Raw genomic sequence first — 144,179 nt, forward strand, 5'->3', positions numbered from 1 at the left:
CTGACTAGTGTCCACTACATGTCTTAAAATGTCTTCTCCGCACTTAAAAAGCCCAGAGAATGGAATCTGGGGTTTGTAAGGGTACTCTCCTCATGCAGGAGTACCCTAACACTTAGGGACATGCACCCTGCCCTTGGGCTGAAGGGCCTACCAGAGGGGTGACTTACAGTGCTTAAGTGCAGTGACCGTGATGTAAGGCAAACCCTACATCTGGGAAGAAAGGGTGCATGCATCATTTCATGCAGGCTACCATGGCAGGCCTGAAGACACAGTTTACATGGGCTCCTATGGGTGGCACAATACATGCTGCAGCCCATGGGAGACCCCTGGTGTATCAGTGCCCTGGGTAACTAAGTGCCATGTACTAGGGACTTATATGGGTGCACCGGTGTGCCTACTGTGAGGCAATAAAGTTACCAAGCAACCAAATTTAGAGTAGAGAGCACAGCCAATGGGGTCTTGGTTAGCAGGATCCCAGTGAACTACAGTCTAAGCATACATCAGGCAAAAAGTGGGGGTAACTATGCTAGAAAGATGGTACTTTACTACAGGAATCATTAACTAACTAGCTAAAAAAATCCAATGTGGTGGCTTTCTACTCAGAGATAATTCCAATTTTTCCTACAGAGCTTGCTCAACAGGCTGCTTGACTCAGGGAAAGCGACACCGGCTAATTCAAATTTACTTAAAAGGACCACTGTGCTCTACCCAAAGTCATGAGATTGGTACTGTCCAGTGGGAAGCCACCCAGCAGGATGAGTCAGCTGTTCTCTATTCACGATATGACGCACGTCTCCCTCTGAGAGAATCATGCAGTTGCAGCAGAGCCAGGCGAGGAAGTAGGAGGCCTGTAGGGAATAATAAACTACCTAGCTTACGCATTAAGAATTTTCAATTCTATTAAGGACACGGAGGTGAGGATTATGCTTCTCCTTCCTTGTTGTTTATTAAAATTCCAAACACAGCAGCCTTTAAGAGTCCTATTTCTTTGACCCATGGCTGAGCAACTCTGATCTCCATATGTCGAACAACAGGAAACTTTTCACCAGCCCCCCGCTCGACATGGCCACAACGCTGTCCTACTGGAATCTGGGGACCAACAGGGACCGGAACAGTGATAGTAATGATTCTTTCCTCAATTACCTGTTCTTCTGATCGGAATCTGTAAAATTAAAGAGAAATTAATCATAATACTCTGATGTGATAGGTTAAAGTAATTCAAAACATCCTGGCTAGTTATTAGGAGGCAAAAGGTTAACATGATGTTCATACAAAATTTTATCATGTACATAGTTCAAGTAAATCAGTGTATAAGAATCATCAGACAAATTATAACCGGGTGGGATAATCCTCGCCTCCTTGTCCATAATAGAATTGAAAATTCTTGACGCGTAAGCAAGAAAAAAATGTATTCTATGGCAGGACCAGAGGCTTCGAATTATGTTTGTTCAAAGCTGTTGTAGAACAATGGAAGCTACATCTAAAATTGGTTTATAATAGAAGGTCTTGAAAGTAGAATCTGAGGACCAATCCACTGCTCTCATTATATCCTGAAGATGAGTCCCCAAGCTAAAGGATTTTGAGGCCATAGCACCCCGCACTGAATGGGCTCCAAACTTTGAAGTGTAAATACTTGTTTCTGCCAGAATCCACTTCACCCAGCAGGCCAAGGTGGCTGATTACAAAGGGTGGAAAGTTTTCTGGACGGCGATCAAAAGCTGGCCCCCATTAGATTGAAGTAGTTCCCTAGTACTATCTTCGTATTCCTTCAAACAATGAACAATACATAAAGCTTAGGATTGTCAGGAAAACTAGGGTAACTTCTCTGGAAAGTGTCTTTGTTCTTCCGGAAATCAAAAAAGTAAAGCCCTCGGGAGAATATACTCTGCCAGAAATATCTAAGGCATGAATGTCAGAAAGTCTCCTCCATGAGACCAAACATAGTAGTATAGTCAGCTTCGCAGACAATTGTGTCCTGGACAAATCAGAATTGGCGGGCCATCTCTGGAAGAACTTTAGGTTGCTATTGACATTTCATAAATGGGAATACTTAGGCAGAGGAGGATTGGACATTTGAATGCCTCTCATAACCCTTCTTACCAAAGGATGCTTTCCCACCGTTTTCCCATCGATGAAACCGTGACCTAATGAGATTGCGGCTCGATAGTTGTTGACAGAAAAATAACCTATGCCGCCGATGCCATCTCTGCTAGGAAATTAATCACAGAAGTCTTGGGGGCCCCCAAGAGATCCAGGTTCCATGAATCGCACTAACTCCACCATTTCTGCCAGGAAGAGGTGTAGGGTTTACAAGTGGAGTCTGACCAGGAAGTGGATGTAAACTTAAGAGACTGCTCCAAAAGGTTTGGCACAAACCAGTGTTTCCTGAAATGCACCAAGCCATAAGTTGCAGCCTGTCCTGAAGAAGGGGAGTGTGCAGGAGGCCTGCCGGTCTGTCACGTGTTGGGAATCGGGGGGATCTGGACTGGAAGGTCTTGAGACATTTCCAAGAGGACTGGAAACCAGGGATGATCTCTCCACAAAGGAGTGATCAGTATCAGTTCTGCCCTTTGGCGTACGACTTGAGATGCCTCCCTCTGAATCACTAGAAACAGGGAAGGCGTAATGAAGCAGACCTTCCCATTGCTGATGGAAGGCATCCATGGCTAAGTCCATGGGATCTGGCCTCCATGAGAAAAAACTGGTCAGTTGATGTGACAGACGAGATGCAAACAGGTCTACGTGACACTGGCCCCATCGAGATTGAAGGCACTGGAAAATCGACTGATGGAGCCTTCACTCGCTGGGGACTCAGATACCTTGCGTTCCCATCGGTTACAGCATTGAGTTGACCTGGGAGATACTCCGCCCTAACTGATATGTGGTTCTGGAGACAGTACTGCCAGAAGGCTTTCACTATTTCCACCAGTATATGTGACTTTGTCCCTCCCAGCTTGTTTATGTAGCAGATCCCTGGGATGCTGTCCATTCAGAGTAGTACGCAACAATTAGACCGGGGAGCCAATGTCCAGATCACATAGGAGCCTGCTAATAGCTGCAAGCAGTTTCATGTGAAGGTGGACCTTGTCTCATGACCAACAGCCGCCTGTGGAGATGGTGCCGCACTTGGTACCCCATCCCCTCTTGCTGGTGTCTGATTTCAGGACAATGGTGGTCATTCCAACCCTGGCGGTCCATGACCGCTGGGTTGGAGGACCGCGGGAGCACCGCCGACAGGCCGGCGGTGCTCCAATGGGCATTCCGACCGCGGCGGTAAAGCTGCGGTCGGACCGGCAACACTGGCGGTCTCCCGCCAGTGTACCGCCGCCCATTGGAATCCTCCAAGGCGGCGCAGCTAGCTGCGCCGCCGAGGGGATTCCGACCCCCCCTACCGCCATCCAGTTCCCGGCGGTCCGCCCGCCGGGAACCGGATGGCGGTAGGGGGGGTCGCGGGGCCCCTGGGGGCCCCTGCAGTGCCCATGCCACTGGCATGGGCACTGCAGGGGCCCCCGTAAGAGGGCCCCTAAATGTATTTCACTGTCTGCTGCGCAGACAGTGAAATACGCGACGGGTGCAACTGCACCCGTCGCACAGCTTCCACTCCGCCGGCTCGATTCCGAGCCGGCTTCATCGTGGAAGCCTCTTTCCCGCTGGGCTGGCGGGCGGCCTGAAGGCGGCCGCCCGCCAGCCCAGCGGGAATGTCAGAATTACCGCCGCGGTCTTTCGACCGCGGAACGGTAACCTGACGGCGGGACTTTGGCGGGCGGCCTCCGCCGCCCGCCAAGGTCAGAATGAGGGCCAATGTCTGGACGAGAGCCTAGCCACCACTGACATTCATTCTTGGTCTCGGGAGTGAGCGCTATGAGCTCCGAGTATACAAGACCTTCGGTAGATGGTGTATTTTTAAGCGTTGGAGGGCTCTGTATTGTAGGGGGGCCAGAAAGATTGCTGGATTGGAAGAGGCCAGAAGGCCTACAATCCTGGTGAAAATTCTCAGAGAATTCTTGTCCTTGCAAAGAGTGGAATGGATTTCCTTCTGGACTGAGTGTAACTTCTGGGCCGGTAGAGTCAGGAGAGAAGTAGAAGAGTTGATGTGGAACCTGAGGAATTCCATATGACATGAAGGATCCACAGCAGACTTATTTGCGTTGAAAAGAAAACTCAGGTCTTGAAGAAGCTGAATGGTCCACTCTAGGTGCTGAGTGAGGGATTGAATATCCTGGGCCATGAGGAGAATATTGTCCAGGTAGACTATCATTTGTACTGCTCTGTAATGCAGGTTCTCCACCACTGCTCGCATGACCATGGTAAAGCACCAACGGGCGGAGGATAGAGCAAAAGGAAGGACTTTGAAATGAAAACATTGGTTGTTCCGCGTGAGTTGAAGAAATTTGCGGTGAGTGGAACTGTAGGAAGCTGGCTCTGTATATACTATATCAAAATGAGATATAGGCCCTCATTATGACATTGGTGGTAAGTGCCGCTTACCGCCATGCTGACTGCTGCCAACATACCCGCAATGGTATACCACTACCCGTATTATGACATACACATAGAAATCTGCCACTATACAGACACCCACACAAGTCTGCCAGCCCAAAGGTCAGTGATAAACTGGCAGTACCAAAACCCACACCGTTATGCCAACAGAAATACGCCCATAGCATCATGGCCCACGAATCACTGGGGCAGTCATTCAACCGCGGTAAACCATTGGCGGTACAGACCGCCGCGCTCAAAATACACACACACATACAAAACAACACCACATTGGACAATTCAAACTACACACACCACACCCACACACCCACTCTACCCACAACCCTTACAACCCAAAGAATGTGACAACTGAGAGAGAGAGAGAGACAAGGCAGGAGCACCCATTGAATCTGAGCCACAAATCACCATAACCCAAACACCATCCACGCACCTCACAGCACACACCCCACCGCATCACCCCACACACCCTCACACACACCACTCACATTACACACATGGCACCACAAATGCACCCCAGGTTCTCAGAGGAGGAGCTAAGGGTCATGGTGGAGGAAATCTTACGGGTAGAGCCACAGCTATTCGGATCACAGGTTCAGCCGACGTCCATTGCTAGGGAGATAGAGCTATGGCGGAGAGTCGTGGACAGGGTCAATGCTGTGGGACAGCACCTAAGAACCAGGGATGAAATCAGGAAGAGGTGGAACAACCTACGGGGGAAGGTGCGTTCCGTGGTCTCAAGACACCAGATAGCTGTACAGAGGACTGGCGGTGGACCCCCACCTCCTCCCCCACAACTAACAACATGGGAAGAGCAAGTCTTTGCAATCATGCATCCTGGGGGCCTGGCAGGAGTAGCAGAAGGACTGAACTCTGGTAAGTCAAATCTTTACTACTTTATCACCCCCCTACCTGCATGCCATCACAAACTCCTACCCCTACTCTCACCTCCATCACTCCACCCCCTTACATATACCCCACCATCACAACCCACCCATCCCAATACCAAGCCCTGCATGCAACACCAATGATTGGACCCCATCACAGACCTGCATGGACACCCATCACCACAGCATGCACACTAGTGACAATCACTTAGCCAACCAAATCACAACTCACACTAGCCAAAGCTGCCTTGGTAATAACAACTATAGAGGGGAACATACCCATGCACAAGATGTCACACGCAGAAATAATTACACTGCATTTACATCCCCACAGGACCCCCACACAAAGTCACGGGAGAGGAGGTGCCAGCAACATCCAGTCCCACCACAGAAGAGGCCCGCGGTGATGACAGCAGCTCTGCACGTCTGGATCAGGATGACCAACCTGACCCATCAGGGACCTCTGGACAGTCGGTGACCCAGCCACATTCCCAAACCACCACAGAGCCTCCCCCCTCAGGAAACACCAGCACAGCACCCACACAGCGGGCCCATCCCTCTGTCCCCAGGACACGTCAATCAGCATTGTGTCCACCACCACAGGGACCCCAGGCAACCTAAGAAACACAGGACGATCAGGGACCTGGGGTCAGTGGCAGTGGGCACACGGTTCAGGGCACAGAGGCACAGGACAACAGGGAAGCTGGGAGGACTGCTGTGCGACAGGGGGAGGACAGGCCCAGGGAACCGACTCCACGAGGCACTCACCAACATCCTGGGAGCATACCACCATTCCCAGGAGACCATGGGCCAGATACTGGTCAAGTTGCAGGAGACCCAGCGGCTGCAGGAGGGACAGTACCTGGGGATCAGGGAGGACCTGAGGGACATCCACACCACCCTGGTCAACAATGCTGACAGACATGGCCAACATCATGAGGGAGGCAGTGGCACACCAAAGGGCCCCGGACACTAGCCACACTGAAGAACAGCCCTCCACCTCCGCCGACGCAAGTGGACAGGAGGCCCCCCCACAGGAAAAACAGGCCACAGGCACCCCACCCCCTGCAGAAGGAGAACCACCACGCAAAAGGTCCCTGCGATCCAGGCAGAAGCCAGAGAAAATTGCCGAGACCCCGCCAGGAAATAAGACTCTCCTGATTGTCACCCTTGTGTCCCACTCTGTCACCCTGTCCACCTTTAACTGACATTGCTCCACTTCCTCTGCCCCCTTGGACAATGCATCTGTGATACCAGTAGACAGGACTCTATCCTGGACATTTCTCCACAATCAACCCAGCCCATTGTAATACCCCCTACACATATTATCCCAGAAATAAACACCCTTGGAACTAATACAAGTATGGAGTCTGTCAACTGATTGAAATATGTATTCGTTTAACAAGCTATAAACATTGCAATTCAAATGTATAGTCATATTTACATAGGTATGACCTGTAGTGGGCAGCAGTAAACACACCAGGAGCCAGAGTGGGGCACAGATATCTGAAAATAGAGATGCCAAAGGGTACAGTAAGTGGCCATAGAAATAGGGAAATCAGGCTGCCAAGTACAATGTCCAACACAAAACTGCAATGGAAGGTGAAGTTACAGTGTATTTACCTGTGTGTCACTGGAACCGCTGTCAAATTATTGTAGTTCTGTTGTCCACATCCTCTTCCTCTGCCTCCTCTTCGTCACTGCCCACAGGCTCCACCGCTGCCACACGACCACCCCCAGGCTCATCCTCCTGCAGAAAAGGCACCTGGTGTCTCAAGGCCAGGTTGTGCAACATGCAACGATGATCTGGCACACCTTCTTGGGTGAGTAGTACAGGGATCCACCTGTCAGATGGAGGCACCAGAATCTAACCTTCAGGAGGCCAAAGGTGCACTCAATGATCCTCCTTGTTCACCCACGTGCCTCATTGTAACATTCCTCTGCCCTTATCCTGGCATTTCTCACTGGGGTCAGTAGCCAGGAGAGGTTGGGGTAATCAGAATCACCTGTAAATATCGAGTGATACCTGTTAGCCAGACACTCACCCTTAGGGCCAACCCCACACCCATATACCAACATCCACTGGGTGGGGACCATGGGCTCATCTATTAGCCACACCCTGTGCCTTTGGAGTTGAGACATCACATATGGAATGCTGCTATTCCTTAAAATAAAGGCATCATGCACAGACCCAGGATACTTTGCATTGACATGGGAGATGTACTGGTCCACCAGGCACACTATCTGCACATTCAGAGAGTGAAAGCTCTCTTGATTTCTGAACACCTGTTCATTTCTCCGGAGGGGGGGGGACAAAGGCAATATGTGTACCATCAATGGCACCAATGATGTTGGGGATATGTCCCATTGCTTAGAGGTCAGCCTTCACTGTGGCCACATTTTCCACCTGGGGGAAAACGATGTAGCTGCGCATGTGTTTCATCAGGGCAGACAACACTCTGGTCAGCAAGTCTGAGGACATAGGCTGTGACATTCCTGATGACATTGCCACTGTCGCTTAGAAGGAACCACTTGCCAAGAAATGGAGCACTGACAGGACCTGCACTAAAGGGGGGGGGGGGTCCCAGTGGGGTGCGGATAGCTGAAATCAGGTCTGGCTCCAATTGGGCACACAGCTCTTGGATTGTAGCCCTATCAAGTCTGTAGGTTAGGATAATGTGCCTGTCCTCCATTGTTGCCAGCTCCACCAGGGGTCTGTACACGGGGGGATGTCTCCATCTCCTATTCTTCCTCAGTGGTTGAGCTCTAGGGTGAAAAACGGTGAGCAGAAGGTCATATTCAAACATATACCCAGATTAATATGCAATTTTTGTTTTACAGAAACAGTATGTGAACTTGTAAGTCAGTTGATGTGCCTATGTCAGCTGTGACGCAGTTAGGTGCCATGGCCTATGCCCACCTGAAATGGCGGCTGCCTGACCTGTGAGGAGGGACAAGTGGAAATTAGGTAATTCCGCTGGCATTGTGCGCCGTTGCGGGTGGCAGTCGATGACCGGCGTGCAACACCGCATTGGTTATCATTGGGGCCTACGGGTTCCAGGAGCCAATGGCGTAGTACGCCGGCGGTGACGGGACACACCGCCGCAGACGTGACCGCCATTTTCTATCTGTTCACTCACTTGCTACCTGACCTTCAACAAGAGAGGACCTACACTGCAAGTGCTGCTGTGACCTGCGTCTGGAAGCGACCATGGCTCGAGTGTCTGGGGAAAGGGCCCCTGCCTTCACTTCGGAGGAGTTGGAGAGACTGGTGGATGGGGTCCTACCCCAGTACCGTTTACTTTATGGTCCGCCAGACCAACAGGTGAGTACACTGTTAGCATGATGCGTGGGGCATGAATGTATGGATTGCTGTGTGTGTAAGCCTCGTGTGGGGTTGGGGGGCTGAGGGGTCATGGGCAGAGTGCTGCATGTATGGTGGTCAATGTATGTGCGTAAGGGGATGGGAGGGCCATGAGTATGACAATCCGGACGGTATGACTAATACCTATTTTCCTGTATTTTTTCTGCACGTCCGCACCCATCAGAAAAAGGGTATTTGGCATGCCATCGCCAAGGAGGTGCGGACCCTGGGGGTATTTGACAGGGGGAGCACCCACTGCCGCAAACGGTGGGAGGACCTGCGCCGCTGGGCAAGGAAGACTGCGGAAGCCCAGCTGGGGCTGGTCTCCCAACAAGGAAGGGGTGCCCATCGTACCCTGACCCGTCTGATGTTCCGCATCCTGGCGGTGGCCTATCCGGAGTTGGATGGGCGCTTGAAGGCATCACAGCAGCCACAAGGGGGTGAGTACAGATTCAGATTCTTGACTTTGCGCGTGTTAAGGTGTTACCTGGGTGGGGGTTGTGGGATGTGGGTGCCTCTAGGCCAGGGCAAACATGGAAGGGTAGGTTCCATGATGGGCAAGCTCAGATGCACTCCAACCACAATAATGTTGGTAGGCATTTACTACTGGGCAGGGTCCTGTGGGTTTTAGGTGTGCAGCTAATGGCGTTAGGCATTGTACCCCATGACCTAGTGACTAGCATTGTAACTGGTAATGCATGGCCTAGTGCATAGGGCTGTTCCCTGTGAGTTGTGTATGCCAACGGTAGTGTTGTTGCTGGCATTGGCCAAGTGTATCCTCTGTCTCTCCCCCCCTTTTTGTTTTGTCACTCTGTCCTTGTGTGCATTAGCATCATCTGGCGGAGGAGCAGAGGCACCGGCGACGGAGGGAGCTGAATCCCACACGGGCCTGGAGGCTGAATCCACTGACGGTGAGGGCACCAGTGGGACAGAGGGCGAGGGGAGCACCACGACGGAGACAGGAGGGGACAGTACCAACAGCAACTCCTCTTCCGATGGAAGCTCCCTGGTGGTGGCAGACACCTCTGTGCCCACCCCAACTACAGGTACAGCCGCCACCCCCCATAACAGCACCGCCCTCCCAGCAGCCCCTCAGCTTGTTTCCCGTGCCCGCTCACCCAGGAGGGTGGGCATCTCCTTCACCTCAGGCCCTGCCCCAGTAAGCCCTGCTGCCTTCAGTGAGGAGGCTATTGACCTCCTGAGATCCCTCTCTGTTGGGAAGTCAACCATACTGAATGCCATCCAGAGTCTAGCAGGGCATTTGCAACAAACAAATGCATATCTCGAGGGCATTCACTCTGGTGTGGCGTCCCAACAGAGAGCATTCCAGGCTCTGGCCTCCTCCCTGATGGCAGCCATTGCCCCCTCCAACTTCCTCTACCCAGTCCCAATTCCCTTAACGCCAGCCTATCCCAAGCACACCTTCAGACCAGCATGCACCCAAATTAACACACAGAAGTGGTTCAGGCAAACACAAGCACCACACGTTACCCCACAGGCACTCACACAAGCACCATCCAGATGCAGACACACCAACATCCACTGCGTCCTCCTCCTCCTTCTCCTCCACCTCCCTCCCAGTTCCGTCTACACTCATACTTGCATGCACTACATCCTAATCCACTACCTCCATCACCAGCACGCCTATCACTACACGCCCCTCACTGGCAGTCACCACCCCCACATCCATGCACACGTCCCCTGTGTCCTCTCCCACTGAGTCTGTGATCCCTCCTCCCAAAGTACACAAACGCAAGCACTCAGACACCCAACAGCCATCCACCTCACAACAGCATCCAGTCCATGCACCTGCACTCAAACACAGCAGAGAGCAACCTCCTGCAACCACTCCCTCTTCCTCCACTCCCAAACCTTCACCCTCTTTCCGCCCCAGTGTCCCTAAGAAGCTTTTCCTAGCCACCATTAACCTATTTCCTACCCTCCCCCACGTCCTTCACTTTGGGCCAAGGTGGCCAGAACCCATCCCAGCACCTCAGCCACCCAGTCCACGGCCACTGTGGTTTCTGCAGGTGTGAGAGGCTCCAAGGAGGCACCTGTCAGCACAGCCAGTGTGCCAGCACCACCTGCCAAGGCAAAGAAGGGGCCGCCACCTAGCATGGGCAAGAAGGGGACGCCAGCCAGCAAGGGGAAGGAGGCACCACCAGCCAGAAAGGGCAGGAAAGGAACACCAGCTGACAGAAGCACAGAGGCACCACCATCTGCCAAGGGCAGGGAGTGGCACACAACACCAGCAGGGGAAGGGCTGGATCCTCCCCCCACCACTGACAGCACCGCCACCTGCAGCGCAACTGCCATCCACTGAGCAGCCGTCACCGCCGGTGAGGAGTGTGTAGTCGTGACTACATGGGCTGCAGTGTGTCCTGGCAACACCTGTTGGTGTGACACCCAGGTGAGAGACTGTGACCTTGAACCATCCAGGATGAAGCACACTGGGCCCAAAGCCCCCTCCAGAACCAGTGGAAGAAGGCATCCACTAACCCCATCCTTGGCAGGATGAAGCACACTGGGGGCACAAAGTCCCCTCCAGAACCAGTGGAAGAAGGCATCCACTAACCCCCTCCTTGGCAGGATGAAGCACACTGGGCACAAAGCCCACTCCAGAACCAGCGTAGAAGCCATCCACTAGAGAGACTGTGGCCTTGCGCTCCCCACGACCAAGCAGTGGGCAAACCACCCACTAGAGAGACTGTGGCTTTGCACTTGCCAGGACCAAGCAGTGGGCATGTAGCACCCTCCAGGAGCAGTGGCGTTGTACCATCTTCCAGCTGAGGTGCCCCCCCATTCCCCGTCCCCCTGAGGTGCCTGTGTTTTTTTTTTACCTAATGCCCCTGCCTAGTTCTCTCCGTATTGAGGCAGGAGTCAAATGTGTCCTTGGCCTATGTGTTATGGCCCCGTGGGCCACGGACATTTTGGAGCAGTCATTGTCCCCCTTTTGTATATATTGTACATACTGTTTGTTGATTTAAGAATGTATTTACCTTAAATTGTACTATTACACTCACTTTACTCAATTAATTTTGTCCTTGCGTTATTCCTGAGGGTTATGGGGTGTATATGTAATGTTGTTGCATCTATTTGTGTGTATGGTGTTGGGGGTGAGGGTGGGGGTGTTGCTTGTTGCGTGTGTGTGTCACTCTCTTTTTCCTCCCCCCGTGTGCTAGGTGCAGTACTCAACGTGGTCGTCTTCGCCGGAGTTTGTGTTCCTGGTGTAGGAGGAGGTATACCAGCATGTGGAAGATCTGCAGTTCCGGCTCCATGGCGCCGTGTTTCTTCCTTGAGTGTCGAGAGGTGAGTCGTTTCCCTTCATTGTACTGTTTCCGCCGTGCTTTTGATGGCGTTGGTACCACCACGGAAAAGCTGGCGGATAGGCCTGTTGTAATGCTGTGGGCGGTACATTGACTTCCGCCTGGCTGTGGGTGATTACCGCCACAGTGTTTGTTGCTACCGCCGTGGCGGTCGGAGTGTTAAAGTGGCTGTCTGTATTGGCGGTTTCCGCCGTGGTCATAATTTCATTTTTTTTACCGCCGTCCTATTGGAGGTATTACTGCTGCTTTATCGCCGACCGCCAGAGTTGTAATGAGGGCCATAGTGTGCACAGAGTTGAGGGGTTCCCCAGAGATTTAACAAAGGCTAAAGTAGATAATACTAATGCTCTCTTTTGTGGTAGCATGGTTGGGCAGCTAGGCTTATCAGAGGATAGTACAAAGCATATGTTGTACACACAGACAATAGGAGAAGCACACACTCAATGACTCAACTCCAGACCAATTGTTTTTATATAGCAAAAGTATCATAATGTTAATTTATTTCTAGAACCACAAGATTCAAGTTGCAGGTCAGTACATAAATAAATAGGTATTTCACATATGTATCAATACCACTCTGATTGGAATTTGTAAATTGTATAGTTTTTGAATAATGGCAATAATCTGTTTTAAAAGTTGACTGCAATTTTCAGAAACTGTTCCTTGGGGGAAGAAAAGTTTGTATGATTTTGAGGTAAGTGCTCGACTTACAGTTCCAGTCTACGGGGAATAGGAAGTCAACAGGTTGGGGTTCAAACTAACCCCAAACACCCACCACCAGCAACACGGGCCGGCCGAGTGCAGAGGTCAAAGATGAGGCAAATTTAATATGGGCTCCTATAGAGACTGGGGGCATTCGGATTCAGGTCTGCTTGCAGGTAAGTACCCGTGTCTTCGGAGAGCAGACTTGGGGGGTTAGAAGACCACCAAACATACACCTTCAGCAGTGCAGGGACGGCGGGGTGCAGGGTGCAAAGACATTGTCGGGCTTCCAATGCTTTCCTATGAGGGGGCCCTGGTGTCACTTAGCTGCTGCAGGCCAGGTCAGGGGGTCAGTTCTGGAAAACCACAGGCTGGACAAGTAGGAGGGCCAGGGGGGTCCTCTGGATTCACACGGCAGGCGTTGTGGTGGGGGACAGGAGAGGTCAACCCAGGGTGGGCACTTGCTGGGAATTGCCTGGGGATCCTCTCCAGGTGGTTGGGCCACCTGGACATGGGCCGTGGGTGTTGGGTGCAGAGTGGTCAGGACTCGTGGATCCGGCGAGGCTCTAGAGTCCTTAGATGTTGTTTCTTCTTGGACAGGGCCACTGTCCACAGGAGTTCTTGGTCCACTGTGGTGCAAGCGAAGTCCTCTGGAAGATTGGCAGAGGTTGCTGGAACTGCAGGGTGCGTTGCTTTCTTTTGCAGGGCTTTTGAAGCAGAAGACAGGCCGGTAGGACTGGGGCCAAGTCAGTTTTTGTCTTCCTTCTTCTTTGCAGGGTTTCAGCTTAGCAGTACTCCTTCTTTTTTCTTGTTAGGCCACTAGGAATCTGACAACTTGGGTTAAGGGGAGCCCTTAAATCTTGGGTTTAGGGGTGTTACAGGGGTCAGAGGGCAGGAGCCAATGGCTACTGTCCCTGAGGGTGGCTACACCCTTACCATGTCCACTCCCTTTGGGGAAAGGGACACAGACCTAGTCCTATTGGTCCCTGTCCTCCAAACTAAGATGGAGGATTTTGCAAGGAGGGGGCCATCTCGGCTCTGGACACCTTAGGGGTGGTCCCAGCTGAGGTGGTCACTCCTATCTGCTTTCCCTAATTTTCCCACTGGACTTGCTGCAAAAGTGGGGCTTTATCCAGGGGGCGGGCATCTCCACTTCCTGGATTGCCATGGGGCACTGTGGCAGGAGGCTTGAGCCTTTGAGGCTCACCGCCAGGTGTTACAGTTCCTGCAGTGGGGGAGGTGAGAAGCACCTCCACCCAGTGCAGGCCTTGTTTCTGGCCACCAAGAGCACACACATTCTCACCCCAAGTGGCCAGAAACTTGTCGCTTAGTGGCATGATGGCACAGACCAGTCAGTCCTGCACTAAAGGATTGGGTAAAATACACGGGCATCTCTAAGATGCCCTCTGGGTGCACTGTTCAATAAATCCAGCATTGGCATCAGTGTGGGTTTATTGTGCTGAGAGGTTTAATACCAAACTTCCCGGTTCAGTGAAGCCATTATGGAGATGTGGAGTTTGTAATAATGACAAACTCCCAGTCTATACACTCAATATGGCTACACTGCATTTATACTGTTTAAGAATGAACTTACACACTGTAGGGGCATATTGCTCATGGAGCTATGCCCTCACCTGTGGTATAGTACACCCTGCCTTAGGGTTGTAAGGTCAGCTAGAGGGGTGACTTATCTATGCCACAGGCAGTGGTTCAGTGATTGGTAGGCATGGCACCCCGAGTGGGGTGCTATGGCGACTTTGCCTTTTTCTCCCCATCAGCATACACAAGCTGCAAAGGCAGTGTGCATGTGCTTGGTCAGAGGTCCCCCAGGGTGGCATAATACATGCTGCAGCTCTTGGGGACCTTTCCTGGCCACAGGGCCCTTGGTACAATGGGTACCTTTTACAAGGGACTTATCTGGGTTCCAGGGGTGTCTCAATTTTAAGCAAAGGTACAGATTTTGGGAGAGAACACTGGTGCCGGGCCTGGTTAGCAGGATCCCAGCACACTCTCAGTAAAAGTTGGCATCAATACCAGGCAAAAGGTGGGGGGTAGCCATGTCAACAAGGGCACTTTCCTACAGGAATTTATTGGGATCGAAAGGTAGGCAGCCTTTTGGTCAAGGCAAACTAATTAGTAGCCTGCTCTGAGAATGTCTCTGAGGAGGTGGAACCCCTCTATTTTTAAATGCCAATATAGAATCCAACTGTTGAACTCCTTCTGATTGGTCACCAAATGAAAGCTCCCTCCCTTCTTGTTCACTATGAATATGTTGCTGCAAAACCGGAGGGGTCTGCTCGACAAGGAAAGATCACATCTTTGGATAACAGTTGGTCTATTTCTTGTTGAATAAAGGAGTGATCCAGTAGGGAAAACATGGATTGGGTGCAGGGAAAATGGTTGGCGAGGGGGTCCTGAAAAATTCCATCTTGAACCCCACTGTCATTTCTAGCACCCAAAGATCGGAGGTCAACGACGACCAGTTGGTCAGAAAATATCTGGTTCTGCCTCCCTATCACTGAAGAGGGCTAAATCAGGCTTACCTGGAGAATTGGAGCCAGTGGAGTAGGAGCCCTGGGAGCGGAAGCCCCCTCTGTTGAATTGGTTATGACCTCTGCAAGCCCTGGTTGGGTAAAAGGTATCCCTGTGTTGGGAGATATACCCTGTGCCTGAGGGGCTGGAACTGGCCTAAGGGCTTCGTGAAAAGGCTTGGCCGAATGGGCGCCCTCGATACCTGCCGGCCCTGGTAAAAAGGCATTGGGGGAAAATGTTGTTTAAGAAAGCCTGGGCCTCGTCCAGTGCTGGGAACATGTGCACAAATGTGTCGCCAAATAGGAGCCCATAGGCTAGAGGGCCTGGTTCTGGGTTGGCCAGTTCTGCCAGTTTAGGGTCTATCCTTAGCAGAATGGAACATCTCCTTTTGATTGCTATTGCACAATTGCCGTTGCCTAATAAGTGCAAGGTGTGTTGTGCCCAGACTGCAAGGGTATCAGAGTCAATGACAGAGCCAGTTTCTTTTGTGGAAACTGCTATATCCAGAATTCTACACAGTGGGCCTGCGATGTTGAGGACCTTGTCTTGGCAGGATTTCCAAGATCTGTCAATACCTTTTTTGGGGTCCTTGGAGGACCGTTTGAGAAAAGTGGTGAGATTTGGGTCTAGTTCTGGAGTCCGGGCTACTTTGTCTGGAATGTCAGGGCGGGGACACTCAGAGCGAAGACGATTTCTGACGTCTTTGTTGAAGCTCTTTCTAAGTCTGTCTCAAGTATAGTCCGGGACTGCAGGGAGGGGTATCCAGTCTGATGAAATGGGGTGTATGATAGCGTCCAGGTCAAAAGAGAGTGTAGAAAGCGGGTTGGTGACCTCTCATGGAGAAGCAGCAAGCCGTTGTTCGTTGGTTCAGCAGCACCATTTCTGGAGGTGTGGGGAATCATCATTTGAGTCAGATGGGGGAGGAACATGAGTCGTCACAGGTTTCACCTGGAGGTGGGGTGGTGTTGGCCTGAGTGCTGGTGGAAGGATGGGCAGTGTAATTGTGGTCTGCAGAAAGAGACTGGGATAAACAGATCATGGTAGCTACATTGGGCCATTCAGAAATCTCAGGGGGTTGGTCCTCCTTAGGTGGTATTGGCATGGGAGTAGTCGGGCCATTGGGGGGGGCGGGGGCTGTCAGTGCATACCTTTTTAACTGTCTGGCGATGGGTTGAAGAGCCACTGCTAAGGCTTTGTTCACGGACTTGATGACAGAGGTGTTGAGGGCGAGAACTATGTCCTCTGGCAGAGTAATTCCCACTGGCCCTGGTAGTATAAGTCATTAGACATCTGTCTGTCTTCTACATTAGGGTATTTGTGAGGCAGAGTTGGAGCTCTTTAAAGTTCTTTAATGCTTCTTATGCTGAGGGTGCAACCCAGAATCAAAAGTGGCCATCCAGAGTGGCACAGGTAAGTCGGACAGATAGCAAAATTTTGCTGTAAGGACTTTTTTTTAATGTTAGCCGCTCAGGACAAGTCTGTAATATCCAGTTGTGTATCCCAGGCAGTCGGCATGGGGAAGACGATATCCTCTACTGCTGTAAGTTCCCATCGGGATTCATTTCTCTTGCCTAGACAGTGCGTGGGCTCACAGGTCTGATACAAACTGGATAATGAGCTAGCGGTACGACGCACGTGCGTGGGCTGGTGTGCCAGAAAGAAGACTGCGGTCCTCGCGTTAATGTGCTGCATCTCCCAGTCTCCTCGCACCCGTCAGGTGCATCGATGTTTAAAACAGCCAGAATCTGATATGAGCGCGCATAAGCAAAAACTTTAAAGCGGAACAATAATGTATACCGCAACAGTAAAAGAAGGAAGAAAACAATTATCTTGTTGCGAAGCAGCAAAGAGGACAGTTTTAGGCGCCATGATGTTTATATGCTATGCTGGATGCCATGATTGGTGCTACTGTTATTATAATCATACATGAAATTGTGGGTAATGTAGTTTAAAAAAAAGTTTAACTCTTAGTCGCTGCTGTGTTTGGAATTTTAATAAAAAATAAAATAGAAGCATAATCCGAAGCCTCCGGTCATGCCATAGAATAACAAAAGGAAGCTTTGGTCTTCTCTTCAGACACTGGCAATCATACCGATCTCAAGATTCGAGCAATGCAAACAATGAAACACCATTACAGAGGTAAATCCAGTGATATTTCCAACAGTAATTAACACAATAAAAACTCTCAGAAATCTAAGCAAGAATGTAAAGCAACACTAAGCAGCAAAAAAAACAGGAAGAGCTTAAGTATTAAACGTGTTTTATAGAGCTATAAATGTTCTGATTGGTTATTTGGACACCATGTGTTTTGTAGTTTTGCTACGCGTCAAATGGGTAATGTAGTTTTGATTTGTATTGGCTGTTGAGCTGAAAGAATAGGAAGACCACCATGATTAATCTGAATGTACACTCCTGTCATAAAATGAAGCATAAAAAGCCTAAAATGAAGCTATTTCATTTAATAATATATTCTGAAAGGTTGGAATGTACGGTCGAAGGCCCAACTCCCCTCTAAAATAGTACCAGAATGAGAAAATATTCCCGCAGGCCAAGAGAGTTTCTTGTCTTCTCGGTGTTTGTCTCTTTCTGTAATCTGTTGGGCACCACCCGTGTCAAAATGGCTTCCAACATATAGTTAGGCAAGTCGTTGCCTGGGCAACCCCAAGTGACCAGTTTAGTTTCACAGCTATCACCCTCAAAACGCGCGTGTACGTTCGGTCTCCACCCAATGACAACTATGGCGTGAACAGAGCGCGCAGGTGGCGGGCGTAGTCGCAGCGTGCGCGCAACACAAAAACAGGGGGGCGGAGAAGAGGAGAGAACGTGGATTACGGTGGAGTTCTCTAGAAAACGTGAACGCAACGGCTATAAATTTCGCTGCGTCACAGTGCTTTGCAACAGCACAGAGGACGGACTACAGTGTAGGGTCGTTAGTTCTTTGTGTTTGTCAGCCATTATCAAGAGACATATTTTATAGCACTGTTAGAGAGGATGACGAACAAACAGTTCAAAGCAGTGGTTGTTTGTTAGTAAATTGACACCTTCAATTCCAGCAATTTACGCTGCATTATTACAAACGTAAATGTCTAAAATTAATGGTTATTTCGATTGAAACTACAGCATCTCTGTTATATGTAATCGTTAAAATTTAGACTAATATATGCTCTTTTTCGTAGACTGTGTTTTTCTTTTATTTTCCGGTCATTAGAAAAAGTATCCCATCCAGGTTTTAAAATGGCTGTTCTGGTAGTACATTATTATATAGCGTGCAGCCATTTTATGCATTGACATGTCCTATTTCTATGTTTGTTTTAGCTGGGCTTAGCAAGCGAACGCGCGAGGTGGAGGTGATCGCGAGGGAGAAGCGGGCAGTGACAAACCCAGCTAGATTAGAAGCCATCGCCCTAAGAGAAAGCAGTTCCCTAGATCGGACCTGAGACGTATTCAATAACGCATAACCCCTTGTAAGACCAAGGCAGGCGCCGAAGGGGAGGAGAGAGGCCTTCTAGATCCACGGAAAAAGGCCGAGGCCCGCGCCCAGTCTGACCATGTGAGTCTTGGTGGTGAAAGGGGAGTAGTGGTACGTGCTCCCCGTTTAATTTCTGAGGATGTGGTGTTGTGGGAAGCCCTACCTGCTGGTATTGGATATCACAACACTGCCTTTTAGTTCATGTACTCTTATGCACATGGCAAAGCGTTATGCTACTTATCTATACCAGCGCGCATCAGTGGACTCTTGTTATGGCATATTTTAGCAGGTTTATGAAATGACCTGCCTAATAATCTGTATATCCTTGTAGCTGCATATTACAAAAGTGTACTGTGAGAATGTACGACCCAGTGAGCACAGGGGGATCCGTGACACCGAAAATGTAGGCAGACAGCAGTTTGTGTGGGCGTTGCGTGATGTTGAATTTATCTGTCTGGAGGACTCTTTTAGAATTAGATAAAATACAACGTCATACTATCAAGTAAAACCACGGAATCTTAAAGAATGATGTCCTTTTGTACTGGACTATAGCTTTCTTTTGGAAGAATATTGTTCTCCATTTGGTGTTATTATGACATTTTATTCAGACTTCTTTAACTGTATTCCTTTATTACTTGTAAAACGAAATTTATTCTAGCAGCGTATTCCTTTGCTTTGAATGCACAGAATAAACATTGTCGGAGATGATTGCTGTCTTGCACCGTAAATTGGAATTTTAGTTTGATTGGTATTCTTACATAGTGATCAGTTAAGATGGCTGTGATGTTATCCACTTTACTTTTGAACCAGCGGATTAAAAAGTATGGGACCTGTAATACTGAGTAAAGTGGGGGCGAGGTCAGTTGGGGGCGGGGACAAAGAAATGGCCAAAAAAAAATGTGGTAGTACTTTGTTGGTTTTCATTTCTCGGTAACTGCATATGTCACGCGCCTTAAATGAAAAATAAATAAATGCAAGCCAAACGTATCAATGGGAAATGCACTACTTTGCGTTATTAATATCTATTGGTTAATGCGATCACTGCAGAAGCCTGTCGTGTAACCAAAGACCCGCGAATTGAACACTCTTGCAGTGGGTAATAGTGAATTGTGCATTCTTAGTACTGCGAGGTTCCAGCATCTGACTTGAAGCCTTGCGAATATGTAGGCCAGTATTTTAAAATTGCATCTCACTCAGTGTAAAAATGTTTGTTCAAAACACAAGATTTTAGTTTAAGCTAAAACAAGTGATTTTGGAAATATAGATTTTAGTAATGCGCAATCAGACGGCACCTACTGTAAAACATTTATACAAATTAAAAACATTCACTCCAAAATTGAACTGGCAACACCCTTACATCGCCTCTCAAAAAGAAAAAAAAGTCTCATCCTAAAGCTTCAAGTGATTCCATTAATTAAAGCCTATACTGGCGCCCGAGCAACTGTAACATTTGCTGATTGAGCAATAGCACACTTTTTAATGTCCTTTTTTAGACAGGAGGCGCCCTCGTTACAACGCTTGTTTCTTTTGCTTTCTGTCTCTCTTTGGCTTCGCATTACAGGAAGTCCACCTCCATTTCCTTTTCTGCCGAGGTTACTGAACTGTCAACGTTAACTGTTCTATATCGTTTTTTTAAACCTAAAGAAGGGGAACTATTTTTATGAAAGTGTGGGTACACAGTTCCCGAAATATTCCTCACACATCAGCCACATGTTAGAATACAAAATTACAAAAAATAATTATATATTACATAAATAAACAGGTTATAATCCCTTTTCTCGAATACTATGCCGGTTCTAGAAATTTGCATAAACATGGTACATCTATAAACACTTAAGGGCATTCGGTGCATTCTTATAATGGCAAAGGTGTCATGTACAAGGGGCTAGTTAGCCATGGTAGGAATACCATAAGTCTTCCAAATTAGTGCACTGAGATCAGACGTGACATAATTATACTCTCATCTCACGCCTATCCAAGCTCCTTAAATCTCCAGGATAGTTATTACGTCCGATCAGAACATCCAGTCGATTCGACCGGCCCTGTGGTTCAAACCTGTTTTACTGCATTGATGAATTTGGCTTTGATATAAATTTAACCATACAGTGTGTAGGAAGTTGGCTCTGTATGTGCTATTTCAAAGTAAGGAATAGCATGCACAGAGTCCAAGGGTTCCCCTTAGAGGTAAAATAGTGGTAAAAATAGATAATACTAATGCTCTATTTTGTGGTAGTGTGGTCGAGCAGTAGGCTTATCCAAGGAGTAGTGTTAAGCATTTGTTGTACATACACCTAGACAATAAATGAGGTACACACACTCAGAGACAAATCCAGCCAATAGGTTTTTATATAGAAAAATATCTTTTCTTAGTTTATTTTAAGAACCACAGGTTCAAATTCTACATGTAATATCTCATTCGAAAGGTATTGCAGGTAAGTACTTTAGGAACTTCAAATCATCAAAATTGCATGTATACTTTTCAAGTTATTCACAAATAGCTGTTTTAAAAGTGGACACTTAGTGCAATTTTCACAGTTCCTAGGGGAGGTAAGTATTTGTTAGGTTAACCAGGTAAGTAAGACACTTACAGGGCTTAGTTCTTGGTCCAAGGTAGCCCACCGTTGGGGGTTCAGAGCAACCCCAAAGTCACCACACCAGCAGCTCAGGGCCGGTCAGGTGCAGAGTTCAAAGTGGTGCCCAAAACGCATAGGCTAGAATGGAGAGAAGGGGGTGCCCCGGTTCCGGTCTGCTTGCAGGTAAGTACCCGCGTCTTCGGAGGGCAGACCAGGGGGGTTTTGTAGGGCACCGGGGGGGACACAAGTCCACACAGAAATTTCACCCTCAGCGGCGCGGGGGCGGCCGGGTGCAGTGTAGAAACAAGCGTCGGGTTTGTAATGGAAGTCAATGGGAGATCTAGGGATCTCTTCAGCGCTGCAGGCAGGCAAGGGGGGGGTTCCTCGGGGAAACCTCCACTTGGTCAAGGGAGAGGGACTCCTGGGGGTCACTCCTCCAGTGAAAGTCCGGTCCTTCAGGTCCTGGGGGCTGCGGGTGCAGGGTCTCTCCCAGGTGTCGGGACTTAGGATTCAAAGAGTTGCGGTCAGGGGAAGCCTCGGGATTCCCTCTGCAGGCGGCGCTGTGGGGGCTCAGGGGGGACAGGTTTTTGTACTCACAGTCTTAGAGTAGTCCTGGGGTCCCTCCTGAGGTGTTGGATCGCCACCAGCCGAGTCGGGGTCGCCGGGTGCAGTGTTGCAAGTCTCACGCTTCTTGCGGGGAGCTTGCAGGGTTCTTTAAAGCTGCTGGAAACAAAGTTGCAGCTTTTCTTGGAGCAGGTCCGCTGTCCTCGGGAGTTTCTTGTCTTTTCGAAGCAGGGGCAGTCCTCAGAGGATGTCGAGGTCGCTGGTCCCTTTGGAAGGCGTCGCTGGAGCAGGATCTTTGGAAGGCAGGAGACAGGCCGGTGAGTTTCTGGAGCCAAGGCAGTTGTCGTCTTCTGGTCTTCCGCTGCAGGGGTTTTCAGCTGGGCAGTCCTTCTTCTTGTAGTTGCAGGAATCTAATTTTCTAGGGTTCAGGGTAGCCCTTAAATACTAAATTTAAGGGCGTGTTTAGGTCTGGGGGGTTAGTAGCCAATGGCTACTAGCCCTGAGGGTGGGTACACCCTCTTTGTGCCTCCTCCCAAGGGGAGGGGGTCACAATCCTAACCCTATTGGGGGAATCCTCCATCTGCAAGATGGAGGATTTCTAAAAGTTAGTCATTTCAGCTCAGGACACCTTAGGGGCTGTCCTGACTGGCCAGTGACTCCTCCTTGTTGCTTTCTTTGTTCCCTCCAGCCTTGCCGCCAAAAGTGGGGGCCGTGGCCGGAGGGGGCGGGCAACTCCACTAAGCTGGAGTGCCCTGCTGGGCTGTGACAAAGGGGTGAGCCTTTGAGGCTCACCGCCAGGTGTCACAGCTCCTGCCTGGGGGAGGTGTTAGCATCTCCACCCAGTGCAGGCTTTGTTACTGGCCTCAGAGTGACAAAGGCACTCTCCCCATGGGGCCAGCAACATGTCTCTAGTGTGGCAGGCTGCTGGAACCAGTCAGCCTACACAGCTAGTTGGTTAAGTTTCAGGGGGCACCTCTAAGGTGCCCTCTGTGGTGTATTTTACACTAAAATGTACACTGGCATCAGTGTGCATTTATTGTGCTGAGAAGTTTGATACCAAACTTCCCAGTTTTCAGTGTAGCCATTATGGTGCTGTGGAGTTCGTGTAAAACAGACTCCCAGACCATATACTCTTATGGCTACCCTGCACTTACAATGTCTAAGGTTTTGTTTAGACACTGTAGGGGCACAGTGCTCATGCACTGGTACCCTCACCTATGGTATAGTGCACCCTGCCTTAGGGCTGTAAGGCCTGCTAGAGGGGTGTCTTACCTATACTGCATAGGCAGTGAGAGGCTGGCATGGCACCCTGAGGGGAGTGCCATGTCGACTTACTCATTTTGTTCTCACTAGCACACACAGGCTTGTAAGCAGTGTGTCTGTGCTGAGTGAGGGGTCTCTAGGGTGGCATAAGACATGCTGCAGCCCTTAGAGACCTTCCTTGGCATCAGGGCCCTTGGTACTAGAAGTACCAGTTACAAGGGACTTATCTGAATGCCAGGGTGTGCCAATTGTGGATACAATGGTACATTTTAGGTGAAGGAACACTGGTGCTGGGGCCTGGTTAGCAGGGTCCCAGCACACTTCTCAGTCAAGTCAGCATCAGTATCAGGCAAAAAGTGGGGGGGGTAACTGCAACAGGGAGCCATTTCTTTACACAGTGAAAGTGATTTCATATCCACTAAGTAATCAAGCCCAGCATGTAGTGAATGATCTCCAATGCTGGTTGGTAATGGGGACTTAAATTGGCATTTGGTTATGGTTTCAACATCTTGCTTAAGCCCATCGTCCCAGGAGTGAACTCCAGCTCTTTAAAATTATTTTTCTTGAAGGTGGTACACTCTTTTATTTGTTAAAACTTCATAAAGATCACAATTTCAATGCTAATGAAATATTTCCAATTTAAATGGACACATAGCTTGGTACTCCATGCAGATTGAATGGTCTTTCTATTAGCAATTTACCCAGTTCCAGGACACCGTTGAATCCAGGTTTGCTTTGCAACCCAGGACCCAAATCTCTGCCTGTAGGTTCAGTGGGCACAAATTTACTTCAGTAGGCCTCTAAATGGCTTGATCGAATGTCCATCGTAGTTCAGTCAAATCGTGGTAGGCCTCCAGCAAGTTCTCCCACTGTAATCTAGAGACAGTAAATTTCCAAGAAATGTCCAAAAACCTCCCCACTAACTTGCAGCCTTACTGAGAAAACTATATAGTGCATTAACAATCTGTGAAAATTGGGTTTCAGAAAACATATCCTTTGCACAACAACAACACATAAATTATTCTAATTTGTTTTATCCTATTAAAATATTTGTTCATCACACAAGTGCAAAAAATGGGCTTTCACAACTACTGAAATACATTTTGAAATGTTTGTACAGTTGACTTAGTCATTTAAGTGTTGCATGTTTGGAAAGACCTGACACCTTCATAATCTTTTATTTCACACTCTTAACAGCAGGTCAGACAGTTCACCTTACAAAATCCTGGAAGTCTGCAGTCCGAAGAAAATTAAATGTAGGACAAACTGACTTTTGACCTGTCTCTGAACACAGAGACGGGGGGGGGGCGGGGGGGCACAAGTCCACACAGAAAGTACACCCTCGGCGGCACAGGGGCGGCCGGGTGCAGTGTGCAAACAAGCGTCGGGTTTGTAATTGAAATCAGTGGGGGACCAGGGGGTCTCTTCAGCGATGCAGGCAAGAGGGGGGGTGGCTCCTCGGGGTAGCCACCACCTGGGCAAGGGAGAGGGCCACCTGGGGGGGTCGCTCCTGCACTGGAGGTCGGATCCTTCAGGCCCTGGGGGCTGCGGGTGCAGAGTCTTTATCCGGCGTCGGATCTTAGAAACAGGCAGTCGCGGTCAGGGGGAGCCTCGGGATTCCCTCTGCAGGCGTCGCTGTGGGGGCTCAGGGGGGCAACTCTGGCTACTCAGTCGCCGGGGAGTCCTTCCTGAAGTGATTGTTCTCCACAAGTCGAGCCGGGGGCGTCCGGTGCAGAGTGTCAAGTCTCACGCTTCCGGCGGGAAACGCAAGTTGTTGCAAAGTTGCTTCTTTGTTTCAAAGTTGCAGTCTTTGGTGAACAGAGCCGCTGTCCTCGGGAGTTCTTGGTCCTTCTAGATGCAGGGGAGTCCTCTGAGGCTTCAGAGGTCGCTGGTCCCCTGGGGAAAGCGTCGCCGGAGCAGTGTCTTTAGAAGTGGGGAGACAGGCCGGTAGAGCTGGGGCCAAAGCAGTTGGTATCTCCGTCTTCTCTGCAGGGTTTTTCAGCTTAGCAGTCCTCTTCTTCTTAGGTTGCATGAATCTGAGTTCCTAGGTTCTGGGGAGCCCTTAAATACTAAATTTAAGGGCGTGTTTAGGTCGGGGGGGTTAGTAGCCAATGGCTACTAGCCCTGAGGGTGGTTACACCCTCTTTGTGCCTCCTCCCTGAGGGGAGGGGGGCACATCCCTAATCCTATTGGGGGAATCCTCCATCTGCAAGATGGAGGATTTCTAAAAGTTAGTCACCTCAACTCAGGACACCTTAGGGGCTGTCCTGACTGGCCAGTGACTCCTTGTTTTTCTCATTATCTCTTCTGGCCTTGCCGCCAAAAGTGGCTCCGTGGCCGGAGGGGGGCGGGCAACTCCACTAGCTGGAGTGCCCTGTGGTGCTGTAACAAAGGGGGGGGTGAGCCTTTGAGGCTCACCGCCAAGTGTTAGTCCCACACGGATAGTCGGTTAAGGTTTCAGGGGGCACCTCTGAGGTGCCCTCTGGGGTGTATGTTACAATAAAATGTACACTGGCATCAGTGTGCATTTATTGTGCTGAGAAGTTTGATACCAAACTTCACAGTTTTCAGTGTAGCCATTATGGTGCTGTGGAGTTTGTGCATGACAGACTCCCAGACCATATACTCTTATGGCTACCCTGCACTTACAATGTCTAAGGTTTTGCTTAGACACTGTAGGGGCATAGTGCTCATGCACATATGCCCTCACCTATGGTATAGTGCACCCTGCCGTAGGGCTGTAAGGCCTGCTAGAGGGGTAACTTATCTATACTACATAGGCAGTGTGAGGTTGGCATGGCACCCTGAGGGGGGGGGGGGGGGGGGGGGGGGGGGGGGGAGTACCATGTCGACTTAGTCGTTTTGTCCTCACTAGCACACACAAGCTGGCAAGCAGTGTGTCTGCGCTGAGTGAGGGTGTCCCCAGGGTGGCATAAGATGTGCTGCAGCCCTTAGAGACCTTCCCTGGCACCAGGGCCCTTGGTACCAGGGGTACCAGTTACAATGGACTTACCTGGATGCCAGGGTGTGCCAATTGTGGAAACAAAAGTACAGGTTAGGGAAAGCACACTGGTGCTGGGGCCTGGTTAGCAGGCCTCAGCACACTTTCAAATCAAAACTTAGCATCAGCAAAGGCAAAAAGTCAGGGGGTAACCATGCCAAGGAGGCATTTCCTTACAGCGTCTTTTATTGCTCCTCCACTTTCTGACTGAACAGAAATTCTGTTCTTTGTCAACTCACCAGAAGGGGCGACTTAGTCCTAAAAATATGTCAACTGATAAAAAATGACTTGCCATAGCTAGTGGTTAAGTATGTTTTTCGAGCCCAGCGTCTGTACAAATTGCAAATGCGTACTTCATTCTAAACCTCTTCTTTTGAAAGCATTTGTTGTGGGATGAAAACGCTACACTTGCAGAGCACTATTTAAAAAAAAAAAAAAAAAAAAAAAAGAGCCTCGGGCATGATCCTCTTAGTCTTGTACGGTCATTGCCAGAACAATGTGTTTATAATGTAGGCGTTCTCTCACTTGGATAGAGGCACCCTGGGTCAACTGTTTGTTGAACACACCGTATAAATAAACTAAGCAAATATTGCTTGCTGTGCTCTTTGTCTTTTAGTCACGTTGTATTAAGACCCCCAAATCCTCGACCCTTGTACTTCTTGACTTTAGTTAAGATGTGAAGAACACTGGCAAATTACTAAAATTGTTTTGCAACCTTCTGTTTGAAGGTTGCTTTGGCTATAATCAGACAATTTCGAGTACTCTGGTTGTAACAAGATATGTGCCTTTGTGTTGTAACTAAAATGAGCATGTAATAAAACTGATTTGGTTCTCCACAAATATTGATGGTATAAAATATGCTGCGTTTGTGGATATACAAATTTGTCTTGTCAGTCAACCATGCAGCATCTTGTTAGCTTGAATATAGAATGGGAAGTAAGGCCTCTGAGACCGTTTAAAAGCTGGGTTAACAGGTATATTCTGAGAAATAGTCTGTCACTTCAGTTCAAATGGGCGGATACAGAAGAGTTAACAAATGTCGCAAAAACCTATGCTTTGGATTACATCCTGGTTATTTTACTCTAGAAGTGTGAACTTCATACAATCTCCAAACAGGTGGTCATGCTAATTTCATCTCTACTGAGCTCTGTTGTATTTGGTATACTCGCAAGTCCCAAACTTAAATGTTTAATCTATCGGAGTATTTAGAGGACCAGTGATGCCAGGCTGATAAGCTGACTTCTGCCTGTGGCTCTCCGGTTGGTTGTTTCCATAGTGCTGTCAGGCGAACCTCCTGTTCAGAGGAACTTGCTTCCAGTCATTATTCCTTCACCGTTAATTGTGATTCTCCCCTCAGTGAAATATGGGGAGTAATGAGGTGCTCACAAGGGGGAACTGCATGTTGAAGAAAGGCATTAGTATAAAGGACAAGTAAGACATAAATTTGGCAATCTTATTCACAGGCTACTTCCTTTGAGAGTCGTCCCTGCCTCCCATAACTTTGTTGGAGGTCAAGATGATTTGGCTCAGGCTGGTGGGTACCTTTCCTCGAGGTGATTACCAACCACGCCTCTATAGGCCCCCCCTGGTGTTGACAGACAATGCAGAGTTTTCATGAAGGGCACAAATGGGTGTTGAATGATAGTGCTTGAGCATTTTCTTCTTCGGGGAAAGCCAGAAATCACTCTTGTTGCTACCACTAGGCACAACATAGAGACTATGCATTCAGGTTTCCAGAGCAGTTTCAAAGATGGATGGCTTTAATTGTCAGTAAAATCATCATTCCTTACAAACCCATCAATTTATTCTCCAAGATGTGGCAAGACAGAGTGAGTGTGGTTGTCTCTGGTTGATGTACAGATCCTCTTCTCCTGACGTGATGCATGTGCAGAAGTCTTCTTCTGAGGCAACATTCTCCAGTAAAAGATTTTGGGCGAGGTCTTACACCACGGCCTACCATAACTGAATTAGTTTCGCTCGCTGTATTTCAGTATTAAAGTCTACATTTTCCCTCTGGTTACCTAAACTTCTTGAAAGAGGCTACACCCTTCCATGAGACAGATGTATGCTTTCAAGTGGATAGTTTTTGTATTATTGTTTAGTAGCAGATTGCTGCAAGGATGAAGAAGAAACTACATTTGCATCTTTAATTGGCATCACAATTTAATGCAAAAGTACATTTGGTGCCACTACTGCTAATCACTGCTTTCATTCTTGGATATCTTTCTTCACTATTGAAATTCTGAGGCATTTTCACGGAGACCTTAAATATATTCTTACAATTTTGATGTCTGGTCCGCCTTCGCAGTTACACTATCTCTTCCAAACTTATTAGCCCAAAACTTCAACAAATGTGTAAGTCTGAACATCAGCATATTTCATAATGCTTTTACAATCAGGTAGAGGTTAGGTAAAACTTTGTGTTAAGCCATACATCTTACTCCACCAGATAACTTTTCCTTATTCCTCTCTAAAGTGCTACCAGATTTTCACATTAACTACCCCCTTTTCATGCTGTATCTTCCCTCGTTTGGACCTCTGCAGCAGAAAGGTCAATGTACTTTAGATAGCTAAGGCCAGTGGCTGTTGACTTGGCAAATTATTTGGCTTTGCCTACATTTACAAAAAATTCGGCAAACCACCACTAGATGAAAAATCTAACTCCGCAAAAAGGAAACCTTCACTCGTTAGAAGTGTCCCCTCTTCACATTTGCTGGGTAGCCTCTCAGAAACCAAGCCACTGATTTTCAAAACATTTACTGCCTTGATGTCAGAGCAGATGCTTAAGAGGTTTAGGGAAACCCTTTGTGCAGTTTCGTGATCTAAATCAGTTGTTCAATCTTTCTACCTAGTCTGGTTTACTTGCCTTCAAAGTTTAGTGGTATGCTTGTTTTTGCATTCTACTTTTTTTGAACGTCAATTAAAATATCACCATCCGTGAAGGAGTAGTTATGGATCCTTGAAGAAACCGAGTTAACATTCTAAATTACTGACATTTCTCTTTAAATAAGCTCTATACCATGCTCTGTAGTTTTTACGGATAAATTAAGTGGGTCTTCATGCCCAACATGCAACATTTTCATTTTATTATAATTGATTTTATAGGAAATAATACAGTTCCTTTCTTTGTGAAATAGTGTCGAATGTTGTTGAATTATGTACGCAGACAGTTGTTTTGCTAGTCATTAATCCAGAGATGCTGCCCACGAAGAAGAAACCAAGATTTCTAAGTAAAATTTCCATTTTCGTGAACCATATTCCTTCTGTTTCTAGGCAGCCTGCCTCTGCAAAGTGGTATGACCGACGGGACTACGTTTTCATTGAGTTTTGTGTGGAAGACAGCAAAGAAGTTAAAATAGACTTTGAAAAAAGTAAACTAACTTTCAGGTAAGTGATAACTGTGGATTCTTCCAGTGTTAATCTTTTTTTAAATTCATCTTCCATTAAGCAGTTGTAAATTGAGAGTTTTAATGTACCAAGGAACCAGCTATATTAGCAGATGAGTTCTTTCAGGTTGGCTCTAGAAAACTACTGCAGCATGAACTGCTGACTGGACCACTATGCATTTCAAGTTGTAAAATTTGTTATTGAAGAATAGTCCTGTATAGAACGCCTTAATAGGTGAATAACCAAAAGTATTCAGGTATTTTCTTTAATGCAGATCTTCTGTTAATCCACTTATTTGAGTTGTATTAAATGCAAGTTGTGGTTCACTACATGTTGTATAGATATGTACTGGGTAGTTAAGATGTTCACTCAAATGAAATTATCCTATTTAGAGTCGCTTATTTCATCCAGGGGAGCCTTTGATTTTAAGCCTTTAGCAGCACAAGTGGAAGATTGCTTTGTGGCTAAACATTAAGGTGAAAATCGGTACAACTGCTATTTATGAAACTGTTGAAAAAAAAAAACCGGTTAGTTGCTATCTGTAAGGCTCCTTTTTGTGGATACTCTACCTGACCGCAGATTCCTCAGCTTTATAATAGTCCCATAGCACCAGAGTGGATTTAGCAAAGGCTTTGCACGAACTCCTGTACCTGATAGGTAGTGCAGTCGTTTCTTTTGCAGCTCAGTCATGCTTCCGGACTTGACTGCCCATAACCACGTCTGTACCAGTCCTGCATGCTGATGTAAGTTTATTCAGTGGAATTTTCTGTGCACTCAGATGCGGCGCATGGCTGGCATATCAAGTATTGACCTTTTTGTGACCCAATCTGAAACTTCTGAGCAGTCCACTTCTCAGAATCTAGAGGAGGGCAGCTTGAGCTATAGGCAGGTATGAGTATCCACCAGAAAAAGCACTTCCACACTTAAGTAACTTGTTCTTCTGATGGATAATCCAAACTGCAGGTTCTTCACTGTCTGAATCAATAACTAATTTATAACAGGACTTCCTGGAGGGCTGAGTGGGCAAAATTACCATCCTTGACACACTCAGAGTTGGTTCAGTAGTGCTCGATGCAAGCATGGTTAGATGCCCAAAGGTGGTTTGGCAGATGTCCAAAGCCTGAACACAGAGAGCCAGGGTCATAGTAGTAGCCGTTATTTACCCTGGTGGTAAGAGTCCGAACATCCTCAGAACTTATTGTTTTTTTTGGCCAAATCTTGATATAGTTTGATGCAAAGAACGATCACTCACGACAAGGTCTGTTTTTTAATTACATTTTCTTGCTTTGCCCCATCAAAATCCAACAGAGTTTGGTGCTCTTTTGTCCTATCAGTGTACAAACCGAAGGCCCACTCATGGTCCAGAAGGGGTAGCCTTCAGGAATGTGGCAGAGAGAAGAGCACTAGCAGCGCATTGCACCCTGCCTGGCAGTTGAGGATGGACTGGTCCCCTGTAGGTCGGGGTCAACACTAGTTTGCATTAGGTGGACCCCTGGGTTGAGTGGCAGGGTGGGTGAAAAATGAATCACTGGAATGCTGTCTGAGTGATTTCCCCCTGAGGCTGTGGTCAATTCAAGCAGTCTGCCCAATATGTTGCAGTTCATGCCCTAAGTGTGACTGGTATGCCCAGATGCCCCATTCCAAGCAGAATCCTGCTGAAGAACGTCCGTGTGGAGTTGCTTGTTTTTTCTTGTGGGGGGCACCTCGCTTGGAGTTTCTGCATGGACTGTTCCTCATTGATGGCATGGTGGGCAAAAAACAATGGACTAGAATGTGGCCCTAAGCAAGTGGTTAAGTTCAGCTAAAGCGTTCCATCCATAACCTTGTTATTGCCACGTGTAAAGATGACTCCTCTTTTGAAAGAAAGGGTACATGTCTGCAGTATTTGTCAGGAAAAGGGGTGGTTGATTAATTATACCTGTAATTCACTGACTGAACACTGATGTCAGTGAGAAACCCTGACTTCAGAGTGAAGAACCTCCACGTACAAATGTGCAGAGGCTCAAAAGGAGGACATGTCAATGCATAGAAAATAATTGGGTCCCACTACTGCATAATAAACAGTTGGATATTACGTGTCCAATACCACTGTGTGCTCTGATTAGGGTAAGGAGAACGTTTCCACCCTCAAGTGTGGCATCCATAAAGCACAACCAAAGTTTCGGGCCTTCTTAGTCTAAAAGGCACTTTCAATTCAGGTCAAGAGCCAAAGAAGCTTCTGAACAATCTAGGCCACCTTCTAGCACACAGAAGCTATTGCATATTTTTTTTTTTTGTGGATTCGGCCTTGCACCTGGGGAGTTTAGGAATCTGATTTTGAAAATATCAGAACTTTTGGTGAGTCTTTAAAGTTGACTATCTTACGCTAAATTATGCTTGTTGCTTTATTTGTTTTGTTGGAATTTTAGGCGTTATTGGTGTTGATTAATCAAGATGAAAAAATTGCACTTTACGATTTGTGGCTGGTGTTCTTATAGATCATCATTTTGGCTGGCTGATGCTTATCATTGCTATCTAAGTACCCCAATGATTTGCCCCTCCTGTCCTTTGCAGATGTTCAAATTAGGTTATTCCAGTTAAATGCCACTGGAATTGCGCTGTTTACTTTCACTATTAGGCAGGACTTGCTGGTATTATGCAGCAAGAGAGGAATGCATTATGAAGCGAGGTTAAGTAAATTGTGGCAATAAAAAACTAATTATTATGTGTAACAATGCAACATTTTGTGGCAATATTCCACATTTTGTCACATTTACAGTGTTACCATTGTGGTTACAGAGGTTTCATCTTATTAGTATCTGTGCAATATCTAAATGCAGGAATATGCCAATGCTACACATCATATGTGGCAGTATTTTTTTAAAACTTTTGGCCTGATACAGCTAGAATTTTTTTTTTTTTGTTAAAGTCTCTAAATTGTACAGAAGACGATCGATTATGTGCCAAATCATATTTATACGGAAACACTGCTGCCACAGAATCTCATAATTCTAGTCGTACATAAGGGCCTTTTGAGGCATAATTTTTCTGCATGATTAATTTTGATGCTCTCGAATCTCACCAATGTGTAGTGTGTGTGATTTCACCATGCCACTAAATATGCTTGTTCCTCTTTCTTTCTAGTTGTTTGGGAGGCAGCGATAGTCTTAAACACCAAAATGAAGTTGAACTTTATCAGTCTATTGACCCAAACGTGAGTACATTTAATTCTTCTTTTCCTTTATTTCTTAGGCACAATGTGGTGCGAGCAAGCTGCTCTATTGGGTTTCAACTTCTGTCGATTATAACTTTATAGTGTACATGGTGGCTTGCAGATGGAGTGAATTAATTACTGTGATCAATTTAGCATTGTTTAGAGTGTCAAGTATTTTTTCTGTGTATGTTTACATATCATGTTTATTTAAGAGCTTAAGAGGCCAAAGTTTGCCTTGTGGCTGCTGCAGAATGCTTGCATGTGTAATCCTTTGTTTCTTGCTGTCTTTATTGAGGACCCCCCTCCCAATTAAAAAAAATCTATATATTTTTTTTCTTTTTGCAATTGATAACAATTTTCAGATCGTGTAGGAAGTTGGCTCTGTATGTGCTATTTCAAAGTAAGCAATAGCATGCACAGAGTCCAAGGGTTCCCCTTAGAGGTAAGTTAGTGGCAAAAAGAGATAATACTAATGCTCTATTTTGTGGTAGTGTGGTCGAGCAGTAGGCTTATCAAAGGAGTAGTGTTAAGCATTTGTTGTACATACACACAGGCAATAAATGAGGAACACCCACTCAGAGACAATTCCAAGCCAATAGGTTTTTGTATAGAAAAATATATTTTCTTACTTTATTTTAAGAACCACAGGTTCAAATTCTACATGTAATATCTCATTTGAAAGGTATTGCAGGTAAGTACTCTAGGAACTTTGAATAATCAGAATAGCATATATACTTTTTACATAAAACACATTTAGCTGTTTTAAAAGTGGGCACAGTGCAATTTTCACAGTTCCTGGGGGAGGTAAAGTAATGTTAGTTCTTGCAGGTAAGTAAACCACCTACGGGGTTCAGATTGGGGTCCAAAGTAGCCCACCGTTGGGGGTTCAGAGCAACCCCAAAGTCACCACACCAGCAGCTCAGGGCCTTTCAGGTGCAGAGTTCAAAGTGGTGCCCAAAACACAAAGGCTTCAATGGAGAAGGGGGTGCCCCGGTTCCAGTCTGCCAGCAGGTAAGTACCCGCGTCTTCGGAGGGCAGACCAGGGGGGTTTTGTAGGGCACCGGGGGGGACACAAGTCCACACAAAAAGTACACCCTCCGCAGCGCGGGGGCGGCCGGGTGCAGTGTGTAAACAAGCGCCGGGTTTCCAATGGATTTCAATGGGAGACCAAGGGGTCTCTTCAGCGGTGCAGGCATGCAAGGGGGGGGCTCCTCGGGGTAGCCACCACCTGGGCAAGAGAGAGGGCCTCCTGGGGGTCACTCCTGCACTGGAGTTCCGATCCTTCAGGTCCTGGGGGCTGTGGGTGCAGGGTCTTTTCCAGGCGTCTGGATTTCAGAGTCAGGCAGTCGCGGTCAGGGGGAGCCTCGGGATTCCCTCTGCAGGCGTCGCTGTGGGGGCTCAGGGGGTACAACTTTGGTTACTCACAGTCTTTGAGTCGCCGGAGGGTCCTCCCTGTAGCGTTGTTTCTTCACCAGTCGAGTCGGGTCGCCGGGTGCAGTGTTTCAAGTCTCACGCTTCTTGCGGGGATTGCAGGGGTCTTTAAATCTGCTCCTCTGGATACAAAGTTGCAGTCTTTGTTGAACACGGCCGCTGTTCTCTGGAGTTTCTTGGTCTCTTAGAAGCAGGGCAGTCCTCTGAGGATTCAGGGGTCGCTGGTCCTGGGGAAAGCGTCGCTGGAGCAGTTTTCTTCTGAAGGCAGGAGACAGGCCGGTAGGACTGGGGCCAAAGCAGTTGTTGTCGTCTTTCTTCTTCTGCAGGGGTTTTTCAGCTCAGCAGTCCTCTTCTTCTGTAAGTTGCAGGAATCTAAATTCTTAGGTTCAGGGGAGCCCTTAAATACTAAATTTAAGGGCGTGTTTAGGTCTGGGGGGTTAGTAGCCAATGGCTACTAGCCCTGAGAGTGGGTACACCCTCTTTGTGCCTCCTCCCAAGGGGAGGGGGTCACATTCCTATCCCTATTGGGGGAATCCTCCATCTGCAAGATGGAGGATTTCTAAAAGTTAGTCACTTCAGCTCAGGGCACCTTAGGGGCTGTCCTGACTGGCCAGTGACTCCTCCTTGTTGTTCTCATTATTTCCACCGGCCTTGCCGCCAAAAGGGGGGCCGTGACCGGAGGGGGCGGGCAACTCCACTAGCTGGAGTGCCCTGCGGTGCTGGAACAAAGGGGGTGAGCCTTTGAGGCTCACCGCCAGGTGTTACAGCTCCTGCCTGGGGGAGGTGATAGCATCTCCACCCAGTGCAGGCTTTGTTACTGGCCTCAGAGTGACAAAGGCACTCTCCCCATGTGGCCAGCAACATGTCTCGAGTGTGGCAGGCTGCTAAAACCAGTCAACCTACACGGGTAGTTGGTTAAGGTTTCAGGGGGCACCTCTAAGGTGCCCTCTGGGGTGTATTTCACAATAAAATGTACACTGGCATCAGTGTGCATTTATTGTGCTGAGAAGTTTGATACCAAACTTCCCAGTTTTCAGTGGAGGCATTATGGTGCCGTGGAGTTCGTGTTTGACAGACTCCCAGACCATATACTCTTATGGCTACCCTGCACTTACAATGTCTAAGGTTTTGCTTAGACACTGCAGGGGCACAGTGCTCATGCACTGGTGCCCTCACCTATGGTATAGTGCACCCTGCTTTAGGGCTGTAAGACCTGCTAGAGGGGTGACTTATCTATACTGCATAGGCAGTGTGAGGTTGGCATGGCACCCTGAGGGGAGTGCCATGTCGACTTACTCGTTTTGTCCTCAGTAGCACACACAAGCTGGCAAGCAGTGTGTCTGTGCTGAGTGAGGTCCCCAGGGTGGCATAAGGTATGCTGCAGCCCTTAGAGACCTTCCCTGGCATCAGGGCCCTTGGTACCAGGGGTACCAGTTACAAGGGACTTACCTGGATGCCAGGGTGTGCCAATTGTGTAAAACAAAAGTACAGGTTAGGGAAAGAACACTGGTGCTGGGGCCTGGTTAGCAGGCCTCAGCACACTTTCAAATCAAAACATAGCATCAGCAAAGGCAAAAAGTCAGGGGGTAACCATGCTAAGGAGGCATTTCCTTACAGATAGAGTATTCCACTTCCAGTGCACTGTGAAGTACATCTGACAACGTTCTGAGGAAATCGTACTTTTATAAAATAGCAAGCAAAGATCTCAGGCTTGTAATTCCACCACCCTTCCCATATCTTATGTTTCTGTCTGGCCCTTCCTGCCTTGTAGGAGAGTTCCTCAATCTTTACTCAAAAAATCCCTGGCGCCTCGTCCATTCAGTCAGTAGGCGCCTCAGTGTCCTGCCAGTGGCTTGCTAAGTCCCTTTCTGTCACGTGAAATCCTGCTGCTACAAATAAGCGTGTTTTTTGGGGGGGCCTCACCACTCCTCCAGTAAACCCAGTATTGCTATTTGAGAGTTGACTGGAACTGTTACTTCTCCCATTTCTGCACATATGATTTACTAGTATTTCTGTATGGTTGGAAAGGACCATATCATATGGCAGAGAGTTCCCTCTTGAGCTTCACATCTAATTCAGTGTGAGGATACTTCTCTGCTCATGTGCCAGAGCAGCCAGTGAATAGTAGAATTGTAATTATATAGAGTTTACTACCGCTGGCGAGGCATCGAAGCACTTTTTATTGAGTAGCATGCTACTCCGCAACCCAGAAGAATTAGTGGTAGATTAGTATAGAGAAATGAGTTAACTTGAGCGGTGAACATGTGAGCCTGTTAGTTGCATTGAATAGAATAAAGGAGGGATAGAAGAGGGAAATATATTATGTAATGAACAGCTCCGCTTTGGCAATAGGGGTCATGTGCAATGTCACATCCATGTCTTGACTGCCCTCTGATCATGCTACCACTTCAGGAGAATCTCCTGTGTGAGCATCAAGACAGGGTCCATCATCTGAACACCTGCAAAACGTACCTCAGTGTGTGGAGACTGAGCAGTGGCAACTGACTACATCTGAGTTGCTAGACCGTAGGATGGCTGAGGTGATAGTTACCACCCTAGATGCCCTTCCACAACATTTGTTTGTGCTTGGCGCTGGGGCACGTTTATTGCTCTGTGTGATTTCTGTTAAGTTTTTGGACATTGTTCTTTATGGATGGAGCAATGTAAAATGTTATTTGTCAAGCTTTCAATGTTTAACCCCGTAGCTGCTGGCCTCCCTCCACTCCCTATTTCCCCCCCCCCCCCCCCCTACCTGCCCCCCAAACTGCTGAGCCCTTTTTTTGGCTATTGGGGCTAGTTTGCACTTAGGCCCCATAATGTTATGTACACATATGCTATCCACGCCAAATTTGCGTCCTTTTTTCCAACGTTCTCTGGATTGTAAGGCTACCCAGCGTTTGTGGGTTCCCCTGGTGGACACCAAGAAATTTGCCAAAATACAGCTGAAATGTGTGGTTTAAAAAAAAAAAAATGGGAAAACGTGCTGCAGAAGAAAATCTGTTTTTTTTCCCTGTCAAATGGCATCAACAAAGGGTTTGCAATGCTAAAAATCACCGTCTTCCCAGCTTTCAGGAACAGGCAGACTTGAATCAGAAAAAAACACATTTTTCAACACAGTTTTTGGCGTTTTACTGGGACACATCCCATTTTTACAGTTTTTTTTGTGCTTTCAGCCTCCTTCCAGTTAGTGACAAAAATGATGTGAAACCAATGCTGGATCCCAGACAACTAAACATTTCTGAAAAGTAGACACAATTCTGAATTAAGCAATGGGTCATTTGTGTAGATCCTTAAAGTGTTTCCTACACAAAATAACAGCTGGAAAAAAAAGAGAAATTCAGTTGGGGGAAAAAACAGCCATTTCTGTCCGTTTTCTTCTGTAACTATTTCCAGCTATGGCAGATTTTTTTTACAGCAATATACCCTTATGGCTGCTAGACTTTTCTGGTTGTGGTGATATATAGGGCTTGAGGGTTCATCAAGAACCATAGGTGCCCAGGTTTTCATTGTATACAGCAATTAATTTGGTGAAATATGAAGAGTGAAAAATGGGTATGTAGGACACCTTTTGTATTTCCAAAATGAGCTCAAGATAAGGAGTTTAGAAACAGTGGTTATTTTCCCATCTCTGAATTTGGGGGTCCCCATACTAGCGTGTGAATTACAGGGCATTTTCTCAAAATGACTTTTCTTACTGCCTTACATTGGGAAGGGAAAAATGTAGACAAACAATTGGCAATAACACTTGTTCTTCTATTCTGTATCTGTTCCTTTCCCCCAAGTCTCCTGATAAAAAATGGTACCTCACTTTTTTGGATAGGCCTAGTGTCCATGACAGGAAACGCCCCAAAACGCAACATGGACGCATCGCATTTTTCCATCAAAAATTGTGTGTTTTTTTCCAAAGTGCCTAGCTGTGGGTATTGGGCTGTAGCTCAGCCGGCACCTAGGGAAACCTACCAAACCTATACATTTATAGAAAGTAGACACCTAGGGAAATCCATAATGGGGTGACTTTTGGGCTCTTACTGGGTTCTGTCAACCAGAATCCTTTGCGTACCTCAATTTGGCTAAATATGTTTGCTGCGCATTTTGGCGATGGAAAGTTCTGGAATCTGAGGGAAGCCACAAACTTTTTTCCACCCAACAAGCCACAAACTTTTTTCCACCCAACAAGCCACAAACTTTTTTCCACCCAACAAGCCACAAACTTTTTTCCACCCAACATTCCCCAAAGTCTCCAGATTAAAAATGGTACCTCACTTGTGTGGGTAAGCCTAGTGCCCGTGCCAGGAATGGATCACACAACGGTCAATGTAAGTCCATACATTTGGGCAACTGTTGACCCTGGGGTGATCCATTCCTGACGCATGCACTAGGTACTGGCACTCAAGTGGGGGTAGTGTTTTTATCAGGACAAGTGGGGAAACACTGGGTGGTAGGAATTTTGTGGATCCCAGCATATTCTAGTAGTTTGTTTGACAAATGCAAGAAAAAGTCGTTTTTATTCAACATTTCACCTTTTCATGGCCTTGAGATCAAGACTGAGACTGTTTCTGTGATTTGGAACAGGAGAGGGATCTGTGGATAGACAGTGACTACTACTTATGCTCCGTGATGAACAGCTGCTCCTTCTCTTCTCAAATCACTTTCAAATGCATGAGGACACATTAGTGATATAACCTGAAGTTGTGACTGGAGCTTAGACTCCAAAGGCAAAACTCGTGGGGGCCTGTGACTAACTTCTGCTTGTGTCCGCCCTTGAAGCTGGTTGTCTTTGGCAGGACATAGATCTCTAGCACACTTCCTTGTTGAAATTCAAACCTGCTGGAAGACTGATGTAGCTGGAAGTGGAGCACCTGATTCACATTAAAATGTTCAGAAAGACGTATTGACAGCCTGCACAAGTGGCTCTTATGTAGAAAGCCGCATGGTGTTTACTTCGGGTTTGAGTGCACTGCTGTAAAAAGACTCTGGATCCAGTCTAGCACCCATTTAAATATATCCATCAGAACTGTAGCTACTAAGATTCACCACTTTATTTGGTGGATTTTTATTGGTGAAAATTCTTCTGGATTATGTGCACTAAAGGGCCAAATGAGCACATTAAAGATGCAAGCACTTTGATTTGGTATGTTGAAGAGGATTGAGACAATAGTTTGACTATAAAAAGTAGGTATTTTATTTTTTCAGGCCTCCAAGCAGAAAAGAACAGACCGATCGGTGCTGTGTTGTTTACGGAAAGAAGAACCTGGTCGTTCCTGGCCTCGGCTAACAAAAGAAAAGGCAAAGGTAGGAGAGTAGAGACACCATGAAGAATTATGCTTGTGCAGTAATTCCCTGGCGCCTCCACATCACAGTATTGTATAAATCTTCAGACTACTACTGAGAACCATTCCTTTAAGGAGAGAGATATACGTAGTAGAAGGAATATGTTAACTAGCACTCCGATTTAATTTTCTGCTTTTGATGCTCTCAGTAGAAATGCCATTTTCCCCAATGATTCTCTTGATTCATTATTTATAGCGCAGATTTAGATATTCTTTGGTTAACCTACACCCGCCCACTATTCTTCAGTGGACGGCAATTATTTTAGGTGCCCTGGAGACAGTCTAGGTGACGTCAACTGCTTAAAAACATCTGCTTGGTGGTTGGAGCATGTCTGAAGTGGCTAGATTTGAATAAAAATGCTTTGGTCTTGCTGCTCAGCAGTTTGTCTTGTGTACAACTGTTTTATGGGTGTAAAATAACTTGTTTTAATTGCAAATATGTTTGTCTTAAAATGTGTTCTAAAATGCTTGTGAGATTTCCGAAATCAATTGCAAGCTCACTTTTCATACTTCTTGAATATATCAAAGGGCAGAATATATCAAAGGGCAGTTTGCGTCCATATGTTGTAATTAATGTTCCACCAAACTGTATATTTGGCCATTAAACTTAGAGCTGAATGTCAACCATACTGTGAGTTGATTGCATTTAAGTAGAACATTTTCTTTCTACTCCTTGAAAACCTTAGTTTTGAGACCAAAAATGGCTAAGAATCAAGTAATGCTTGACTCAAGACTCTATCCTTAGACATAAACACCCCCTCCCCAAAAAAATAACTACCCGCTAACCATAATAAAAAATGTCCTAGCTATTGTAATCAATAGTTTCAATTCTATTAAGGTCTCTGAGGCAAGGATTAGGCTTAACTTTCTCCACTTTATTACATCCAGCAGCCATTAGAAGTTTGTAAACAGAACAAAACTACATTTCCCATGAGTCCTTTGAAATTGAAAGACATCAACATGTCCACCAATCAGGTTAAGTCCATCCTTTCAAACTTCCCCCGAGGACGCCCTTTCTTACTCTTACTTCTAACACAGCCTGGAAAGTCCAGTTTATTTCTTGTTTATTCGGATCCGTTCCTGTGAAATAGATAAGGCATTTTAACAATCTTTATGGAAACATTGAGGAAAAAGTTTCAGTAAAGAAGACTATCTTACAATATCTCAAACCGCATAAACTCCCCCCAAAACTTTAGCCTGACAGTTATACATTGAAATGGTTTACTTACGTAGCCAACATAGTAACATTGAGAGGCGAGAATTAGGCTAGTTTGTCTACCACCCAAGAAGCCAGATTCCTAACAAGCTTAAAGTAAAACCTTTTGAAGGTGGAATCTGATAACCAGCCTGCAGCATTTAGGGTAACTTACACGTCAGCTCCCAGTGAAAAAGCTGTAGATGCCATAGCCCCATGAACTGAATGACTGGACCTGCTGGGCAATAGTAGGGGAAGGAAAGTGCCTTGTGAGGTTTTGTGAGAGCAACGAATCATTGTCTTTTGCCCTCTTGACGTATGTCTTCAGTCATAGCCTCATAGGTCTTGCGTGCTCTCACTACACATAACTTAGGAACATCAGGCAAAGATGGGTATGACACTGCCTTTGAGTTGCATTTTGTCCTTCTAGAAATATGAAATGTGACTCCCTTTGGAGTAAATACTCTACCTGTTGGATCTAGAGCTGTCACAACCATTACTCTGACAAGAGATCAAACATAATAGGGTGGTCAATTTGGCAGACATTTGCTTCCTAGAGAGATAATTATTAGCAGGCCGGGACATATACTGATTGAAAACCTTATTCACATCCCATAAAGTAGAATATCGAGGTTCTGGGGGAATAGGTAATCGAATGCCCCTGAGGAGTTTGCATACCAATGGATATTGCCTGATCAGTTGACCAGCGAGTGGAACATGTGCTGCTGAGATCGCCGACCTGAAAGTATTGATTGACCTATAAGCTAAGCCTTCCGAAGCTAAGGAGGCCAAAAAATTCAATATATGGACAACATCCACCCCCATTGGATCTACCTGGTGTTGATGACACCAATCCCACCATTGTGACCAGGTGGAGCAGTATCTGTTGTTGGTCTTATCTGCCCAGGCTTTGGAGAGTAAAGAGGCAGCCTCTGCAGAAAGTCCTGGGCCTTTCCAACGTTTCCTGTAATCCGCCATAAGACAAAGCAAACCTGTGTGTACCAGGTGATGGGGGGGGTTCCCTTAGAGTTCTCGAAGAAGATCCTGAGATGGGGTAGGGGGGATTGGAAAGTCTCAAAGTTTATTCCAAACTGGATACCAGGTTTGAGATCTCCAAATCGAAGTAATCACCACTAGCTCTGCCTGCTGCTGCTGAACTTGGGTAGATAATAATCTCATGATCACCGTAAATGGAGGGAATGCATACTCTTTCTCTGTGCTCCAATCCTGGAGAAAAGGATGGACTGCTGTGGTGCTGCGATCTGGACATTAGCTTCAATTTCTATCCAACTGGTTGTCCAGTCAAGAGGCAAAGAGATTGATCAAGAATGGGCCCCAACGGTTCTGGAGCTCCTGTAATATTGTTGGATGAAGCTTCCAGATGCTGGTGCCTTATCAGTGGTGGCAATGCCAATCTGCCATTTGGTTGGAGACTCCCGGGAGATGTTCTGCTGTTAATGCAATCTGGTTGGTCAAGCAATACTCCCAAAGGTTGTGAGCCAAAACTGATAGCTTTTGATCTTGTCCCACCCAGATGCTTGACATAACGGACCACTGCTATGTTGTCCATTTTTAACAGTACACATCATCGGACTTTGTCCTTGGTCCAGCATTTCACTGCAAATGATCCTACTATCAGGTTCAGAACTTGTTCTATGGTGGACCATTTTCCTCCTGTGGAAAAATTCCCAGCAGCGAGCACCCCAACCCGAACCACTGATGTCAGATTCTATTACCAAATAGGGTTGGGAACCAAAAATGGCACTGCCATAACAAGCCTCCATGAGGTGGGAAATCCACCATTGGATCTCTATTTTCGCTACCTCCCAGATAGACACAAATTGGGAGTATGTGAGACCTTGCACAGATGATAAATCTCGAGGTGTTGTAGAGCATGATAATGTAGTTGGCCTGGAAGTATGGCCTGTATTGATGAGAGGGCCTACTATTTTGACTAGAAAGGAAATAGTGGGTTTGAATAAAGTGCGTTTGAGCTCATATTTGATCTTGGAAAGCTTGCGAGAGAGAAGGCTCAAGGTAGCGTTGATTGAATCTAGTAAAAACCCCAGAAACTAAATTTTCTGAGAAGGCTAGATGACTTAGTCTTGATCATTAACCAAAGTATTCCAATAAATCGATGGTCATCTATAAGTGAGAGGACAGGCGTGTAAAGAAATGGCTCCCTGTTGCAGTTACCCCCCACTTTTTGCCTGATACTGATGCTGACTTGACTGAGAAGTGTGCTGGGACCCTGCTAACCAGGCCCCAGCACCAGTGTTCCTTCACCTAAAATGTACCATTGTATCCACAATTGGCACACCCTGGCATTCAGATAAGTCCCTTGTAACTGGTACTTCTAGTACCAAGGGCCCTGATGCCAAGGAAGGTCTCTAAGGGCTGCAGCATGTCTTATGCCACCCTAGAGACCCCTCACTCAGCACAGACACACTGCTTACAAGCCTGTGTGTGCTAGTGAGAACAAAATGAGTAAGTCGACATGGCACTCCCCTCAGGGTGCCATGCCAGCCTCTCACTGCCTATGCAGTATAGGTAAGACACCCCTCTAGCAGGCCTTACAGCCCTAAGGCAGGGTGCACTATACCATAGGTGAGGGTACCAGTGCATGAGCACTGTGCCCCTACAGTGTCTAAACAAAACCTTAGACATTGTAAGTGCAGGGTAGCCATAAGAGTATATGGTCTGGGAGTCTGCTTTACACGAACTCCACAGCACCATAATGGCTACACTGAAAACTGGGAAGTTTGGTATCAAACTTCTCAGCACAATAAATGCACACTGATGCCAGTGTACATTTTATTGTAAAATACACCACAGAGGGCCCCTTAGAGGTGCCCCCTGAAACTTAACCAACTAGCTGTGTAGGCTGACTGGTTCCAGCAGCCTGCCACACTAGAGACATGTTGCTGGCCCCATGGGGAGAGTGCCTTTGTCACTCGGAGGCCAGTAACAAAGCCTGCACTGGGTGGAGATGCTAACACCTCCCCCAGGCAGGAGCTGTGACACCTGGCGGTGAGCCTCAAAGGCTCACCCCTTTGTCACAGCCCAGCAGGGCACTCCAGCTTAGTGGAGTTGCCCGCCCCCTCCGGCCACGGCCCCCACTTTTGGCGGCAAGGCTGGAGGGAACAAAGAAAGCAACAAGGAGGAGTCACTGGCCAGTCAGGACAGCCCCTAAGGTGTCCTGAGCTGAAGTGACTCTAACTTTTAGAAATCCTCCATCTTGCAGATGGAGGATTCCCCCAATAGGGTTAGGATTGTGACCCCCTCCCCTTGGGAGGAGGCACAAAAAGGGTGTACCCACCCTCAGGGCTAGTAGCCATTGGCTACTAACCCCCCAGACCTAAACACGCCCTTAAATTTAGTATTTAAGGGCTACCCTGAACCCTAGAAAATTAGATTCCTGCAACTACAAGAAGAAGGACTGCCTAGCTGAAAAACCCCTGCAGAGGAAGACCAGAAGACGACAACTGCCTTGGCTCCAGAAACTCACCGGCCTGTCTCCTGCCTTCCAAAGATCCTGCTCCAGCGACGCCTTCCAAAGGGACCAGCGACCTCGACATCCTCTGAGGACTGCCCCTGCTTCGAAAAGACAAGAAACTCCCGAGGACAGCGGACCTGCTCCAAGAAAAGCTGCAACTTTGTTTCCAGCAGCTTTAAAGAACCCTGCAAGCTCCCCGCAAGAAGCGTGAGACTTGCAACACTGCACCCGGCGACCCCGACTCGGCTGGTGGCGATCCAACACCTCAGGAGGGACCCCAGGACTACTCTAAGACTGTGAGTACAAAAACCTGTCCCCCCTGAGACCCCACAGCGCCGCCTGCAGAGGGAATCCCGAGGCTTCCCCTGACCGCGACTCTTTGAACCTAAAGTCCCGACGCCTGGGAGAGACCCTGCACCCGCAGCCCCCAGGACCTGAAGGACCGGACTTTCACTGGAGAAGTGACCCCCAGGAGTCCCTCTCCCTTGCCCAAGTGGAGGTTTCCCCGAGGAATCCCCCCCTTGCCTGCCTGCAGCGCTGAAGAGATCCCGAGATCTCTCATAGACTAACATTGCGAACCCGACGCCTGTTCCTACACTGCACCCGGCCGCCCCCGCGCTGCTGAGGGTGAAATTTCTGTGTGGACTTGTGTCCCCCCCGGTGCCCTACAAAACCCCCCTGGTCTGCCCTCCGAAGACGCGGGTACTTACCTGCAAACAGACCGGAACCGGGGCACCCCCTTCTCTCCATTCTAGCCTATGTGTTTTGGGCACCACTTTGAACTCTGCACCTGACCGGCCCTGAGCTGCTGGTGTGGTGACTTTGGGGTTGCTCTGAACCCCCAACGGTGGGCTACCTTGGACCAAGAACTAAGCCCTGTAAGTGTCTTACTTACCTGGTTAACCTAACCAATACTTACCTCCCCTAGGAACTGTGAAAATTGCACTAAGTGTCCACTTTTAAAACAGCTATTTGTGAATAACTTGAAAAGTATACATGCAATTTTGATGATTTGAAGTTCCTAAAGTACTTACCTGCAATACCTTTCGAAGGAGATATTACATGTAGAATTTGAACCTGTGGTTCTTAAAATAAACTAAGAAAAGATATTTTTCTATATAAAAACCTATTGGCTGGATTTGTCTCTGAGTGTGTGTACCTCATTTATTGTCTATGTGTATGTACAACAAATGCTTAACACTACTCCTTGGATAAGCCTACTGCTCGACCACACTACCACAAAATAGAGCATTAGTATTATCTATTTTTACCACTATTTTACCTCTAAGGGGAACCCTTGGACTCTGTGCATGCTATTCCTTACTTTGAAATAGCACATACAGAGCCAACTTCCTACATTGGTGGATCAGCGGTGGGGTACAAGACTTTGCATTTGCTGGACTACTCAGCCAATACCTGATCACACGACAAATTCCAAAATTGTCATTAGAAATTCATTTTTGCAATTTGAAATTTTTCTAAATTCTTAAAAGTCCTGCTAGGGCCTTGTGTGTTAAGTCCCTGTTTAGCATTGTCTTTTAGAGTTTAAAAGTTTGTTAAAAGTTTGAAATTAGATTCTAGAAACAGTTTTAGATTCTTTAAAAAGTATTCCAACTCTTAGCAGAATAATGTCTGATACAGAGATGCAGGTGGTGGAACTCGACACCACACCTTACCTCCATCTTAAGATGAGGGAGCTAAGGTCTCTCTGTAATATAAAGAAAATAACCATTGGCTCCAGACCTACCAAAATTCAGCTCCAGGAGCTGTTGGCAGAGTTTGAAAAAGCCAACCCCTCTGAGGATGACTTCACAGAGGAAGAAATTAGTGACTTGGAGGGCAATTCCCCCCTTCCAGTCCTAAATAGGGAGACCAGGGCCTCTCAAGCCCTGTCTCCAAAAATGATAGTCAGAAATGTTGCTTCCCTCACAGGAGGGTCCAGCATTTCTGAAATCACTGAGGATGCTCTCAGTGAAGATGACCCCCTGTTAGCCAGGATGGTCAAAAGATTGGCTTTGGAAAAGCAGCTCCTAGCCATAGAAAGGGAAAGAAAAGAGATGGGCCTAGGTCCCATCAATGGTGGCAGCAACTTAAATAGGGTCAGAGATTCTCCTGACATCCTAAAAATCCCCAAAGGGATTGTAACAAAATATGAAGATGGTGATGACATCACCAAATGGTTCACAGCTTTTGAGAGGGCTTGTGTAACCAGAAAAGTGAACAGATCTCACTGGGGTGCTCTCCTTTGGGAAATGTTCACTGGAAAGTGTAGGGATAGACTCCTCACACTCTCTGGAAAAGATGCAGAATCTTATGACCTCATGAAGGGTACCCTGATTGAGGGCTTTGGATTCTCCACTGAGGAGTATAGAATTAGATTCAGGGGGGCTCAAAAATCCTCGAGCCAGACCTGGGTTGATTTTGTAGACTACTCAGTAAAAACACTAGATGGTTGGTTAACTGGAAATGAAGTGTGTGACTATGTTGGGCTTTATAATTTGTTTATGAAAGAACACATTTTAAGTAACTGCTTCAATGAAAAGTTGCATCAGTATCTGGTAGACCTAGGTCCAATTTCTCCCCAAGAATTGGGAAAGAAGGCAGACCACTGGGTCAAGACTAGGGTAACCAAAACTTCCACTGGGGGTGACCAAAAGAAAGGGGTTACCAAAACTCCCCAGGAGAAAGTGGGTGACACTAGAAACAAAGAAAAAGAGTCCTCTGTAGGCCCCCAAAAACCAGAACAGGTGGGTGGGCCCCAAGACACAACCCAAAACAAAGGTGGGTACCAGGGTAAGAACTGGGATGCCACTAAGGCATGGTGCCACAACTGTAAACAGTCTGGGCACCACACCAAGGACACTTCTTGTCCCAAAAACAAACCCCAGAACAAAATTCCAGGGGTAACCAGTGTAGCCATGGGAGATGACTCCTCAGATGAGGAGGTCTTCCTAGCCTTCAACTGGAAACAGGGCCCAACAGGTGAGTTGGAGATTCCAGAGGGAAGTAGACACTTCCACCACCTACTGGTGAATGGAATCCCAACCACAGCCCTGAGAGACACTTGTGCCAGTCACACTATTGTGCATGACAGGCTGGTGCTCTCAAACCAGTACATCCCAGGTGAGACTGCCAGGGTAAGAGTTAGCCTAGACAGGGTCACTAAGAGGCCTGTGGCGTTAGTGCCCATAGAAGTGGGTGGCACTCTTAGCTGGAGAAGGGTAGTAGTCAGTACAGACCTCCCCCTTGATTGTCTCCTTGGAAATGACTACCCAGAGGTTAGTCAGAGCCCAAGAGAGAAACTGGTCCAGTGCCAGTCCTCTCCCAAGGATTCTGGAAGTCCTGCCTCTGCAGTAAATGCAAGCAGGCCCCAGAAGAAGAAGAAAAGAAAACAGAGTAGGAAGGGTGGACAACCTTTAGCCAAGGTTACAGCAAGCCAAGGAGATTTTGCTCCAGTAGGGGAGAACTCCAAAAATGGCCCTGATAAAGTCCAACCTGACCCACAAGAAGTCCTGGCTAGTCAGGCAACTGTTAAACCTGAGTGGGTGGCTCCTCAGCTAACAGAAGAAAGAGTGGAAGAAGGGTGTTTACTACAAGATGTGGTAACCCCCCACTCTAATACAGCAGACAGGCAACCTGAACCCAAAGAAGCCTGTAACTTAGCCCCTTCCCTTTTAGGTGAAGAGCTAAAGGTGTGGTTCTGGGCACTGACAGCTGTCAGTGGCCTCTGCTGGGTGTTAGCCTTTATGGCTGCACTATCCTTAGCATGGTGGTCTGACCCCATGCCAAATAGCAAGTTAGGCCCCCTGACCCTATTGGTCATGGTGGGGTTACTCCAGCTCTGGGTAACCTCTCTGGGTAAGCTAGGGGTAACCCTGGTCAAGATAAGGTTAGCAGAGGTGGATACCTCTAAGACCAAAATAGAAAGAATGGGTGGAGACATTGAAGAGGCAGACAAGAGGCAATTCAGACTAGGTCCTATCACTGTGGAAGTGGGTCAGTTCCCCAAAGGGAATGACCTGAACAGAAGGATGTAAGGCAGAGTAGGCCCTGCAACTAACCAGCCTATTTCTCCTACTCTTCCTCGCCTGACAGACTAGGAAGACTCTCCCAGCTTGGGCTGAGTCTCCTGGCCTGTAGGCTGGGGGGGGCTTGTGTAAAGAAATGGCTCCCTGTTGCAGTTACCCCCCACTTTTTGCCTGATACTGATGCTGACTTGACTGAGAAGTGTGCTGGGACCCTGCTAACCAGGCCCCAGCACCAGTGTTCCTTCACCTAAAATGTACCATTGTATCCACAATTGGCACACCCTGGCATTCAGATAAGTCCCTTGTAACTGGTACTTCTAGTACCAAGGGCCCTGATGCCAAGGAAGGTCTCTAAGGGCTGCAGCATGTCTTATGCCACCCTAGAGACCCCTCACTCAGCACAGACACACTGCTTACAAGCCTGTGTGTGCTAGTGAGAACAAAATGAGTAAGTCGACATGGCACTCCCCTCAGGGTGCCATGCCAGCCTCTCACTGCCTATGCAGTATAGGTAAGACACCCCTCTAGCAGGCCTTACAGCCCTAAGGCAGGGTGCACTATACCATAGGTGAGGGTACCAGTGCATGAGCACTGTGCCCCTACAGTGTCTAAACAAAACCTTAGACATTGTAAGTGCAGGGTAGCCATAAGAGTATATGGTCTGGGAGTCTGCTTTACACGAACTCCACAGCACCATAATGGCTACACTGAAAACTGGGAAGTTTGGTATCAAACTTCTCAGCACAATAAATGCACACTGATGCCAGTGTACATTTTATTGTAAAATACACCACAGAGGGCCCCTTAGAGGTGCCCCCTGAAACTTAACCAACTAGCTGTGTAGGCTGACTGGTTCCAGCAGCCTGCCACACTAGAGACATGTTGCTGGCCCCATGGGGAGAGTGCCTTTGTCACTCGGAGGCCAGTAACAAAGCCTGCACTGGGTGGAGATGCTAACACCTCCCCCAGGCAGGAGCTGTGACACCTGGCGGTGAGCCTCAAAGGCTCACCCCTTTGTCACAGCCCAGCAGGGCACTCCAGCTTAGTGGAGTTGCCCGCCCCCTCCGGCCACGGCCCCCACTTTTGGCGGCAAGGCTGGAGGGAACAAAGAAAGCAACAAGGAGGAGTCACTGGCCAGTCAGGACAGCCCCTAAGGTGTCCTGAGCTGAAGTGACTCTAACTTTTAGAAATCCTCCATCTTGCAGATGGAGGATTCCCCCAATAGGGTTAGGATTGTGACCCCCTCCCCTTGGGAGGAGGCACAAAAAGGGTGTACCCACCCTCAGGGCTAGTAGCCATTGGCTACTAACCCCCCAGACCTAAACACGCCCTTAAATTTAGTATTTAAGGGCTACCCTGAACCCTAGAAAATTAGATTCCTGCAACTACAAGAAGAAGGACTGCCTAGCTGAAAAACCCCTGCAGAGGAAGACCAGAAGACGACAACTGCCTTGGCTCCAGAAACTCACCGGCCTGTCTCCTGCCTTCCAAAGATCCTGCTCCAGCGACGCCTTCCAAAGGGACCAGCGACCTCGACATCCTCTGAGGACTGCCCCTGCTTCGAAAAGACAAGAAACTCCCGAGGACAGCGGACCTGCTCCAAGAAAAGCTGCAACTTTGTTTCCAGCAGCTTTAAAGAACCCTGCAAGCTCCCCGCAAGAAGCGTGAGACTTGCAACACTGCACCCGGCGACCCCGACTCGGCTGGTGGCGATCCAACACCTCAGGAGGGACCCCAGGACTACTCTAAGACTGTGAGTACAAAAACCTGTCCCCCCTGAGACCCCACAGCGCCGCCTGCAGAGGGAATCCCGAGGCTTCCCCTGACCGCGACTCTTTGAACCTAAAGTCCCGACGCCTGGGAGAGACCCTGCACCCGCAGCCCCCAGGACCTGAAGGACCGGACTTTCACTGGAGAAGTGACCCCCAGGAGTCCCTCTCCCTTGCCCAAGTGGAGGTTTCCCCGAGGAATCCCCCCCTTGCCTGCCTGCAGCGCTGAAGAGATCCCGAGATCTCTCATAGACTAACATTGCGAACCCGACGCCTGTTCCTACACTGCACCCGGCCGCCCCCGCGCTGCTGAGGGTGAAATTTCTGTGTGGACTTGTGTCCCCCCCGGTGCCCTACAAAACCCCCCTGGTCTGCCCTCCGAAGACGCGGGTACTTACCTGCAAACAGACCGGAACCGGGGCACCCCCTTCTCTCCATTCTAGCCTATGTGTTTTGGGCACCACTTTGAACTCTGCACCTGACCGGCCCTGAGCTGCTGGTGTGGTGACTTTGGGGTTGCTCTGAACCCCCAACGGTGGGCTACCTTGGACCAAGAACTAAGCCCTGTAAGTGTCTTACTTACCTGGTTAACCTAACCAATACTTACCTCCCCTAGGAACTGTGAAAATTGCACTAAGTGTCCACTTTTAAAACAGCTATTTGTGAATAACTTGAAAAGTATACATGCAATTTTGATGATTTGAAGTTCCTAAAGTACTTACCTGCAATACCTTTCGAAGGAGATATTACATGTAGAATTTGAACCTGTGGTTCTTAAAATAAACTAAGAAAAGATATTTTTCTATATAAAAACCTATTGGCTGGATTTGTCTCTGAGTGTGTGTACCTCATTTATTGTCTATGTGTATGTACAACAAATGCTTAACACTACTCCTTGGATAAGCCTACTGCTCGACCACACTACCACAAAATAGAGCATTAGTATTATCTATTTTTACCACTATTTTACCTCTAAGGGGAACCCTTGGACTCTGTGCATGCTATTCCTTACTTTGAAATAGCACATACAGAGCCAACTTCCTACAAGGCGTGTTGGACAAAGTCAGGATTTCGTCTAAGTAGACTAATAGTCTGACACCTATTGCTCTCAGGTGTTCCGCCACAGGTCTCATCACCTTGCTCAAACACCATGGAGCGGAAGACAGACCGAAAGGAAGGGAGGTGAACTCAAAAATCTGAGACCTCCATTGGAACTGCTGAACATGTCTGTAAGGAGGGAAAACGGGGATTGTGAAATACGCATCTCTAGAGGTCCAACCTGACTAACCAAACCTGACCATCCAATCCTGACCTTACAGCAGATCCCTCAGGAGATGAATGCCTTTCATCTTGAAGTGGCGATATACCATCCACTCATTAGAATCTCTCAGATAGATGATGCGCCAGTGACCACCCCCACCTCCCCATCCCTTTTTACTGCCTGAAATAGATCACTGAGGAAATAGTGGGGGTGAAGGGAAGATAGTATAATTGCCCATTTCTCCAAAAGACTGGTAATCTCCCCATCCATCAATGCCATGTGATTGGGAGGGAAAGAAAGAGGTTTGGGGTGGAAGCGTTGGGGAAGGAGGCTCTATCTGGAAACCTCTGATACTTTGGAGCATCCCTCGCTTCTGTGGTTAGAGACGATCAATTGTAGGAGAAGAGTCTCAGTTTGCCCCCAATACTGATCCCCTGCGTCTGAACAGTCACCTTGTGGGGCGTTAGAGGAACCATTGCCTTTTCCTCTGCAGCCCGCTGATGGTAATACATTGTCGGATAGAAGTTTCCAAAACTTGGCCGGATCTTGCCATTGTCCCCTGTGGGAATCCGCACCTTTGTAGGAGGCTTGATGGTAAGTACGCCCGGTTGAGCACCCCCTGCCACGACCAGCTCTGGCAAAAACATGGGATGAAAATATACGTTGAATTGAGCATTGGGCCTTATCCAGGGAATTGAACGTGTAGACAAATTTTCCAACTCCTTCAGAAAGGGGTCTCCAAAAAGGTTGCCCTCTGCAATAGGCCCTGCCCCTGAGGTGGACAGTTCTCCTAATTTTGGGTATATCTTTGTTAGAAGAGACCTAAGCGATCCCGTGAAAATTGCACGGTTCCCGTTTCCTAAGAAAATAATAGTCCTCTGACCTCAGCTGGAAAGCGCATTAGGGGAGACTAGGGAGCCGGAAGCTTTGGTGTCTTCCTCCATATCAAGGATATTTGCTAATGGACCAGTGATATTGTAGGAAGTTGGCTCTGTATGTGCTATTTCAAAGTAAGGAATAGCATGCACAGAGTCCAAGGGTTCCCCTTAGAGGTAAAATAGTGGTAAAAAATAGATAATACTAATGCTCTATTTTGTGGTAGTGTGGTCGAGCAGTAGGCTTATCCAAGGAGTAGTGTTAAGCATTTGTTGTACATACACATAGACAATAAATGAGGTACACACACTCAGAGACAAATCCAGCCAATAGGTTTTTGTATAGAAAAATATCTTTTCTTAGTTTATTTTAAGAACCACAGGTTCAAATTCTACATGTAATATCTCATTCGAAAGGTATTGCAGGTAAGTACTTTAGGAACTTCAAATCATCAAAATTGCATGTATACTTTTCAAGTTATTCACAAATAGCTGTTTTAAAAGTGGACACTTAGTGCAATTTTCACAGTTCCTAGGGGAGGTAAGTATTTGTTAGGTTAACCAGGTAAGTAAGACACTTACAGGGCTTAGTTCTTGGTCCAAGGTAGCCCACCGTTGGGGGTTCAGAGCAACCCCAAAGTCACCACACCAGCAGCTCAGGGCCGGTCAGGTGCAGAGTTCAAAGTGGTGCCCAAAACACATAGGCTAGAATGGAGAGAAGGGGGTGCCCCGGTTCCGGTCTGCTTGCAGGTAAGTACCCGCGTCTTCGGAGGGCAGACCAGGGGGGTGTTGTAGGGCACCGGGGGGGACACAAGTCCACACAGAAATTTCACCCTCAGCGGCGCGGGGGCGGCCGGGTGCAGTGTAGACACAAGCGTCGGGTTTGCAATGTTAGTCTATGAGAGATCTCGGGATCTCTTCAGCGCTGCAGGCAGGCAAGGGGGGGATTCCTCGGGGAAACCTCCACTTGGGCAAGGGAGAGGGACTCCTGGGGGTCACTTCTCCAGTGAAAGTCCGGTCCTTCAGGTCCTGGGGGCTGCGGGTGCAGGGTCTCTCCCAGGCGTCGGGACTTTAGGTTCAAAGAGTCGCGGTCAGGGGAAGCCTCGGGATTCCCTCTGCAGGCGGCGCTGTGGGGGCTCAGGGGGGACAGGTTTTGGTACTCACAGTATCAGAGTAGTCCTGGGGTCCCTCCTGAGGTGTTGGATCGCCACCAGCCGAGTCGGGGTCGCCGGGTGCAGTGTTGCAAGTCTCACGCTTCTTGCGGGGAGCTTGCAGGGTTCTTTAAAGTTGCTGGAAACAAAGTTGCAGCTTTTCTTGGAGCAGGTCCGCTGTCCTCGGGAGTTTCTTGTCTTTTCGAAGCAGGGGCAGTCCTCAGAGGATGTCGAGGTCGCTGGTCCCTTTGGAAGGCGTCGCTGGAGCAGGATCTTTGGAAGGCAGGAGACAGGCCGGTGAGTTTCTGGAGCCAAGGCAGTTGTCGTCTTCTGGTCTTCCTCTGCAGGGGTTTTCAGCTAGGCAGTCCTTCTTCTTGTAGTTGCAGGAATCTAATTTTCTAGGGTTCAGGGTAGCCCTTAAATACTAAATTTAAGGGCGTGTTTAGGTCTGGGGGGTTAGTAGCCAATGGCTACTAGCCCTGAGGGTGGGTACACCCTCTTTGTGCCCCCTCCCAAGGGGAGGGGGGTCACAATCCTAACCCTATTGGGGGAATCCTCCATCTGCAAGATGGAGGATTTCTAAAAGTCAGTCACCTCAGCTCAGGACACCTTAGGGGCTGTCCTGACTGGCCAGTGACTCCTCCTTGTTGCTTTCTTTGTTCCCTCCAGCCTTGCCGCCAAAAGTGGGGGCCGTGGCCGGAGGGGGCGGGCAACTCCACTAAGCTGGAGTGCCCTGCTGGGCTGTGACAAAGGGGTGAGCCTTTGAGGCTCACCGCCAGGTGTTACAGCTCCTGCCTGGGGGAGGTGTTAGCATCTCCACCCAGTGCAGGCTTTGTTACTGGCCTCAGAGTGACAAAGGCACTCTCCCCATGGGGCCAGCAACATGTCTCTAGTGTGGCAGGCTGCTGGAACCAGTCAGCCTACACAGATAGTCGGATAGGTTTCAGGGGGCACCTCTAAGGTGCCCTCTGGGGTGTATTTTGCAATAAAATGTACACTGGCATCAGTGTGCATTTATTGTGCTGAGAAGTTTGATACCAAACTTCCCAGTTTTCAGTGTAGCCATTATGGTGCTGTGGAGTTCGTGTTTGACAGACTCCCAGACCATATACTCTTATGGCTACCCTGCACTTACAATGTCTAAGGTTTTGTTTAGACACTGTAGGGGTACCATGCTCATGCACTGGTACCCTCACCTATGGTATAGTGCACCCTGCCTTAGGGCTGTAAGGCCTGCTAGAGGGGTGACTGACCTATACTTGCATAGGCAGTGAGAGGCTGGCATGGCACCCTGAGGGGAGTGCCATGTCGACTTACTCGTTTTGTTCTCACTAGCACACACAAGCTGGCAAGCAGTGTGTCTGTGCTGAGTGAGAGGTCTCCAGGGTGGCATAAGACATGCTGCAGCCCTTAGAGACCTTCCTTGGCATCAGGGCCCTTGGTACTAGAAGTACCAGTTACAAGGGACTTATCTGGATGCCAGGGTCTGCCAATTGTGGATACAAAAGTACAGGTTAGGGAAAGAACACTGGTGCTGGGGCCTGGTTAGCAGGCCTCAGCACACTTTCAATTGTAAACATAGCATCAGCAAAGGCAAAAAGTCAGGGGGCAACCATGCCAAGGAGGCATTTCCTTACAGATATCTTACAGTTTATCTTTGCCTGAACGCTAAGAGCGATCAATTCCTTTCTTTGAGTCCCTTACCAACTTAGCTAGGAAGTTAACCATTTTCATATTCACCTCTGGCGTGACAGCTACTTTCCCATCCGACGCTGGTCTGAGGCATTCTGCTCTATGGCAGCTCTGCACCTCCTGGTCTGGCGGCTATGTAGGACGCCATCTTAGGGCAGGGGGTCCATTCCTCGGAGCGTGGATGTAAAAGCTCATCTGGGTTTAACATGTCAGAACCTGACTCTTTGGGTTCAGTACCGAGGTTGTGGGCCCCCCGGAAGGGCGCCAGGGTCTGCCCAAGTCCCTATCTCCATCAGAGGTATGGGGAAAGTCCATTAAGGTTCCCTGGGTTCTGGGAGTCTGGAACATAGGAGGGTCCCCCTAAATTAGGCCTTGGGTGGTAGATGTGGAGGTTTGTGAGGACATGAAAGCTGCCTTTGCCTTTAGGTGTGCACAAGCATCTACATCGACTCCCTGTTCCTCTGTGCATTTGCATTAGGACTCTGGCTGTTGTGGAAGGTTGCCCTGGAGGTAAAGGGTCCTGGGGCCCTTGACATACTTCCCTCATCTCAATGGGTCTTTGGCACGGAGCCTGGAGTTGTATTTTCTTCTCCAAGGGCGCAACCACTTGCTAAAGTCCCTCAAATATTGAAACATCCATGACCTGGCAAAAGTGATCATCAATAGGGAGGTATGTAACATCCACCGCCTCAAAATAATCTTCAAATTACCAATGGAGGAAAGTATGCACCACAAGGAGTAATGGGGAATAACACTATAGGGGAGTCTCCTGTATATTTTATATCCCAGTAAGGATTAAGCTCTGAACACCCCAAAGGGCCCGGGACTAGTCGTCCCTTAATGATAAAGAGGGAACTGACTTGCTGCCTGGGCGAGTCCCAAACTGTACTAAAGTCTACCCATTAAAACGAGTGATGTGCTCCAGGCAGTGGCTCTCATTGATTTTTGCCAACCGCACCCCCCCTGCTGGAGATAGCAGTTGGTTGGGCTTCACCAAGCCTCATAAGCAGGTGAATGACGGGCCGGCAAGGGGGGGTGTTAGAGATGCTCTGAGTTAGTAATTTCATAAGCACGGTTCCCCTGGTGGTTGAAAGAACGCACTGCGAGCCTGCAGTATCACAAGCGCCTGCGAAGGAGCAAGAATGTTCCTGTGACCGTGTTGTCAGGAAAAACTGCAAATTAAGCACAGAACATTCACGCATGAATAAAAGCACACAATTAACTTTTGTAAAGCCGTAATGATAGTCTAACAAGCCATGTCAAAATGAGGGGGCAAACACTTCTCTCAAGCTGCTGGAGAAGCGAAGAAAGAGGAGGATAGAGCATCCTCTGGGGAAGTTGAAAGGATGGACTTGATCTGATTGGTGGACATATTTGTTTTTCTATTTCCCTAGAACTCATGAGCAATGTAGGTTTGTTCTGTTAACGTGCTTCCAATGGCTGCTGGATGTATTAAAGTGGAGAAAGTGAAGCCTTATCCTCACTTCCGGTCCTGACATAGAATTTTGCCTCCTCTTAGCAGGACTCCTGCTTAACAGTTTTCATTGGACTCACCACAGACAAATATCCCGTTAACCCATTTTCCTTTCCCTCGTTCAGCTTCTCGTCACTGTGCTTACATCCCTGTGCTCTTCTGTTCCTACGGTTTCAGGCAGTCTGTACCCTGATCCTCATCTTTGCCTCTGCTTACTTGCTGCCCATGGTGCTTCTATTTTAATTTCCTTTCAGGTTCTCTGGTGGATTTATGTTACCACATGAGGATGCTTTTAAGTTGGAACTGTAAATGCTAAGCCAGTCCTTTCAAAACCTGTTCCATTTTTCCCAACACCACCCATAAATAACTGGGCACTGTCAGAACCACCATTGTAAGAACTGTAGGGTTGATAGCCCCTTTGAAGCACCTACTGGTTTCCACTGAATCAAGTTCGTATTTGCCTGAAAGCAGTTAATGTTTCTACATTTCATCCATTGTGATGAACGGTGGTTTACTGTACAAGGTTACTTGTATCACAGCCATGGTGGCTGTTTGTGGGGTTTTTAGTGTTCAGTCAGTTCCTTTTGTAACCGTGCCTACTGTGATAGACTTTTAAGGCGTTGTGCTCTTGAAAGACCCGTAGGGGACTGGGTTGGATTTATATGGGACGTAAAATGAAGATGAAAATGGGTGGCAGTGAAATAGATTAACTGTGTGAATGGGCTATTTTTAGTGCTTTCGACTGAAGCGAAGAATACTACCAAACTCGTACATCCTTCTTACACACAGCTGTATCTTGAGACTTATAAACCAATTGCATAGTTCTGCCTCTCAACCGCAAGCAAACGAAAATGTGTTTTGTCTTTATGCAGCTAAACTGGCTGAGTGTGGATTTCAACAATTGGAAAGACTGGGAGGACGATTCAGAGGAAGATATGTCTAATTTTGATCGTTTTTCAGAGGTAAACTATTAAATCGCTGAATGATGGTTTGTCAGTATGCTGATAGACATGAATAAATACAGCTATGCTTCATTTGCCTCAAATGCTACTGGCACACCTTGTGTATGGTAAACCAAAGTTCAGTGTTTGCTGTAACTTCCATCTTCAATTGTATTGTGATGGCTGTACGTTGGTGGACTCTTTCTAGTAAATGAATGCTTCGTTCCCAGCAGTCTCGCCTAGAAGTCAAAGATGGGATGCATGGTGAAAGTGTACTGTCGGCTCCTTCCCTCAAATCTTGTCCTTCAAGGAGAAGTTGATAATAAACGTTTGATTTCTTGTTTGCTGCATGTCGGATCCTGTAACGCAACACAATTTATTCCAAAGAGGGTGTACAAAATTAACTTGACAAGTGTAAGGAATGCACCTCTAGCCTGTAAAGGGTCAATTTATATATGCCACCACTAAAAATACTATTAAACAACTACATTACAGTACCCTTATCCTAAATTGCCGCTAAAAGGTTTGCTGAATAAGAGTAAACGGACGTCTGATCATACCTTACATTAGTGCGCTGGAAACAAAGGCCACCTGTGCCTTTAAGAAGCTTAAGTGCTCTGCTCCAGAAAGCACTGTACTGGTAGTTGACTCAGTCAGTTCTTTTTATATAGGCATGAGAGGGGGCTGTAGTACCACTAGCAGCTATTACGTAATTTCTACAGCTTTTTCAGTGTATTAATTTTTCACCATTCAGTGTTTTCCATCACTTGAAATGTTTTCAATTGTTTGTGACTATTGCAGTAAATGTTTGTCACCATGCCCTCTCACTTGAAGTGTTCTTAATATGGTAGAAAAAAGCTTCTTCTGAGATACACTTCGTCTCCAAAAAGTTCCAGGTATATGCTAAATATTTGCCATAATATGGACAGTGCATTTATATACTACTTCCATATTGTCATATCTGCATTAAGTTATGGGAAGCATTAACTGTGGGGTTCCTTACTGTAGTAAGCTTCCGAAAGGTTGCTAGGATTTCCAGGTTTGCGTTTGGGATGTTTAACTTCAAAAGCTCTAAAGTAGTTTTGCAAGAGCTGTTTTTCACCATCGCTGTTGGTGGGAGAGTTTATTGTTTTTTAATTCGGAGGATTTTTTTTTCTTCCTGTGTGCATACGTTTGTATTGATATATGAAGTTTGGGAAGCCTTTCTAAGGAAACATGTTTTTGTCGGTACACTGCAATGTACATAACCTTCCTGTAATCTTAATCATTCAATTTGAAATCCACCACATAGCCATCTGTTAAACTCTTTGTTTATTATATTCCGTTTTTTTTTTTTTTTACTGAACATGGTTTGTTCTGGTTACTGAATGTTACATGTAGAAATTACGCAGACCTCTTCTCTGGCACTTAAAAACCTTTCTGCATGGCCCCTGACACACTCTGCATCCATTTACAGCACCATTTGTGGCAACCCAACCCACTACCTGGTGCCCACAACCACCTCTTCACAAACCTATATCTTCTAATCTTTTTAAAAGAAAATCTGGAAAACGTAGATTTTTCCATTCAGTACCACGTTTGAGGTTTGGTCATGCATTTTAAAGTTTTGCTGTGATATTTTTTTTCCAGAGTACTGTGTACTAGTATTTGTACATTATTATTGGCTGGTAAAACAAGGGAGTAATTGCCTCCTTGTTCTAGAGTGTTGTCAGTGGTGATTCTTTGGAAATGAAAATATAGTGTTGGAAAGTTTAATCATTTGTATCTTTATTCATTCAACCAGAAATACTTGACAATAATATTTTGATTAGTTGGTTCCTGCTATAACCATCTTAACGACGCCATCCACTTATCAGTTATGTGCTAGTTTGATCTGATCATTGTATGGAAAAGATACAACTTTTTTAATGACCCTCTCTACCAGCAGCCCAACCTGGCTAGGTACTCAATGCTTTATCTATGGACTTGTTAGCTTGGCTGCTGTAGCTTACCAGCACACAAATTCTGTAATACTGATATGAAAGAAAAGGCAAAGGCGATTTCTGTGTTCTATTTCGAGGGGCAACAGCTTCATATTATATGAGGACTAAGCCACTCTCCCTTGTCAGAGCTTCAGAACTTCCACTCTGGGGCCTAGCTTAATTAGAGATTGTAAGGAATTGCCTCCTTGGCAAGGTTACCCCCTGACCTTTTGCCTTTTGTTGATGCCAGTTGATTGAAAGTGTGCTGGGACCCTGTTAACCAGGTCCCAGCACCAGTGTTCTTTCCCTAAACTGTACCTTTGTTCCCACAATTGGCACAGCCCTGGCAATCAGATAAGTCCCTTGTAAATGGTACCCCTGGTACCAAGGGCCCTGATGCCATGGAAGGTCTCTAAGGGCTGCAGCATGTCTTAATGCCACCATGGGGACCCCTCATTCAGCACATGCACACTGCCTCACAGCTTGTGTGTGCTGGTGGAGAGAAAATGACTGACATGGCACTCCCCTCAGAATGCCATGCCCACCTCACACTGCCTGTGGCATAGGTAAGTCACCCCTCTAGGAGGCCTTACAGCCCTAAGGCAGGGTGCACTATACTGCAGATGAGGACATATGTGCATGACCACTATGCCCCTACAGTGTCTAATCAAAAACCTTATACATTGTAAGTGTAGGGTTGCCATAAAGAGTATATGGTCTGGGAGTTTCTCAAACACAAACTCCACAGTTCCATAATGGCTACACTGAAATCTGGGAAGTTTTGTATCAAACTTCTCAGCACAATAAATACACACGGATGCCAGTGTGGGATTTATTTATAAAATACATCCAGAGGGCATCTTAGAGATGCCCCCTGAATACCAGTCCGACTCCCAGTGCTAGGCTGACCAGTTTCTGCCAGCCTGCAGCAACCAGACGAGTTTCTGGCCACATAGGATGAGTGACTTTGTCACTCTGTGGCCAGGAACAAAGCCTGTACTGGGTGGAGGTGCTTCTCATCTCCAACTGCAGGAACTGTAACACCTGGCGGTGAGCCTCAAAGGATCATGTCTTTTGTTACAGCACCCCAGGCCATCCCAGCTAGTGGAGATGCCCGCCCATCTGGCCACTGCCCCAACTTTTGGCGGCAAGGCAGGAGAGGATAATGAGAAAAACAAGGAGTCATCGACCAGTCAGGACAGCCCTTAAGGTGTCCTGAGCTGAGGTGACCCCTGCCGTTAGAAATCCTCTATCTTGAATTTGGAGGATTCCCCCAATAGGATTAGGGATGTGCCCCCCTCCCCTCAGGGAGGAGGTGCAAAGAGGGTGTAGCCACCCTCTAGGACAGTAGCCGCTGGCTACTGCCCTCCTAACCTAAACACACCCCTAAATTTAGTATTTAGGGGCGACCCAGAACCCAGGAAATCCAATTCCTGCAACCTACACAAAGGACTGCTGACCTGAAAGCCCTGCAGAGACAACTGACTTGGCCTCTGCCCTACCGGCCTGTCTCCAGACTCAACTGGCACCTTCCTCTTTCAGCCCATTCTTTTTTCCGGCTCATGTGAGGACCTCTGCACTCCTGCTGTGGCATTTTACCTCAAATATATTATTGTTTCCTTGCAGGAAACACTTTTTGTCTTCTTCACTGGACGCCTTGAACCATTCACTACTGTTAAATCTGTTTTTCCCAATCACTGTGTGGAAGTAAGGATATAAATGATGTCCACAAAATACATGTGGTCTGCCTGCGAGAAAGCCTCTCATTCAGTTTCTGAATGTGACCTTTACAGAGAGATGTTTTAAAGAACTTTAATGGACAGAGGGGAATCCGATTACAAGGCATGCTCGACAACACATGAGCCGAAGAAGAGGAGAATAGCAAGATCAGCCTCTGAATCTCACTCTCGTAAAGACCGCCACAGAAGTATGTCCAAAGAAAGGTGATTAGTTGATGGGGAGAAGCAATGCAACTAAAGAGAGATGTTGCAGTTGGTGATGACATAGAGGGATTAACTTGACCCATCAGAAGCATACAGTATTGCAGTCCAGATTGACGTCGAAAAGGACCATCACTTGTCTGTTGAAAGGGGGTACATTGCTGTCGACCCAAGCAAAGATCGGGCATCGTGTGCTGTGTTGATGTAAAAAATAAAGTGTCTACATCACTATCACAAGGTTCAAAAACTTGGTCCATTTTGTCTTTGACTGTGCATTTTATGTACTTGTCAGCATCACAGGCATTGTATCTTAAGAACAAAACAACTCTCCTGGAGTCGTTTTCAGACTGGATCTTTTTCTGACCCAACACCGTTTACTGTCCCTTTACTTAACAGCTATAATCCTTTGATGACCCACTGGCCCTTTGAGACCATCACATCTCTTGCTATTGAATAATTTTTCAAAAGCCGTATTGGCGACTCATTTACAAATATGGAAACCATCTTCTTCACAAAGATCGCAAAAGAGTACACTGGTTTCACCTAGGGATTTCCCCTTTATTTCTGTCTCATAATTCAGATACTAAATTGTAGTCTTGCATCTCAGGCAGTCCTCATCAAGAGTGCCACCACATTGCTTTTCATGAAGTTCTGGCAAGATGGACAACAAAATTTAACATTTCTTTAGTGTCTGTAATTTTAGAGACCTTTTGTCCTAGAATAGCACTGAAAACACTTAACTGTAGTGCCAAGCATCCTAGAAACAGCTGTGGAAAATATATAATGCTGTCCAAAATAAAGACCGATATCCAGTGCCTGGAAAAAAGAAATATAGACCACAGCAAGACCAAGAGTTTCTCAGAGTTAATCCCAGAGCAGACTCTGTCACCACCGGTAGGTGAAGACACCCTTTAGCTCAAGAGTCAATTGCTCTTTCTGAAATGGAGACTAAAAACTCTATACAGTTGGGAAAAATATGCAAGTACAACAGCACTGTTTGGGATTATCACAAGGGAACTAGGATGGATTGACTTCCTTTTTGGCCAAAACAGAGACAACAGGATTTCTAGGGAGGTGGTTAATGAAGGATTCTTGTTCTCCAGTGAAGTCATTAGTGCTGCTGGTGACTCTGAAGAACTCTCAGCCATAGAATACTGCCATGGTGGATCTGAGAAGCTTAGTGGTTGAGGATATCCTCTTTAATACATAAGACACAGCTCAAAATAGCCATCCTTACCTTTACCGGTATGAATTTCTTTTGGCAACATACACAAGAAGAAATGCTTTGTATGGAAAACAAAACTGACACCCTAAAGGAAGTTGGTCTTGAAGATGAACAGGTATTCTTCAGACAGTATAGGTCCTAGGAATGCTGATTTTTCCATCAAAGTGCAACAACCAAAAGGGCTCTAGCAAATACAACAAACCAGGTCAATATAAAAAGTACCAGCGGAGTTAAAAAAAAAAAAGAAAATGAAAACCTTTGAACACTTCTCATTGCCTGCGGAATCTCTTTCTTTGCAATCACCAACCATGCTCTAACACCCACCTCCAGTAACCCCCTCCTGAAGGGAGCGCAGTAATGTCTCACCTTGAAGAGTGGAACTCTGTAATCAGACAAATGGGAATTTAACATCCTTAAACAGGGATATTTCTTTAGCTTTGAGGCAATTCCTCCTTCAGTTCTATCATAATCACCCCCTCGCTGCTTAAGATTTGTCAACTAGTACACTCTCCAGAAAGTCTCAAAGTTAGTGCTTCCCTAAATAATTTCTCAAATCAAAAAGTACAATTGGCTTTGTTCTGTAGATCTGCAGAATACGTTTTAATATTCCAGTTGCACTCAACACAGAAAATACATAACATTTTTAGGAGACTCAGGAGTTTGGACTAAAACCTGCTGAAGGAACTTTCCCGAATTGCATAGCAGTTGTTGCAGCCCATCTAAGGAAGAACAGAATTGTTGTTTACTCCTCTAGTGTATGTCAATGTTATGAAAAGCCTAGGGCTGAGTATCAAAAGTCGATCCAGTGCATGTCCAAAATCATACATATTTTGGAGCAGTCTCTCAAGGATCAATAGTCTTATAAGACTGCCATGTAGAAAGATTATCTTTAAAAACCCAGGCAGTACAAACATTAATATGGTGGTGCAACTATCAGAATTACTGACTGGAGCATTCTTTCAAAAGAGAACCCTCAAGGCACATCCTAATAACAGATGCCTCATTGGGAACCCATATTAATCACCTAACAATTCAAGACCTTTGCAGGATCAAAAGACAGACTCTGCACACAAACCCCCCTCTCAAGGCTTTCCTTTGCTCTCTAAACTCCAGAAGACCTGATCCAAACGGACACAACCAACAAAGAAGGTGGAATTTGATAAAGACCGTTTTACCTTCAGGTTCAACCTGTGTAGCACTGGGCATTGGCCAGAGGGAGCTCTCTGAGTGTAATACACATTACAGGACCCCAAAACCAAGCAGTGGATTTTCTCAGTCTGTTCCGCAAAGAAAATCGTCAAGACTGACATGACAGCTGTGTATTATCTTCAGAAGCAGGGTGGCACCCAAACTCCCCAGCTCTCCCACGTAGCCTAGAGCATTTGATGGTGGGATCTTTGTCACAGGATCCATCTGCTGGCAGTGTACCTTACAGCAATTGGCACAGACTTTGACGACCCACCACCAAGCAGGATGCGGCAACAGATCCATGAGTTGGAACTCCACTCGCAAGTTCCCCTTCTCAAGTACTTCTGCCTTTGAGGATTCCTAGACATAGATTTTTTTGCCATGGTAGAAAACAGCAAATGTCTAAGCTTCGCCTTCAGGTTCCAGTACCCACAGTTCAGGGGCAATGCACTATGGACTAGTTGCTCAGGGATATTTGCCTATGCTTTTCCTCCTCTCTCACTACTTCTGTTTGTGGTTCGGAGGTTTCGGCAGATGTCTGTCACCCTCATTCTGGTGGCTCCCGCCTGGGCCCACCAATCCTGGTTCACATTTCCACTTGAACTGTGTGGGTCCACACAACAGGCTCCTGAACAGGCCATACTTGTTCATGGAGGCAACCCGGACACCAGGTGTCTCAAACTTTTGTTTTGGCTCTTGAAGTCCTAGAATTTGACTACATTCGTTTTCCACTAGAATGCATGAGCATTGTTCTTCCACGTGGAAGAGGTTAGTCTACTACTGTCATTCAAAACACATTGAACCTTAAGAAGCCAAAGTACAGGATATTGTCTGCTACCTACTCCACTTGCAGACTTGTGGTTTTGCTTTCACTTGCATACGACTACACCAAGCTGCTGTAGCTGCCTATCTTCAGAACAGGCAACAAATCTCCCTCTTCAGAATCACAATTATTAACTTTTATGGAGGGTCTCGCGATTCATTCCTTCTTGGGTCCCACCAGCCCGGACATGGACCCTCCACTCCTGCCCCTACCACTTTCCCTCTTGGAAGCAGCTGTTCGTGGCATGTAGTGCTGTATATTTGCATGCGTCCACCGTCTTCCTAGTGCACGACTGGGGCCGTTGCAGTGATTTTCATCTCTATACATCACTTTGCACCACATTCCATCCTCACCCACCATGCGGGGGGAAACAATCGAACAATGTAGTTGATGAACATGCTTATTACCAGCAAGAGGAGTAGTGACTCTAAAGATTTCTGCAAGTTAAAACAACTTGAGCACATCCGGGCCCAACACTAGATGGCAGGAGAATGCACAGCATGTCTATCTACAGCACTGTATGCCACAAACAGCTGCTTACTGTGTAAGTAACATATTCCTACTCAAGGAGCTGACATACCTGGCACCACATGGCCAAGCATGGCGTGGGCTAGAGTTCAAGTCCTTATACTAGGTTGCCTGTATGGTTTTTGACGTGATGCCCCTGTGCTCCTGGCCTGGCAAAAACTTGGACTTGCATTGGTTGGGTTTGTATTACTATATCTGGTTCTGAAAGGATTTATGTGGCTTTAAGCTGTCGATAAACTTGAAACATCAAATAACTTTTTGTCAATTTTTGACAGGGATAACATTTTCTTCATGAAAACATCTTTAATTTAGAGAAAATCCAAAACCACACTGTAGCCTTTGTGTGGATTACAACATTCTATGCCAGTGTTGATTTGAGATGCTGTATCTAAATATATATATAAATTATTTTGTCAACCTGTTAAATGGAAAAAACTCAGGTCATTTTTCTGCTTGAATTTTATGTTGTGAATTGTTTTGATTAGGTTCTGCCTTGCCGTTTGCCTTGCTGTGCTTAAAAAATAAAACAAATACAAGTTTAAAAGAAATCAATATAAAATGTGGTTCTGTACCCTTTTAGCTAAAATCTTAGGCTCACTTGCTACATTTGAAGAGCTCTTACTCAGTGCTTGGATTGTGCTGTGGCTAGGCAATTATAGCTTCTGCTGTCTGAATTTTTGTAGGAAATGCTGGTGTGCATCACACACAACTGGTGGAATAGCGTTTGAAACCCATATTTTAACATTGGCTGAAATTACCATTTGGTATTAAGCTGCAAATGTGCACCTTAGTGACAGTAGGACATACAAGATGAAAACCATAACTCATGTTACCACAAGTCTTCCATCCCACTTCCTGTCGCTTACCCAGTGCTGGCAATGCAAAAACGTTGGCAGCAGAGCCTCAGGACAAAAAGTAACCAACTTGTATGAGGCAAAATTATTCTTCCAAACTATTTACTTCCTCTGTATGTAATTTGACACAACCATTGAAGCAGTGATCAATAGCACGTGCCAGGTTTTTGGTTTCAGCAGTGGATTTTTTTTTTTTCCAGTTGACGTTTTTTTATCATAACTTTGTTTTATTATTGAAAACAGATGATGAACAACATGGGTGGGGATGAGGACGTAGAATTGCCAGAAGTAGATGGCGCAGATGATGTAAGTAGTGTGCCTTAATTCTTTTTAGCTGGCCACTTTGAATTTAGAATCTTACCTTGCTGTTCTGATAGTTAAACAGAAAACTGAAGGCTGTTCAATTTCTGCCATTAACTACTGTTAATTCAGAGAAGAAGCCTACTTCTATTTTTCTTAAGTAGCTACACTAGTAATTGACATTCCATGTTAAGAGATGCACTTAACTAGTGACAGTGTTTCTCAACTAATTGAAAGCAAATGCTAAAGATTTTTCATGCCGTATCTGTTTTTGTTATCCAGTACTTTACTGCTAAGCCTGTCCTATTCAAGATCTATTCTTGACCATATCTAGCTTTTTTTCTGTGGCCCAACTTGTTTTGCAAACTTCTGCTTTTCCAGGTGTGTGCTGGAGATTGTTTTCAGAGTTCAGTTACAGCTACACATGAATTGGAGTTTGTGGGGGGGTGTGGGTGGCATAGCCTAATGGCACAGGCAGTAGAGAACTGTTTTAATTTTTTAGATGCCAGGAAGCTCCTATTAGTCACTGTCCACTTTTCCAAAGCCAGTAATGTCTCCAGGTTTGGCCTCTTGAAGCTTTGACCGTTATCCTTTATATTTGAACATTCATTTCTCATATCAAAGTTGAAGTTTGTTTTTAATTGCAAATACGTTCCTTCATTGAATGTCTTTTCTACTCAAATGTTACTTCAAATTAAGCTATATTGAGAAAAAGGTATTTTATACTTATAAGTATTTGCACATTGCATTCGACTGTGGTTTCTTGTTCAAGTATTTGAAAGGAACATTGCTTATATTTTTATAAGCCCTCCTAGTATTGCAAATAACCTTAAAATACTGTTGGACTAATGACCATTTAAACACTGAGGCAAGTTAGTTTCTTTAAGTCCTGAGGTGATGGTGCTTGCCTAGATTCAAAATCTACATCTTTGTTTTCTGATTTGAGTTGATTGCATCACTGAGTGGCATAGTGGTATCCTATACACCTGCACAATGGCAGCATAACTATGGGGATAAGTCCAAAAAATCCACGAGTCTGTGATGGTATTTACTGTACTGCTGATTACTAAGGTATACCTTTGTAGTGCTTGAGCTAATAGGTCTTTCCTTTTTCCTCTCTAGAGTTCACCTGATAGCGATGATGAAAGTAAGTTTCATTTTTTTTTAATTGCCATAGTTATGCACTTTTTTGTTAATATTTGTTTACCAAAGTCTCTTGGTGATCTGCAGGTGAATAAATGCTTTTGCTAGTGATGTGTCCGTGTTCTATGTTTTCTCCACTCCCTCCCAACTGGATGTCTGCGCAAAAAACATGGTGTTTCTGATCGATACTTGCAACCACCTATATTCCTTACCTTTATATTTACCTCAGATGCCAGATTGGAGCTGGACATTTTCTTAGCTGTTCTCCCACATGGTTTTAGGTGACACTGTAACTCCTTGTTGGATCTGTACAGCCCTAAAAGTGATAAGGAGGAGCAGCATATAAGCCTCCTCGCTGACTTCCTTTCTTTCGGTACCATCAAGCAAGGATCTAGATCTCCGCTCCCACATTAATAAAACCTAGGACTACTCTCAAAGATTGAACCTGTGTGCAAGGGAACAATGACTCCTCCTAAAACTACAGGCTTCAAACCATGTTACATCTGCAGAAAAAAAGATGTTGGGCACGCATGAGGTGTGTCTTTGGTGTTTGGGCCCTGATTTGGGACCGAGAAGGAAAGCTGTACTTGTCTGGACACAAGAAGTTTCAAACATGTGCTCCTGAGGTCTTCCCCATGTGAAGTCATCTTCCCATTCAAAGTCCTCTGGTAAGTCTAAACAAAAACACAAGACAGCGAAGTAGAACTCAACCCAGTCCCAATATTCTATCTAAAAAGAAGACATAAAGCAAAACTGTGTTGGTCATTCTCCCTCCTAATCTCTGTTTTTAGAATCAACCCTGTGGTTGGCCTGGAACAACCAAAGTCTGGTCTCACTACTGCAGAGACCTCCTCAGAGGTCTCATTATCTTTTTTAACTCTTACTCTGACCAAAAGTTGGCAACACCCAGAGATGATGGTGGGGATGCAGGTGAATTACCCCACGTCGTCATGATGAACATCTGTGTATAGACTTTTGAAGAGTGTGATTCCTTTGCTGGGGTGTTTCGCCGAGTAGCAGCGGTCCTAGACTTACAGCTGCCTTCTGTTGAAGTCAAGACAAATATCCTTACACAAGTTTTGCAAACTGGGCTAGCCTCATCTGAGGTCCTGCTTCTGTTGAATGAAGCCCTTATTGACACCTTAAGGGACACTTGGCCTAAACCCTGTTCTTGCCTCCCAATAAATAGGCGGGTGACATGATGCCACAGACTGGCACCTTGTTGTGACCCTTATTTCCTTAGACATCCTGCTCCTCCGAGTCTGTTGGTCCAGTTTCCACCTGGCAAGTGAACCCCCAACTTGTTTCCTATGATGTCCAAAATAATTTATGCTGGCTTTGATATTACTCATTAACTGGGACAGGCGGCTGGCACCAGTGTGGTGCTCAGTCCCTCTGTGTGAACGTGTTCCACCAGTTTCTCAGGACACATATAAGGCTGTTATGTGCCTTTAGGTGGTATGCCTGTTCAGCGAGAAAGCTGAATTGTGCCTTGGAACATTTCAAGAAGAGTAAATCCATGCCATCTGTGCCTTTTCAGCCACTGCCAAACAGTTTCCTTACTAGTTTGGAAAATTCCACAGCTACTCCAGGGGTTTGGGGTACAAGTAACTGCAGTTTCCACCATCTGAGCACTTCTCCAGTCGCCCCTGCTCTTTAAAGGCCAGGGATGCGGATCTGATGTGCAACATTCAGGTCACCATGGGCAACAGTCCTCCTAATCCCACTGCAACAACTTCCAAGTCTCTTTAGCTTGGTACACAACTACTTAGTGGAAGGCAGAGCCCAGTTCCGTCTTTCGGCGTTGCCATCCATCACATCCAACAGATCGTTCGGCAGTGCTATGGCCCACCATATATTTCTGCCTTACTCCATCGTCCTCTCATATCAGAATGGTTCTCATAGGAGCATATATTGATTATTTTGCAGGAGATGCACACTAGGCTCTTCAAAGGAGCCATTAAAAGGGTTCTGAACTCTGATATAGGAACGGGTTGGTATTCTCACAATTTCTTAGTGCAAAAGAAAGATGCATGGTTGGCTTAGGCCTCCTCTCATATTTTCCCTCTCAATGTTCATGCTAGCTTAGGGTCAGGCTACCCTAGATACGAGTGACTGGATGGTCCCTTCAACCTGCAGGAGTTGTATTTTAAATACCCGTGCTGCAGTCCCACAGACATTATCTGAGGTTCAAGGCATGTCTAAGAGCTTTTCCCGTTTGCTGTGCTCTCCTTCGGCCTCATCGGTGCCCCTTGGGTGTTCACAAAAGTGATGGCTGTTGTTGCTGCCCATCTTCTTAGGTTAGGGATACCAGTTTTCCTCTACCTTGACCGCTGTCTGGCTTGCTTCAGTTGGTTGTTGACGACCACCATCGGACATTCGTTCAGATTTTCATCGTACCCGACTCTTGCAGAGATGTCCCTTCATTGGAGCTGGTTTAGACACTGTACCGTTCATCCTCCTGCGTCCTTTTTTTTTGTCGACTATGCCAGGGCATATGCAGACTGCAATGGAATCTTAAGCTCCAACTGGCCCAGAACCAAGGAAACTTGGCAGATGCAATTCAGATTTTGGGAGAAACTATGCATGATCTGCAGTGGTGGCTGATCGACTGCAGTTGGACCAGCAGTAGACCTCACTCTACCCCAAACAGAGCTGCATCACCGCTGGTTTGTTGTGAACATTTGGGGGATGTGGAGATCTGAGGTGGCAAAAACCAACTCCATACTAACGTGTTGGAGTAGCAGGCTATTTGTCTGCCGTTGAATCCTTCCTGTTGTCTATCAAAGGGAGTCTGGTGCAGGTCGTCAAAGATTATACCACTGCCATTTGTACTGCAACAAGCACAGCCAAATGGTGCCCTGGGCCTTGTGTCAAGAGGCCCTGCATCTGTGGAGTTGGCTAAAGAGTCCAGGCATTTCCCTGCAAACCATCTTGCTGGAGTTTTGAATGCCTGGGGGCATGAGCTCAGCTGCCAGCATCTGGCAGATAACAAATAGCATGTGCATCCTGAGCTGGTGTAGGGTGTCTTCAGGCAATGTGAAGAATCATGGGTAGAGCTTTCCGTCACCACTGAGTGTGCACGATCATTGGTTTTGCGAATTAGTGTTAGATGCATGTGTGGTTGTAGATACACATGCTTAGCATAATCCCACAATTAATGTTGGGCTTTGAAGTGTGCAAGTTTTTTAAAGAAAGTCTTTCAAGTCACGATGTAGAGTGACTCCTCTTCTTGCTAGTAATGTGCATGGGCATCAAACACATTGTTAGATTGTTTCCTTCAGCCTTTGGGTTTGGATGTGTGCTCCTCTGTTTCAGTTCTACACCATCGTTCATTACTTTCTTAATTACTTTTGTTATTATCTTGATCGCAGATGTTTCTCTCTACATTAGTTAAGTACATCAATGTCAAATTTTTCTGGGTGACTCGTGTCCGCTGCATCCCTATTGGGCCTTCGCCCTTCTGAATGCAATTCCTCGCCCGACGTTCCCTACAAGAAATGTCCACCACACGATGGAACAACACCTTCCCATTTTAGTCCTTCAACTCCACCAGGTGTGTAACTTGTGCCTTTCCCCCAAACATGAAGAAAGTACCTGAGAGGCCTGCAAACCTTATCGCTCAAAGAACATGCTTAAAGGTTGAAGAGCTTGATGCTTCGAGATGTCTCTACGCAGCGCAGAGAAAACTCCAGAACAAGAAGTACAGGCCCATCCATTTGCTGCTGACGAGGGCACCTTCTCTTCAAGATAGCTCCAGTTCCGACATGGAGGTGCAAGATATCCCTCCAGGGCAACACAAAGTCTGCACCACAAACTTCAGTGACGCAAACGACATTGGAGCAGGAAACGTACCTTTTTCAAAGCATCCTTTGGAGATGGTGGAACCAGTGCTCGAAAAACTCCAGCAAGAGTTGGATTTACGCCAGGAGCACATAATGACACACCCAGACGTTGGCCGTATCATTGTGAAACCTCCTTATTCAGGGGTACAAGCAAAGAGACAATTCTCTTATTGAGGAAACCTTAGAGGGTCCCTTTCCTCCAAAGAAGAAGGAAGACAAGGCTACCAGTACACTGTATCAGCCCATCACGTGTGCCCACTGTGCACCACACTCAATCACCACCTCTTTCTCCTGTTCACGCCACAACAGATTCACCTCAGGGTTCCCTACATTCAGACACAGGAGATGGAGGGCCGGTGGGGGGTTTGGGACTATGATCAATATTCCATTTTCATCACACCGCAGGATGGTCCATGGGACTCGTGTGATGCAGATCCACCAGTAAAAATTGACACAGATCTCTAGCCAGCCAAACCCTCTCCCCCGATGACACTACCACCTACCATGACCTCATAGGTAGGGCAGCTGCATTCCACAAGATCCCACTGCACGCGCACATAGCCTTTTAGAGGTTTTTTTTTTGTTTTTTTGTTTTAGCGCTCTCTTCTACTCTGCTTTCTCCACAATATATGCCAATGTTAAAAGGAATGCTCAGGCACATACAAGATATTTTCAATGCTCCTCATGGCCAGAGTCATCACACCCAGAGTTGATTAAAAAAAAAAAATACAAACCATCACCTGTCGACTCTACATACGTCAAAGGGCAACTTCCACCTCTACGAAGCTGGCTCTTCGTATAGTGGACCAAATTGAGATGCACTGTGGAACGAGTCAATGCAAGCCCCAGAGATACCACAGGGGCACAAATTACATCACAAACACGCTTTTGTTAGTGTGGTCAAGAAGTTAGGCATATTAGAGGGTACTGTTAAGCATGTAAGGCACACACGTACAGTAAGTATGACAACACACTCAAAGAAAACCGACACCAATTTATAAAAATGACAAATACTTTTATATAAACTTCAGTATCACTAGAATCGGGCGAGTACTTTTCGAGTTAGGAATTTTCAGAGTTTTTAAGTTGAATAAAAAGCACTGCATACAGGTATAGTACAGCGACTTACTGGTCCAATCTCCTGGACTTAAGGTAAGTAGGGGACAAGGTCCAAGGCCACATCAACAGGTCACACCTAGCGGCACTGTGGCAGCTAGGTGCAGTTCAGCGTTGGTTGCCCCATGCAAGTCTATAGGGATTGATCCGGTTACAATTTGTTGCAGGGATGGACTGGAAGATCTGTCCAGGGGAACCCCCGGGGAGGGTGCGGGGGGGGGTGGGCACCCTTGACGTCCTCTGGCATGTGGGGAACACAGTCAGCCCACTTCTCCTGTGGGATGCGGGTGCAGTGGTGTCTTCTGCTGTTGGGTCCGGTGCTGGAGTTCCTTGTGTTTGCAGGGGGCCCGCTGAAACAGTCTGCATGCGTAGACTGGAAGTCCAGACTGACCAACCCAACAAGTGGTCTCAGATCTCACGAGGCTGGGAGTCCTGGGGACAACCTTGGTCTGGGGCGAATTGGTGCAGATGTCCTAAGGCATCTGGTCGTCGTCTCCAGGTCCCTCGCGTTTGATAGAGGGTCTGCAGAGGCAGACTGCAGGTGCCATTGGGCAGTCCACAGTGGGCAAGCCCAGGGTGGGCTTTGTCTCTGGAGGTCCTGGAAACCACTCTGGCACAGTTGGCCCACTTTGGTTCGGACTAGGCAGCTCAGGTGCAGTGGTGCTGTCTGGTTTTTGGTGGTTCCAGGCCTCACAGTTCTTTCTTGGGTGCCTGCAGATGTAGGGGAGCAGCTCCTCTACCCCAAGGGAGTTCTTGGCCATTTACAGAGCACGGACAGCTTTTTGGGCTTTCTTGGAAGCTGCAGCGGCAGGACACGTCAGTTACTCCTTGAGGACCAGGTGCAACTGGCAGGGTTAGCGCGAAGTCAGTCGTGCTCCTCGGTTCTCGGGTTCAGCAGGCTTCTTGTCCACTTCTTCTTGTGTCCAGTGAAGATCTGTTTTCCTGTTACCAGGGGGTCCTCTAAATACTCAATTTAGGTGGTGTTACGGGGAGTGAAGGACAGCCAATGGACTACCTACCCTTGGGGTCACTACACCCCTCCCCCTAGATGACCATTCCTGTGGTGAAGGGTCATCCCACTGTCCAGAGTTCCTAGATTCCACCACACACAAGATGGCAGATTTTCCTAAGCTGTGTGCCCTTCAGACTGGTTGCTTTAGGAGTGTGTCCAGCCTGGAGGGACGTTACGCTCTTTCATAAGCTAATTTTCCTGCCTGTCCAGGTGGGCCCTGGGGCACGTGGGTCGGCATCTCCCTCCTAGAGAGGCCAGATCTACATGGGGAAGGAACACTGGCACTGGGGAGCTGGTTGGCAGGACCCAGTGCATTTCAGTCAAAGTTGCAACTAAAATCGGCAAAAAAGTGTGTTTTGGGGGGGGATACTGCAACCAGAACCCAGCTTTCTGCACCACCTGACTCCCTAGTCGTGGCCACAGCCAGTAACTGGGCTCTCTCTCAAATGTCTGGTGACACTCGCCACCAGAAAGGGGAAGCAAGAAAATTGCTGCAGCAAGTAAGAGTTTTGCTCCACAATCGGCCAGTCATTGGAGAAATGCAAACGCAATTGGACTTTTGCCACATTATGACAGGTCCACTGGGATGGAGATGGTACAATATCTCTCAGAGTCGCATAAAAAAAGGAGCATACCAGATTGCCTCAGAGGGAAAGCTCTTATCCAGCACTATGATGCGCTGCGCCCTTGATGCTGCTGACACCTCAGCCAAAGGCATACATTTTAGTGTCTTCCTAAGACATGCCTGGCTGAGGGTGTTGTGGTTTAACCTGAGGTTTAACAGAACCTTCCGGCTCTTTCCATTGACGGGGGAACACCTTTTTGGTCCCCAGGTCGACACCCTCCTAGGAAAGATTAAAAAGGATAATGAGACAGCTAAGTCCATGGGAGGGGTTGAAGACTCTATTTCAACATGGCTCCTTTTGTCATTCCTCTTATCGAGGAGGATCCAAAACCACATCCCCAGAGACCTCCACCTCCTACCAATATCCCAAGGCACAGACCACCATGCCCAGGTGATTTTACGGAGTTTCTTATAGAGGCAAGAAACCCAAGACAAGAGGCAAGGGTGGTTTCACCAAACAGTCTGTCACCTCCACTAAACCCTGACTTATTTCCTTAGTTCACATAACGCCTGTCAGGGGGGAGACTACCAGGGCTCTTTCCTGCCTGGGGGATCATCACATCCCACCAGTGGATGCTGAATACCGTCCAACATATGTTGTTGCCTTACTCACTCCCACATCTCCAATCATTCCACTTTTCAAACACAAACTCTCGCTAGAACATCCGTAGTTGTTCAAGGAGGACATTCAGGCACTCCTACCAGCAGGTGATAGCCAGAGAAGCCGCTTTTCACAATGTCTAGCTTCATAGGGGCCCCATTCAGCAGGACTTTGTTTGATACCCTAACGTCCACACACAGGGCTATCTAGTTCACCCCCAATGCTCCCTGGCATGCGTCGTCATGCCAACTAAATCTTTAGGAAACCAGTTTGCTCTAGGGTTATCTCCCCTAGAGTTGACAAAAAATACAAAGCTGCTCCTTCTGATCCACCATATATAAAGTCTCAGCTCCTGCCAGATTCCATTGTGGCTACGACCACACCTAAGTGAGCCAATAGTTAAGCCTCAGGGGACTCTTCTCCCCCGAACAAGGAGAGTAAAAAGATAGATGTTGCAGGTAAGAGTATGGCTGCACAGGCTGCTAGTCACTGGAGCATCGTCCACTCACAAGCCCTACTTGCAATATATGACCGTGCTCACTGGGATGAGATGGAGGAGCTCCTCCAGTATCTCCCAGATGAGCACTGCAAAAGTGGACAACAGACTGTCACAGAAGGACAGACAATCAGTGTCCCCTAGATGCTACGGACACCACTGCACGTTGTAACACTAGCATCATTGTAAGAAGACATGCCTGGCTTAGATGCACAGGTGCGACAAACTATGTTAAATATGCCCTTCGATAAGGAGCATCTTTTCGGCCCTCAAGTGGACTCCACCCATGAGAAGCTGAAAAAAGACACTGAAACCGCAAATGCCATGGGTGCTTTACAATGTCCCTCCCCAAGAGGTACTTTGCGTGACCCCACATTCCGAGGTGGTTACAAACCAACAGTCTCGGAGGTCTCCACCTCTCAGACCAGGCAGCCTTCAAGCTCCTACTCACATGTCTTCTATAGAGGTTAAAACACACAAGGTCACTCCAATTGTCACAACTCATCAGACAATATGGTAATGGGCTCTTCGCCATCACATACACTTACTGGCAGAGTATCTTCCAGGAACGGATGACATTGCAGACCACTTCAGCAGGATGCAGCAACAACTCCACAAACAGGAACTTCACCCACTTGCCCTTCAAACCTACTTCTGGAAGTGGGGCACACCTCAAATAGATTTGTTTGCCACAGCAGAATACGCAAAATGCCAAAACTTTCCATTTCTAGTGTTATGAATCGGGCAAAAGTCTGTCCTCACAAGATGCTTCCCAACAGGACGGACCTTCTCACTCAAAACCAAGGTCAGGAATCCAAATTCAAATCACTCAGCCTTGCTATATGGCTTTGAGGTCATAGTTTGGTTTCCTGGGCCTCCCTGCAGAATGCATGGACATTCTCAGAGAAGCACGTAAACCCGCTACCAGAGCTTGTGCTGCAAAGTGGAAACATTTTGTTTGCTTCTGCCAACACATTACTCCCATTAAAACTACTGTTCAAAATATTGTCTGCTACTTGCTTCATCTATAGAAAGCAAATTTAGCGTACACCTCTATTAGCTTTCATCTCCCAGCCATAGCAGCATACTTACAAAACAGGCAACATACATCCCTCTTTAGGATCCCAGTAATCAAGGCATTGATGGAAGGTCTTAAACTTGTCATTCCACCACAACTGACCCTTGCACTATCTTGTAACCTAAACATTGTCCTAACCAGGCTTTTGGGTCCTCCTTTTGAACTACTTCACTCATGTCCTTTTCAGTACCTTTCATGGAAAATAGTTGTGTTTTTTTTTTTTTTTTTTTTTTTTTTGAGTTGCGGTCACATGTCTCATGAGTATTAGTGAGCTCCAGGCCCTAACCCTGGCAAAACCATTCTTCCAAATACATGGGAACAAGGTGGTTCTTCGCACCAATCCAAAAATTCCTCCCTAAAGTGGCCACTCAATTCCATATTATTCAATCCATTGAGTTGCCTGTCTTCTTTCTGCAACCTGACTCAGTTGCCGAAAGAGCCCTTCACACTCTGGAGGTTAAGCGTGCAATACTGTTCTACTTTGACAGATCTAAAGACTTAAAGACTAAACAGCTCTTTGTAGCTTTCTCACTACCTCATAAAGGCAATCCAATATCAAAGAATATCCTAGCTAGGTGGATAGTAAAATGTATTTAAACTTGTTATGCTAAATCAAAAAGTTTACTTCCTGTTGCTCCCAGAGCGCACACTTCCAGGGGGAGGGGGATTGGAGCTGCTTTCTGTGGAAATATACCCATAGCTGACATTTGGAATTCAGCTACATTGTCCACACCTCATACATTTACAAAACAATACCGTATCGATGTGCTTGCACAACAGCAAGCCAACATAGTAGGCCAAGCAGTACTAAGAACACTTTTCCAGTCAACTGCAACTCCCACAGGCTAGCCACCGCTTTACGGAGGGACTGCTTTACAGTCCATGCAGCGCATGTGTACCTACAGCGCACATGCCATCGAGCAGAACATGTTACTTACCGAGTAAGGATGTGCAATTAGTGCTGTCGATTCACGTGTCCTCCCTAGACTCCTGTGGACTTTTTTCCCCTTATACTTGTATATAGTTACATTTGCATGGACATCTTTCTCTACTTCCTTTACACTCCTTTTCTCACCCGCCTGCGAGGCAAACAGTCTAACAAAGGAGTTGATGCCCTTGCGCAGTATCACTGAGAAGGAGTCACTTGATCCTGTGACTTGAAAATACTTCTTAGAAGGAAAACAATTTCCAACATTCCAAACACAAAACTAGATGGCAGGAGCAATCAGAGCATGTGAATCCAGAGCACTACATGCCATGAACAGATGCTTACTGGGTAAGTAACAATTTCCTTCTGGTGAATATGCAGATACTTTACTGCCCTCCTGCCACCCTGTTCTGTTGAGTGGCCTCTTTTTACCATGTGAAAAGGTCCCAAGTTAAAAATCTGCACACTGATATCGACAGTTGTTAGTCTTCTGAGGGTGCGATAAGTCTTGAGCAAGACACTTGACATTAGCTCGCAGGGGTGGCATTTTTATGTGGCTCTGTCCCGTCAAGAGCTGTACAGTCAACATGGAGCCGTCTGCCATCACGCAGGAGCACTGAAAGATTTAATATTTAGGCTTTTTGTTAGTTTGCAATGACTGTCCCTTGAAATACCATGATATTTGTATGTTTGAAGTAGAAAATGTTTTTCAGCTTGTTAGACACAATCTCTTACTATGGTGGGATTAGAGAGGTCAAAAGTTTATTTTGCAATAACATTAATCCTCCAGGAAACTGGAATGTGTGCTTTTTATTTTGAATGTTCAGCTAATATTCTCATGTTAGCAAATGCTGACACAAAGTATTTAAACTAGGTTCTGCATTTGAGGGTTTTTATACTGATTATCATAATTGCAGATTTTGCAGCATGAATCCTTTTCTGGATTCATAATTTTAATTATTCTGCCTCTAGTGGTTGGATCTGGAATTGTCTTTCTTGGGGAATTTTTGTGTTTTGGTTATCGACCACCATTTGGTGGTATGCCCATCCCCTGTATGATAAACGGTGCCCCATATGTTCCTGTGCGTAGTAGCAATCTTCAGATTATTTTTTCCACTGTTGGGTTTGGAAGCAATGGAGTAGCTTTTTTTTTTTTTTTTTAAATGTATCAAGCTTGATCAAGAAAATCAACAGTCTTGCTGAAAAAAGAAAAGAGGACAGAGAGGAGGAGATCCTTCTCTACAGCTTCCCCCCCCCCCTCCCCCATGAGGGATCTTGCCTGAGCCAGCCACTTAGTTGGCAAATGAGCGCAGGTAGGGGATACCTAAGATACATTCTCTAAATTCTTTCCCAAATGCTACCACAAGTTTACGCAGGGAGACCACCACTAAGTCTGTAATCTGTCTCCCAACGGACCCTCCGGAGGAAGACTGAGGCCTGTGCCTCATATGTGTTGAAGACCTCAAGGGCACGTCTAAGACAAAGGCTGCAACAACACGCTATGGCCAACCAAAGACCGCAGTTATCGATAAAGGACTTAGGCCTGTTCAGTGACACCATTGAAGAACCTGAAACTGCACATGGCAGGTAGTCGGATGCCGAAACATGCACCACAGATGCTGAGAGAAGTGCTGGAGAAGAAAGCGGTGTTGGACATCAAAAAGAGGACCCAAAAGGTAACAAAAAAACTGAGACGCTGAACATTCGAAATCCTCAGGAAAAAATTCCAAGAAGACGGCCTCAATGCCAAAAACATCGACTTGAAGATCAGCACAAACTAAAGAGGCCCACGGATCCTGAGCGGGGGATATGTAGACAGCCAAAACACTGTAGAAACCCTCTACATCAACACTTGCGTGAGAGGGTTTGAAGGAGGGTGCAAAACCCTCAACGTCGAAAGACCTTCACTAACGCCAAAAAGAAGGCAGAGTAGGCCGAAAAGAGAAGACTGGAGGCCAAAATGGTGGTACTTTTATAAAGAGAACTTGAATTTGAAGATTCCTTGAGGGAATTTCAAATCCCGACTTAACCTTCAACAACGAAGATGATCAATCCACCTTGGAAGCTCCTGCAACACCGGAGTCACTGAAGGGAAGAGCTAGAGGAGTTCCGATACAGAGGAAGCTTCAATAATCAGTCCTGGATCGAAATGGATACAGATTCTGCAAGGTAGGTGTTGGACATGTATCTCTCGGGGCCTCCATGCACTGATGACCTCCATGTACAGTAGCCTTATCAAGATGGCTGCTGACACCTGTAGGGTACAACTGGTGGAAGAAGGATACTTGCTTCCTTTTGGAAACCGTAATGCCTGCTTGTAGGAAGTTGGCTCTGTATGTGCTATTTCAAAGTAAGGAATAGCATGCACAGAGTCCAAGGGTTCCCCTTAGAGGTAAAATAGTGGTAAAAATAGATAATACTAATGCTCTATTTTGTGGTAGTGTGGTCGAGCAGTAGGCTTATCCAAGGAGTAGTGTTAAGCATTTGTTGTACATACACATAGACAATAAATGAGGTACACACACTGTAAGGAAATGCCTCCTTGGCATGGTTGCCCCCTGACTTTTTGCCTTTGCTGATGCTATGTTTACAATTGAAAGTGTGCTGAGGCCTGCTAACCAGGCCCCAGCACCAGTGTTCTTTCCCTAACCTGTACTTTTGTATCCACAATTGGCAGACCCTGGCATCCAGATAAGTCCCTTGTAACTGGTACTTCTAGTACCAAGGGCCCTGATGCCAAGGAAGGTCTCTAAGGGCTGCAGCATGTCTTATGCCACCCTGGAGACCTCTCACTCAGCACAGACACACTGCTTGCCAGCTTGTGTGTGCTAGTGAGGACAAAACGAGTAAGTCGACATGGCACTCCCCTCAGGGTGCCATGCCAGCCTCTCACTGCCTATGCAGTATAGGTAAGACACCCTTCTAGCAGGCCTTACAGCCCTAAGGCAGGGTGCACTATACCATAGGTGAGGGTACCAGTGCATGAGCGTGGTACCCCTACAGTGTCTAAACAAAACCTTAGACATTGTAAGTGCAGGGTAGCCATAAGAGTATATGGTCTGGGAGTTTGTCAAACACGAACTCCACAGCACCATAATGGCTACACTGAAAACTGGGAAGTTTGGTATCAAACTTCTCAGCACAATAAATGCACACTGATGCCAGTGTACATTTTATTGCAAAATACACCCCAGAGGGCACCTTAGAGGTGCCCCCTGAAACTTAACCGACTGTCTGTGTAGGCTGACTAGTTCCAGCAGCCTGCCACACTAGAGACATGTTGCTGGCCCCATGGGGAGAGTGCCTTTGTCACTCTGAGGCCAGTAAGAAAGCCTGCACTGGGTGGAGATGCTAACACCTCCCCCAGGCAGGAGCTGTAACACCTGGCGGTGAGCCTCAAAGGCTCACCCCTTTGTCACAGCCCAGCAGGGCACTCCAGCTTAGTGGAGTTGCCCGCCCCCTCCGGCCACGGCCCCCACTTTTGGCGGCAAGGCTGGAGGGAACAAAGAAAGCAACAAGGAGGAGTCACTGGCCAGTCAGGACAGCCCCTAAGGTGTCCTGAGCTGAAGTGACTCTAACTTTTAGAAATCCTCCATCTTGCAGATGGAGGATTCCCCCAATAGGGTTAGGATTGTGTCCCCCTCCCCTTGGGAGGAGGCACAAAGAGGGTGTACCCACCCTCAGGGCTAGTAGCCATTGGCTACTAACCCCCCAGACCTAAACACGCCCTTAAATTTAGTATTTAAGGGCTACCCTGAACCCTAGAAAATTAGATTCCTGCAACTACAAGAAGGACTGCCTAGCTGAAAACCCCTGCAGAGGAAGACCAGAAGACGACAACTGCCTTGGCTCCAGAAACTCACCGGCCTGTCTCCTGCCTTCCAAAGATCCTGCTCCAGCGATGCCTTCCAAAGGGACCAGCGACCTCGACATCCTCTGAGGACTGCCCCTACTTCGAAAAGACAAGAAACTCCCGAGGACAGCGGACCTGCTCCAAGAAAGGCTGCAACTTTGTTTCCAGCAGCTTTGAAAGAACCCTGCAAGCTCCCCGCAAGAAGCGTGAGACTTGCAACACTGCACCCGGCGACCCCGACTCGGCTGGTGGAGATCCAACACCTCAGGAGGGACCCCAGGACTACTCTAAGACTGTGAGTACCAAAACCTGTCCCCCCTGAGCCCCCACAGCGCCGCCTGCAGAGGGAATCCCGAGGCTTCCCCTGACCGCGACTCTTTGAATCCTAAGTCCCGACGCCTGGGAGAGACCCTGCACCCGCAGCCCCCAGGACCTGAAGGACCGAACTTTCGCTGGAGAAGTGACCCCCAGGAGTCCCTCTCCCTTGCCCAAGTGGAGGTTTCCCCGAGGAACCCCCCCCTTGCCTGCCTGCAGCGCTGAAGAGATCCCGAGATCTCTCATAGACTAACATTGCGAACCCGACGCTTGTTTCTACACTGCACCCGGCCGCCCCCGCGCCGCTGAGGGTGAAATTTCTGTGTGGGCTTGTGTCCCCCCCGGTGCCCTACAAAACCCCCCTGGTCTGCCCTCCGAAGACGCGGGTACTTACCTGCAAGCAGACCGGAACCGGGGCACCCCCTTCTCTCCATTCTAGCCTATGCGTTTTGGGCACCACTTTGAACTCTGCACCTGACCGGCCCTGAGCTGCTGGTGTGGTGACTTTGGGGTTGCTCTGAACCCCCAACGGTGGGCTACCTTGGACCAAGAACTGAACCCTGTAAGTGTCTTACTTACCTGGTAAAACTAACAAAAACTTACCTCCCCCAGGAACTGTGAAAATTGCACTAAGTGTCCACTTTTGAAATAGCTATTTGTGAATAACTTGAAAAGTATACATGCAATTGAAATGATTCAAAGTTCCTAATGTACTTACCTGCAATACCTTTCAAACAAGATATTACATGTTAAATTTGAACCTGTGGTTCTTAAAATAAACTAAGAAAAGATATTTTTCTATAACAAAACCTATTGGCTGGATTTGTCTCTGAGTGTGTGTACCTCATTTATTGTCTGTGTATGTACAACAAATGCTTAACACTACTCCTTGGATAAGCCTACTGCTCGACCACACTACCACAAAATAGAGCATTAGAATTATCTATTTTTACCACTATTTTACCTCTAAGGGGAACCCTTGGACTCTGTGCATGCTATTCCTTACTTTGAAACAGCACATACAGAGCCAACTTCCTACATTGGTGGATCAGCGGTGGGGTACAAGACTTTGCATTTGCTGGACTACTCAGCCAATACCTGATCACACGACAAATTCCAAAATTGTCATTAGAAATTGATTTTTGCAATTTGAAAAGTTTTCTAAATTCTTAAAAGACCTGCTAGGGCCTTGTGTTAGATCCTGTTTAGCATTTCTTTTAGAGTTTAAAAGTTTGTAAAAGTTTGAATTAGATTCTAGAACCAGTTGTAGATTCTTAAAAAGTATTCCAACTTTTAGAAGCAAAATGTCTAGCACAGATGTGACTGTGGTGGAACTCGACACCACACCTTACCTCCATCTTAAGATGAGGGAGCTAAGGTCACTCTGTAAAATAAAGAAAATAACAATGGGCCCCAAACCTACCAAAATACAGCTCCAGGAGCTTTTGGCAGAGTTTGAAAAGGCCAACCCCTCTGAGGGTGGCAACTCAGAGGAAGAGGATAGTGACTTGGAGGAAAATTCCCCCCTACCAGTCCTATCTAGGGAGAACCGGGTCTCTCAAACCCTGACTCCAAAAATAATAGTCAGAGATGCTGGTTCCCTCACAGGAGAGACCAACACCTCTGAAATCACTGAGGATAACTCCAGTGAAGAGGACATCCAGTTAGCCAGGATGGCCAAAAGATTGGCTTTGGAAAGGCAGATCCTAGCCATAGAGAGGGAAAGACAAGAGATGGGCCTAGGACCCATCAATGGTGGCAGCAACATAAATAGGGTCAGAGATTCTCCTGACATGTTGAAAATCCCTAAAGGGATTGTAACTAAATATGAAGATGGTGATGACATCACCAAATGGTTCACAGCTTTTGAGAGGGCTTGTGTAACCAGAAAAGTGAACAGATCTCACTGGGGTGCTCTCCTTTGGGAAATGTTCACAGGAAAGTGTAGGGATAGACTCCTCACACTCTCTGGACAAGATGCAGAATCTTATGACCTCATGAAGGGTACCCTGATTGAGGGCTTTGGATTCTCCACTGAGGAGTATAGGATTAGATTCAGGGGGGCTCAAAAATCCTCGAGCCAGACCTGGGTTGACTTTGTAGACTACTCAGTAAAAACACTAGATGGTTGGATTCAAGGCAGTGGTGTAAGTAATTATGATGGGCTGTACAATTTATTTGTGAAAGAACACCTGTTAAGTAATTGTTTCAATGATAAACTGCATCAGCATCTGGTAGACCTAGGACCAATTTCTCCCCAAGAATTGGGAAAGAAGGCGGACCATTGGGTCAAGACAAGGGTGTCCGAGACTTCAACAGGGGGTGACCAAAAGAAAGGGGTCACAAAGACTCCCCAGGGGAAGGGTGATGAGACAACCAAAACTAAAAATAGTAAAGAGTCTTCTACAGGCCCCCAAAAACCTGCACAGGAGGGTGGGCCCAGAGCCTCTTCACAAAACAATGGGTACAAGGGTAAAAACTTTGATCCCAAAAAGGCCTGGTGTCATAGCTGTAAACAGCATGGACACCAAACTGGAGACAAGGCCTGTCCCAAGAAAGGTTCCACTCCAAACTCCCATCCAGGTAACACTGGTATGGCTAGTCTCCAAGTGGGATCAACAGTGTGCCCAGAGCAAATCAGGGTCCACACTGAAGCTACTCTAGTTTCTGAGGGTGGGGTGGATTTAGCCACACTAGCTGTCTGGCCGCCTAACATGCAAAAATACAGACAGCAACTCTTAATTAATGGGACTAGAATAGAGGGCCTGAGGGATACAGGTGCCAGTGTCACCATGGTGACAGAGAAACTGGTTTCCCCTGGCCAATACCTGACTGGAAAAACTTACACAGTCACCAACGCTGACAATCAGAGAAAAGTACATCCCATGGCAATGGTTACTTTAGAATGGGGAGGGGTCAATGGCCTGAAACAGGTGGTGGTCTCCTCAAATATCCCAGTGGACTGTCTGCTTGGAAATGACCTGGAGTCCTCAGCATGGGCTGAGGTAGAACTAAAAACCCATGCAGCAATGCTGGGTATCCCTGAACTGGTGTGTGTGAAAACAAGAGCACAATGCAAGGCACAGGGTGAACAAGTAGAGCTGGAGTCTGGAAGAATGGCCCAGCCTACCAAGAGGAAAGGAAAGTCAGTTGGGAAACCAACTGCAACACAGCCAAAGAAAGGGAACCTCTCTTCTCAGGAAGAAGTTCTGCCCTCTGAGGGAACTGAGCCTTTGGAGCTTGAACCTTATCAGGTTGAGCTCTTAGGCCCAGGGGGACCCTCAAGGGAGGAGCTGTGTAAGGGACAAGAAACCTGTCCCTCTCTTGAAGGCCTTAGGCAGCAAGCTGCTGAAGAGTCCAAGGGCAAGAAAAATGGAACACATAGGGTCTATTGGGAAGATGGACTCCTGTACACTGAGGCCAGAGACCCCAAACCTGGTGCCACTAGGAGAGTGGTAGTGCCTCAGCTGTTCAGAGAGTTCATCCTAACATTGGCCCATGACATTCCCCTTGCTGGACATTTGGGACAAACCAAGACGTGGGAGAGGCTAGTCAACCACTTCTACTGGCCCAATATGTCCAACATGGTTAAGGAGTTTTGCCTCTCCTGCCCCACCTGTCAAGCCAGTGGTAAGACAGGTGGGCATCCAAAGGCCCCCCTCATTCCACTTCCAGTGGTGGGGGTTCCCTTTGAAAGAGTGGGTGTGGACATAGTTGGTCCACTAGAACCTCCCACAGCCTCAGGAAATATGTATATCCTGGTAGTAGTGGATCATGCTACCAGGTATCCTGAAGCTATTCCCCTTAGGTCGACTACTGCCCCTGCAGTAGCCAAGGCCCTCATTGGTATCTTTACCAGAGTGGGTTTCCCTAAGGAGGTGGTGTCTGACAGAGGTACCAACTTCATGTCAGCATACCTAAAACACATGTGGAATGAGTGTGGAGTGACTTACAAATTCACTACACCATACCATCCACAAACTAATGGCTTGGTTGAGAGATTCAACAAGACATTAAAAGGCATGATCATGGGGCTCCCAGAAAAACTCAAAAGGAGATGGGATGTCCTCTTGCCATGTCTGCTTTTCGCTTACAGAGAGGTGCCACAGAAGGGAGTAGGATTCTCACCCTTTGAACTTCTGTTTGGCCACCCTGTAAGGGGACCACTTGCTCTTGTTAAAGAAGGCTGGGAGAGACCTCTCCATGAGCCTAAACAAGACATAGTGGACTATGTACTTGGCCTTCGCTCTAGAATGGCAGAGTACATGGAAAAGGCAACCAAAAACCTTGAGGCCAGCCAACAGCTCCAGAAGTTTTGGTATGACCAAAAGGCTGCACTGGTTGAGTTCCAACCAGGGCAGAAAGTCTGGGTTCTGGAGCCTGTGGCTCCCAGGGCACTCCAGGACAAATGGAGTGGCCCTTACCCAGTGCTAGAAAGGAAGAGTCAGGTCACCTACCTGGTGGACCTGGGCACAAGCAGGAGCCCCAAGAGGGTGATCCATGTGAACCGCCTTAAGCTCTTCCATGACAGGGCTGATGTGAATCTGTTGATGGTAACAGATGAGGATCAGGAGGCAGAGAGTGAACCTCTCCCTGATCTTCTGTCATCAGACCCAAAAGATGGCACAGTAGATGGAGTGATCTACTCAGACACCCTCTCTGGCCAACAGCAAGCTGATTGTAGGAGAGTCCTACAACAGTTTCCTGAACTCTTCTCCTTAACCCCTGGTCAGACACACCTGTGTACCCATGATGTGGACACAGGAGACAGCATGCCTGTCAAAAACAAAATCTTTAGACAGTCTGACCATGTTAAGGAAAGCATCAAGGTGGAAGTCCACAAGATGCTGGAATTGGGAGTAATTGAGCGCTCTGACAGCCCCTGGGCTAGCCCAGTGGTCTTAGTCCCCAAACCTCACACCAAAGATGGAAAGAAAGAGATGAGGTTTTGTGTGGACTACAGAGGGCTCAATTCTGTCACCAAGACAGATGCTCATCCAATTCCTAGAGCTGATGAGCTCATAGACAAATTAGGTGCTGCCAAATTCTTAAGTACCTTTGACTTGACAGCAGGGTACTGGCAAATAAAAATGGCACCTGGAGCAAAAGAGAAAACCGCATTCTCCACACCTGATGGGCATTATCAGTTTACTGTTATGCCCTTTGGTTTAAAGAATGCCCCTGCCACCTTCCAAAGGTTGGTGAATCAAGTCCTTGCTGGCTTGGAGTCCTTTAGCACAGCTTATCTTGATGATATTGCTGTCTTTAGCTCCACCTGGCAGGATCACCTGGTCCACCTGAAGAAGGTTTTGAAGGCTCTGCAATCTGCAGGCCTCTCTATCAAGGCATCCAAATGCCAGATAGGGAAGGGAACTGTGGTTTACTTGGGCCACCTTGTAGGTGGAGGCCAAGTTCAGCCACTCCAACCCAAGATCCAGACTATTCTGGACTGGGTAGCTCCAAAAACCCAGACTCAAGTCAGGGCATTCCTTGGCTTGACTGGGTATTACAGGAGGTTTGTGAAGGGATATGGATCCATTGTGACAGCCCTCACTGAACTCACCTCCAAGAAAATGCCCAAGAAAGTGAACTGGACTGTGGAATGCCAACAGGCCTTTGACACCCTGAAACAAGCAATGTGCTCAGCACCAGTTCTAAAAGCTCCAGATTATTCTAAGCAGTTCATTGTGCAGACTGATGCCTCTGAACATGGGATAGGGGCAGTTTTGTCCCAAACAAATGATGATGGTCTTGACCAGCCTGTTGCTTTCATTAGCAGGAGGTTACTCCCCAGGGAGCAGCGTTGGAGTGCCATTGAGAGGGAGGCCTTTGCTGTGGTTTGGTCCCTGAAGAAGCGGAGACCATACCTCTTTGGGACTCACTTCCTAGTTCAAACTGACCACAGACCTCTCAAATGGCTGATGCAAATGAAAGGTGAAAATCCTAAACTGTTGAGGTGGTCCATCTCCCTACAGGGAATGGACTTTATAGTGGAACACAGACCTGGGACTGCCCATGCCAATGCAGATGGCCTTTCCAGGTTCTTCCACTTAGAAAATGAAGACTCTCTTGGGAAAGGTTAGTCTCATCCTCTTTCGTTTGGGGGGGGGGTTGTGTAAGGAAATGCCTCCTTGGCATGGTTGCCCCCTGACTTTTTGCCTTTGCTGATGCTATGTTTACAATTGAAAGTGTGCTGAGGCCTGCTAACCAGGCCCCAGCACCAGTGTTCTTTCCCTAACCTGTACTTTTGTATCCACAATTGGCAGACCCTGGCATCCAGATAAGTCCCTTGTAACTGGTACTTCTAGTACCAAGGGCCCTGATGCCAAGGAAGGTCTCTAAGGGCTGCAGCATGTCTTATGCCACCCTGGAGACCTCTCACTCAGCACAGACACACTGCTTGCCAGCTTGTGTGTGCTAGTGAGGACAAAACGAGTAAGTCGACATGGCACTCCCCTCAGGGTGCCATGCCAGCCTCACTGCCTATGCAGTATAGGTAAGACACCCCTCTAGCAGGCCTTACAGCCCTAAGGCAGGGTGCACTATACCATAGGTGAGGGTACCAGTGCATGAGCATGGTACCCCTACAGTGTCTAAACAAAACCTTAGACATTGTAAGTGCAGGGTAGCCATAAGAGTATATGGTCTGGGAGTTTGTCAAACACGAACTCCACAGCACCATAATGGCTACACTGAAAACTGGGAAGTTTGGTATCAAACTTCTCAGCACAATAAATGCACACTGATGCCAGTGTACATTTTATTGCAAAATACACCCCAGAGGGCACCTTAGAGGTGCCCCCTGAAACTTAACCGACTGTCTGTGTAGGCTGACTAGTTCCAGCAGCCTGCCACACTAGAGACATGTTGCTGGCCCCATGGGGAGAGTGCCTTTGTCACTCTGAGGCCAGTAACAAAGCCTGCACTGGGTGGAGATGCTAACACCTCCCCCAGGCAGGAGCTGTAACACCTGGCGGTGAGCCTCAAAGGCTCACCCCTTTGTCACAGCCCAGCAGGGCACTCCAGCTTAGTGGAGTTGCCCGCCCCCTCCGGCCACGGCCCCCACTTTTGGCGGCAAGGCTGGAGGGAACAAAGAAAGCAACAAGGAGGAGTCACTGGCCAGTCAGGACAGCCCCTAAGGTGTCCTGAGCTGAAGTGACTCTAACTTTTAGAAATCCTCCATCTTGCAGATGGAGGATTCCCCCAATAGGGTTAGGATTGTGTCCCCCTCCCCTTGGGAGGAGGCACAAAGAGGGTGTACCCACCCTCAGGGCTAGTAGCCATTGGCTACTAACCCCCAGACCTAAACACGCCCTTAAATTTAGTATTTAAGGGCTACCCTGAACCCTAGAAAATTAGATTCCTGCAACTACAAGAAGAAGGACTGCTTAGCTGAAAACCCCTGCAGAGGAAGACCAGAAGACGACAACTGCCTTGGCTCCAGAAACTCACCGGCCTGTCTCCTGCCTTCCAAAGATCCTGCTCCAGCGACGCCTTCCAAAGGGACCAGCGACCTCGACATCCTCTGAGGACTGCCCCTACTTCGAAAAGACAAGAAACTCCAGAGGACAGCGGACCTGCTCCAAGAAAGGCTGCAACTTTGTTTCCAGCAGCTTTGAAAGAACCCTGCAAGCTCCCCGCAAGAAGCGTGAGACTTGCAACACTGCACCCGGCGACCCCGACTCGGCTGGTGGAGATCCAACACCTCAGGAGGGACCCCAGGACTACTCTAAGACTGTGAGTACCAAAACCTGTCCCCCCTGAGCCCCCACAGCGCCGCCTGCAGGGGGAATCCCGAGGCTTCCCCTGACCGCGACTCTTTGAATCCTAAGTCCCGACGCCTGGGAGAGACCCTGCACCCGCAGCCCCCAGGACCTGAAGGACCGAACTTTCGCTGGAGAAGTGACCCCCAGGAGTCCCTCTCCCTTGCCCAAGTGGAGGTTTCCCCGAGGAACCCCCCCCCCCCCTTGCCTGCCTGCAGCGCTGAAGAGATCCCGAGATCTCTCATAGACTAACATTGCGAACCCGACGCTTGTTTCTACACTGCACCCGGCCGCCCCCGCGCCGCTGAGGGTGAAATTTCTGTGTGGGCTTGTGTCCCCCCCGGTGCCCTACAAAACCCCCCTGGTCTGCCCTCCGAAGACGCGGGTACTTACCTGCAAGCAGACCGGAACCAGGGCACCCCCTTCTCTCCATTCTAGCCTATGCGTTTTGGGCACCACTTTGAACTCTGCACCTGACCGGCCCTGAGCTGCTGGTGTGGTGACTTTGGGGTTGCTCTGAACCCCCAACGGTGGGCTACCTTGGACCAAGAACTGAACCCTGTAAGTGTCTTACTTACCTGGTAAAACTAACAAAAACTTACCTCCCCCAGGAACTGTGAAAATTGCACTAAGTGTCCACTTTTGAAATAGCTATTTGTGAATAACTTGAAAAGTATACATGCAATTGAAATGATTCAAAGTTCCTAATGTACTTACCTGCAATACCTTTCAAACAAGATATTACATGTTAAATTTGAACCTGTGGTTCTTAAAATAAACTAAGAAAAGATATTTTTCTATAACAAAACCTATTGGCTGGATTTGTCTCTGAGTGTGTGTACCTCATTTATTGTCTATGTGTATGTACAACAAATGCTTAACACTACTCCTTGGATAAGCCTACTGCTCGACCACACTACCACAAAATAGAGCATTAGTATTATCTATTTTTACCACTATTTTACCTCTAAGGGGAACCCTTGGACTCTGTGCATGCTATTCCTTACTTTGAAATAGCACATACAGAGCCAACTTCCTACACACACTCAGAGACAAATCCAGCCAATAGGTTTTGTTATAGAAAAATCTTTTCTTAGTTTATTTTAAGAACCACAGGTTCAAATTTAACATGTAATATCTTGTTTGAAAGGTATTGCAGGTAAGTACATTAGGAACTTTGAATCATTTCAATTGCATGTATACTTTTCAAGTTATTCACAAATGGCTATTTCAAAAGTGGACACTTAGTGCAATTTTCACAGTTCCTGGGGGAGGTAAGTTTTTGTTAGTTTTACCAGGTAAGTAAGACACTTACAGGGTTCAGTTCTTGGTCCAAGGTAGCCCACCGTTGGGGGTTCAGAGCCACCCCAAAGTCACCACACCAGCAGCTCAGGGCCGGTCAGGTGCAGAGTTCAAAGTGGTGCCCAAAACGCATAGGCTAGAATGGAGAGAAGGGGGTGCCCCGGTTCCGGTCTGCTTGCAGGTAAGTACCCGCGTCTTCGGAGGGCAGACCAGGGGGGTTTTGTAGGGCACCGGGGGGGACACAAGCCCACACAGAAATTTCACCCTCAGCAGCGCGGGGGTGGCCGGGTGCAGTGTAGAAACAAGCGTCGGGTTTGCAATGTTAGTCAATGAGAGATCAAGGGATCTCTTCAGCGCTGCAGGCAGGCAAGGGGGGGCTTCCTCGGGGAAACCTCTACTTGGGCAAGGGAGAGGGACTCCTGGGGGTCACTTCTGCAGTGAAAGTCCGGTCCTTCAGGTCCTGGGGGCTGCGGGTGCAGGGTCTTTTCCAGGCGTCGGGACTTAGGTTTCAGAGAGTCGCGGTCAGGGCAAGCCTCGGGATTCCCTCTGCAGGCGGCGCTGTGGGGGCTCAGGGGGGACAGGTTTCGGTACTCAGTCGTCGAGTAGTCCGGGGGTCCTCCCTGAGGTGTTGGTTCTCCACCAGCCGAGTCGGGGTCGCCGGGTGCAGTGTTGCAAGTCTCACGCTTCTTGCGGGGAGTTGCAGGGTTCTTTAAAGCTGCTTCTTGAAACAAAGTTGCAGCCTTTTTGGAGCAGGTCCGCTGTCCTCGGGAGTTTCTTGTCTTTTTCGAAGCAGGGCAGTCCTCAGAGGATTCAGAGGTCGCTGGTCCCTTTGGAAGGCGCCGCTGGAGCAGAGTTCTTTGGAAGGCAGGAGACAGGCCGGTGAGTTTCTGGAGCCAAGGCAGTTGTGGTCTTCTGGTCTTCCTCTGCAGGGGTTTTCAGCTGGGCAGTCCTTCTTCTTGTTGCAGGAATCTAATTTTCTAGGGTTCAGGGTAGCCCTTAAATACTAAATTTAAGGGCGTGTTTAGGTCTGGGGGGTTAGTAGCCAATGGCTACTAGCCCTGAGGGTGGGTACACCCTCTTTGTGCCTCCTCCCAAGGGGAGGGGGTCACAATCCTAACCCTATTGGGGGAATCCTCCATCTGCAAGATGGAGGATTTCTAAAAGTTAGTCACCTCAGCTCAGGACACCTTAGGGGCTGTCCTGACTGGCCAGTGACGACTCCTTGTTATTCTCATTATTTTCTCCGGCCTTGCCGCCAAAAGTGGGGGCCGGGGGCGGGCAACTCCACTAGCTGGAGTGTCCTGCGGTGCTGTGACAAAGGGGTGAGCCTTTGAGGCTCACCGCCAGGTGTTACAGCTCCTGCCTGGGGGAGGTGTTAGCATCTCCACCCAGTGCAGGCTTTGTTACTGGCCTCAGAGTGACAAAGGCACTCTCCCCATGGGGCCAGCAACATGTCTCTAGTGTGGCAGGCTGCTGGAACTAGTCAGCCTACACAGATAGTCGGTTAAGTTTCAGGGGGCACCTCTAAGGTGCCCTCTGGGGTGTATTTTGCAATAAAATGTACACTGGGATCAGTGTGCATTTATTGTGCTGAGAAGTTTGATACCAAACTTCCCAGTTTTCAGTGTAGCCATTCTGGTGCTGTGGAGTTCGTGTTTGACACTCCCAGACCATATACTCTTATGGCTACCCTGCACTTACAATGTCTAAGGTTTTGTTCAGACACTGTAGGGGTACCATGCTCATGCACTGGTACCCTCACCTATGGTATAGTGCACCCTGCCTTAGGGCTGTAAGGCCTGCTAGAGGGGTGACTGACCTATACTTGCATAGGCAGTGAGAGGCTGGCATGGCACCCTGAGGGGAGTGCCATGTCGACTTACTCGTTTTGTCCTCACTAGCACACACAAGCTGGCAAGCAGTGTGTCTGTGCTGAGTGAGAGGTCTCCAGGGTGGCATAAGACATGCTGCAGCCCTTAGAGACCTTCCTTGGCATCAGGGCCCTTGGTACTAGAAGTACCAGTTACAAGGGACTTATCTGGATGCCAGGGTCTGCCAATTGTGGATACAAAAGTACAGGTTAGGGAAAGAACACTGGTGCTGGGGCCTGGTTAGCAGGCCTCCGCACACTTTCAATTGTAAACATAGCATCAGCAAAGGCAAAAAGTCAGGGGGCAACCATGCCAAGGAGGCATTTCCTTACAAGGTTGTTGAAGAAGGTCAAAACATTTCCAACAATCAAATACGCTCCTCTATGGATGCAGCAGACACAGCCGCAAGGACCATTAATACGTCGGTTACCATCCGTAGGCACGCATGGCTCAGAACGTCTGGATTCAAGCCGGAAATTCAGCAGGCAGTACTTAACATGCCAGTAAACGAAAAAATGCTGTTCGGTCCGGAGGTCGACACAGCCATAGAAAAGCTCAAAAAGGACACTGACACTGCCAAGGCCATGGGCGCACTCTACTCCCCGCAGAGCAGAGGATCTTATACCACCTTCCGCAAAACACCTTTTAGAGGAGGGTTTCGGGGTCAGGCCACACAAGCCAGTACCTCACAGTCCGCACCGTCCACCTACCAGGGACAGTACAGGGGAGGCTTTCGGGGCCAGTATAGAGGAGGGCAATTCCCTAGGAATAGAGGAAGATTTCAAAGCCCCAAAACCACTACCAACAAGCAGTGACTCACACGTCACTCACCCCCCCCCCCCCCCCCCCCCACACAACACCAGTGGGGGGAAGGATAGGTCAATATTACGAAGCATGGGAGGAAATAACTACAGACACATGGGTCCTAGCAATTATCCAACATGGTTATTGCATAGAATTCCTGCAATTCCCTCCAGACATACCACCAAAATCACAAAATTTATCAAAACACCATTCACAGCTTCTAGAGATAGAAGTTCAAGCACTACTGCAAATAAATGCAATAGAATTAGTACCAAGCACACAAATAAACACAGGAGTTTATTCACTGTACTTCTTGATACCAAAAAAGGACAAAACACTGAGACCAATTCTGGACCTCAGAGTAGTAAACACATTCATCAAATCAGACCACTTTCACATGGTCACACTACAAGAAGTGTTACCATTGCTCAAAAAACACAACTACATGACAACCCTAGACCTCAAAGACGTATATTTCCATATACCAATACATCAATCACACAGAAAATATCTAAGGTTTGTATTCAAAGGAATACATTACCAATTCAAAGTATTGCCTTTCGGTTTAACAACCGCTCCAAGGGTATTCACAAAATGCCTAGCAGTAGTCGCTGCACACATCAGAAGGCAGCAAATACATGTATTCCCGTATCTAGACGACTGGCTAATCAAAACCAGTTCGCTCACACAATGCTCAAACCACACAAATCAAGTCATACAAACCCTCTACAAACTAGGGTTCACCGTCAACTTTGCAAAATCCAACATTCAGCCAAGCAAAGTACAGCAATATCTAGGAGCCATAATAGACACGACAAAAGGAGTAGCAACGCCAGCTCCACAAAGAATTCACAATTTCAACAGTCATTCAACACATGTCTCCAAATCAAACAATACAAGCAAGAACAATACTACAGCTCCTAGGCATGATGTCCTCATGCATAGCCATTGTCCCAAACGCAAGACTGCACATGAGGCCCTTACAACAATGCCTAGCCTCACAGTGGTCTCAAGCACAGGGTCACCTTCTAGATCTGGTGTTAATAGACCGCCAAACTTACCTCTCGCTTCTATGGTGGAACAGTATAAATTTAAACAAAGGGCGGCCTTTCCAAGACCCAGTGCCACAGTACGTAATAACAACAGATGCTTCCATGACAGGGTGGGGAGCACATCTCAATCAACACACCATAAGAGGACAATGGAACATACATCAAACAAAACTGCATATAAATCATCTAGAATTATTAGCAGTTTTTCAAGCACTAAAAGATTTCCAACCAATCATAACCCACAAATACATCCTTGTCAAAAGACAACATGACAACGATGTATTATCTAAACAAACAAGGAGGGACACATTCAACGCAGTTAAGCTTATTAGCTCAAAACATATGGAAGTGGGCAATCCACCATCAAATTCGCCTCCTAGCACAGTTTATTCCAGGGATCCAGAATCAACTGGCAGACAATCTCTCTCGAGATCACCAACAAGTCCACGAATGGGAAATCCACCCACAAATTCTGAACTCCTACTTCACACTCTGGGGAACACCTCAGATAGACTTATTTGCAACAAAAGAGAACGCAAAATGCCAAAACTTCGCGTCCAGATACCCACACAAGCAATCCCAAGGCAATGCCCTATGGATGAACTGGTCAGGAATATTTGCTTACGCTTTTCCTCCTCTCCCTCTCCTCCCTTATCTAGTGAACAAATTGAGTCAAAACAAACTCAAACTCATTTTAATAGCACCAACGTGGGCAAGACAACCCTGGTACACAACACTGCTAGATCTTTCTGTAGTACCCCACATCAAACTGCCGAACAAACCAGATCTGTTAACGCAACACAACCAACAGATCAGACACCCAGATCCAGCATCGCTGAATCTAGCAATCTGGCTCCTGAAATCCTAGAATTCGGACACTTACAACTTAGCCAAGAGGGTATGGAGGTCATAAAGCAGGCCAGAAGGCCATCCACTAGACACTGCTACGCAAGTAAGTGGAAAAGATTTGTTTGTTACTGCCATCATAATCAGATACAACCACTAGACGCAACTCCAAAACATATAATAAATTACTTGCTCCATTTACAAAAAGCAAGGCTAGCCTTCTCTTCTATTAAAATACACCTTGCAGCAATATCTGCATACCTGCAGACTACCTATTCAACTTCCTTGTATAGGATACCAGTCATCAAAGCATTCATAGAAGGTCTTAAAAGAATTATACCACCAAGAACACCACCTGTTCCTTCATGGAACCTAAACGTGGTCCTAACAAGACTCATGGGCCCACCTTTAGAACCCATGCACTCTTGCGGAATACAATTCCTAACCTGGAAAGTTGCCTTTCTCATCGCCATTACATCTCTCAGAAGAGTAAGTGAAATTCAAGCGTTCACAACACAGGAACCTTTTATACAAATACATAAAAATAAGGTCGTCCTACGACTTAATCCAAAATTTTTACCAAAAGTTATTTCACCGTTCCATCTAAATCAAACGGTAGAACTACCTGTTTTTTTCCCACAGCCAGATTCTGTGGCTGAAAGAGCACTACATACATTAGGTGTCAAAAGAGCATTAATGTACTACATTGACAGAACAAAGAACATCAGAAAGACTAAACAGCTATTTATTGCATTCCAAAAACCTCATGCAGGTAACCCAATATCAAAACAAGGTATAGCCAGATGGATTGTTAAATGCATCCAAATCTGCTACCTTAAAGCAAAAAGACAACTGCCCATTACTCCCAGGGCACATTCAACCAGGAAAAAGGGTGCTTCAATGGCCTTTTTAGGAAACATCCCAATGCATAAAATATGTAAGGCAGCCACATGGTCTACGCTTCACACATTCACCAAACACTACTGTATAGATGTGCTATCCGCACAACAAGCCGCAGTAGGTCAAGCTGTATTAAGAACTCTATTTCAGACAACTTCTACTCCTACAGGCTAATCCACCGCTTATGGGGAAATAACTGCTTACTAGTCTATGCAGACCATGTGTATCTACAGCGACAGATGCCATCGAACTGAAAATGTCACTTACCCAGTGTACATCTGTTCGTGGCATCAGTCGCTGAGATTCACATGGGCCCACCCACCTCCCCGGAAGCCTGTAGCAGTTCAGAAGTTACCTTCAATTTTGTACATTTGTATATATATTATTTAAACCTTTAATAGGTACATACTTACACATTTCATTGCGCGGGCACTATTACTATAGTACAACTCCTACCTCACCCTCTGCGGGGAAAACAATCGAAGATGGGAGTCGACGCCCATACGCAATGAGCACAGAAGGAGGAGCCACTCGGTCCAGTGACTCAAACACTTCTTCGAAGAAAAACAACTTGTAACACTCCGACCCAACACCAGATGGCGAGCTAATGCAGACCATGTGAATCTCAGCGACTGATGCCACGAACAGATGTACACTGGGTAAGTGACATTTTCATTTCTGCAAAGGATCCGCGTCAGATCACTGTTGGCAATTAGATTACCAGAGAAACCTTTAATGTTTACCTTTATTTCTGGGGCCCAGAATCGATCCATTCCTTCTCCTGCAAGTTCACATAGGAGGCATGAGTGGAAAAGGGCGACATCCTTTTCTCCACGGTGCTTTAAGTTCTCCTTTTTTTTTTTTTGCTCATAAGTTTATTCCCTTGACAAAGCAGTCAGGTAGACACACTGGTCTTTAGTTTATGGTTCCTCAGCAACTAAAATATTAACAGCTAGAGCCAGAGCTGCTCTTGGTGTTTTGATAGAACCCTGTTTGACTCCATGAACATCTATGCCAAAGAGCTACCTGAACACGAGGGACTCCAGTGTCCAATTAAGGAATCAATGCCTCCATGGGCTGCAGGTTCATCTGCCACTCAGTTCTGTCAAGGCATTGCTCCTGAACCTACGTGGTGGCTACTCTTAACATCACTGAAGCTTGATGCACAACGTACTATAGTGCGGAGTCCCAGTCTCAATGGCTCCACCCTTCTCTATCAAGTAGTCCAGTGGAAGGGACTGTTTCCATTATTCTTAGAGGGTGGCAAATCATATCTGACAAAATGATCCTTCAGCAAACACAAAATAGTTCTAATCTTCATCTCTATTTCAAAGTCAGTCCATTCAAAGCCTGTGCTAAAACATCAGCGGCATTTATTACGGGTGGATGTGGCATCACTGATATGAAAGCAAGCGGTAGAGCCTGTTCCTCTGAGAGAAAAATCTATTACATATATTTTTGGTACCCAAAAATGTCCCCTAGAAAGTGTTCAGACCGATCTTGGAGCTCAGGTAGCCAACAAGTGGATCAAGAAGAAAAATGTCAGGGTTGGCTCTGCACTAGATGAATCCCATGCTTGTGAAAGGAAGACTGGATGTACGCTGGCAACACAGGACGCTCTTTAAGTGCACAATAGGCAACACCAATAGCCAGTTCTTCCCTTCAGGCTAAATTCTGCACCTCTGACCTTTTCAAAGTACACATCTATAATTGCAGCTTATCTCTAACAAAACTCTACTTCTATCCTTGTCTCAACTGTTGGTTGAGAAAAGCCCAAGTTGCATAAAGGACACTTGAAGACTTCATCGCCGCTGTTGCACTTGTTTGTTGTCTGGGCCTCCAAGTCAGCTTTCAGGAATCTTTAACTCATGCTCAATTACTACCTAGGAGCAACATTACACACCAGGGGCAGAGATGTCTTTTTTTCAAAGTCGAGTGTTCACTATTTTTTGTAATGTTTTGTCCGTAAATTCCCTTTCCTACTGCCATATGCAGTATTTCACATGAAGCCTCCACATCGGTGCTTACAATCTGTGGTCTCAGTGGTAAGACAAATGAGAGAACAGATTGAGGCTACTTCTTCTCCAGAGGTGGTCAAGAGGACCCTTCTTCCAAAGGGCATTCCTTTTCATTATGAATATCTCTCACAAACCATTGAGCCTCAGAGCATGACCGTGTGGTCAGACAAGAATGACTTTACCACATCAATGTCCTAGAGTTAAAAGTAGTCCTTACTCCCAATGCTTTTTTGCCTTCCTTAATAAGGAACAGAAACCTTGTTCTTACAGACTACATGACCCCAGTTCACGACTTCATCGAACAGGGTGGCACCAAATCCAAAATTTTATCACTGGGCTTGCAAGCAATCTGAAACTCGTTCTTAGCAAGGCATCAATCCATTTGAACTGTATCCTCAAGGCCCTTAAAAATCTCGGGCAGTTCTGCTGAGCTAATAGTGCATAGGAAACCACAAATGTGTTCTCAGCAGTTGTAATAAGACATTTTTCACGACTGTTTCTAGTGGTAAATCTCTTTGCTAAAAAATATATGCACCAATTCTTAATAAAGATGGGGATTCCAAGTGACCAAGATACCTTCACTTTTACATAAAATTTAACAAGAAGCTGCAGTGAAAGTGTCTTGTCCGGATGCAAAGGCATCGATATGCCAGCATGAAATTGGTGAATTTTGGAGCACGACTCCTGAGATTGTGCAATATGTCCATCTGTTGATCTCAAGATTGTCTGAACATTAAGTAGACTAAAGGATCATCTATCAGGCCACATGCTTTCAAGTGGAACAGATTTCTACTGTGGTGTCTTCGGAATAAACCCGATCTGTTGTCATGTCAAAATGTGATTATCACTTACCTCCTCCCTTTGGCATAATCAGACATACAGTTTTGCTCTATAACAGTACATTCAGCTGCCATCTAGGCATGCAGAAGAGGTCTCGCACAAATATCATTCTTTACAGTTCATTGGATAAGAGTTTTGGACAATATGAAAAAAGCATTGTCCTCACGATGGAAGCATTCCCCTCTATGCAAGCACTGTTTGGTCCTAACTTGGAATGTAGATTTTCTAGTGATCATTACATCTGCTGTAAAGTAAATAACCTTCAGCCCCCTCTGCAGTAGAACCCAACGTCATTTTTCATCTTTTTAAAAAAAAACATTTTATTGGTTTTCAGTTTCAACTGTTCCAGCATACAGTGTATATGAAGCAGTATCGCATACAGATCATAATTGCGCATGTAATCAATCTACAGGTGTGTTCCTGTGATCCTGTGTTATGTAACATTGATGTTGAACAATCCCCTACCCAATCCACCCCCCAACCCTACCCAGCTTCCATCTATTAATTATATGAGTTAAGACCTATGGGTCGCAATCAATATTGAGTTTCTCTGGAGTACCTCTCCTTGCCACACATACTCACCTTACAAACCACAACATTCCCAGCCAGTCATATGTGAGGAAGGGGCATATATGAACCCTTTAGTTCACAATATGTGAAAGCCTCAGGCATTTCATAAGACTATTGGCCCAGTCACAGTCATCTCCATGACTCAGTCTGTGCCCTAAACGCTTTTACTAGTGAATCCCACTCTAGAGATTGATTTCCTCCTCAGTCCTCTATATTCTCTTCTGCGGGCAGCACTTTCAGCCTGACTCAGGCATAACACCTCTTCCCTCCACGAGAGGAGAGTTTGGGCATGGCGGGGGGACTTCCAGCACCTCGTCAGCTGACGTTTTGCCAAAAGCATAGCCAAGTCCATGAAGCACGTTAAGTACATTTGAGGTACGTTTCCTAAGGTGCAGTCCCAGGCGGAAGTAAGCGGGTGACACCTACTGGTTCGTCCATGATCTGGCAGAATGTCTTCTATTGCAGTCCAGCACTGTGTGAGGGACGGTCATGCCCAAATCGTATGGAGGAGGTCAGTATCAGTGGTGCGACACAGAGGACAGTGTGCTGTTGTAGTGTGATAGAACCTATTGAGCCTATGTGGGGTGAGGTACACCCGGTGGAAAAGGTGAAACTGAATCAGCTTAAACCTAGTGTTGTAAGACACTTTTTTAGCATATTGTAATAGGAAAGTCCATTCTTTGACAGTAATGTCTACCTATATCAGTTGCCAACGTGGCCTTCAACGTGTCCAAGGAGGTGTGGAGCTGTGCCCGGATCCCGCAATATGACTTTCTAACAAGATGCTTACCTTGTCCCATTGTGCGAAGAGCCTAGAGGGTTTCAAGTGTTACTGGTTCAGTACTCTGTGGTGCCCAATAAGTGTGTACATATGATAGTATTTTAGCATGAGTTAAAAATAGAGTCTCAGATAAACCATGTATTTGCACAAAGTCTGAATGCGGGAGTAACATGCCATCTTTGAACAAGTCCCCTAAAGTGAGAGGACTCCGTTGCTCCCCAAAAATTAATTTGGTACCCTAAATGAGTGCACATTGGGGGAAAAAATCTGTGCCGCCCTCTCCGTGGATTGCCGCAAATCTCTATAGTAAATCATCCGCATACAAGGAGCACGCATGGGTAGTGGGGTTGAGCACAATTCCCCAATAATTCGCGCTGCTGCGAAGGTGTTGTGTCAGGGCCTCCAATGGCAGTACAAACGAGGGGAGACAGAGGACAACCCTGTCTGGATCCACGGTATATGGGGTAATAGGCGGATATATGCACTCCTGTCTTGGCCTAGGCAGTCAGGCCGTATACAAGAGCCTCACCCACCGTATAATTTTGCTGGGTATGCCAAAGGCTTCCAGAGATGCCAACAGATGTTGCCAGCTGAGAGTATCAAATGCTTGCCGCATATTAAAGGAGATGCAGCCGGCGTACAGATATTGGTGTTTCGACTCATCCATCAACTGAAATTGTTGGCGGATATTCATTGATGTACCATGGCGTGGAACAAATCCACACTGTAGCAGACGCGGGATTAGTGGGAGTAACCTGCCGGCCAATACTTTACTGAGGAGTTTATATTCTGTATTTAGAATAGATAGGGGTCTATAGGATGACATCTGTGTGGGAGGTCTATCTGGCTTAAGAAGATAGGTCACTACCGCTTCTCGAGTTGTAGCTGGAAGCATACCTTCTTCGTGTGACCTCTTATACAACTTCTCTAGGTGGGTAAGGAGGCGATTAGCATATGTGGCATAAAATTCCACCGGCAATCTGTCAGAGCCGGGGGTTTTATTACGTGCTGTCTCTTTTAATGCCTCATGACTCGCGGTAGTCGTGATTGAAGCTCAGCACCTCTTTCTGATGCTGTCACCTGTGGGAGCAGATTTCGGTGCAGAAACATATGTATGGAGTGCTGGTCTACAGGTGGCGGTGCTGTGTACAAATCTGCATAGTAGAGATGAAAGGAGTCGTTAATGCTAGTCTGGCTGGTTACTAAACCCAACTGTGGGGATTGTACTATTGGGAGATTGCTGTGGCCTGATTAGTTTAGCAGGCATGGCGCCCGGTTTGTCTGCCTCCTCATGTGTCCTCTGGGTATAAGATCTGTAATCTACCACTCGCAAGCGCTCTAGGAGTTCTGCATGCCTTATCCATGCCATTTGTTATTCTTTTGTCGTCTAGGATCGCCTCTTGCTCTAGAGCCCCCAACTTATTTATTAGCTGTGAGGTCTGTCAGAATTTTGGTCCGTGCTCCCACCCTCCTAGAAATGAGTCCCTTGTTGGTATCGGAGTGGGTGCCCTACCTCAGTTCAGTTGGATCTTGAGTGGGTTATGGTCAGACAGTCTTCCCTAAATATGTGGCATGGGTTATGTGGGGTTGCAAGCTGGGGGTGCATAAAAATCAGTCTAAGCGGGAATGGAGCATATGTGGGTAGGAGTAAAAGGAATATGCCCTCTCGTCCACATCACTGAAAACAAAATTTCCACCCTTATCCATATGCCTGCTCCTTGGGCAGGCTGAGAAGGTGTGGAACCATTGTCCTCGACACTTGTGCTGTAGTTTTAGAGCTTCTGGTGTAGTATGGTGAGTTTCTTGCAAGAAGGCAGTTGCGCTAGTGCAGTTTATGGAGTGTCCCCAGACCGCTTAATATTACAAGTAATTATATTGTAGGATTTAGTAACCGAGGCCATTGTTCTTAATGTAGAGTGTCGAGCAATTTCAACCCCATGGCCCTACTGCATTCCCCCTGTGTATCAGTGATGAATGAAGCGTACTCCTAACAAGCAACAACCCTACCCAATACGTGGTCTAGCGTAGACAACTGAGCTCGACCAATGTAACTAATATAACAAACTCTGGAAACCGAAATATACCAAGGCTTATGCTAATGGGGTGCCGTGGCTCAAACGCCAAACCATGCATTTGCTCCTGAGCCATACCACCGCATCATTGTCCGGACCCAGGTCTTATCAGTAATTAGCTACACATATAGCTATTACCTAACATCAAGCGTACAATACCAGGATGTTACACAGAGAGTATGAACTATCAATGTAATAATGGTTAATAATCATCAGAGGTATCGGAGCAGCGAACGAAGCTGCTGCGCAATGAACCGGAGTCTCTCTCCAGCAGCGTCCATAGTGTCTTCGAAGTGGGGACAAGTAGCAATATGGGCAGCTCTCCTTTTTCATAGATCATGAACGGTCTGCGGTGTGATAGTTGGGAACAATGCCACACTGCCCTCAGTCTCAGTATAGGAGGCCATGGATGATTCCGTGCTAGACCTACGGTTGGGGTCTCAGTAGTAGCAAGCTGGATGGCCTCCAGTTGGTTCGTACGCGCCTGCCTTGGGGACGGGCCACAGACATTGCTCCAGAGGTTTACCCCCTTGAGGTGTGTGTAGGATCTGTCACCTTCGCCCAGTTTCTGGTGGCACAGAATAGGTCCTAGTGCCCCCACCCCAAAGTCCCTCAGGGTGTGGATGCGCCAGTCATTCAGAGCGTGCCTTTTGCCCCTAGCCACTGCCTCTGGTCTCAACCACCGGGTCTCCCTGCAAAACAGCGCCTTATCATTTGTTAGTGTTTTCCATAGCAGACGGTGGCCTCGCATGTCTCATCACCATAACTCTTTGTCAAACCACATAGCGCGCTCACCTTGCTGCTTCTTTTGGGGCCAGCCTTTGAGACAGTGTGCTATCAGGGCCCTGCCTCTACTGCTGTGCTGCATTCAGGCTCCCCTGCGGTTCGCTTCCCGCCCACCGCGGTCTGTATCAATCTGCTAGGCCCCAGATGTCATTCTTTTCATGTTGCCACACTCTGAACCAAACTCCCTCACACAGCCGCTGGTACAGGGGCAGGCCTCCACTGATAACTCCAGGGAGCAGCAGTAGGTCACAGTCTAACAAGCTCGGAACCCATGTCTGTCAGCAGGCTTCCCACGTGCGCCCACAGTAATCCATATCGTGGCTGCCCCGCCTCTGCCCGGGATGGCCACGCTTTGTTCGCGCTCTGTCCGCCTGCAGTTTGCTCTCACCAGCCACACCCCAGAGCCGGGCCATTCGGAGACTGGGAGAAGCAGGTATCAGACAGAAGGTAGGCCTCGCTGCAGGCTGCCTCCGTCAGTCGTTATCCCCTCACAGGTGCCGCTGCTCCGGTTCTGGGCCACGCAGCACCCCAGCACCTCTGACTCGCTGTGATGAGTTGTGCGGCTTCTTCACTGTTTTGGGGGCAGATGTCAGGTAGATGGTTCAACCTGGGTCCAGAGCCATTAGATCATGCGTCTACCATGTTGGATGTCTGGCCACAACACCACCCCCAAATATCCCCCAAATAATTTTTCATCATAACAGGGTTATCTTAGGAGCAGATCCTTTTCTTCTGAAAGTAGTTTCCAATCTTCACATTACCCAGATAATCTCACTGCTGGTTTTCTTTAGCAATCTCTTCTCTCCGGGGGAAAGATCCCTCCACTGTAAAGCAGTTGCATGAAAGTCTGCCCAGACATTCTCCAAGCTTTATTACCTAAATGAGGATTTTAGAGCCGGGTTGACTCTAGTTGGCCAAGTAGAGGATTCTAGAGCCTAGTTGGAAAAGTTGCTGTAAATAAATCTTTTTGAATAAAGTTCTGATTATCAGAGTAATTGAAAGTTTTTTTTTTTCTGTTGATTACTGAATACTGTGTTTTTGGGTAAGCTTGCTATTCTGTTATACATGATGCAGAAGGAAATGTAACTTGTAATCCTAGTTCTGCATTATGGATATCTTCACTGAAGCCACAAGCAACCCTCCTCCTTTCCTGATTTGAGAGCTAATTTAATTGAAAATTCTAAATACCTCCTTCAAAAGAACTGTGGGTATTAGGCAACTAATAGTACAGTGCATGCTAGGAAATGGTACCCTTTTCCTTCGTTTTCTTTGTCATTTTCCTGCTTACAGCATAGATTACCCATGATGCTGCAATGTTGTGTTATGCAATTGTTAGATATGATAAGTTGACAGACCAATTCAAGAAACATTTGGTCTCTTTAAGCTATGAAGGTCAAACCTACATTTGGAAAATGACAGAGATTGCTGGCAACACCAGACATGTAATCAGTTTTTTTTGGGGGGGAAAAAGTGTTCTGTGGTCCCTGCACACAGGCAGGAATATTCAGTTTGACTTCAGTAAAGATACTTTCAGTGCAGAACTAGGCACATCAAGTAGTATTCCACCTGGTGGCCAGCATAGCTAGGAAGGACACCCCTGCACCACCTACTCTAAGAATCTCGGTATCCTCTTCAACAGCAAATTCAATATGTCCACCAAAGTCATTGCTGACACTGCCCTTGACTCCATGTCCTGAAGATGCTGAGGATTTTTTTCTTTTCTCAAATGGCTCCCAATCATCACCTGGAAAGGTGTCAAACATGCCCTGGTCACAAGGAAACTGGACCATGGGAAACACCATCACTGCCAGGATCAACATAAAACTCACCAAAAGGCTGCAGACCATTCAGAACTCTACAACCAGAATCCCCCTCAACCTCCCATGCTGCACTCTCATCACACCACGCCTGATGGAGCTCCACTGGCTCTCCATTTGCAAGCAAACACAATTAAAACTCCTCACCACCACTTTCAAGACGCTACATAACACTGGCCCAGCACACCTCAACAATCTCATCTGCTTTCACAAACCTTCCAGACACCTCGCCTCTTTCAGACTCTTACTTGCTCAAACCCCACGTATACAGAAAACCAGGTCTGGTAGTCTTGCCCAGAATGTCCTGAGCCCCTTTCAGCCGTGGACTATCAGTGTATAAGTTAAATGAAGTACAGAATCTGCCTAAAGGCTGGAATCCTGCAGGATATATGTCAGAAAATACAATTAGGCAGCTATTTCCTGTGGGGATTAACATGCCTTCACATAGATGGTGGACCTATTTTTAGATTAGTAGAGTTTATAAGAGACAGGGAGCTGGCTTGAAAAGGAGAGAATGGTATACAAAATGCTTTTTCAACCTGAGTGCTGTTAATTTGAAAATGAAATTATAGACTGATTATTTGTATCTCTCTTTACAGAAATGCCAGACCTGGAGTAAGACGTTGCCTTCAGACTTTGCAGGGGATTGAGAAGTGTGAGAAGGAGTGATTTGGGGGTGGGGGATATTGTGAAGGAAGTTGGATTTTTCATCATACACTTTTAAAATTAAGTTTAAGATTCCCAGGCTGGTAGCAAAGAAGGCAGGTTTATTGCATCTTCTAAACCATTGTCCTACACATTAAAATTAAAAAAAAGGATTCATGGAGGGTTTGTGTGCCATTGTACAGGATCGTCTTTTGCCATGTGATGCAATAATGTTATGCATGTACATTTTTTCCACAGACTTCCAGGATTGTGTTGAGGTATAGACAATGAGAGCAAACCAGTTTTAGGCATTTTTTTTTACCCCAAGCCAACATCCTCACAGTGGGAAAGCAAAGTTAGACTACCACACATATATATATATATATATATATATATATATATATATATATATATATATATATATATATATATATATATAATTATACACACACAGCATTTGGCTCTGAATTTTGACCCTGGACTAACTGGATGTGCAAACTTTTTTTTTCTTAATTTGGCTTGAACCATTGGACTGTTAACATTTACTATACCTCAGGAGAGTCTTCAGGGTTTTCTGTTTTTTTTTTTTTGCTAGTGTTCTTTTATTTCAAGAAAATAGAGTTGACATCAGTATATTTAATTTCTTACTAGTGTTCTGTACGCAGCCATACTGACCTCACTCATATCCCTTGCCTCACTTTCTGCTCGCACTTCGTGGTAGGAAGACAGATTTAAAAGTCGATTCTTACCTTATTCACCATTTTCTTACACTCTACTTCATTACCAGTTCTTTCTTGGGTGTTTTTATAGCTTGCTTACCTCTTTGTTTATATTTGGTTGCCTAACTTCTCTTCAATATATCAACTCTATGAGAAGCTAAGCTATAGCAATGGACACCTTTAGATTAACCTCTTTATTGGTAACCTATATTTAAATCTTTTAAAACCACATCTGGTCTCCATTCTTTCCCAAGAATATTCAGCAGACTTCGGTCGGTTACTTTTCAAATGCTTGTATGGTTATTGCTAAATTGATGGCTATACCTTAAAAAGCTAAAAGAAAACAGTCCAGTTAATGAGAGTTTCTGCTAAATCACTGCTTTTGTGTAATGGCTGTAACGTGTTCTTAAAAGAATGAGCAGTGTTGCTGGATTTTGGAGATGTTCGTTTAATTAAGAAAGGAAATGTAAGCGCTCTAGTAATGCAAAAAAGTGCTATTTCATTATAGAACGTGCTATTTTAACTGCCATTTGGCAGGGAGCTGAACATTTAGAGGTAGTTGAACTGGAATCGAAGGAAGGGTGCAAAGCAAATGGAAGAAAATATGAAAATATTTTAATTGCTCTTTTCTTTTTGTTGCATTGCTGCTTAACTAGTTGAAGCCTGTACATTTGGTATTGTTCGCCTCCTGAGCTTTTACTTCTCTCGGTACAGAAGAGTGAGAACAGCTGTACATTGTCGCTTGTCAGTCTGTACATTAGACCAAACTGTATTTGCACTGTCCATATGAAAACTCGTCAAAAAATATTATTACACATTCAAATTAGTTTTTTTTTTGGGGGGACTGATCAGGTGAAAGAAAGTTGTTTAGACTGGGATTTTTTTTTAAGCGTCTGCATTCTTTCTAATAAACTGTTGAAGACTCCATGCCAATGTCTCATTACTTATTTTGTTTTTCTTTTTTCCTGAAGTCTTTCCTTTTTCCTTGTAACATTCTTTTTAAAAAATAGTATTTTGAAGCCAGGCATTTTGTGTTCAAAAGTTAACAAAAATGCAGAAGTGATAGAAAATCTTTTTAAAATTATTGGCAGGGGCACAATGGTTACCTTGTCCCCCTTCATGAATTCTGATCTACCAATTCAGTTAACTGATTTTGTTTGTGTATTTGGTTGATCATGACATCCGTATTTAGATTTTTCTCAGAATGTTAAGCAAAAGAAATAAACTATTTAAAATGAAGCAAATTTGTGAGCATGTGTTTGAGATTTTTGTGCACTCTACTGCCATCTCATGTTGGATTTGGACTATCAAGTTACATTTTTGCACACAATATTTTGCTTTCAAGTGAGTGATCAATAGCTCATGATTATGTCAGTGAAACCCACAATGCCCCAGTATATAGATTTGGGTTTAGATATCCGTCAAGATGCTCACTCAAAAGGACTTCACATTGGGATCTAGGACACTGGAGACAAAAGCTATGTGCAGAAATGAAGAACCTTAAACAATGTCAAAGTTCTTTAAAAAAAAACAGTACTGCTTCTACAGTGGTCTGTGTTGGGCCCTATAACAATGACTTGCTTGGATGTTAAAAAGGGGAGGGGGAACATAAACATGCCATTTTAGATCTCCCTTGGCAGTATGTAATTCAATATTGCTATCTTTGCATGCCAAGGAATCCCAAGAAGACCATCTGCTTGATATGGTAAGGCATTTTGGTTCAGAAAGATGTTTGATGGCATGTGTTGCTGTAGATATACATGATGTGCATAAGCTTGCCATCTAGTGTCTGGCTTTGGAGAAGTACAACTTGTTTTTGTTCGAAGAAAGTTTTCAAGTCATCGGATCGAGTGACTCCTCCTCTTGGTAATACTGCGCATGGGTATCGAGGCCTTTGTTTTTTTTTTTTCCACCGTCTTGTTTGGATGTGTGTTCCTCTCGCTCTGAGTTCTCAGCTCCAAACAGTCTAAAATCTGTACTCTTTCAGTCTCCTTCCATCGTCTGTATTGTTTCCGAATTCATATTCTTAATAATTCAACTCTGTTTCTTTTTCTATACCCTGAATCGAATTTCTCAACCCTTTTGGGGACAGAAAGGCCCTCCCGGGCCCTCCTTGTGCCCACCTCATCCATGTGGTATTGAACAATGAAACCCCATTTCGGTTTTGCCCTCGCTGCTATTTGAAGTTTCCACACACTGACCATCACCAGGTGTGTAATTTGTGTCTTTCACCAGACCACGACTTACAGACCTGCAAAGCGTGATGTTCTTATTTTGGTCGAAGAAGACTCTTGGAGAGCGAAGGACTCGTCGAATGGAAATGGTGTATCAACAGCCATAGGATACATAGACATTTTCAGAGTTGAGCACACACAAGAAGATTTGGAACGGGAGGTGAGGGGAGGGGGGAGACTTCTCCATTCAGGATTCAGACTGATGTGAAGTCGGCATCTAGAGTCCACCATTGCAACCTGCACAAACTAAGTAAAAAGCCCTCTTTACCATCGGACAAAACAACCACAAAAGAGGTCACTGGTCTGCCACTGCCTTCCATCCATGGGAGGAGCTGAGAAACTTATTCGGATGCCTCACATTCTAGCTCTGCACCGAAAAAAGCCAGAGATAAATCTTTGGCATTGAGCTCTAGTACCTCCTTTTCGGCACCAACGAAACAAAAACTATATGGTGCTTCAGTGCTGACGACTTCAAATCCCAAAAACTGCCAGCAACTATTATATTGCCTCCAAAAATTTGCCATCCTAAAAAACCCTTTGAACTGAAAAAAAACACAAAACATTTCTAGAATGTCCCCTACATCGCAGGAGGAACCAATTTGAAAAGTTATAGACGCTAGGCAGCGCTGACTTCAAATTCATCAAGGAACAGGATGGATTATAACATCACCTCTGCCACCTTTAAAGAGGAAATCAACTTTTTAAGAAAGTCTTGATTCCTCTACACCTCCAAAGAAAGCTACCTAAGAAAAGACTTCTTCTCATACGTCTCCATTTACCTACTTCTCCACAACATACTCCTCCGCCAACATCACCCCCTCATTCAGGATTCACACCACCTAGTGGGATTCAAGATATAGGGGGTGCATTAGATGAACAAGACCCGTGGGATGAGTACGATCCGGATCTTATTACACCAAATGATCCGGATCTTTACCAAGCTAGACCTTCACCACCCAAGTATTCCACATCACACCAACTGGATATAGCAAGGGCAGCAGCATATCACAATGTACATATGTACACTGTTGCAATAGAGGAAGATTTTTTTTTATTTTACACCCTTGGCACAACAGATAAAGCCAATTCCTTCTAGTGCTTCCAGGCATGATTAGAAATGCAGAAGAAATATTTAAAGAGCCTGTTAGAGCAAGGGTTGTCACTCCTAGAGTTGTTAAAAGGGCAAAGCTGCACCCACTGATCATTTATATATAAATGCACAAATTCCTCCAGACTATTGTGGCATCTACTGCACAAAAAGGGCTAATAGCGAGTCAACAGGAGACACCTCCTCCTGATGAGGAAAGTAAAGAAAATAGATGCTGCAGGGAAGAGTGGAGGCTCAAGCAGCCAGTCATTGGTGAATTATTAATGCCCATTATTGTCTTTCCAGATACGACAGAGCTCATTGGGATGCTATGGAGGAACTTTTACTATACCGACCAGAAGAACATTGTAAAAGAGAGGTAGAGATTGTAAATGAGGGACAAACAATTTCCAATAACTCCATTCGATGTGCACTTCATGCGGCCGATACAGCAGCTCACAGTATTAATACAAGTGTCATAAGGTGCCGTGCATGGCTCAGATGCTCAGTTTAACCAGGAGGTACAGCACACAAAGGGGTAATTTTCATCGTGCAGGGTTTACGTCATTTCAAGAACATTCCACAAATCAAACTGAACCCACCTCTCAATACACCAGAGGTTACTTTAGAGCATCATATAGAGGAAGCAATAAGGGAAGAGGAAAACCATCTGCACCTAGAGGCTCCTCATCTGTCACTCAACAGTGACTTACCAGAAATAAAACTAACACACACCACTCCTGTAGGGGGAAGGTTACAATTGTTTTCATTTATTTTTTATTTATTTTTATATCCTCAATGGGCTAAAATTACCACAGATCAATGGGTACTTAAAACTATCCAAAAATTTCCACTCCACCAAATATACCCCCTCATTCCCACAGACTCTCAAAAGATCATCTAACTCTTCTCAAAGAAGTACATTCCCTTCTTCTAAAAGGAGCTATAGCACCAATACCATTGAGGCACCAAGGAACAGGAGTTTACTCCCTGTATTTTCTAATCCCCAAAAAAGATGGGGGTGTCAGACCAATATTAGATCTCAGACCCTTAAACCACTACATCCTATCCGAACATTTTCATATGGTCACTCGAAAGGATCTTATTCCTCTATTACAAATAGGGGACTTTACGACAGCGTTACATCTAAAGGACGCTTATTTTCACATTCCCATTCATCCGGCACTCTGCAAATACCTAAGAATAGTAGCAGCAGGAAAACATTGCCAATTCAAAATATTACCATTCGGAGTCATAAGTGCTCCCAGAGTATTCACAAAATGCCTTGCAGTGGTCGCAGCACATCTCAGAAGAAAACAAATGTTTTCCATTATTTGGACGATTGGCTCATCAAAGCCAATTCATTCCCACAGTGTCAAAAAGACACTCAAACTGCAATTTGTCTCCTACACGCTATAGTATTCACCATAAACTATGTCAAATCTCTTCTGCAACCATATTTAGGAGCTATCCTCAAAACACAATTAGGAATAGTCTTTCCCAACCAAAATAGGGTCCAAGCTTTTCAGACCTTAATTGCAACATTAAAACAGGACCAATCATACACAGTAATGAGAACTTATAAAACTGTTAGGAATGATGGCATCTTGTATTGTCATAGTGCTTCATGCCAGACTTCATATGCGTCCTCTTCAACAATGTCTCATCAGTGGTCTCTGGCACAGTGTCAAATGGAAGATAGTGTTGTTGGACGGCAAACTTATGTCTCTACGTTGGTGGAATACCACAAACCTTATGAAGAGGTGGCCCATTGTAGACCCTGTGGCTCAGATTACTCTTGCAACAGATGTCTATAACAACAGTTGGGGAGCTCATCTCAACTCAGTTGTTCCTCATCAAAAGCTTCCCAACAGGCCAGATCTTCTGAAACAAAAACAGGAACAGATAAGACCTCTAAATCACTCAACCTAGCGATATGGCTCCTGAAGTCTTAGAATTTGGATATTTACATTTAGCACGAGAATGTATGGATATCCTTAAGCAAGAATGCACAGTTCCAAAGGAGATCTAACATACTGATCTAACCCTAGTCCAGGGGAGTTCAAGCCCCAGTTCCTGTGAGTAACCTGAATCTGGAAAAAGTGCCCTCACTCACCAATCAGTGACATGCTTCATCATCGGGCTTTGCTCCTTGTCAGATTGGCAGTGCAATGTCTGACGGGCCATTCGTGGGGGGCTCTTTACTGGAGATCTTTTGAAGGAAAATGCAGAGAGTAAAAGAAATAATGTGGGACTGGTGTAGTGAACATGAACTGGTAAACTTTTCTAGAAGGATCATGTAGTGAAATGTTTAATGAAGATATGGGCCTCTGCCAAGATTAAAACAATATAGATACGAGGAAGAAAGAATGTCAGTCTGACCCTATTCAAAATATGGTGTCAAATGTAGATGAGCCCTATCATCTAGGAATCAATTGTGTCAGGCAGATTTGGATATCCCTACACTGCCTAGATAGAAAAAGGTCAACATGTTTCTCGCAAAAAGAAAAGTCTAAAGAGATCTAGGTGTGATTTGTCAGGACCTAAATATATTCATACCGACTCCTCACTATTGTAATAAGTTTGGCCCTGTCGTTGACAGAGTGATAGTAGAGTTAGTGCACTCAACTTCCTTGAAGCTGAGTCTCTCTCTCTCTCTCTGATATGGCCACGGGAGCATTAGAAGACCACTGTGATGCTCCAGCACTTTTCTTGGATAATAAAAACTGTTGGCACAATTACACACTTCATTACCAAAAACCCAAACTGAGTACCATAATAAGTACTGCGACACTAGGGCTAGCTTCACAATTAGAACTGTGGTTGCACTTATGCACAAGAAAGACAAACAAGGGCATTAGTTATATCACGTATAACTTTCCTGCATGCATAGGGTTAAACTAAAAACCACAAAACAATCCAAGAAATACAAATGTCCACTCTGGGTTTAAACAGTTAGGGTGGCAGTTTGGTTTCACTGTGTGTGAAAAACCCTTCAAAAGCAAATTCCTCAAACCTGAAACACAGGCATGAATGACAATTTAAATCCAAGAGTTATGCTATTAGAGAAAGAGAAGTCACGTAAATGCTCTTTTAGAATTGCACTGTCACTTTTTGTAGTACTTGAGCTCAACCAGATTTCCTGAAGCACATTTATGCAAGTAACTACAATAATAATGTAGAATGTTCACAAATGCATTTGTCTCTTCAAGATAAACACTGCCAAAATACGAGGTCTGAAATACACCAGCTGTTCTAGGAAAGCACTGAGCTCAAAAGAACAAACTCCCTGAAGAATACTAGTCACTTAGCTGCAGTCTTTTCCGGAGTGCTGGAGGGAATGCCTGGTGTCAGCTAGTACAGGAACAAAGAAAAGAATTGCCTCAATAGTCATGAATACGAAGATGACAGCAGGGGCTGGACTGCAATTTCAGATGCTGAGATCAGGAAGCAAAACAAAGCCAAGCAGGGAGGCATGCTTCACTCTGCTGTTTATAGCCAATCAGGAAAGCAGTTGAATTTCCACGTGCGGATGATTCACCACACCCAATTAGAAGCACATGTCTACACCTGCTCACATTAGTAAACAAGCATTGGTAAAAAAAAAAATAAAAAAAACCACAATTGTGTAACGCAGCACATTAGGTTTACTTAGCAACATGAAGGTTTAACCAAGAACAGAGATATGATTCAACCCTAATCCCTGGGCATGCTGACCGATAATGCAGGAGGCACCTTGGGGATTCCTGACAACCATATAGATACGGGGAAGAAAGAATGTCAGTCTTCTCCTTTACAAAATATGGTGTCAAATGTGGATGAGCCCTACAATCTAGGGATCAATTATGTGTCTGGCAGAGTTGGATCTCCCTACACTGCCTAGATATAGGTCAATGTGTTTCTCGCAAAAAAATAAGTCTAAAGAGATCTAGGTGCAATTTGTCAGGCCCTAAATATAATCATACCTAATCCTCACAGCTGTAATAATTTAAGTTTGCGATACAAGAACCTAAAAGCAGAGAAAAACATGAACACAATAGTCTGGTAGCATACAGTGTCAAAAAAAATCATGCCAGTGTCAAACAAAAACACTAGTGAGGATCCCTAGTGGTGCTTATGTGACATAAGAATGAACGCTTCTAAATCACACCAAGGCTGAGGTTCTTACCCTCCTCAAATTCAAGGATGGGCCCCAACGGGAATAGTGGAGAGCCTACATGATCACGCCAATATAATAATCAGCAAATGTGGAGTACACAGAAGAACAAATAGTCCAGACATATCATCATTAAATATCTTGGTACTGTATATAGGAATCAAAAGTACTCCTCTTTATATGAAAAAAAATCAATCCAGGGAAACCCTAGGATCTAGAATTAGATAAAGTAATGTGGGCAATACATGATGTATATGAGTCTTAGTTGGATATGATGTTGATGATCAACCTTCATCTGTGTGATCGTACTTATGTCAAAACCCATGGTAGTCATATCTAGGTACACTGAATATATGTAACATAAGTCTGTTTGAATAAACTTAACAAATTTAGGGAAAATTTGAGTGTAAATTCTCTTATGTCGGGTGGATGACCGCTCCCACCAAGGTACATACGAGTAATATATAAGGCTGACAATGTTATGCCATAAACAGTTGCCCACTGTGTAAAATGACAGCTCCCACCAAGGAAATAAATCCTGAGTGTTAAGAACATCCAATAATTTGATCGCCAAGTGCCAATCAGGCCATCAGAATTAATCATAATGTGGGGCCCTCTGGGTACTGTAATAACGTGGTTCAAGTTCGGCACACACATCAACAATACACAAATATATGCCCCACACAATTTGGTACATGTAACCCGGAAGTAAAATGCGCAGACCACTCGTGTCATAATAAAATTGTTGGTAATGCAGTGAGGGGTCCCGGGATGTAATAAATACATATAGGGCATATCGGAATAACCCTTGTCGTTCACACGCCAAACTACGTCACCCTCACCAAAAGGGTGACAAACGCATCAAAAGCATGCCAAACTCACCCAAGGTAGGGATCATGATGGATACCATCAAAGAAATGTAAGGCTCAGGAAGAGGGCACTTACTTGGGTGTCGATCAAGGCTGCTGTTAGCACCTACCCCCACTCCGCTTATCTGCAAATGATTCCGGTGCGTAGAGCCCTGTATTTAAAGGTGGGTTGTCAGGAACAAGGCTATGCGTAGTCCAGGTCCCACCCGAAGGTCTGCTGCGCGGATTTGCGGCACTGTACGTGCACCACTGGTCATCCGTGCTTGTTCCAAAAATGGCCAGCAGCATCGTCTGCCCTGGGGTAAAGCTCACATAGCTGCAGGTTCGGGCCATTGTTGGTCAAGATGCCTTTATCAGTGCTATCCTATGAAGGGTTTTATTGAGCCCAAGTCAGAAGGGAGTTGTTTCTTCCTAATTTTCAGTTCTCCCCTAGCCTAACGAACAAGGCTTTTCTGGCCATTTTAATCCAGCGCTTCAGTTTACAGTAATAACGCGCTTTGGTTCAGTGCTCCAGTTCACAGCAGTAAAGCGCTTTGGTATAGCTCTTCAGTTCACAGCAGTAATGTGCTTTGGGGTAGCGCTTCAGTTCACAGCAGTAATGCATTTTGGTATAGCGCTTCAGTTCACAGTAATAATGCGCTTTGGTATAGCGCTTCAGTTCACAGTAATAACACGCTTTGGAACAGTGCTTCAGTTCAGAGGATTAATGCGCACATGGCACAGTGCTTCAGTACAAAAGAATCAAGCGCATCAACACAGCGCTCCAGTGCAGAGGAATAACGCGCATTGGCACAGCGCTCCAGTTCAAAGGAATAAAAAGCATTTGTTTAGTGCTTCAGTTTCAAAGGAGAAAAAGCGCATTTACCTCAGTATTCGAAAGCGCTTCAGTTCACCGAAAGTAAAGCGCCCTTGGCTCAGTACTTAAAGACCTTTAGCCCTTTTATTTTACAGGAGTACAATTATGGAAAATGTTTCAAAGATAAGCAAATCACAGTTTCATCTTTTTAGGAAGCATGATATGTGAGATACATATTAAGGCGTTTTATATTATGTGAAATACTCATTTAAGTGTTTACGGGTTTCAAAACAGATCTAATGTTTAGAGTTTTTATCAAAGCATAAGTGGTTCCATGATTGATATTTAAGAGAGTGTCCATAGTCTAAGGGTCTTGTCTTCTCAGAATTCTGAGGTCTCAGTTCTTTTGGTTTCGTGATTTGAAGAAGGGACTCATAAAGAGTTTCAATCTGATATTACTGAGATGCATGTATTCAAAAAACGTAATTGGTGAGTTTAGATTGTCATGAATGAGTATATGCATATTTGTTCTAACTTTTTCCTTTCAGATCTCTCTCCCAGCAGCTCCCTACCCTAATTCCCTTCCCCCCGCCTGGCTTCATCATAACTGTGTGCTATTAAAGCTTTCTGAGTTGGTTATGCCGGGAGGTGGGCCTTCTGGTTCGGCAGCGTGCAGATCCCTAGGAAAAGGCACTGTGACATGGGTGGAGCTTGTCACGGAGCATAAACATCAAAATGGACTAGTGGTGCTCATTAAAAATGGCAGTCGCCATCTTAGAAAGTTTTTGTGAAGTCAAAGCGCACCTAAATCTCTTTAGACTTATGTTTAGCGAGAAACATGTTGACCTTTTTTTTTATCTAGGCAGTGTAGGGATATCCAACTCTGCCTGACACATAATTGATCCCTAGATTCTATTGTTTTTAATCTTGACAGAGGCCCATATCGTCATTAAACATTTCACTACATGGTCCTTTCTAGTCAATTTTAACAGTTCATGTTCACTACATCAGTCCCACATTATTACATTCACTCTCAGCATTTTTCTTCCAAAGATCTCTGGTAAAGGGCCCCCACGAAGGACCCGTCAGACATTGTAGTGCGGGTCTGACAAGGAGCAAAGCCAGGTGATGAAGCATGTCAACCAATTGGTGATTGAGGGCACTTGTTCCAGATTGAGGTTATGCACAGGAACCGTAGCTTGATCTCCGTTGGACTAGGGTTAGATCAGTATTTGTTAGCCCTCCTTTGGAACTGTGCATTCATGTTTTCTTGATTTATATGGGAGTAATATGCACAGGACCAGTTTCGCCCTTCTGGGCGCCTGCGCCCGACTCGGTCCTACCGCGTCGAAGCCTGATGGATCGGACTCTATTTCGATGTTGTCCCCGATGCCACTTGAAATTTCCATACACAGATCAACACCTTGTATGTAATCTGTGTCTTTCTCCCAATCACAATCGTTTCGATCCAAGAAGACCCTGCGTGATTGGAGAGCCAGAAGATTGGAAATGGCGTTGAAGAATACAGAACATCTCGACACTATGGAGGAAGAACCAGCGCAGATGGCGGTTTCCATCAGAGACACCGACTCCGAAGAAGAATCAGAAGATAGACCTATCACTGCTGGTCAGCACGTGAGCAGGTCTGCCTCTATCCCCAGTTATAAAAAGTTCTCAAAGGTCTTGGGTAGACCACTGCCAGAGAGCCATGGTTTGGCCCAAAAAAAGGCTCTTGTCGACCGACCTTTGGGTTCGGCGTTGAAAATGGCCACTGCTCCGTTGGCATCGGAATCCAGTAAGTCCATCAAAAGTTCAACTTCCGACTCCGGCAAGCGTGCTCCCTCCTTGGAGTCGAAGCGTCGACGCCCTGCTTTGGAGCCGAAACAACCGGCTGTATTTTCGGGACTGAAAAAACTATACCATCTTCGGAGCCGAAAAAGTCATCTTATTCAGAAGAGCAAGGACTTTCGACCCATCTTAAACGGAGCTCAAAATCACTGAATGAACAGTCTTGTAGACCTTCTGATCATGTTTCTGAGGACACTGAGATTAAACCTATCCTTGAGGTCATAGATAAAAGACAATCAAGAACTCACATCCGTAAAGAGACTGGCAGAATAATTACTGCACCTCCTCTACAGACCAAGAGAATGTTGGCCTTTCAAGAACATTTGGACACTGCTCCACCACCAGCAAAGATTTATAAACAGAAGGAGAAGCAATTACCTATCCATACTTCTCCTCATTCACCACAACTTTCTTTTTTACCACCACTGTAGGAAGTTGGCTCTGTATGTGCTATTTCAAAGTAAGGAATAGCATGCACAGAGTCCAAGGGTTCCCCTTAGAGGTAAAATAGTGGTAAAAATAGATAATACTAATGCTCTATTTTGTGGTAGTGTGGTCGAGCAGTAGGCTTATCCAAGGAGTAGTGTTAAGCATTTGTTGTACATACACACAGACAATAAATGAGGTACACACACTCAGAGACAAATCCAGCCAATAGGTTTTGTTATAGAAAAATATCTTTTCTTAGTTTATTTTAAGAACCACAGGTTCAAATTTAACATGTAATATCTTGTTTGAAAGGTATTGCAGGTAAGTACATTAGGAACTTTGAATCATTTCAATTGCATGTATACTTTTCAAGTTATTGACAAATAGCTACTTTAAAAGTGGACACTTAGTGCAATTTTCACAGTTCCTGGGGGAGGTAAGTTTTTGTTAGTTTTACCAGGTAAGTAAGACACTTACAGGGTTCAGTTCTTGGTCCAAGGTAGCCCACCGTTGGGGGTTCAGAGCAACCCCAAAGTTACCACACCAGCAGCTCAGGGCCGTTCAGGTGCAGAGTTCAAAGTGGTGCCCAAAACACATAGGCTAGAATGGAGAGAAGGGGGTTCCCCGGTTCCGGTCTGCTTGCAGGTAAGTACCCGCGTCTTCGGAGGGCAGACCAGGGGGGTTTTGTAGGGCACCGGGGGGGACACAAGCCCACACAGAAATTTCACCCTCAGCAGCGCGGGGGCGGCCGGGTGCAGTGTAGAAACAAGCGTCGGGTTCGCAATGTTAGTCTGAGAGATCAACGGATCTCTTCAGCGCTGCAGGCAGGCAAGGGGGGGCTTCCTCAGGGAAACCTCCACTTGGGCAAGGGAGAGGGACTCCTGGGGGTCACTTCTCCAGTGAAAGTCCGGTCCTTCAGGTCCTGGGGGCTGCGGGTGCAGGGTCTTTTCCAGGCGTCGGGACTTAGGTTTCAGAGAGTCGCGGTCAGGGGAAGCCTCGGGATTCCCTCTGCAGGCGGCGCTGTGGGGGCTCAGGGGGAACAGGTTTTGGTACTCACAGTCGGAGAGTAGTCCGGGGGTCCTCCCTGAGGTGTTGGTTCTCCACCAGCCGAGTCGGGGTCGCCGGGTGCAGTGTTGCAAGTCTCACGCTTCTTGCGGGGAGTTTGCAGGGTCTTTAAAGCTGCTCCTTGAAACAAAGTTGCAGTCTTTTTGGAGCAGGTCCGCTGTCCTCGGGAGTTTCTTGTCTTTTTTGAAGCAGGGCAGTCCTCAGAGGATTCAGAGGTCGCTGGTCCCTTGGAAGGCGTCGCTGGAGCAGAGTTCTTTGGAAGGCAGGAGACAGGCCGGTGAGTTTCTGGAGCCAAGGCAGTTGTTGTCTTCTGGTCTTCCTCTGCAGGGGTTTTCAGCTGGGCAGTCCTTCTTCTTGTTGTTGCAGGAATCTAATTTTCTAGGGTTCAGGGTAGCCCTTAAATACTATATTTAAGGGCGTGTTTAGGTCTGGGGGGTTAGTAGCCAATGGCTACTAGCCCTGAGGGTGGGTACACCCTCTTTGTGCCTCCTCCCAAGGGGAGGGGGTCACAATCCTAACCCTATTGGGGGAATCCTCCATCTGCAAGATGGAGGATTTCTAAAAGTTAGAGTCACTTCAGCTCAGGACACCTTAGGGGCTTTCCTGACTGGCCAGTGACTCCTCCTTGTTGCTTTCTTTGTTCCCTCCAGCCTTGCCGCCAAAAGTGGGGGCCGTGGCCGGAGGGGGCGGGCAACTCCACTAAGCTGGAGTGCCCTGCTGGGCTGTGACAAAGGGGTGAGCCTCTGAGGCTCACCGCCAGGTGTTACAGCTCCTGCCTGGGGGAGGTGTTAGCATCTCCACCCAGTGCAGGCTTTGTTACTGGCCTCAGAGTGACAAAGGCACTCTCCCCATGGGGCCAGCAACATGTCTCTAGTGTGGCAGGCTGCTGGAACTAGTCAGCCTACACAGATAGTCGGTTAAGTTTCAGGGGGCACCTCTAAGGTGCCCTCTGTGGTGTATTTTACAATAAAATGTACACTGGCATCAGTGTGCATTTATTGTGCTGAGAAGTTTGATACCAAACTTCCCAGTTTTCAGTGTAGCCATTATGGTGCTGTGGAGTTCGTGTTTGACAGACTCCCAGACCATATACTCTTATGGCTACCCTGCACTTACAATGTCTAAGGTTTTGTTTAGACACTGTAGGGGTACCATGCTCATGCCTATGGTATAGTGCACCCTGCCTTAGGGCTGTAAGGCCTGCTAGAGGGGTGTCTTACCTATACTGCATAGGCAGTGAGAGGCTGGCATGGCACCCTGAGGGGAGTGCCATGTCGACTTACTCGTTTTGTCCTCACTAGCACACACAAGCTGGCAAGCAGGGTGTCTGTGCTGAGTGAGAGGTCTCCAGGGTGGCATAAGACAGGCTGCAGCCCTTAGAGACCTTCCTTGGCATCAGGGCCCTTGGTACTAGAAGTACCAGTTACAAGGGACTTATCTGGATGCCAGGGTCTGCCAATTGTGGATACAAAAGTACAGGTTAGGGAAAGAACACTGGTGCTGGGGCCTGGTTAGCAGGCCTCAGCACACTTTCAATTGTAAACATAGCATCAGCAAAGGCAAAAAGTCAGGGGGCAACCATGCCAAGGAGGCATTTCCTTACACAACCCCCCCCCCCAAACGAAAGAGGATGAGACTAACCTTTCCCAAGAGAGTCTTCATTTTCTAAGTGGAAGAACCTGGAAAGGCCATCTGCATTGGCATGGGCAGTCCCAGGTCTGTGTTCCACTATAAAGTCCATTCCCTGTAGGGAGATGGACCACCTCAACAGTTTAGGATTTTCACCTTTCATTTGCATCAGCCATTTGAGAGGTCTGTGGTCAGTTTGAACTAGGAAGTGAGTCCCAAAGAGGTATGGTCTCAGCTTCTTCGGGGACCAAACCACAGCAAAGGCCTCCCTCTCAATGGCACTCCAACGCTGCTCCCTGGGGAGTAACCTCCTGCTAATGAAAGCAACAGGCTGGTCAAGGCCATCATCATTTGTTTGGGACAAAACTGCCCCTATCCCATGTTCAGAGGCATCAGTCTGCACAATGAACTGCTTAGCATAATCTGGAGCTTTTAGAACTGGTGCTGAGCACATTGCTTGTTTCAGGGTGTCAAAGGCCTGTTGGCATTCCACAGTCCAGTTCACTTTCTTGGGCATTTTCTTGGAGGTGAGTTCAGTGAGGGCTGTCACAATGGATCCATATCCCTTCACAAACCTCCTGTAATACCCAGTCAAGCCAAGGAATGCCCTGACTTGAGTCTGGGTTTTTGGAGCTACCCAGTCCAGAATAGTCTGGATCTTGGGTTGGAGTGGCTGAACTTGGCCTCCACCTACAAGGTGGCCCAAGTAAACCACAGTTCCCTGCCCTATCTGGCATTTGGATGCCTTGATAGAGAGGCCTGCAGATTGCAGAGCCTTCAAAACCTTCTTCAGGTGGACCAGGTGATCCTGCCAGGTGGAGCTAAAGACAGCAATATCATCAAGATAAGCTGTGCTAAAGGACTCCAAGCCAGCAAGGACTTGATTCACCAACCTTTGGAAGGTGGCAGGGGCATTCTTTAAACCAAAGGGCATAACAGTAAACTGATAATGCCCATCAGGTTTGAGAATGCTGTTTTCTCTTTTGCTCCAGGTGCCATTTTTATTTGCCAGTACCCTGCTGTCAAGTCAAAGGTACTTAAGAATTTGGCAGCACCTAATTTGTCTATGAGCTCATCAGCTCTAGGAATTGGATGAGCATCTGTCTTGGTGACAGAATTGAGCCCTCTGTAGTCCACACAAAACCTCATCTCTTTCTTTCCATCTTTGGTGTGAGGTTTGGGGACTAAGACCACTGGGCTAGCCCAGGGGCTGTCAGAGCGCTCAATTACTCCCAATTCCAGCATCTTGTGGACTTCCACCTTGATGCTTTCCTTAACATGGTCAGACTGTCTAAAGATTTTGTTTTTGACAGGCATGCTGTCTCCTGTGTCCACATCATGGGTACACAGGTGTGTCTGACCAGGGGTTAAGGAGAAGAGTTCAGGAAACTGTTGTAGGACTCTCCTACAATCAGCTTGCTGTTGGCCAGAGAGGGTGTCTGAGTAGATCACTCCATCTACTGTGCCATCTTTTGGGTCTGATGACAGAAGATCAGGGAGAGGTTCACTCTCTGCCTCCTGATCCTCATCTGTTACCATCAACAGATTCACATCAGCCCTTTCATGGAAGAGCTTAAGGCGGTTCACATGGATCACCCTCTTGGGGCTCCTGCTTGTGCCCAGGTCCACCAGGTAGGTGACCTGACTCTTCCTTTCTAGCACTGGGTAAGGGCCACTCCATTTGTCCTGGAGTGCCCTGGGAGCCACAGGCTCCAGAACCCAGACTTTCTGCCCTGGTTGGAACTCAACCAGTGCAGCCTTTTGGTCATACCAAAACTTCTGGAGCTGTTGGCTGGCCTCAAGGTTTTTGGTTGCCTTTTCCATGTACTCTGCCATTCTAGAGCGAAGGCCAAGTACATAGTCCACTATGTCTTGTTTAGGCTCATGGAGAGGTCTCTCCCAGCCTTCTTTAACAAGAGCAAGTGGTCCCCTTACAGGGTGGCCAAACAGAAGTTCAAAGGGTGAGAATCCTACTCCCTTCTGAGGCACCTCTCTGTAAGCGAAAAGCAGACATGGCAAGAGGACATCCCATCTCCTTTTGAGTTTTTCTGGGAGCCCCATGATCATGCCTTTTAATGTCTTGTTGAATCTCTCAACCAAGCCATTAGTTTGTGGATGGTATGGTGTAGTGAATTTATAAGTCACTCCACACTCATTCCACATGTGTTTTAGGTATGCTGACATGAAGTTGGTACCTCTGTCAGACACCACCTCCTTAGGGAAACCCACTCTGGTAAAGATACCAATGAGGGCCTTGGCTACTGCAGGGGCAGTAGTCGACCTAAGGGGAATAGCTTCTGGATACCTAGTAGCATGATCCACTACTACTAGGATGTACATATTTCCTGAGGCTGTGGGAGGTTCCAGTGGACCAACTATGTCCACACCCACTCTTTCAAAGGGGACTCCCACCACTGGAAGTGGAATGAGGGGGGCCTTTGGGTGCCCACCTGTCTTACCACTGGATTGACAGGTGGGGCAGGAGAGGCAAAACTCCTTAACCTTCTGGGACATATTGGGCCAGTAGAAGTGGTTGACTAACCTCTCCCACGTCTTGGTTTGTCCCAAATGCCCAGCAAGGGGAATATCATGGGCTAAGGTCAGAATAAACTCTCTGAACAACTGAGGCACTACCACTCTCCTAGTGGCACCAGGTTTGGGGTCTCTGGCCTCAGTGTACAGGAGTCCATCTTCCCAATAGACCCTATGTGTTCCATTTTTCTTGCCCTTGGACTCTTCAGCAACTTGCTGCCTAAGGCCTTCAAGAGAGGGACAGGTTTCTTGTCCCTTACACAGCTCTTCCCTTGAGGGTCCCCCTGGGCCTAAGAGCTCAACCTGATAAGGTTCAAGCTCCAAAGGCTCAGTTCCCTCAGAGGGCAGAACTTCTTCCTGAGAAGAGAGGTTCCCTTTTTCTGACTGTGTTGCAGTTGGTTTCCCAACTGACTTTCCTTTTCTCTTGGTAGGCTGGGCCATTTTTCCAGACTCCAGCTCTACTTTTTCACCCTGTGCCTTGCATTGTGCTCTTGTTTTTACACACACCAGTTCAGGGATACCCAGCATGGCTGCATGGGTTTTTAGTTCTACCTCAGCCCATGCTGAGGACTCCAGGTCATTTCCAAGCAGACAGTCTACTGGGATGTTTGAGGAGACCACCACCTGTTTCAGGCCATTGACCCCTCCCCATTCTAAAGTTACCATTGCCATGGGATGTGCTTTAGTTTGATTGTCAGCGTTGGTGACTGTATAGGTTTTTCCAGTCAGGTATTGGCCAGGGGAAACCAGTTTCTCTGTCACCATGGTGACACTGGCCCCTGTATCCCTCAGGCCCTCTACACTTGTCCCATTAATAAAGAGCTGCTGCCTGTATTTTTGCATGTTAGGGGGCCAGGCAGCTAGTGTGGCTAAATCCACCCCACCCTCAGAGACTAGAGTAGCTTCAGTGTGGACCCTGATTTGCTCTGGGCACACTGTTGATCCCACTTGGAGACTAGCCATTCCAGTGTTACCTGGATTGGAGTTTGGAGTGGAACTTTTCTTGGGACAGGCCTTGTCTCCAGTTTGGTGTCCAGACTGACTACAGTTTCGACACCAGGCCTTTTTGGGATCAAAGTTTTTACCCTTGTACCCAGGATTGTTTTGTGAAGAGGCTCTGGGCCCACCCTCCTGTGCAGGTTTTTGGGGGCCTTTAGAAGACTCTTGACTATTTTTATTTTTGGCTGTCTCACCACCTTTCCCCTGGGGAGGTTTTGTGACCCCTTTCTTTTGGTCACCCCCTGTGGAAGTTTTGGACACCCTAGTCTTGACCCAATGGTCCGCCTTCTTTCCCAATTCTTGGGGAGAAATTGGTCCTAGGTCTACCAGATGCTGATGCAGTTTATCATTGAAACAATTACTTAACAGGTGTTCTTTCACAAATAAATTGTACAGCCCATCATAATTACTTACACCACTGCCTTGAATCCAACCATCTAGTGTTTTTACTGAGTAGTCTACAAAGTCAACCCAGGTCTGGCTCGAGGATTTTTGAGCCCCCCTGAATCTAATCCTATACTCCTCAGTGGAGAATCCAAAGCCCTCAATCAGGGTACCCTTCATGAGGTCATAAGATTCTGCCTCTTGTCCAGAGAGTGTGAGGAGTCTATCCCTACACTTTCCTGTGAACATTTCCCAAAGGAGAGCACCCCAGTGAGATCTGTTCACTTTTCTGGTTACACAAGCCCTCTCAAAAGCTGTGAACCATTTGGTGATGTCATCACCATCTTCATATTTAGTTACAATCCCTTTAGGGATTTTCAACATGTCAGGAGAATCTCTGACCCTATTTATGTTGCTGCCACCATTGATGGGTCCTAGGCCCATCTCTTGTCTTTCCCTCTCTATGGCTAGGATCTGTCTTTCCAAAGCCAATCTTTTGGCCATCCTGGCTAACTGGATGTCCTCTTCACTGGAGTTATCCTCAGTGATTTCAGAGGTGTTGGTCTCTCCTGTGAGGGAGCCAGCATCTCTGACTATTATTTTTGGAGTCAGGGTTTGAGGGACCCTGTTCTCCCTAGATAGGACTGGTAGGGGGGAATTGTCCTCCAAGTCACTATCCTCTTCCTCTGAGTTGCCACCTTCAGAGGGGTTGGCCTTTTCAAACTCTGCCAAAAGCTCCTGGAGCTGTATTTTGGTAGGTTTGGGGCCCATTGTTATTTTCTTTATTTTACAGAGTGACCTTAGCTCCCTCATCTTAAGATGGAGGTAAGGTGTGGTGTCGAGTTCCACCACAGTCACATCTGTGCTAGACATTTTGCTTCTAAAAGTTGGAATACTTTTTAAGAATCTACAACTGGTTCTAGAATCTAATTCAAACTTTTACAAACTTTTAAACTCTAAAAGAAATGCTAAACAGGATCTAACACAAGGCCCTAGCAGGTCTTTTAAGAATTTAGAAACCTTTTCAAATTGCAAAAATCAATTTCTAATGACAATTTTGGAATTTGTCGTGTGATCAGGTATTGGCTGAGTAGTCCAGCAAATGCAAAGTCTTGTACCCCACCGCTGATCCACCAATGTAGGAAGTTGGCTCTGTATGTGCTATTTCAAAGTAAGGAATAGCATGCACAGAGTCCAAGGGTTCCCCTTAGAGGTAAAATAGTGGTAAAAATAGATAATACTAATGCTCTATTTTGTGGTAGTGTGGTCGAGCAGCAGGCTTATCCAAGGAGTAGTGTTAAGCATTTGTTGTACATACACATAGACAATAAATGAGGTACACACACTCAGAGACAAATCCAGCCAATAGGTTTTGTTATAGAAAAATATCTTTTCTTAGTTTATTTTAAGAACCACAGGTTCAAATTTAACATGTAATATCTTGTTTGAAAGGTATTGCAGGTAAGTACATTAGGAACTTTGAATCATTTCAATTGCATGTATACTTTTCAAGTTATTGACAAATAACTACTTTAAAAGTGGACACTTAGTGCAATTTTCACAGTTCCTGGGGGAGGTAAGTTTTTGTTAGTTTTACCAGGTAAGTAAGACACTTACAGGGTTCAGTTCTTGGTCCAAGGTAGCCCACCGTTGGGGGTTCAGAGCAACCCCAAAGTCACCACACCAGCAGCTCAGGGCCGGTCAGGTGCAGAGTTCAAAGTGGTGCCCAAAACGCATAGGCTAGAATGGAGAGAAGGGGGTGCCCCGGTTCCGGTCTGCTTGCAGGTAAGTACCCGCGTCGTCGGAGGGCAGACCAGGGGGGTTTTGTAGGGCACCGGGGGGGACACAGGTCCACACAGAAATTTCACCCTCAGCAGCGCGGGGGCGGCCGGGTGCAGTGTAGAAACAAGCGTCGGGTTCGCAATGTTAGTCTATGAGAGATCAAGGGATCTCTTCAGCGCTGCAGGCAGGCAAGGGGGGGCTTCCTCGGGGAAACCTCCACTTGGGCAAGGGAGAGGGACTCCTGGGGGTCACTTCTGCAGTGAAAGTCCGGTCCTTCAGGTCCTGGGGGCTGCGGGTGCAGGGTCTTTTCCAGGCGTCGGGACTTAGGTTTCAGAGAGTCGCGGTCAGGGGAAGGCTCGGGATTCCCTCTGCAGGCGGCGCTGTGGGGGCTCAGGGGGGACAGGTTTTGGTACTCAGTCGTAGAGTAGTCCGGGGGTCCTCCCTGAGGTGTTGGTTCTCCACCAGCCGAGTCGGGGTCGCCGGGTGCAGTGTTGCAAGTCTCACGCTTCTTGCGGGGAGATTGCAGGGTTCTTTAAAGCTGCTCCTTTGGATAAAGTTGCAGTCTTTTTGGAGCAGGTCCGCTGTCCTCGGGAGTTTCTTGTCGTCGTCGAAGCAGGGCAGTCCTCAGAGGATTCAGAGGTCGCTGGTCCCTTTGGAAGGCGTCGCTGGAGCAGAGTTCTTTGGAAGGCAGGAGACAGGCCGGTGAGTTTCTGGAGCCAAGGCAGTTGTTGTCTTCTGGTCTTCCTTTGCAGGGGTTTTCAGCTAGGCAGTCCTTCTTCTTGTTGTTGCAGGAATCTAATTTTCTAGGGTTCAGGGTAGCCCTTAAATACTAAATTTAAGGGCGTGTTTAGGTCTGGGGGGTTAGTAGCCAATGGCTACTAGCCCTGAGGGTGGGTACACCCTCTTTGTGCCTCCTCCCAAGGGGAGGGGGTCACAATCCTAACCCTATTGGGGGAATCCTCCATCTGCAAGATGGAGGATTTCTAAAAGTTAGTCACCTCAGCTCAGGACACCTTAGGGGCTGTCCTGACTGGCCAGTGACTCCTCCTTGTTGCTTTCTTTGTTCCCTCCAGCCTTGCCGCCAAAAGTGGGGGCCGTGGCCGGAGGGGGCGGGCAACTCCACTAAGCTGGAGTGCCCTGCTGGGCTGTGACAAAGGGGTGAGCCTTTGAGGCTCACCGCCAGGTGTCACAGCTCCTGCCTGGGGGAGGTGTTAGCATCTCCACCCAGTGCAGGCTTTGTTACTGGCCTCAGAGTGACAAAGGCACTCTCCCCATGGGGCCAGCAACATGCCTCTGGTGTGGCAGGCTGCTGGAACTAGTCAGCCTACACAGACAGTCGGTTAAGTTTCAGGGGGCACCTCTAAGGTGCCCTCTGGGGTGTATTTTGCACTAAAATGTACACTGGCATCAGTGTGCATTTATTGTGCTGAGAAGTTTGATACCAAACTTCCCAGTTTTCAGTGTAGCCATTATGGTGCTGTGGAGTTCGTGTTTGACAAACTCCCAGACCATATACTCTTATGGCTACCCTGCACTTACAATGTCTAAGCTTTTGTTTAGACACTGTAGGGGTACCATGCTCATGCACTGGTACCCTCACCTATGGTATAGTGCACCCTGCCTTAGGGCTGTAAGGCCTGCTAGAGGGGTGTCTTACCTATACTGCATAGGCAGTGAGAGGCTGGCATGGCACCCTGAGGGGAGTGCCATGTCGACTTACTCGTTTTGTCCTCACTAGCACACACAAGCTGGCAAGCAGTGTGTCTGTGCTGAGTGAGAGGTCTCCAGGGTGGCATAAGACATGCTGCAGCCCTTAGAGACCTTCCTTGGCATCAGGGCCCTTGGTACTAGAAGTACCAGTTACAAGGGACTTATCTGGATGCCAGGGTCTGCCAATTGTGGATACAAAAGTACAGGTTAGGGAAAGAACACTGGTGCTGGGGCCTGGTTAGCAGGCCTCAGCACACTTTCAATTGTAAACATAGCATCAGCAAAGGCAAAAAGTCAGGGGGCAACCATGCCAAGGAGGCATTTCCTTACAACCACCCACTAGCCCACGGCCTTTGCCTTCACCAACTCATTCACAATATTCTCATGGTGATACTGTTGATCCTTTGGATCTCTACGATCCAGATTCCATTCCTGACAATGAATCAGACTTATACCCTTCTAAGCCTTCTCCACCAGAAGACAGTACTGCATACATGCAGGTTATTTTCAGGGCAGCAGCGTACCATGGGGTGCTTATGCACACTGAACTCCTAGAAGAGGATTTTCTCTTTAACACATTATCCTCCACACACTCAAAATATCAATCCCTTCCGATGCTACCTGCATGATTAAACATGCAGATCAAATATTCAGTGAGCCATTCAAAGCTAGGGTTATAACACTTCGCATTGATTAAAAAATATAAACCTGCTCCCGCAGACCCTGATTATATTACCCACCAAGTTCCTCCAGATTCAGTGGTAGTGAGTGCTGCTAGAAAGAGGTCTAATAGCCAGTCAGGGGGATACTCCTCCTCCTGACATGGAGAGTAGAAAATTCCATGCTGTTGGCAAAAGGGTAGCGACACAGGCTGCCAACCAATGGCGAATTGCAAACTCAAGCCTTGCTAGCAAGGTATAATAGAGCCCACTGGGACGAGATGCAGTAGCTCCTACAACACCTCCCTAATGAACACCAAAAAAGGGCACAACAGATTGTGGAAGAGAGTCAGGCCATAAGCAACAATCCAATACGGTCTGCCCTTGGTGCTGCAGATACAGCAGCTAGAAGCGTGAATACTGCCATCACCATACACAGACACGCATGGCTACGTTCCTCTGGTTTCAAACCAGAAATACAGCAGGCAATGCTGAATATGCCTTTTAATAAAAAGCGCCTGTTTTGCCCTGAAATCGACACAGCCATAGAAAAAGCTAAGAAAAGACTCAGACACTGGCAAAGCAATGGGAGCCTTATACACAACACCCTATAGAGGCTCCTTTCGCAGAAAATAATTCAGAGGATTCAAACCACAATCCACAGCGACTTCTACCTCCCAGACAAAACAAGGGCAACAGCAACAGCGGTACCAGAGAGGGGGATTTAGAGGGTCTTATAGAGGGAAATACTTTAGAACTACAGGCAAGTTCCAAACTTCTAAACAAGCCACTACCCCATCTAAACAGTGACTTATTTACCATCCCTCAACCCTACACATCTTCTGTGGGGGTCAGACTGCAGTAATTCCACTCCCAATGGCAAAATATCACCACAGATCAATGGGTATTGTCAATTATCCGCAATGGCTATTGCATAGAATTGATTTCTACCCCCCAACATTCCTCCACGTTATCACAAACTGTCCCCAGAACACAATGTTTCTGTTACAACAAGAAGTACTATCGCTACTCTTAAAACAGGCAATAGAATTGGTCCCACATTCTCAACAAGGAACAGGAGTATACTCACTATACATCCTCATTCCCAAAAAGGATGGCACTCTCAGGCCTATCCTAGATCTGAGATTACTAAATATATATCAACAACCAACTATCCCGCTTCTTGGAGGACAACAGCCTACTCGACGTCTCCCAGTCCGGATTCTGCAAGAACCACAGCACCGAGACTGCCCTTATCGCCTGCACTGACGACAGGAGCAGGCTCGACAAAGGGGAAACCGTTGCCCTCTTCCTCCTTGACCTTTCCGCAGCCTTCGACGCCATCTGTCACCACACCCTTCGCACACGCCTCTCCGACGCCGGAATTTGCCACAGAGCCTTGGACTGGCTCACTTCCTTCCTCTCTGAAAGAACCCAGAGAGTCTGTCTCCCCCCCCCCCCTCTTCCTGTCCAAGGCCACCAAAACCATTTGTGGAGTTCCCCAGGGATCCTCACTCAGCCCCACCCTCTTCAATGTCTACATGGCTTCACTCGCCAACATCGTCTCCTATGCAGACGTTACTCAGCTCATCCTCTCTCATGAAGGACACTGCAACCACTAAAATCAACCTCCAACTGGATGAAAGAAAGCCGCCTCAAGCTGAATTCAGAGAAGACCGAGATCATCATCTTCAGCCCCAACAGATCAGCATAGCATGACTCCTGGTGGCCTGCCACTCTGGGGTCGGCTCCAAAGCCCACCACCCACGCACGCAACCTCGGCTTCATTCTGGACTCTTCGCTCTCTATGATCCAGCAAGTCAACGCCATCTCATCCTCATGCTACAACACCCTTTGCATGCTCTGCAAGACCTTCAAATGGATCCCTGTGGAAACTAGAAGAAAGGTCACCCACGCCATCGTCAGCAGCAGACGACTACGGCTACACCCTCTAAGCGGGAACAACGGCCAAGCTCCAGAAGAAACTCCAGCGCATCCAGAACGCCTCAGCCCGACTCATCCTCAACCTCCCTCGCCACGAACACATCTCAGCCCACCTCAGAGACCTCCACTGGCTCCCCGTCAACAAAATGATCGTCTTCAATCTCCTGATCCCCGCTCTCAAAGCCCTCCATGACGCTGGACCGGCCTACCTCAATGAGCGTCTCAACTTCCACATCCCAACACGCCAGCTCCACTCCACCAACCTCGCCCTCGCAACCGTCCCTCGCATACACCGTACCACAACTGGCAGCAGATCCTTCTCCTACCTTGCCGCCAAAACCTGGAACTCCCTCCCCGTCAGCCTACGTCTGACCCAGGACCTCCTGACCTTCAGGAAGCGCCTCAAGACCTGGCTCTTCAAGCAGTAGCACCCCACCCCCAGTGCCTTGAGACCCTTCCGGGTGAGTAGCACGCTTAACAAATCACTGATTGATTGATTGATAGATCCTGTCACTTTCACATGGTAACTCTGCAGGACGTCATTCCAATACTACAAAAACAAGATTACATGACTGCATTAGACCTCAAAGATGCGTATTTCCATATACCCATCCATCCAGCTCACAGAAAATACCTAAGGTTTGTGATAGCAGGAAACCATTATCAATTCAATGTTCTACCATTCGGCATAACAGCTCCAAGGGTATTCACAAAATGTCTAGCGGTAGTAGCAGCCTACCTAAGAAGACAACACATACATGTCTTTCCATATCTAAACGATTGGCTAATAAAGTCCAGCAATTTTATACAATGTCAAAAACACACTCAATACACAATAAAGACCCTACCTACACTAGGGTTCACTCTCAACTACCAAAAATCAAATGTTCAACCAGCACAGGTACAACCTTACCTAGGTGCTATTCTCAAAATGCAAAAAGCCTTAGCCTATCCAAATACACAAAGGATACAAGCTTTTCAAAATCTCATACCACAAATGCAGCCAAATCAACAATACACAGTAAGATTTATCATGAAACTATTAGGAATGATGGCATTCTGCATAGCAATAGTACTGCATGCAAGACTAAACACGAGGACACTACAACAGTGCCCCTCCCAGCAATGGTCTCAAGCACAGGGTCAATTGCAAGATCTAGTGTTGTTAGACCGCCAAACGTACAAGTCCCTTCAAAGCAATTTATTGAAGGGGCGGTCATTTCAAGACCCTGTGTCTCAGACCACAATAACAACAGATGCATTAGTGACAGGCTGGGGAGCTCATCTCAACAACCTTACCATTCAAGGGGAATGGGATTCAAAACAGCTAAATTATCCCATAAACCATTTAGAATTATTAGCTGTGTTCCTTGCTCTAAAAGTGTTTCAGCTGCTTCTCAAACACAAGACTGTCTTGATAAAAACAGACAATATGCCAACCATGTATTACCTAAAAAAACAAGGCAGGACACATTCATCTCATCTGTCCCTTCTAGCCTAAACAATATGGAAATGGGCAATTCACAATCAAATCCATCTACTAGCAGAATACATCCCAGGAATACACAATCAGCTAGCAGATCTCCTAAGCAGAACACACCAACAGATACACAAATGGGAAATTCACTCTCAAGTACTTCATCAGTACTTTCAAAAGTGGGGAACACCAGAAATATACCTATTCGTAACAAGCGAAAACGCAAAATGCCAAAACTTCGCATCCAGACACCCACACCCTCTGTCCAAGGGCAATGCTCTATGGATCAACTGGTCAGGGATATTTGCTTACGCTTTTTTCCCCCCTCCCCCTCTACTTCCATTTCTGGACAACAAACTGTGTCAGACTTTTCATACCATTATACTCATAGCTCCAATGTGGGCATAACAACATACTGGTACACAGCACTCCTAGACCTGTCAGTAGTACCTCACTACAAACTTCCAAACAGACCGGATTTGTTAACACAAAACAAAGAACAAATCAGACATCCAAATCCTAGTGCTCTCAACTTAGTGATTTGCCTCCTGAAGTCATAGAATTTGGATACTTACAATTTCCATTAGAATGCATGGAAGTTCTCAAACAAGCATGCAAGCCTACAACTAGGCAATGCTATGCTAACAAATGGAAAATATTTATTTATTACTGTCAATCTAAAAATACTGACCCACTTAAAGCATCAATACAAGCTATTATATGCTAACTACTTAATTTACAGAAATCAAATTTAGCTTTCTCATCAATTAAGATTCATCTTATTGCCATATCAGCATATTTGCAGACCGTACAACATACCTCACTCTTTAGAGTCCCAGTGACAAATGCATTAATGGAAGGACTAAAACGTATTATTACACCCAGAACACAACCTGTTCCTGCTTGGAATCTCAATATTGTACTTACAAAATTAAAGGGCCCATCTTTTGAACCCATGCATTCCTGTGAGATTCAATTTGTAACCTGGAAAGTTGCTTTCCTAGTAGCTATTACTTCATTAGGAAGAGTTAGTGAAATACAAGCATTCACTCTTGAAGAACCTTTTTTCCCTAGTACACAATCATAAAGTTGTACTTGCCACCTTCAGCAGAAATTTTGGATTGGTTCTATCACCTTTTCACATAAACCAAACAGTAGAATTGCCAGTCTTCTTACCACAGCCAGATTCAATTGCAGAAATAGCCCTTCACACTCTTGACCTTAAAAGAGTTCTTATGTACTATGTGCATGGAACAAAAGAATTCAGAAAAACAAAGCAGCTTTTCGTTGCTTTTAACAACCACATAAAGGGAATCTGATCTCTAAACAAGGATTAGCAAAATGGATTGTTAAATGTATACAAACATGTTACATCAAGGCAAAAAAACAACCAACTTTTAAACACACCTGGAGTACATTCCACTAGGACAAAAGGTGCAGCTATGGCATTTTTAGGAAACATACCAATTACAGACATATGTAAAGCTGCCACATGGTCTACACCACATACATTTACAAAGCATTACTTTGTAGATATATTTTCAAAGCAACAGGCCAATGTTGGTCAAGCTGTCTTAAGAAAATTATTTCAAACAACTCCAACTCCTACAGGCTAGCCACCGCGTTTCTTGGGGAGAGTAAACTGCTTTGTAGTCTATGCATAGCATGTGTCTCTGCAGCTACATATGCCATTGAACGGAAAATGTCACTTACCCAGTGCACATCTGTTCGTGGCTTGTAGTGCTGCAGATTCACATGCACCCTCCCTCCTCCCCGGAAGCCTGTAGTTGTTGCAGTTTATATATTTTGTACATATGTATATACATTTAGATTTGCATGGACATCTATTTTTATTTACTATTTATATACAACATTTATATTACTACACTCTATCGCTCCTTCCTACACCCTTTTGCGGGAAAACAATCTAACAATGGAGTCGATGCCCATGCACAGTATGACCGAGAGGAGGAGTCATTCGATCCTGTGACTCCAAAAAGACTTCTTTGAAGAAAAACAATTTGTAACACTCCAAGCCCAACACTAGATGGCGGAATAATGCATAGCATGTGACTCTGCAGCACTACATGCCACGCACAGATGTTCACTGGGTAAGTGACATTTTCCATATATATATATATATATACAGGGAGTGCAGAATTATTAGGCAAGTTGTATTTTTGAGGATTAATTTTATTATTGAACAACAACCATGTTCTCAATGAACCCAAAAAACTCATTAATATCAAAGCTGAATATTTTTGGAAGTAGTGTTTAGTTTGTTTTTAGTTTTAGCTATGTTAGGGGGATATCTGTGTGTGCAGGTGACTATTACTGTGCATAATTATTAGGCAACTCAACAAAAAAAAATATATACCCATTTAAATTATTTATTATTACCAGTGAAACCAATATAACATCTCAACATTCACAAATATACATTTCTGACATTCAAAAACAAAACAAAAAAAAAATCAGTGACCAATATAGCCACCTTTCTTTGCAAGGACACTCAAAAGCCTGCCATCCATGGATTCTGTCAGTGTTTTGATCTGTTCACCATCAACATTGCGTGCAGCAGCAACAACCACAGCCTCCCAGACACTGTTCAGAGAGGTGTACTGTTTTCCCTCCTTGTAAATCTCACATTTGATGATGGACCACAGGTTCTCAATGGGGTTCAGATCAGGTGAACAAGGAGGCCATGTCATTAGATTTCCTTCTTTTATACCCTTTCTTGCCAGCCACGCTGTGGAGTACTTGGACGCGTGTGATGGAGCATTGTCCTGCATGAAAATCATGTTTTTCTTGAAGGATGCAGACTTCTTCCTGTACCACTGCTTGAAGAAGGTGTCTTCCAGGAACTGGCAGTAGGACTGGGAGTTGAGCTTGACTCCATCCTCAACCCGAAAAGGCCTCACAAGCTCATCTTTGATGATACCAGCCCAAACCAGTACTCCACCTCCACCTTGCTGGCTTCTGAGTCGGACTGGAGCTCTCTGCCCTTTACCAATCCAGCCACGGGCCCATCCATCTGGCCCATCAAGACTCACTCTCATTTCATCAGTCCATAAAACCTTAGAAAAATCAGTCTTGAGATATTTCTTGGCCCAGTCTTGACGTTTCAGCTTGTGTGTCTTGTTCAGTGGTGGTCGTCTTTCAGCCTTTCTTACCTTGGCCATGTCTCTGAGTATTGCACACCTTGTGCTTTTGGGCACTCCAGTGATGTTGCAGCTCTGAAATATGGCCAAACTGGTGGCAAGTGGCATCGTGGCAGCTGCACGCTTGACTTTTCTCAGTTCATGGGCAGTTATTTTGCGCCTTGGTTTTTCCACACGCTTCTTGCGACCCTGTTGACTATTTTGAATGAAACGCTTGATTGTTCGATGATCACGCTTCAGAAGCTTTGCAATTTTAAGAGTTCTGCATCCCTCTGCAAGATATCTCACTATTTTTGACTTTTCTGAGCCTGTCAAGTCCTTCTTTTGACCCATTTTGCCAAAGGAAAGGAAGTTGCCTAATAATTATGCACACCTGATATAGGGTGTTGATGTCATTAGACCACACCCCTTCTCATTACAGAGATGCACATCACCTAATATGCTTAATTGGTAGTAGGCTTTCGAGCCTATACAGCTTGGAGTAAGACAACATGCATAAAGAGGATGATGTGGTCAAAATACTAATTTGCCTAATAATTCTGCACTCCCTGTGTGTATATATATATATATATATATATATATGTATATATATATATATATATATATATATGTTCGATGGCATGTGTAGCTGCAGATACACATGCTGTGCATTATCCTGCCATCTAGTGTTGGGCTCGGAGTGTTACAAGTTGTTTTTCTTCGAAGAAGCATTTCGAGTCACGAGACAGAGGGACTCCTCCCTTTCGGCTCCACTGCGCATGGGCGTCGACTCCATCTTAGATTGTTTTCTTTACGCCATCGGGTTCGGACGTGTTCCTCTTCGCTCCGTATTTCGAATCGGGAAAGTTAGCTAAAATATCGAACATTTGATGGTATTGTTCGCGCTCGGTACCGGTTTAGTGTTAGTATATCGACACCGATAGTTGAAGCGCTCCGGCGGCCCTTCGGGGCTTCCACTCTTTAGCGGGGTCTGGTCGGCCCGACCGCATCCATCATCGAAACTAATGGACCGGACCCCCTTCCGCTTCTGTCCGAAGTGCCACGGAAGTATCCTTATACAGACCAACACTTGGTCTATAATCTGTGTCTATCACCGGAACACAGGGAGGATACTTACGAGGCCTGTTGGGCATTTCGATCGAAAAAGACCCTACGCGATCGAAGAGCCAGAAGACTGCAAATGGCGTTGACACCAAGAGAACAGATCGTCGAAGAGGAGGAAAGAATCTCCATCCAGGGAACAGACTCAGACAACTCCGAAAGTGAGCGACCGGCGACAACGCAGAAAACTGTGAGTAAACCTGCCCCGTCCAAGACTCACACCAAGATAGTAAAGGCCAAGGGGATGCCACTGCCAGCAGGCCATGGCTTAACCCATCGAAAAGACGGTGACCAAACATCAGCACAGAAAAAGGCCACACAACTGCCGAAGACATCCGACTCCGGTCGAGATTCAGGCTCCGAACGATCTCGGCACCGAGAGTTCGACACACCCAAGGTGAAAAAAGTTACCTCAGAACCGAAAAAGACTGTTTCGAAACCTTCGGTACCGAAAAAAGCAGCCTCGGAGCCGAAATTAGGCTCTTACACGGAAGAGCAAGGACTTTCCGGCCAAATGCATGAACATAGATTTGAGCAGGAAATAAGTATGGGGGAACCAGACCGCACCCAAAGGAGGCTGCATATCCAGAAAGAGACTGGTAAAATACAAACTCTTCCTCCAATTAAAATCAAAAGAAAGCTGGCCTTTCAGGTGTAAGAAATACAGCCAAAGGCAAAGGTGGCAAGAGTTAAAATACCACCACCAAGGTTTTCGCCACAGCCTTCTCCACTACATTCACCAAAGCTGTCCCCGGTAACAACACCCCCAATGCAGTCACCGACACATACAGGGATGACACAGGAAGACCCGGATGCATGGGACTTATATGATGCACCAGTGGACTCCGACAACAGTCCAGATTGTTACCCAACAAGGCTGTCACCTCCAGAGGACAGCACTGCATACACGCAGGTACTATCAAGGGCAGCTACATTCCACAATGTAGCAATGCATTCGGAGCCAATAGAGGATGATTTCCTATTTAACACCTTGGCATCCACCCACAGTTCCTACCAAAGTCTGCCAATGCTCCCAGGCATGCTCAAGCACGCATAACAAGTCTTCCAGGAGCCAGTGAAAGGAAGGGCTAGCACGCCTAGGGTGGAGAAAAAATACAAACCTCCCCCAACGGACCCTGTGTTTATAACACAGCAACTGACACCAGATTCTTTGGTTGTGGGTGCAGCAAGAAAGAGGGCAAACTCTCAATCGTCAGGAGATGCACCACTGCCTGACAAAGAGAGTAGGAAGTTCGATGCAGCAGGCAAACGAGTGGCAGCACAGGCAGCCAATCAATGGCGCACCGCAAGCCCTACTGGCTCGCTACGACAGGGCACACTGGGACGAGATGCAACACATTATACAGCACTTGCCCAAGGAACACCAGAAACGTGCCCAACAGGTTGTTGAAGGACAAGCAATTTCCAACAACCAGATAAGGTCCGCATTGGACTCAGCAGACACAGCAGCACGGACAGTCAACACTGCGGTAACCATTCGCAGGCATGCATGGTTACGGAGCTCAGGATTTAAACCGGAAATCCAGCAAGCTGTGTTAAACATGCCTTTTAACCAGGAACAATTGTTTGGGCCGGAGGTGGACACGGCAATTGAGAAATTAAAGGACACAGACACGGCCAAAGCCATGGGCGCGCTCTACTCCCCACAAAGCAGAGGCACATTTAGAAAGCCACAATTTAGAGGGGGTTTTCGTACGCAAACACCAGAGCCTTCCACCTCACAAACCAGACCCACCTATCAGGGGCAGTACCAGGGAGGAGGGTTTCGAGGCTCATACAGGGGTGGACAATTCCCAAGAGCAAGGGGAAAATTCCAAAGCCCTAAAACAAGTCAAACCAAACAGTGACTACAATGTCACAAACCCCCAACACTTAACACCAGTTGGGGGGGGAGACTTACTGCATACTACAAAAACTGGACAAACATAACTACGGACGCATGGGTCCTAGCCATTATCCAACATGGTTATTGCATAGAATTCATAAATTTCCCACCAGATGTGCCCCCAAGAGCACACAATGGGGGTAATTCTAACCCTGGCGGTCCGAGACCGCCAGGGCTAAAATGACGGAAGCACCGCCAACAGGCTGGCGGTGCTTCCCTGCCCATTCTGACCGCGGCGGTAAAGCTGCCGTCAGAAAACCGGGTCCGGCGGTTTCCCGCCGGATTTCCCCCGGCTGGGCAAATCCTCCATGGCTACCGCCAGCCTGTTTCTGGCGGTTTACACCGCCAGGAAGAAGCTGGCGGTAACGGGCATCTAGGGGCCTCCTAACAGGGCCCCAGCCTGCTTTTCACTGTCTGCCTAGCAGACAGTGAAAAGCGCGACGGGTGCAACTGCACCCGTCGCACACCTGCAACACCGCAGCTCCATTCGGAGCCGGCTTCAGTGTTGCAGGCCTCTTTCCCGCTGGGCCAGCGGGCGCTACCTTGGGTAGCGCCCGCCGGCCCAGCGGGAAAGTTGGAATGGCACCAGCGGTCTTTTGACCGCGGTGCGGCCAAATGGCGGTTCCCGCAAGGCGAGCGGCGACCGCCGCCTGCCGGGGTCGGAATGACCCCCAATATGTCCAAACAACATTTAGACCTGTTACAACTAGAAGTCCAAGCATTGTTACAAAAACAAGCAATAGAATTAGTACCCAACCATCAAAAAGGAACAGGTGTCTACTCACTATATTTCCTAATTCCAAAGAAGGACAAAACGTTGAGACCCATATTAGACCTCAGAACGCTGAATCTCTACATCAAATCAGATCACTTCCACATGGTAACACTTCAAGACGTGATTCCCTTGCTCAAAAAACGGGACTACATGTCAATGTTAGATCTCAAGGATGCATATTTTCACATACCCATACATCCTTCGCACAGAAAATACTTAAGGTTTGTAATACACGGCGTGCATTATCAATTCCAAGGTGTTACCATTCTGGATAACAACAGCCCCAAGGGTATTCACAAAATGCCTTGCAGTAGTAGCCGCTCATATAAGGAGACAGCACATGCACGTATTCCCATACTTAGACGATTGGTTATTAAAAACCAGCACTCAACAACAGTGTCTTATTCACACGCAATATGTTATAGAAACTCTACACAAACTAGGGTTTTCTATAAATTACCAAAAATCACATCTGCAGCCATCCCAGATACAGCAATACTTGGGAGCAACTTCAACACACAAAAAGCGATTGCCACTCCAAGTCCACAAAGGGTACAAGCGTTCCAAAATATAGCATTAAACATGCAGCCAAACCAACACTACCAAGTGAGGTTTGTAATGAAACTTCTAGGCATGATGTCTTCATGCATAGCCATTGTCCCAAACGCAAGATTACACATGCGGCCCTTACAACAGTGCCTAGCAAAACAATGGACACAAGCACAGGGTCAACTCCAAGATCTAGTGTTGATAGACCGCCAAACACACTTCCCGCTTCAATGGTAGAACCCTATAAATTTAAACCAAGGGCGGCTATTCCAAGACCCAGTGCCTCAAGATGTGATCACAACAGATGCTTCCATGATAGGGTGGGGAGCACACCTCAACCAGCACAGCATTCAGGGACAATGGGACAATCAACAAAAACAACTGCACATAAACCAGTTAGAACTGTGGGCAGTGTTTCTAACATTAAAAGCATTTCAACCACTGATAGCCCACAAACACATTCTTGTCAAAACCGACAACATGACGACAATGTATTACCTCAACAAACAAGGAGGGACACACTCGTCACAACTGTGTCTCTTAGCACAGAAAATTTGGCATTGGGCAATTCACAATCACATTCGCCTAATAGCACAATACATCCCAGGCATTCAGAACCAGTTAGCCGACAATCTCAGTCGAGATCACCAACAAACACACGAATGGGAAATTCATCCCCAGATCCTACAAGATTACTTTCTACGCTGGGGAACAACAAAAATAGACCTATTCGCAACAAAAGAAAACCCAAAATGCCAAAACTTCGCATCAAGGTACCCACACCCTCAGTCCAAGGGCAATGCATATGGATCAGTTGGTCAGGGATATTTGCTTACACTTTTCCCCCTCTCCCACTCATTCCTTATCTGGTAAACAAACTAAGTCAAAACAAACTCAAACTAATACTTATAGCACCAACCTGGGCCCGCCAACCGTGGTACACAACACTGCTAGATTTATCAGTAGTACCTCACATCAAGTTACCGAACAGGCCAGACCTGCTAACACAACACAAAAAGCAGATCAGACACCCGAATCCAGTATTGCTCAATCTAGCAATCTGAAGTCTTAGAATTTGGACACTTAGACCTTACACAAGAATGTATGGAGGTAATTAAACAAGCTAGAAAACCTTCTACAAGACATTGTTATGCAAACAAATGGAAAAGGTTTGTTTACTACTGCCACAATAATCAAATTCAACCACTACATGCTTCTGCAAAAGTCAAAACTAGCATTCTCTTCTATTAAAATTCATCTCACAGTAATATCTGCCTATCTGCAGATTACACATTCAACATCGCTTTTTAGAATCCCAGTCATCAAAGCATTTATGGAGGGATTAAAAAGAATCATATCTCCGAGAACACCACCAGTACCATCGTGGAACCTTAATATTGTATTAACGCGACTCATGGGACCACCATTTGAACCCTTGCACTCTTGTGAAATGCAATACTTAACTTGGAAGGTAGCCTTTCTAATAGCTATCACATCACTTAGAAGAGTAAGTGAGATACAAGCATTTACTATACAAGAACCCTTTATACAAATACATAAACATAAATAGTTCTCTGTACACATCCCAAATTCTTACCAAAGGTTATATCACCATTCCACCTAAACCAAACAGTGGAACTCCCAGTCTTCTTTCCACAACCAGACTCAGTAGCCGAAAGAGCCTTACATACATTAGACATAAAAAGAGCACTAATGTATTACATTGACAGAACAAAACAGTTTCGTAAAACAAAACAATTGTTTGTAGCCTTCCAGAAACCTCATGCAGGTAATCCTATATCCAAGCAAGGCATTGCCAGATGGATAGTTAAATGTATTCAAACTTGCTATATTAAAGCAAAAAGAGATCTACCTATTACACCAAGCGCGTATTCCACTAGGAAAAAAGGCGCCACAATGGCTTTTCTAGGAAATATACCTATGACACAAATTTGTAAGGCAGCCACATGGTCTACGCCTCATACATTCACAAAACATTACTGTGTAGATGTGTTAACAACACAACAAGCCACAGTAGGACAGGCTGTATTAAGAACATTATTTCAGACAACTTCAACTCCTACAGGCTAAGCCACCGCTTTTTGGGGGGAGATTACTGCTTATTAGTCTATGCACAGCATGTATATCTGCAGCTACACATGCCATCGAATGGAAAATGTCACTTACCCAGTGTACATCTGTTCGTGGAATAAGACGCTGCAGATTCACATGCGCCCTCCCACCTCCCCGGGAGCCTGTAGCCATTATAAGTTGAATGAAAATTGTAAATTTGTAAAAAAAATACTATTTTAATACACATTGGGGCTCATTCTTGACCGCCGGGGATGCGGGAGCACCGCCAACAGGCTGGCGGTGCCCCGCAGGGCATTCTGACCGTGGCGGTTTGGCCGCGGTCAGACCAGGAAAACCGGCGGTCTCCCGCCGGTTTTCCGCTGCCCTGGGAATCCCCCATGGCGGCGCAGCTTGCTGCGCCGCCATGAGGGATTCCGACCCCCTCACCGCCATCCTGTTCCTGGCGGTTCCGACCGCCAGGAACAGGATGGCGGTGAGGGGTGTCGTGGGGCCCCCGTAAGAGGGCCCCACTTTGAATTCCAGTGTCTGCTCAGCAGACACTGGAATTCGCGACGGGTGCAACTGCACCCGTCGCACCTTCCCACTCCGCCGGCTCCATTCGGAGCCGGCTTCCTCCAGAATGGCCTCCGCGGTCTTTTGACCGCGGAGCGGCCATATGGCGGTTCCCTCCAGGCGGGCGGCTCCCGCCGCCCGCCGGGGTCTGAATGACCCCCATTATGTACATACATACTTACTCCATTGCATGGGCACATTTAGTATATTCACAACTCCTACCTCACCCTCTGCGGGGAAAACAATCTAAGATGGAGTCGACGCCCATGCGCAATGGAGCCGAAAGGGAGGAGTCCCTAGGTCTCGTGACTCGAAAAGACTTCTTTGAAGAAAAACAACTTGTAACACTCTGAGCCCAACAATAGATGGCAGGATAATGCACAGCATGTGAATCTGCAGCGTCTCATGCCACGAACAGATGTACACTGGGTAAGTGACATTTTCCATATATATATATATATATATGTTCGATGGCATATGTAGCTGCAGATGCATATGCTGTGCATATCCCGCCATCTAGTGTTGGGCTCGGAGTGTTACAAGTTGTTTTTCTTCGAAGAAGTCTTTTCGAGTCACGAGATCGAGGGACTCCTCCCATTTCGGCTCCATTGCGCATGGGCGTAGACTCCATCTTAGATTGTTTTCTTTCCTCTTCGCTCCATGTTTCGGTTCGGAAAGTTAGTTAAATCTCGGAAAACTCAACGGTATTGTTTGCGTTCGGTATCGGGTTAGTTATAGCAGATCGACACCGAATAAAAGAAGAGCTCCGGTAGCCCTTAGGGGCTTCTATTCCCCGGCGGGGCCTGGTCGGCCCGACCGCGTGCGTCTTCAAGGCTAATGGAACGGACCCCATACAGCTTCTGCCACGAATGCCACAATAAGTATCCTTACACAGACCAGCATTTGGTCTGTAATTTGTGTTTGTCCCCCGAACACAAAGAGGATACCTGCGAGGCCTGCCGGGCATTTTGGTAAAAAAAGACGCTACGGGACCGGAGAGCTCGAAGGCTTCAAATGGCGTCGACGCCGTCAGGACAACACGACGTCGAAGAGGAGGAGACGACCTACTCCATTCCGGATTCGGACTCGGGCGAGGCCGAAAGCGAGCAGCCGGCGAAAACCGTGAGTAAAACTGCCCCGGCTAAAACTCACACCAAGATAATGAAAGCCCAGGGGACGCCACCGCTGGCAGGCCATGGCTTAACCCGTAAACACGGTGACCAACTATCGGCACCGAAAAAGGGCACACACGTGTCGAAGACATCCGACTCCGTTCGAGATACCGGCACAGAGTATTCTCGGCACTGAGATACTGAGTCCGAACAGACTCGATACCGGCACCGAGAGGTCGGCACCCCGAAAACGAAAAAAGTGACTTCGGAGCCGAAAAAAACTGCGGAAAAAGTTTCGGTGCCGAAACATCCAGCGTCGGAGCCAAAACAGAGCTCCTATTCGGAGGAACAAGGCCTGTCATCCCAACTTCAAGGCTATAGATTTGGACAAGAATTGGAGCAGGGAGAGCCAGACTATACACAAAGAAGGCTCCATATTCAAAAAGACACAGGGAAAATAAGAACTCTTCCCCCTATTAAAATGAAAAGGAAACTTGCTTTCCAAGAAACGGAGAAACAGCCAAAAGCAAAGGTGGCGAAAGAAAAAACTCCACCACGTTTTTCGCCACAACCATCGCCACAGCAACTCACCGCAACTGTCACCTATTGCAACACCCCCTATGATGCAATCTCCAACGCACACAGGGATATCCCAGGATGACCCAGATGCATGGGATCTCTATGATGCAGCAGTATCTGACAATAGTCCAGAATGCTACCCGGCAAGACCGTCACCACCTGAAGATACTACTGCTTACATGCAGGTGGTGTCCAGAGCAGCTACTTTTCACAATGTAGCACTGCATGCTGAACCTAATGAGGATGACTTTTTATTTAATACTTTGTCGTCAACACACAGCCAGTACCAAAGTCTGCCGATGTTACCAGGGATGTTGAAACACGCAAAACAAGTGTTTCAAGAACCAGTCAAAAGCAGAGCTATTACACCTAGGGTGGAAAAAAAGTACAAGACTCCCCCTTACAGACCCTGTGTACATCACGCAGCAACTAACACCTGACTCAGTGGTAGTAGGCGCAGCACGCAAAAGGGCAAACTCACAGACTTCTGGGGATGCACCACCACCCAACAAAGAAAGTCGAAAGTTTGATGCAGCGGGGAAGAGAGTTGCAGCACAGGCAGCCAATCAATGGCGCATTGCCAATTCACAGGCTTTATTGGCAAGATATGACAGGGCTCATTGGGATGAAATGCAGCATTTTATTGAACATCTTCCCAAGGAGTTTCAAAAGCGTGCACAGCAAGTGGTGGAGGAAGGCCAAAGTATCTCCAACAACCAGATACGATCGGCA

General features: G+C 46.5%; 1 protein-coding gene across 2 annotated transcripts; it reads left to right on the forward strand.

Moving 5' to 3' along the window:
- Positions 1-18,225: 18,225 nt before the first annotated feature.
- PTGES3 (prostaglandin E synthase 3) lies at positions 18,226-105,485 on the forward strand. 2 transcript variants are annotated; one of them, XM_069230761.1, is made up of 9 exons: positions 18,228-18,386; positions 18,624-18,858; positions 29,452-29,565; positions 32,689-32,758; positions 39,383-39,481; positions 57,333-57,422; positions 66,164-66,226; positions 67,343-67,367; positions 105,254-105,485. In XM_069230761.1, coding segments are annotated over exons 2-9 (483 nt in total). In that variant the 5' UTR covers positions 18,228-18,386; positions 18,624-18,856; the 3' UTR covers positions 105,274-105,485. The 2 variants fall into 2 exon arrangements, with proteins under 2 accessions (XP_069086863.1, XP_069086862.1); XM_069230762.1 differs by lacking the exon at positions 66,164-66,226 and having other exon boundaries at positions 18,226-18,386.
- The last annotated feature ends 38,694 nt before the right edge of the window (positions 105,486-144,179 follow it).

Source organism: Pleurodeles waltl, chromosome 4_2, assembly GCF_031143425.1.
Source record: "Pleurodeles waltl isolate 20211129_DDA chromosome 4_2, aPleWal1.hap1.20221129, whole genome shotgun sequence".
In the NCBI taxonomy this organism is placed as follows: Eukaryota; Metazoa; Chordata; class Amphibia; order Caudata; family Salamandridae; genus Pleurodeles; species Pleurodeles waltl.

What these genes read in the sequence shown, in the direction of transcription:
- PTGES3 (XM_069230761.1), top strand. An exon ending in ATTTTGATCGTTTTTCAGAG is followed by an intron (nt 57,423 to 66,163) that starts GTAAACTATTAA and finishes TATTGAAAACAG; the next exon opens with ATGATGAACAACATGGGTGG. An exon ending in AAGTAGATGGCGCAGATGAT is followed by an intron (nt 66,227 to 67,342) that starts GTAAGTAGTGTG and finishes TTTCCTCTCTAG; the next exon opens with AGTTCACCTGATAGCGATGA.